At 39.6% G+C, this 144,179-nt stretch overlaps 2 protein-coding genes across 2 annotated transcripts; one reads left to right on the plus strand and one right to left on the minus strand.

Annotated features, from left to right (window-relative positions):
• Positions 1 to 9,782: 9,782 nt before the first annotated feature.
• On the plus strand, positions 9,783 to 76,449 carry PDE8B (phosphodiesterase 8B). The gene is made up of 22 exons (XM_062599026.1): positions 9,783 to 10,094; positions 36,310 to 36,369; positions 41,649 to 41,839; positions 43,269 to 43,328; positions 44,790 to 44,844; positions 48,784 to 48,872; positions 51,452 to 51,530; positions 52,041 to 52,181; positions 53,858 to 53,946; positions 54,584 to 54,644; positions 61,249 to 61,300; positions 64,412 to 64,489; positions 65,154 to 65,230; positions 66,437 to 66,601; positions 67,474 to 67,519; positions 67,950 to 68,085; positions 70,114 to 70,312; positions 70,947 to 71,164; positions 72,148 to 72,283; positions 73,904 to 74,071; positions 75,667 to 75,796; positions 76,334 to 76,449. The coding sequence occupies exons 1-22, from the start codon at positions 9,783 to 9,785 to the stop codon at positions 76,447 to 76,449; spliced, it is 2,658 nt and encodes an 885-aa protein (XP_062455010.1).
• Positions 76,450 to 80,362: 3,913 nt separating this feature from the next.
• On the minus strand, positions 80,363 to 103,182 carry WDR41 (WD repeat domain 41). The gene is made up of 13 exons (XM_062599027.1): positions 103,030 to 103,182; positions 99,671 to 99,786; positions 95,339 to 95,387; positions 93,453 to 93,584; positions 93,039 to 93,101; positions 92,393 to 92,504; positions 90,953 to 91,015; positions 89,515 to 89,616; positions 88,030 to 88,214; positions 85,235 to 85,356; positions 84,198 to 84,286; positions 82,207 to 82,340; positions 80,363 to 81,702 (listed from the first exon to the last, which is right to left on the minus strand). The coding sequence occupies exons 1-13, from the start codon at positions 103,078 to 103,080 to the stop codon at positions 81,550 to 81,552; spliced, it is 1,371 nt and encodes a 456-aa protein (XP_062455011.1). The 5' UTR covers positions 103,081 to 103,182; the 3' UTR covers positions 80,363 to 81,549.
• Positions 103,183 to 144,179: the final 40,997 nt, after the last annotated feature.

Below are 144,179 nucleotides of genomic sequence, written 5' to 3' on the forward strand. Positions count from 1 at the left end.
AAACCTCAGGAAAGATTAAACCAAAGTTAGTGCAGTCTGTGAGGGTGGGTGAAAAAAATAGCAATAACGGAATAATATTCTCCTGTGTTCCCATTTGGCTTGCAGTCTGGTAAATCATTGCCTTTACAGGATTAATATTTTAACCCATATGTAGATTATATGGAATTGTATGACTATACATTCATAAATAAAAAAAGGTCATTTTAAGCACAGCTAATTTTGGATAATGATTTCTTATGTATTGAGATCCAATAGCATTTTCAATGCTGGCCAAACATAAATGGAAAAAAAAAAACCAACATTTCCTGTTTAAATGACACAGAACTCCTACTCCTGCCTACAATGAAATCAGAGGAGGAAACTCTAATGGCAGAGAATGAGTAAGGATATGTGTACTTTTGTTCTCATGGGACTGGGTCTGACTGCAAGACCAGGAATGTTTACCATATGCTTTGCTAACAGAAGATTCACTTGAATGTGCATCTAGGAGCTTAGCACAGGTCCAGGCTCTTGTCCTTGCAGTCTGGACAGGAAGAAGTGTCTGGACAAGCTCACCTCAGCCTGTCCACCATACCTTGAGCTGGTATTTTCTTAAACTAAATGTGGATGTTATAAGTTGAAGGTACATCCAGGCTGCAGCCAGCTCAGCAGAAATGGATTGTGGTGCCTGATTGTCTCCTGGAATTTGTCATTGACTTCTGCAGGCTGGGGAATTCACCCGTAAAATAGTATCTTAGAATTTATCTATATAACATGGTCTTGGATACAGCCTTAAAAAGTCCCAGAATCAGTGAGCATTTTGCTTGCATAAGAAATGAGCTCTATTGCTGTCACAGTACAATTCAGGCTCATCGTCATCCCTGTCCACTCCGGGAGACAGGAAAATACTTACTTTCTTACTATTTGTGTGATTGTAGTAACTTCTCAAGAATGGAATGTTCACAAATAGGCTTGTGGAAGACAGGTATTTTAGCAGCAGATTCATGCACATCAAAAACATGAAGGTGACAGTCAGAACATGTCAACACAGTTGGCTGTGTGGAAGAAAGAGCAAAGATAATATGAGAGACTTGTAGAAAGATACAAATATTGAAAACTGCCTCTTTGATGCCTCCTGAGAAGAAAGACCCGAAGAAGTTAACATGCACATGCAAACCTAAGGAGAGTTGAAGTCCATATACATTACCCACTAGGAGGCACAATATTTGCATACTAGAATTTAAAGATATTATTCTGGACACTAGGATGTACTTACAATGTCCTTAGAAGATAGCAGAAGCACCTTAAGAATGATAAATTAATAAATGGGAGTAAAAAGGGCATAAAGTTCAAATAAAGGGCATCATTCAATCCCTATTAAAATATAAACAGCTCACACAATCCCATTAAGCTCAGTGAGAATAGGATACTGAGCCTGAAGAAGGGTCCTTAGAGCATGATAAGGTCTACATGCATGCAAAATGGAATACAAAACCAGAGAATTTTAATTTACTTCTACATCTAAAATAAAGTAGGCAGAATAATGTCTTGCATTTGGGCTGTTTTCCCAGAAACAAAGTACTTTATTATTTTTTTTCTTCTAAACCATTGAAGTCATTACCAGTAGCCAATCCCTAATAAAAAATGAATAAAAAAATGAGTGGGTCTTAGCCTGTACTCTCTGTTCAGGCAGAACTCTTGCTGACAGCACAGCTGCTGCAGGATGACAACCCCTTAGAGTACACGCAAAATGCTGTTTGCCTGCCACATACTGAGTGTGGTTGTTAGCGATGGGACTAATCCTTTTGCAATTCCTGTGTCAGCTTCTTGGTGCTTGGAAAGAATTGACACTCCGGCTGGTCTCAGCATTCCTCTAGCAAGTCCTCAAAAGCCACGTCAGCTTGAACGGGAAGATGGCAGAAGAAATGCAGGGAAAGGCCTGTGTGGAAACTGTGGCAGTAACTGTGGCGCTCTGAGCACTTCTGAGCCCTTGTGTCCAGGGGAGCACCTTTGCGACATCCTGATTCCACATCTGGGTGAGATCTGGGCACATCCCAGCCCTTTCCCCCTTCTCTTCTTCCTATATCTTAGTTGAGAAGGCAACCTGGGTGTACAGAATGGCAGGAAAAAAGGTGGCTTTGATTAGTCCCTAATCTGTATGAGTGGGGAAATGGGGATCCCAAGGCAGGTAGTGATGCTTGCTGCTCCATCTAGATGCAACTAATCTAATAATCTTATGAATTAATTGGGCAAAGCTGGTTCTGAGGTTTGCAGTTAAAGGCTGATTGACACCTTGATGCATTGAACTGGAAAGGATATACCTCCTCTGAGATCACACCAGTGCTTCAGTCCCAGGTATCCAAGATCTTGCTTGTGCACTACTGAAGTTACAGGAAGCCTCAGAGATCTAGGATCAGGACCTTTGAGGGGGTACAAAGCACATAGCTCCCAGACATCAGTTCTTGCAGATGTATGGCCAAAAGGGGGGAATGTGCTGACCTCCTATCAAGAATATTTCGATATGTGCACTGCCTAGGGTTTCTGGGGAGCTCAAGAAGGATTGTGTTTGCTGACCATGTTTTTTCTCCTCTGGAAGTAGGGCAACTCTTCACAGTCCCTAGCCTCAATCTGACATAACTTGCTGATCCACAGTGTTTCAGCTTGTCCTCTATAGAACTGACTTTCTATCCAGGTTCAGTGCTTTGGGTTTAGTTTGTGTTGTGGTCTGTGATTGTGGGGTTTTTAATGGACAGATTCCATTCTGTTCCCAGTCATCTTACTATTACCTTATTTTTTCGGCATCCAATTGCTTTCCACTGGTCTTATGTGCAAGTTTTGGCTCTTGTTGGCAGGGGTTGTTTTTGGACTTGTTTCCTGAGTGTCTTATACAGTTCCTTTGCTGAGGCCTCGTTGTATCACTACAAAGCAATGATAGTATTCAAAATATTAATGAACTCTCAAGAAATAACAATACTCTGAAGAAAAGTAGCAATATTAATAAGCTCTCTTTACAGCAGAAAAACAAGAGCAATAGGCTGAGAGAGTCGAGTGCAGTCAAGCCCAGAGACGTCCTTCCCAAGCAAGGACTGGGAGTGCAGGACATCTCGGACACGGGGAAGCCGCCCGCCGCCTTCCCCGTCAGTGCCCGGAGGGGAAGCTCTTTTCCCGGAGCACTTTTCGGAGGGAGGCTCCAGCCGAGCGGGGCCGGGCGCCGCCGGACCGGCCCCAGAGGAGGTCCCGCCCCGCTCACCTGGGCAGCTGGGGCGGCCGCCGCTCCTCGGCGCTCCTCGGAGGATGAGCGGGCCCGGGAGGAAGGTGAGGAGAGGCTGGCCCGGGGGCTGCGGGCCGGACCCGCGGGCAGCCTGCATGCAAAGGAGGGTTTCGCCCTCCCCGGCGGCGTGCGCGGCGGGGCGAGTGCCTGGAGTTTGCTTTTGGGGAGGGAAGGCTGGCGCCGATGTCCCGGGACGGTGCGCTGCGGGTGCAGGGTGCCCGGCTCGGTGCGGTGCCTGCTTGCTGGCGCTGTGCGTCTTGCTGAGGAGCTTGGAGCCCAGCGCTGGGCTGGCTCCTCGCCTGCCCCCTCGGCCCGGCGGCGGCGTGCACCTCCAGCTCTGCTTCGGGCCCCCCGCGGGCCGGCTCGCCGCCTCCCCCTGCAGCCGTCCGGGGGGCACAGGCAGGAGCAGCGCTCTCGGCAGCCGCCGCCCCGTGCTGCGGGAGCCCCGCTCGGCGCCGCAGCGAGCCCGCGGGCGGCGGAGCGGTGCTGAGCCCGCGGCCGCCTCGGCGCCGAGAGGGGCTGGGAAACCTCCCTGCCGGCTCCGGCCGGCTCGCCCTGGGCTTTCCCCGGCCCGGAGGCTGCAGCAGGCGGTGACCCGGGCAGGGCCCGGGGACAGCCTCAGCCCGGCCCTGGCTGGGAACCCTCGGGGCCGCGGCGGAGGGGCGGGTGTCCGCCGCCGCTAGCGCGCCCGCTTGGCCTCGTTCAGCACAGCTGGCCGGGAGCTGGCTTTAGCGGTGCCTCGTGCGCACTGCACGGAGCCAAAAGCGTCCTGCAAATGCAACAGCCGCGCAAGTGGTATTTGCCTTGCAAATACGCCCATTGAACAATGAATCAACGGAGAATCGCTGTGTTATTAAAACTGTAACAAGCAGATAGCACGCTTATTATGGGGAAATGACCACTGAAATGTTGCCGGAGGACTTTTCCGTGCTGTTAGGAGAACTGTTGATTGCTTTTTTTTTAAAGTGCAGTGAAGTACTTGATTCAATCCTGTTCTAAGGCAAACCAAAGGGCTCTTATATATGTGGCTTTTTGTATATGACCTGCTTGCCGTTGTCATAGAAAATGCTAAGTATTGAGCTCCCCTCAAGGTGAGCAATGGTGTCTGCCAGTATAGTCTTACCGCTAGTGATGGAAGCACTGTGTTCTTCTGTGTGTTACTCTTCATCTTCAAAGCTCTGTGCTAAAGCTGATGGGCTGTGTCTCTCAGAACATGCTGATACAAGGACAGTGCCAAGCTGGCCCGTCCTAGGGAATGGGCTGCAGGCATCTGTCCCCGCATTCCCTAGGGCAGCTTGTGGTTTGGGCTCCTGTCCTTGTCAGTAGCAAGGAGGCAAAGCCCAAGGCTGCACCTTTTTATACCCCTGGGGAGAGAGAAGCAGCTGCAGCCTTCTCAGGCTCAAGAGAGAGCAGAAACTGCAGCTCTTCCTTGCTCTCGCTCAAAGGGGTGGAAAAGGTGAAGGAGAGCAGAGGTCCCTCCTGCCCCTCTGTGCACTCTCAGCGCAATTTGTGCCCTAGCAGCATTTGCAGCAGCACAGGGCACAGGCTACTAGTGGAAAGGGAATGGGACCAAGTTCCCTCTTCAGTTCTGCTTGCCTGAGCGATCTCATCAAAAGACTTCTGTGTGACTCAATTTCCCTATTTGCAAAACACGCATAGTGTAGTTTAAGGAAAAAAGTGAGATAGCTGTTATTGTCTGAGCCAACCAAAATTTGCCTGTAAAAGAAGGCTAGAGTCTGACAGGTTTTATGTTGTGAGGAATTATCAAGCAATTCCAGCAAATCCATTCAGTCTGAGCAATGCTTACTTCCATTTTTACTCCCTGGGAATATCTTATTGCAGGATGTTGCTATTGGGAGATTTTGCTCATAGCATTCACAGAATTTAGTATACATACTAAATTCTATATAAATCCATAGTAAATTAAAACATAGTTTTATTTCAGCAAATAATTTTTTCAAAGTTATGAAGTGAAAATACCTTTGGACAGAGTAAAAAAAATACAGGAATTTATTTTGCTTTTTGGTTGAATTGGAGGAAGTTCATTGCTTTTAGTGAACTTGCTCCTGATTACACTGGTGTGAAAATCATCAGATCTGTAGATTGAAAAATACATTCTGCTCTTCATCAGGCAAAAGGAATAACTTTCACCTTTCCTATTCAACATCTGTTTTCCAAACAACATAATTTCTTGTATTGTTGAGGAATAAAAACACAAGGTTAGTGTCTGAAAATTATTATAGTTTTTTTAAAAAATGGAGGTTGTACATAGAAGGCTTCCATTCTAACTGCCACAATTATTCTTTTCCTCATATCTATTTTGAGTTAAAAACACAGTATGTAGTCTGCATAATATATTTTTAAGTATTTACTCTGCTGTAATCTAGGTATACAGCTTATTAGTTTTCACTGTAGTTTAGAAATCAGATATGAAAGGACTGAGAAGCTGTTGAGCTTCCTAAAAACTCAGATCCTATTCCTAGTAACTTTTTTTCTATACAGGCTTATTTATACATTCTTAAACTGGATTTATGGTAAATGAACCATGAATAGAGGTAACTATCTTCAGAAGCTGGTTGTCAAGTACCAGATTTTTAAGTCTCTCTAAAATGCGACCTCTGAAGTAGTATATTGTTACTGCAGTGAACTGGGATTTATAGATGTTACTTCCAATAATGCCAACATAAATTTACCAATCTACTTGTAGCATAAAGTCTTAATATTGAGGTCTGTATGAACTTGTGACTGGCTTTGGAAGGGATATAAAGTTTGGAGGAGTATATTTTCCTCATTGTGGAAGGATTTATAAGTTTAAGTCCTATAGAGAATCCCTTCCTTTTTACTGGAAAAAAGACTAGATGCTTCAGGGTTCTACTGACTTCTTTCAGAATCATTCAAATACTTAAATCCATTGTGCTAAAATTAGACATGTAAAAGAAATTAGTTTCCAGTAAAGAGCAAAATTTGTTAGGATTTAGGATTTTTTTTAGTTTACAACTAAGGCCAGTGAAGGCTTTTTTTAGTGGAAAAGTTCGTGTATATTAATGTCTGCCAGTGGTTAAATGCACTGGCTTAATTCTGGGGCTATACAAAATGTAAGTTCCTGAGGGTAGTCTGCTTCGGTGCATTAACTGTACCTCCCGTAAGTCCCTGGTGCTCACACATGCTGCTCACGCTTAGCTGTTGTCAATCAGGGCAGACTGCAGCCAGATGACAGCAAGAGCAGCATTTGATAGAGAAGTGTGTGCAATGAGACTTGGAACAAGTGAGTGAGCGTGAATGAGTGTGTGTGAAATATTCCTTTTCCTCCAATGTTCAGTAAATCTGCAGTTATCTTCTCACAGGAGAGATGCAGCAAGAATATAGATGCTTTTCACCTCCTATTTCATCTGTAGACAGTCATCTTTCTCCTCTGCACCTGCTCACTTTGCCCCACTCCAGGCTGCGCTCATGCTAATCAACACTTGCTTGTACTGTCTCTCCTTCTGCTGTCAGGTGAAGCATTACTCTCCTCTTTTCTGCTGCCTTTCATCAATCCATACAGATTCCCCATTCTGCAGCCCACCTTGCTCTCAAGTGCTCTGGCACTTCTTCTGGGCAGGTCCATACTGCGCAATGATGATCCTTTCCCATTACCCAGAAACCTACAGCAAAGTGAGAGATATTCAAGAGTTATACTTAGCAAAGAATCTCAGACCTGTAACTTCTTGTTCTTACGACTTATTCTCTGATGTAACTGGAATGTTATTCCTAAACAAAGGAAATCCATGTGCAAAGGGGCAGCTGTCTGCAATCCTATCTGAAATCAATAGCAAAGCTGTCACAGACTTCAACAGGAGCAGGAGAGAACCCTGAGCACTGGGATGTTAAGGAAATCTAGGCATTGACTGACTGCTGAAATGACTTCTCACTGATGTTGATTTAGAAAAATGGACTGTGAATAGCTAACAACACTGTTAGGGTTCGATCTGACATTTTCACCAAGCTCAATCTACAAAGTCAAAATACTGTTTACTTTCATGTTCATTACTAAAATTCTAAATACTCCTGATACCTAGAGTAGGTAAATTCCTATCAGCTAGGTCTCAAACAGGCACTCAACAGCTCTTAAAGGCCTTTCTGGGCACCTTCATTTACAGCTACTATATGGATTCTGAGTGTGATGATCCCGTGTCCTGCTCCTGCCTCTGTTGCAAATCTCAGGTGTGGCCTAGGGCAAATAAATGAATTCCCCAACTTTAGTTTCTCCATCATTAACAGAAATGTTAGTTCTTTAATAGTGAGACTAAAATGAAAAGGGTCTTTAAAATATTGTAAGAATCAAATACTTCTTATTGCTTTATGGATTGTTAAATGCAATTATAGGATGTTTGTCTGGCACTAAATGCATTAGGTTTGTCTATCAGCAACAGAGGCTGCACAGCTGGGTGACAAATGGTAATCTACTTCATTTTGCTTCTACTGGGCCTGTCTTCAAGCTGGTCCTCCAAGAGCAGCTTGGCACCATGCAAATATGCAGCATACGCTATGAACCACAACTTGGTTTGTGAACTTTGACAGCTACCAGGGGAAAAAATTACTTGAAATGTCAAAGAAATTTGCTTGCTCGGGCCAACACAGGCTATCGTTGGCAAAAGAAAAAACATAGTTTGTCAAATAGGTTGGTGATTTCAGTCCAGTTCTTGAGAAATGAATGTCCTTATTGGCACAATTACAATGACCTGTGGACAGGATGGGAAGGGACAGAGGCTAATGGCTGATAGCCTCTCTAAACTGAGGCATGCTAGATGTGAAGCATTGCTGCTGTGGTGTCTAAAATTCGTTACTAAAATTCTAAATACTCCTGATACCTGGAGTAGGTAAATTCCTATCAGCTAGGTCTCAAACGGGCACTCAACAGCTCTTAAAGACCTTTCTGGGCACCTTCATTTACAGCTACTATATGGATTCTGAGTGTGATGATCCTGTGTCCTGCTCCTGCCTCTGTTGCAAATCTCAGGTGTGGCCTAGGGCAAATAAATGAATTCCCCAACTTAGTAAAGAATTTTAGTAAATTTAGTAAATTTAGTAAATTTAGAAATTTAGTAAATTTAGTAAAGAATTTTAGTAACGAATGTGCTTCAGGAATATTAGACATCAACATAAAATGTTTGGAGCATTTTGTCATTCTGCATCACAATCCTTGCACCAACAATGCTTTGTTTTCGAGCATTTTAGATCACACTTTAGATGGAGTGCTTAAATATCACTGCTTAAATATCAGGTAATGCCCCAAGAAGACGAAAAGGTGCATACAGAACTGCTGGTTGGTAACCGAGTGTCAGATGAATGCGTATTGTTTGTATGGTGTTACCAGTTCTTGAAAACAGAAGGATTTAAATGAAAATCTTGCAAAGACTTAAAAACCACGTTTAACTTTACACCTCATATGTAGTTCCTCTGAGGTCAATGAAGCTATTCATCGAGGAAGGTTAAGTATGTGTGTAAATCTCAGCAGGATTAAGGATTTAACTTGATTATCTCCTTGGGGACTGGAAACAGGGGCTGGTAGTTATCAGACGTACAGCCCAAGAGATCAGACCGTTTGTGTCTTTGAATATTAGTCTAATTGAAGAACAGCATTAAAACTGTTGGAACAGTCCTGGCTTTTTTTTTTTTTTTTTTTTTTTTTTTTTTTTTTTTTCCTAAACTTGCAGTAGGTTTTGTGTGGCTACAAGCTCTTATTTAAAAATCCCTGTATCAATTGAAATTTGCTTCCTGATGGCAAAGAAAAACAGGTGCGTTTTGATTTTTAAAGCAAAGTGTTTTTAGCAGCTGGGGGGGGGGAATAGTATAGCTGGCGGGAAGGGGGATATCACATTGAATGCATCAAAGCCTTGACACCAGGGGTTGCACCGGGGAAGAGAGCTCTCCTCCCCGGCTGAAGGAGCCCCCGGCCGCCCCGCAGAGGCCGAAGGGGCCAGGCGGGTCTCTGCTCGCCCCTCTGCGCCCCGCGCAGCCCGGGGGCGGCGAGCAGAGGGGCGGCGGCAGCGCGGGGCTGAGCCCCGCGGCCGCGAGGGCAGCAGGGCGGCTGCCCCCGGGCGGGCCGCGCCGCGCCGCGCCGCGCGCGAGGCGCAGCCTGAGGTGCGCGAGGCGCCAACGGTCGCCCGCCGCCAACGGCTGCCTCGCGCCCCCCGCCCGGCCCCTATTCCCCCCCCCCCCCCCCACTCCGCGCGGGGGCGATGGGGCTAGAGGCGCGGGGCGGAGACGGGGGGAACAGCGAAGCCCCCGCGCTGCGAGGGAGCCGCGGCCTCGCTCCCCGCGTCGGTGCGGGGCTGGCCAGGGCGCCGGGGAGGCGTTGCGGGGCGAGGTGGGCGCCGCCTGGGCGGGAGCGGCCGGGGCAGCGCCACAGGCGCGGCGGCGGCGGGAGGTGGTGCCGCGGGGTGCGCGGCGCAGGGGCGGCGGCCCCGCAGCCCCGGCGGGCGGGCGGGCAGCGGGGAGCGGGCCGCGCCGCGCCGCGCCGGCCGGTGCGGCGGGGGTGGGTGGGGAAGGGATGGGCTGCGCTCCCAGCATCCACGTCTCGCAGAGCGGCGTGATTTACTGCCGGGACTCGGACGAGTCCAATTCCCCCCACCAGACCACCACCACCATCTCGCAGGGCGCCGCCACCCTGCACGGCCTCTTCATCAAGACTGACGCGGCCGACTCCATCCCCTCGGTGCTCGCCTACCAGAGCCGGCAGCCGCCGCCCTGCACCGGCCCCCGCCGCAAGGAGCGCAGGGAGCCCGGCGCCTCCGCCAGGGCCCGGGCGCCCCACTGCTGCGGCATCGAGGCGGAGACCCAGACCAGCCACAGCAGCGTCAAGGTAACCGGCGGCGGGGGGCGGCGGCCCGGGGGAAGCCCGCCGCGGCGCGGGCGGCCGCCGGGGGAAGGTGCCGGCGGGTCCCGCGGGGGGCCGTCGCCTGGCGCCCGCTAGGGCGGCGGCCCGGCCCGGCCCGGCCCGGCCGCGTGGGCAGCCCGAGGCAGGCTGGGCGGTGCGCTGAAGCGGCGCCCGCGGCCGCCCCGGCGGCGGAAGGGCTCGCGTCGACCTTTGCGGCGCGTAGCGGGGAGTGAGCACATGGGAGAGACGCTAGTGCGCGAGGATAAAATCCCCCCAGCTTAATACTCAGCAGCGAAAAACAAGTACTTCATGTCGGGTTTTTTCCTTCCTTCCCGGCCCCCTTTAAATCTAGTTTAAACGAACTCTTGCTGCCACGCGTGAATGTTCAGCTGAAAAACAAACCGTTTCGATGGGCGCATGCACGCAAATCGTTGTTGTAGGGCTAGCAGTAACGCCTGGAGTGGGTGACCAGAAGGCTGCGTCTGTAGGATTTGCTCACTGTCAGAGCTGGAAGTGCCCATCAGTGGCTAAGGCAGGTGCTGCAGCAGTCTACACATCATCTTCGCAGGCATCTGGCAGTTAAAAAAATGGTTGCTCTTGATGTTTGTTTCATTGTTTTGAGTAAAATGAAAGTAGACTCTTCATTAATTTCCCCCAAAGTTTTGTAAGAATTACATTTTGTGATGTTGCCATATTCCAAAACTTGTAATTCCTTATGAAAACTAATGGTGTTGTGATCACCACTGCACCTTAGGTTAATTTTCTATTGCAGTAAAAAAGCAAGATATCATGTCACAAGGTACTCTTATTGATTTAAGTAGATCATATTATTTTGTAATATAATTAAGAAATTAAAAGATTAGTGTGAACTCAATATAATCTATTTCTATAATTAAATCAAGATATGATCTAAAGAAAATGTGAGTGAAAGTGATCATAGAAAAAAAAAATAGGGAACAACCAAACCCTAGTTAATTGGTTTGGTTGTATGCTGAGGAACTGCAAAGATGTCTGCGGTTATGTTGACTTTTTCTCATTCAGAGGCAAAACCTGCATAATCAGGGATATGAATACAAGTTGAAAAGGACAGGAGTAATAATCTGTTAAATTTCTTGTGGTTTTAATTTTTTTAAAAAACTTCAGAATGGGAAGATTTTTTTTTTTTTTTTTGATGAGGAGAGCAAAGTAGACATTCTTACACAATTCTTCATAAGTTGTGATTTGGAAAAAGGTTTTCTAAGGTGGTAATATCTGTTTCTGTTCTTTTAAATAGTTTATTATTTGTTATTATATAATCTACTCTTATAAGCCAATATATTTGTCAACCTTTTGGTTATTAGAAGTAAATGTACTTCACATGCTGTTCAACTTTGTAATTGGCACTCTAATCTCATTTTGGGTAGTTTCAGATTCTTTTTATAAATTTTTGAGTCTCAAGCACCTCAGGTAAATGATGCTTTTATATATATGTGTGTGTGTGTATATATGTATATGAATTATTTCAGTGATACAGCAATAATGTTTCCATCTCATAAGAATTAAGATCTATAAAATGTTTTTATATCAATTTTGAACAAAATTAGAGCTTCTCTTCTAGCCACTACTGCTGGAACAATTTTATACAGGGTGATAACATAGTTATGTATGTGTGTGACCAAAGTGAGGTTTGAATGTTGCAGAACTGTCGTGAGTACAAAATAGTGTCTGGCTATAAGGAATGGAAAATCTTGGTTCTATAGTTCTCTTGTAATATATGTAGCATTTTTTTTCCATAGAAGTTAAAAATTGAAGAAAAATACTAGCAATTTTGGTACAGAGAGTATGTCTACTAATAGCTCATGTTTTAATTCTTATAGTGCTTAGAGGTATATATTAACTGTGTTGAAATTTCATCTGACTGTTTAGGGGGAGAGGAAATACAGATGTGGATTAAAAGGCTGCTAGCATTATTAGAAATTAATATCATTTTGGCTGTGTAGCTATTCAGCACATTTAAACCATACTGCTTCATTAGTGTTTATTTTCTATTCTTAACTGTTCTTTTGTTTTTTACATAATCAAGTATCGCTTTTGCAACTGACCTTTATATTTCTAAGATGTTTTAAAACTTATCTGTGTCGTAATATTAAACTGGCATTAGAAGAAATCAATCTGTAATGATTTCATTCCAATGTAATTCCAATAAAAAACAACAAAGATCAATTGTTGCTTGAACTACAGGGCTTCCCTAAACTTTACTTTTTAAGTCCATATAATCTGTACTTATTGGGGCAAGATGAGTGTTACCAAGATATTTTGTGTTTTATTCTTCCCCTCCTTTCTCCCTTAATAAAAGTAGTTCTGAATTGTTCCAAGCATTTAGTTGTGCTAGTCAAGTCCTACTCATATCAGCTGTGAGTAACCGTTTGATATTTCTAGTGTGTGTGCATGCTTCTTTGTGGGTGTCAAAGTTTTGTAACAATTATCTACAGGTTAGTTTACAAAGATATAAATGGACTTAGTAAGTATTATAACGTGAGTCTGTGCCATAATTTGAAATAGGACTCAGTTTCTGGTGCCCAACCCTATGCTATGTTACTAAGTTACTTGGGCACAAACACTGAAGTAAAATACAGACTTTCTTTGCCCGTGCTCACTCCGTAGTAAAGCCTGTGCTTATTATGTTTCTTATGGCCAATGGAGAATTGTAATGTACATATAACTAATGCAGGTATGTAGCAGATGAATTCTTCTGTCAGGAGCTAACCTGTAACATGTATTATTTCCTGCAGACTGTGAGAAAAATATCATGGCAACAAACAGTATCCTGTATCAGCTTTACATAAAGATGCATGCCATTTTACTTACTTCAGTGAAACATAACATGGTATGTGGGATAACACTGAGCATATGATGGTTGCTTGCCCCATTGCCCAAAGGTTGCCTCTCCTGAAGTGCAACAGTACCAACTGTTTAGCAAGAAGTAAACAGTTTCTTGTTAAGAGACAAAGTGAAGAATATTGAATCCAATTTAAAGTTGGCCTGAGTAAACAGTTCTGTTTGAATGACTGAGGTAGCTTTTTTTTTCCTTTTTTTTTAATGGCAAATGGTTGGGACATCCATTTTGTATTTTGTCTCTTTGGCATATACAGAAAGCTTTTAGTTGTTTGAGCTTTCAGTTAAAAATATTTGTTTAAATAGTTTCCTGGTCATCTGAAAAGATAATAGAAGCTTTACCTATTTATACTTATTTTTTTAGGACTTAGAGAATGCAAGTGCATTTTAAAAAATCATTGACAATTACAAACCTTAAGCAAAAGAATGTATTTAGATATTCTTTTTTTAACATCTTGATACTTCAATGCTAGCGAACTTAAAGACTAGAAAAGCAAACCAACTTTAAGGCTATTGTTGCTAACACATAGCCAAGTGAAAAGAAAATGCAGTGTTCTACTGATTACTTTATCCTTTCTCTTTTTGAAATGACAGGAACAACAACTCTAAGGGTTTGATTCGTTCATGCCACGTCCTTGGTGGAAAAAGAAGAAAATCCATGTATGCATCTCTTGAAAGTCAGTTACAGCAAAACAGTTTTTGCCAGTTTTCAGGCTTTTCCATATGAAAATAATTATTAGAGGCAAAGCTCAGAAATAGAAAGCAATACAATGGGACAGATTCTTGTTTCTTATTACGCGGTTTTGGTCTGTGTTAATTTCCAAGGCGGAAGCAGTGAGGAGAAGGATGCTCCTCAACACATCAAATGCTTGCTTTTTCTGATTTTTAAAGTAAGGAGCAGGGGAGGAGGAAGGATGCAGCTGCCAGTTACAAGTACTCTGAGGACAGAGCACTATGGAGAACTTGGAGAAATCCAAGTACTGGGATAGTTGTATTGGGCTCACGAGCCCTGGAGAAATGTAACCCTAAGTATTGCCTTGATCTAAAATATGGTTCTTCTCTTTAAAGCAGTATCATGTCCAAGAGCAGGAATAGTCACTGGAGTTCTTGTACTTCTTGTTTTGTTTAAACTATACTACCATGAAACTGACTGCTAGTATGTTCCAGAGGCTAGACTTGAAAAAAACTCAAGGCTATGCTAGGAGAAATCTTGCTTTGTGACTCAGTGTGATAAAGGTCAGCTTCACAACTAGGTACAACATCTAAGGCATCACAGTCCTCTTGAACATGTTCTGGGGCTGAAAAACTGTCAGAAAAAGTTTTGGAGCAGGCTGAAAAGTGTACATGGAGCTATGTTACAGTGCAGAGCCTTTTCAACTTAGGTGTCCTCTGAGAGGAGTAGGACTCAATGACTCTTACCACAAAAAAAAAGTTGCTAGCAGAGAGTGCTTTCCTTCGACTAAGTCCAGACTTCTTGAATGAGTACACTAAAAGGATTTTTGCAGAGCTGCTGCTCCATATCTGAACTTCCTTTTTTTATTTTTCTTCCTCTCTCCTTCAAGTGGCACAGGTAAATTTTTAACAAGTTCTGTAATTGTTACGTTAAGCAATGTTAGACAGGCAAAATGCATATATTGAAGTGCTACAGGATGGAAGAACCCTTTCCCAAGGAAAATAACTAGTCACTTAGCATTAAAAACAGAGCAGCCGGCAGCCAGATTAAACTCACTTGGCACTGAGTCCTTAAGAGAACTGTTTGGACTTCCAAAACTGTTCTGGATGATAGGCATTTCTATCATTATATACAAAACACATCTTTCTTTTCTTTCTTAGTTTTCAACAGCATTGATTTCACGAATGTGCTCATGAATGTTAATGCCACTACAGAGTACTACTTTTCTCCTGCTCATTCAAGGCAACATTAGCTTAACTGAATACTGGTTCAAGGCAGAGGGCAGGGTATAGAAAAAGTTAATTAGCTTTTCATCAGATCAAATGAAAAGATTAGTTATCCAAAGGATTTCTTGGTTTGTTCCATTATTTCACTAATCATTCACTATAAAATTGTTTTAGGAGCATAGTCACAACCTTATGGAAGAAGAGGCTACTAGAGAACAGTGACTATGTGAGATAATTTTATCATATTAGACATCAGAGGTGGAGCAAACCGCTCTGCTGAGATATGGTCATAAGAGACCAGTCCATTTCCTGGCTCTCAACTTTTTGTGCTTCTGATGTTTGCATTCCCCGTGTAGCAGTGTTCATCAGTCCTAGCTTTCAGCTTAGGAGAGTCAACTGGAGCAGGAGAGAGGATAGGAGAAGAGATGTTGAAGACACTGATTGTCAGATGGAAAAGAGAAACAAGTTGTTGCTCATAGGCAAAGAGTAAAATTTAAGCCTCTCTGGGAAACTTTGAAGAGAACCATGTACTTTAACTATTCAGGCACTTGGAGTCAGCCGGCACCTTAGTGTTCCTACAACACTCTTCCCCACCAAGTTCTCTGGCAAAAAAATTACTTGAGAGTATCTCACAACCCAAAGGGTCCAACTGTTTTAGCTAAACTGATTCTGTTTAATACTTCTTGTCTGTTTTCAACTTTGTGCCAATTGCTGTGCACGAAATGAGACTCTGAGGCTTTGCTGTCTGATTTAGATCTCTTGACAATTCCTAATGCTCCTTGTCCACGCTGAATGCAGAGCAGAGCAGATGGATTTCAAATAAAACTGACCGCATGGCTAAAAATAATGCGAATGGCGAAGCTGTGCCCTATACCCTGGGAACATGGCTATACCATGGGAACTCCTGTGATGCAGAGATAGGTTTTAATTCCTGCAGCTAGAAAGGGTTTAGAATAACTTCTAATTCTTAGATGCTTAATAATCATTAAGGTGGTATACAGAAGGTGGATACCATTTTCCTCTCAGGAGAGTAGTAATCTAGTCATCTGTCATACCTACAGTAGTGGTTTGGGCAGTAGAATAATGGAGCTGTTAGGCTGTGAATCTAAATTTTCCACCTGTTCTGCAGGTAGTCTGTGAGACAGGCAAAAATATCATCTCTTGTAAGCATTTCTTATCAGTTGGTCTGATAAGAACTTCCCACCCATCTATGTACATGGGGCAAGATCAGCACTTTAATGTGACATGTTTACTGTAATGGGCATTTAAGAGCCTGATTCACAATAATGTTGGCTGTTGCTCATAGGAGTCCTTTGATTTCTTATCAGAGTTTATTAATTCAGACAAATAGCCATACCTCCTCTCCTTCCAAAAGGGCACAGTTGGTCTAGATCAGGTCACCAGGATGCACTGTACAGCATAGGCATTCCTGAAGTAGAGAGTCATACAACTGCTTTAAAAAAAAAATAATGTTCTGTAGAATGAAATAATTGTCAATTTTGTGTGACCATATCTAAAACCTATAGAAGTCAATAGCAGTATTTTTACTAGATCCCAGTAGTTTCCCTACAAGAAGACTAATATTTTATAGGCTTCTTAAATGGGCAGTGTAACACAGCTCTAACAAGCCACACTCACATGCTGCCTTGCGTTTTATCCTCCTCTTGTGTCACCTGCACTGTTGCCAGATCCCATGGTATTTTATTTTCTGTATATATCGTTCTCTGCTTGTATTTCCTGTCTACCTCTTAGTCACTTCTTTTTTCTCAAAGACTCAGCTCTGTTTCAGTTACAAGCTTTCTCAGTGAAGCCTGAAGTGAAACGCATGTGGTGTATGTCAATTTTGTAGAATTATCTTTAATATACATGTAACTTTCTGAAATTGCTTTCAGTGAAGCCTCTATATACCTGTGTGGTTGCTAGGAGATAGTATGTGGAGTGTTTCATGGTGTAGCAGATTTTAACTCTTTTGGGGGAGTGTTGTCATGGTGACCAAAATCAGTATTTTCCAGACTTAAGAAGAACTCAGTGCTTGCAGGATTATGGCTTTAGAAAATATATAGTCGCCTCTATGGATGTAAAAATAAATGTACTATACTGACACCTTGTAGAAAGCAGCATGTGTTTGAAATACATTACTTTGTGACTGAGAATATGAGTTTGCAATATTGATGCCAAGCGATTGTCTCCTGTGCGTTACTGTCCTTCCTGTGCCCAGTTTAGTAGTTGCATTTCTACCTCAGTGAGTCACCTGTCTTGCCATGTAGCAATAGCTAACTCTGTTTCCTCATTTTTTGGGGAGCCACTTGTTCGGGACAATTTTTACAATACAAGAAGCTCACTCTGTAGCAGCTTCCACCACTTCCCAGCAGGCTCTGTTGCTTTGGACTTGTGGAGCTTGAATCAGTTTTTCTTTTAGGTGAGGAAGGAGTGCTACCTGCAGGTGTGTTATTTTTTCTGAGTGAGATAACACAGCACTCTGGAGGTAGCCTATAGTTCAGGTACCTATTTTCAACTGAGAGGAACAATTAATCTGTGTGTTCACAAGCTGTATTTTTCCCTTGCAGATCAACCATTTGTGTCAACCACTGATCTAGCCCTTCAGCATCCAAATACTTTTTTTCTTGCCTTTAATATCAGTTATTAAAGAACAAAATAGATTAGAGACATTATATTCCTTTAGATTCCCTTAGTTTCTTGAATAGAGTTATTCTGTAAATTGCTTTAAAAAATTCATGCACCTCTACTCACTGATTCACTCATCTAGTGCCAAGTAACCTGTATCTTGAATATGGAAAAGGTAGAGCTTAGATTTACTTTGAGAAGCCTCTCAGCTATATGGTACTACTTCAGAAACAGATTCCGTATAGAGCTCTTAATTACTTGAGTTGCTTGCTTCTTTCAAAATACAGAACGATTTTTGATGTTGATTTACATTTTTTTGATGGCTTTCCAACACACTTCCTGCCTTGGATTCATACTGCACCCGAGGAAGCAGCATTGTTTCTAAAAGGGTGGAAAATTGGGCTAAAATCAGTTGGTTTCATAGCATGGAAGAGTGGTAGCAAGATTTGCAGAAATACAGACCGTCTGAACTCCTGCACAAAGAATCCCAAATAGATCCACTGGAATGGCATAGAACAACTGTTTGCTCCTTGGTTTCTACAAATTTACAGAGTACACAGCCAAGCATATGTGTGCATGTATATTAGAAAGTGTCATTTAAATAAGAAATCCAAAGACATTGCAGTTAGCTTAGAGACTCTGCATTAGTGGAGACAGTTATGTCTGTTATGAGGTAGGTGAATGAGATGAAATGGGCAGAGTGGAGTTTTGAAGCAATGTAGCTATTAGAAAACAAGTCATTAAACAGATATCTATAAGCGTAGGACAAGCTGTTCTCATAGCCAGTTTGTATGTAGAGCTGTAACATGTTAAATTTAAATACAGTTTTTTTTTAGAGGGGCAGGGAGAATGAATATGAAGGTCAAGGGGTTGCTTCCCACTTCTTTTATGCATGTTTTAATCAAAACAGCAGAATGCTTACCACTATCTTGTAATTTAGTCCTGAAAAAAGATCATGTTAATCTGATGTGAAAGTGGGGCCTTGATCTTCAAAGTTAGCTTTGGAGCTCCTTCCAGTGCTCCTTTTTCCATTTATTCTTAGGTCAGCCAGGGACTGCTGAAAAGGCTTTCTTCTCCCCACCACTGCTGATTCAGAAGCCTGTCTGTTGGAAGGCACCACTGAACTTGTACTTTGTCAATGCTCATCTTTCTCCTGCAGTTATATTTAATAATAATCATCGTGCACATTTATAAAATGCAACTTACCTAATCTAGCCAAGAAATCTCTTTTAGAAAAAGAGGGGTAAAGTGAAACTTCAGTTTTGTGCATGTTTATTTTTGAAGTGAAACAAAGATCTTTTGAAACTTTGAGATACTTTCCCCAGATTAGATAATAACATGGTGACTTAGGTGCTTTCTGGAGATGAGACACCCAGGTTGAATTTTCTGCTTTGCAAGAGTGTGAACAGGTTCTGCCCCATGTGTCCCCAGGCTCCTGGGCTGCTGGCTATTACGGATTTCTCCTCCTCCAAGTTCTAAGAGCTTCCCTGTAATTTGTCCATTTCCAAAGATTGCCTGTCCTGATGAATTACTACTTCCTAAAGTCACAAAGAAAGTAGTTTCCTGAGCAGTGTAATTACATTAGAAAACACCACAAGCTTTCAGGAGAAGGTGTTATATTTCATTTCAAAATAAAATAATTTATATATGTTAAGTAGTTAGAACTGTGTTTGTGCTAAGCTATGTTGTGACTTTGTGGAAGAGGTGAGCAAATGGCATGCAGAACACCTTGCCACTGATTCTTTTCAAGCTGCTTCCTGTTACCTTAGAGGATGCAGTGGGGGAGGCCAGGATGAAAAGGCAAGAGATCTCAAGAGTTTTGATTTCTTTAATTCTCAAGGTCTTAGAGTAGTGGGTAAGTTGGGGAGGCAGAGGGGCTGGCTGCAGCTGCTGGACAGCTCACACAAGTCTCCTCAGAGCTCTGGTAAGGGAGATGCCTGTGCTCACGAGCGCCTTGCAGGCTTCCTTTAAGAGGAATAAAGGATCAAGTTGGCTGGCCTTTTTTTTTTTTTTTTTTTTTTTTTTTTCCTGAGACATAAAAGCTGAACTAGAATACAAAAAAGCATCAGGATGCAATGGCTGGTTAGAGAAGAGGTAGATGAAGTGATGATCTGAGATGGACTAAGCCGAGTGGGACATAATTATTTAAATGAAAAGAAAGCAATCAATCTAGCAGAGGTTTGGACAGTTGTGAAAGGAGCATTTGTCATGGGAATGGTGTAGCAAAAGGGACTGGACAGCATGTGGGAGGAGTGTTTTGGAAAAAAGATAAGTCTTGGTGGCACAGAGTGCACACAAGACATGGGAGTTTTGGGGAGGTATGATGTCCGATTTTAGTGATTTTTGTCCAGATCCTATAGCTACACAGCAATAAAGTAGCTTGTAGCTAAGTGCTGAGAATTTTACATATTATAGCAATCTTCTTGAAAATACTGTTACTGGAGTTTGTTTATGGGCATCTTAGTGAGCATTTAAAGTCACTTGGTTATACATCTGTTTCACTGCAATAGGGAATGCATAGGAGATGCTCTATTTTGTAAATTTGTAGTAACATATCCATTGCTGCCTAAAGCCAGCTAAGCATCTGTGCTTCTCTGTTTTTACTTTTTTTTTCCTATCAAGACAGCAGAGATCTCTCTAAATATATATAAATCTACATAAATTTATATTTGAGAGTGAGAGAGAAGTATGTATTATTTATCTAGACAAGTTGAAGGCTACTAAACAGTCTCTGCCATTGTGAACTATACATTCCTGAAAGGAAAACACTTCTTGGCTTCTCCTGTTTTTTCCTTGTCTGGAGTGCTGCTCCAGACAAACTACACTACTTTGTTGTGGCATCAGGATATTTGGGGGAGAGATGTTGGTAGCTAAATGGATGTTTTTACTGTAAAATAGGAAAGGGAGCTGACTGGGAGGGTCTTGTTGCCCTGAGAAGAGAGGCATTAAAAAAAAAAAGCATAAAAGGGGGGGGAGTATAGCCATCAAAATTGTTATAAAGTAAAATGGGAATAATTCTGGTAAAACTTAAGTGAAATCACAGTGTTTACTCCTGGGCTTCCAGCCCAAATGGGATATTTCCAAAAGAAGATTTGCACAGTTCATTAGCTCTGGGGGTCTGATACACAGGAATGATTTTTATCCGTAATGTCTTCTTTTGAAAGTGACTTTGTATGAAAGTTGTCATTTTATTTGGTGCAGCATTTTTGTGTGTGTGTGAATTCTGATATTTCTGCTCATTTCAGTGACAGATAAGCTGGAGTGAGCAACAGAACTTTTTTTATTTATGCAGCATTAGTAGAATTGTTCACGTTTCAAAAAGATTTTACTTTCTAATGTGACTGAAAACTATGAGTTTGATAGATACCACTAAAGGGACAATCTGAAGACAAAGTTGTGCCAGTCTTGAAATAAGAAGATAATACTTAAAAAAAAATAATAATTTTAAGTTAGATTATGTGCATTTTCGTGTTGGAGATGTCAGACTTTTTCAGATAGGCAGCAAGCTTAGTTAATTAACTGAAAATTTCAGGTAAGAAGCTAGATGTTTAAGATTTAAGAAGGTCAAATGTAAGATACTTGAAAATAAAATAAAAACTAGCTGAACTGATCAACGTTACACTTGACCAGAAGGTGTGGGGATATTGTATGGCCTCTAGTAAGATCATCCAGTGAATTTTATCTGCATGCTGCTCTTGAATTTTTGGGTCCTGCCTGATATATGCAGTACAAAGTCATGTATTTTAAGGGTGTTTCTGGGTTTTGTCCTAATACCTATCATTTTGTCCTGCCATATGCTTATAGAGCTGGGGATGGGTGGGAACCAGGTGGTGAGAAATTCTCATAACAAAAATAGTTCAAACTAGCAGTTTTAGGCTTTGGGCTTAAATTTATTATTTTCCTGCTCTATCAACTTAGAAGGTTCCTTTGTTGTCTGTTTGCGTGTACACTGTTTATTGAAACAACTGATCTACATGCAGATCTTTTCTGGCCCTCTGCCATTTTAGTGGGCTTAGGGACCATGTATACAGTTCAAAGAGCTCAGTAATGAATCATTTTCAAAGAGGGAAATCCTTTTTATGGATTCCACCAGATTTATACAAGAGGTTATTTTTAGATCAAGGATTTTTTTCATTTATAGCATTAAGACATCTGTGACTTCACCTTAGATTTGAAAAATCTGCTATGCTGAAATTAGTTCCTTCAAGGCCATCCTTTTCTGTTCACTTTATTGTTACTTTTCATTTGATTGCAAATAGTCTGCAGACATCTTAAAATCAAAGAGGGCTCTGTATTTCTATAGCTTGCACATTAAGTCCTGTCAGAGAACACTGTTCTCCTGTATGGTTAATGCAGGTGGTTGCCTGTGTTAGCATGATGCTTAATCATCATGCTAACATTTCCTCTCTGGTGTCGATGCATGATGCAGTTTAACTGTTTGAATCTGAAATACATGCATGTTTACAACTTGGTATTTTATGAAGTATGTACAGTTTTTGGCATGTAGCATGTTAAAAAGCAAGTGAATAAAGAATGTCTTCAGGACACCCTTGTTTTATTTGAGAACTTCTGAAGTATAATTGCACAGGATCCACTGGAATAAAATGAAGGAGGATGGAGACAACACGTTTATATTTGCAAAGTGTTTCAATTTGTGTTACTGGTGAAGTAAAATGGATGCTGGAGATGCATTATCATTTTTAGTTGGCGCAGAGGAGCTACACCTGGAAGACGTTGCCATCAGGCAGATTTAGAATGTCTTGAGTAGTAAAGAACAAAAAACTCTGTGTACTTCAGAAATTTTAGGAAAAATCAGGTTAGTTTTGACTGTGGGTATACACTGTAAGAACATTTAACAGAACTAGCTTTCTAATTGATCTCTAGAAGATGAAGAAGGTAAGTAGGAATGATTTTTCTTTTTTTTGTATATCACTTCTTATCAGTAAAGGAAGAATAGTATTTTGTTTCAAAATTTAATGAAAGCTTAAAATACAAAACAGTGTTCAATAATACATGAATCAAAACTTTGTACCTTTCTGTACTTCCTGCCCCAGTGCAGAAATGTTCATACATGTAGTCTGGAAAAACAGCTAAATGGGCATGCTTTTGAGTGAAGCATCTGGACTGATGGACCCTGAGCCACGTAGGAGCACCAGGAGGAAGAGGCGAGTGATAGTAGGGAGTGACTGCAGGGGACAGAGGCACCCATCTGCTGACCTGCTGTCTAAGAGAGGTTTGCTGCTTGCTGGGAGCTTGGTCTGAGATGTAGAGAGACTGACAAAGCTTGTCTGCTCTTCTGACTGTTAGCCCCTGCTGCTCTTCTATGTGGGCATCAGTGATACTGCCAAGAGCAACTTGGAAAGTATCAAATGTGACTACTGAGCTCTGGAAGAGATGATCAGAGGTATGGGGACTGAGGACATTGCAAGTCAACAATTGTCTGTGCAGCTGGAGTTGGCATCAGGATTTTGGTTTCTATAACCGTATGACCCTGTTTGAAGATCAGTATCTGCTTGGGAGAGATGGGATCCACCTCATCTACAAATGTTTCCTGGCTCCAAAAGTAGGATTACATTGCTTGCTGCTCATCTTTGTTTGGTAACTGACTCTTTTTTTGTTTGTTTTTGTTTTTTTACTTTTTGCAATGATGCAATGATATATCTTGCATCTTTGGTTGTGGTCGAGCTGCTAAATGCGCATTCAGGTGAAGAATAAGATGAGTGACTCTTCTTATGGCCAGCTGTAACATCATATGCATTGCTACAGATTTGGCTTTGCTGTCTGTGTTTAATGCTCGCAAAAGTATTTAGTGAGCTATATGAAAATGAAAAATCCCTCCCTTTGAAGGAAAAGATCAAATGGAGCACTAAGAATTTAGAAAGCTGTCTTTAAATAAATACGGCTTCTGACTTGGTTTCCATTACAGTCTAAATCAATCAAAAGAAGCCAAGCAAAGTTTGAATTGGCTTAGTAGACTGTTACTCAATTCACTGTTGTTATGTTTCTTTTCATGGAGAACCTTGTCATATGAGGAAGCATATGAATGAAATGCTTATTTGATATTACTGTCAGCAACAGGATTGTAAAGTTACCAACAGTCAATGGTGTATGCTCTACTGTACAAAAAAATCATGGAGACTTCTGCAATATTTCATGCTGTACACATTTCAGTGATAAGTAATAATCTCAGAAATGTCTGTAATCTACCTTTCAACAGTAGCATAGACAATTATTAAAGCAAGCCACATTAAATAAGACAGACGCTCTTGCAGCTGCTTCGTTTTCCCAGAATGACTCTTTTCACTAGACCTCATTTATAAATCCATGCCAAGTACAAGTATATTTGTTCTATTTCTATTCACAGTCACAGTATCTTCACTAGTCTTCCAAGGATAATGAAGTAATTTGTGGTGGGTACCAGTGAAATCCTATTGTTGATAGTATAATCTAGTTACTTGAACCTGCCTACAACTTTATTGCAATTTATAGCAAGTATCTTTTTCAACATAGAAGAATGAATTAAAGCAACTGGCATGTGTACGAAATGGAGAACAGGAGGATTCCTGCTCTGTCACAGAGGTTGTTCCAGTGCAGTTAAGTGGGAAGGTGTTACCTAACTCCTACTTAATTAGGAGGATAGTTACCAATCCAGAGAAGGTGATTCCACTCTGGAGAAAAATGGTAACTGTGTTTAGAATCACTTCTAGTTACCTTCCAAAAACTTAAAAATCTTCCCTAGCTGGCTCAGCTAAGTGTTTTGATGTGATCCTGTTTTAAGAACATGTGAAAAGAGTTATCAAATGAGTCATTAAAAAAATTCTATGTACATCACGATTGAAACTAAAATTCCAGATTAGGGAATGATTGTCTTTTTTATTTTTAACACCAAAATGGATAAGGATATTTGTTAAGCTTCTTGTAAAGTAAAATGCAAAAATAGCAGTTAATAGATACATATTATTTCATTAGAACACTTATGGGGAGAATTTTGTCTGCAAATACATGTGTCTTGTTACTGAAAACAGTGAAAATATTCTAAAATAGGAAACAGTAAGCATAACCTAGCAATCCGACTTTTATATGAGAATGGTGATTTTTCAGCATTTTCTGTGTATCCATTTCACAATGACTTCTCCCCTTCTTTTTCACCTTTATTCCAAGTGGGTGGGGCTTCCCCCCCCCCCCCCCCCCGCAGGGTTGGGGGGGAGGGAAGGCTAAGGTCACCCTTAAAATCAGATAATGATCCTAATTCAGATAGCAGTGAATCAAGGCCTCTTTTATTTTACAGTATACAAGGCTCACTCCCGTTTCTGAATAGAGCTGTCTGCAAGATTAAGCTAACTATGCTGACTGTTAAATTGTCTTAAAGGCTAGTAAAGCTGTTGTCTCAGACCTGCTGTAGATTCAGGACCATGTAACTGTTGAAATAACATTGAAAATATGACTTCATCTTCACAATCTTGAGGACTTCAAAGCGGCTTAGCTTAATTTTTAATACAAGTTTTCAGAGTAATCTTTACCCCATATATGGGAGTTTCTTTGAAAAACACAATGATTGCAAACAAAACAACATGTCAGATTATGCATTCCTTTAAACCTGTAATACAAAAAGGAGGCAGCCTTCTGCAAAACATGTTACATGAGTTCACAGTCACACTAGACAAATAAGTGAAGGAGAGATCTTTTTAGGATTAATAAATCAAAAATGGCCTGTGTATGTTTTAGGAAGTATCTGAGGCTTGCATCCCCCCATTGGGGAATGGATATAAGAGGTGACGTGTGCTTGCTCTGGTCTTACACTTTTCCCTTGGTGTCCAGTGTTGACCGTTCTGAGAGACATGAGATTAGCTCAGTGGCTTGATGTGACCCAGTACAGCTGCTCTTATTTCTTTGCAATCCTGACCTCCATTGAAGCCTGACTTAGCAAAATATTAAAGCACTTGAGTAAAACCATGCAGCTTGACTGGAAAAACCAGCACACTATTTTGACTTTATGTTTCCTCAGGGTCATTGTGCTTAGAAGAAGTCTAAAACAGCCTTGGGGCAGTTTTAACCTGTGTCTGGTAGCTAAATATAGAAGAGTAGGTTAGCTCTGTGTCACTGGAAAGGTCTAAAAAGACGTTCCGGGAAAAGTGACATTTCCCTAAGAAAAGCTATGTATGTGAGCATTTTTTGTTATATTAACGTTGTGTGGATCATGAAGATTCGAGGCCTAATTCTATGGTGAGCAGTATTAATATATTTGCAATTCTGGGTGTGGAGAATCAAGCTATCCACTGCATTATTATTTATCGTATGGTTTCCACAGATACGGCCAATGAACTAATCAGACTGTTTTATGTGTGCCTAGAAATGGATGTCTTATGTTCAGTGACATAACAATTAGAGATATTTCATTACAGATGTATTTTGTTGTGAGGCCTCTAGCCCAGGGAATCTCATTTATTTTTGAAGAAGCATTTAAACTTTAAGAGTAATTTGCTGTGTAAAGTGCAATATCAGGAAAGGTCTCCTAGGTCAGAGAAGAGTTCCCTAAAGTTTTAGGAAACCATCTTCAGTAATCCCTTTAATTTACCAGAGCCATGAAAAAGTTTACATTTGGTCCTCTCTGATTTTCTAAACTGGAGCTCTAGAAAATCACTCTGAGGAACAGAAGTTTCCTTCTACTTTTCAGGTAAGCTCTCCTCTCTTCTGGTCATCCCTGCTTTTTTCTGTAACATCCAGCTAAGAGCCTTCCAATATGTAGTAATGTACCTAAGTGCATAATGTGACACTTCAGTGTCCAAATTTCAGCCCATTTCTAATATTCCTGCCCTTGAGGTTCACTGTGATCCTGCCCACCTTGCAGTTCTTTTACTTACCCCATTTTCTATAGCTTTTAAAATAACTTTTTCTTTGGCATCCCAAAAAATGCTCTTCTGCAGTCTTGGAACAGGCCAGATTTATTGAATTTCCTCTAGAAAATCACTACTTTTATTAGATCTTATATTAGGCTGACCCAATAAGTTTGGTAAAACTGTATTGAATTTCTTCTTCTATTCAAAAACTCAGTGACTTTATTCTTCCATACAAGCCTGGAACAGTTTCTTAGCATGAATGCGAAAGTGTTGGGCCTATCGTTGCCCAGATTGCTTTCCCTGCTCTCTTAGCAGCTCCTTTTCCCCAGCTCACGTCTGATATTTCTCAGCTTAGAAAACTGACTGTGACTCTGCATGACCGTGACCCTGCAAGAAGTTTATAGAAGTTTCTATTTTCTGTAGTGGGATATGCATTCATGAATAAATACAGTATTAAGGGGAAATAAAATATATATCTATTCAGAGGCCATCTAAATAGAGTTGTAAAGATATAGAGAACTCCAGGAGTATATTCTCCTTTTGTGTCCCCTTGGGCTGTAGTGTCAGAATGTAAATAGTAAGTACTTCTTCAGTGGAGTTGTATAAAACACCGAGTTTAATTCACTAAGGTGAAGAAACCGTACCTGAGTAAAAGCTTTGTTGTTGAAAACTTTGTCGGTGAGTTGGAACTAAACTCTTGCATGACTTTCAGAGACAGGAATTCTAGATAAAGTATTTGGAAGGTGTCAGGCTTTGAACTGTTCAAGAATTTCAAAACCTGTCAGATCTCTTGAAAATAAAATTAACATTCTCCTACAGTTTATTGTACACACACACACACACACACACACGAAATAAACATACACATACATACATATATATATGTACACATATGTATGAGATAAATTCCTTGGGTCAGGAACCATTTTTTGTATGTGTACTGCCCTAGCTCTTGCAAGATTGTTTTCCGTGAATGGTGATCTTAGATAGGTTTGCACTCCAGTAACAGGAGTAAAAATAATGCCAGAGAATTTCATGACTCAGAACAATAGTAGATGAGGGAAGGATGCAACTGAAAGATGCAAGGCTGTCTGTGATGAGTATAGGAAATATTTCCCACAGCTCTGGTTTTGCTTAATTCTGCAAAATACCAAACGTTCTGACCATGCTATCTTTAAGTGTACAAGAAGCCCTTTTTGTCTTCAGTGATACTGCTCATAAAATAAATAAAATTAAACAGATTGCTAGACTTAGACCGTGGTGCGTAAGATTAAGCTTCTGCAGTGTAACGTGGGTGATGGTATTCAAAGTAGACACCTGTACCTGCTTTAAGGAGAGAGAATGTGTAGTAGTCAGCACTGCATTCTGCAATAAGAACTTCTGCTTTCAGCTCTTGAGCGTGGAAGTTCATGTACTGTACATGTGCAGAATCCATGGAAGAACATCTATTGCTGATGCATTTTTTTAGGGAACTGTGTTTTACTACCTATGAATAGCATGACAGGGTAATTTTCTATTCTTTGAGTATTGTGTTGGGAGTGAGTTGAATAATACATCCTAATGATGGACAGGCATTCTGCCCAAATAGAGCTTAGCAAATAAAAGCTGGAGTAGCAGTGAGTTCTCTGTAGAACATTAGCATGACTCTGTAATGATAGTTCTAGAAAGTGACACTAAAATTTGGTTGCATTCCTCCTTATTAAGACTGGAATAAAATGTCAAACCATCTTTTTTCCAGTAAGCTTTTAATGATTTTCCCCCCATCCCGTGAAAATAGCCATGAGTAATACAGAAACTCTTATTGTTTGCTGCATAAGTAATAATTTGTTCTGCTGCAGTGTGACAGCTCAAGGACTATGCAATGCCTTCTTTCTGTACTTCTGCAGAGTGTATTTGGGATGCAGCTGTATGTAAAAATTAAATTTTAATATTAGATGCTGATCCTACCAATATTTACGTAAGTTGAGTAGGAGCAATGAAGTCAATATGACTGCATTCTGATTTGTAAGACTGGATAATTAAATTTCCAGGTTTTTAAGACTCAGTAAGTAAGTTTACAGACTTATCAGGGTAGATCTTACTTTGCAAGGTACGAATATTTCAGGTACATCTAATATGCACTATTGTGTGTTCCACTGGGCTAGACCTTCTCCTTTCTCTGACCACTTCATGATGTGCTGCTTTATCCACCTTGTATCAATACTACTTCCACTCTTACTCACTTTTCATTTGTATTTGGGTGATGCTTATAGGATCAGTCAGCCTGGCCCCCTGTTGTACAAGGCATTATAAAAGTGAGAGGCGATTGTTGCCTCTGAGATTTGTAATCTAAATAGATGAGACAAGCTGCATAAACATTTTAGTTTTGATTGGCAAAATAGAGAGGTTTAAAATGCAAGGCATTGTGTACTTCCCATAAGGTGATACCCAGATGCTGCTGGATGCATTATTTGCAATAGCTCCATCAAAATTAAAATAGAAGCTTAAACTGAATTAAATACGATCATGAATAAGTCAGTGCAAAGGCCTCTGAGTTAGTTATTTTGATGATGATTTGGCTTTAATTTTTGTTATCCCTACATTTTTTAGTGTGTGACATAGCACAAACTTTTATGCTAATAGTTTATAACTGCATAATAAAAGGATTTGGTGAGCTGGAGCCTTTGTTACTGGGGAGACCGTCACTCATGATATTTGAGAAGTAGAGTCTGCTTTGGAATTACTTCTCCCTGTAGATTTCTGATAAAAGAATTGATCGCAAAACCATTAATTTTAAACATTTAATGTAAACAACTATATGCGTGTTTTGGATTTTAAAATCAATGCTCAATCGTAATGGAAGAAGTGTACATACAGTCCTGTTATCTTGAAAACTCAGGAAGCTAATATTCCTTGCTTTACATGGTAGTTGTACTGTGTGTTTATAATTTGAAAATCTTTATTACTATTATTTTAATAGAGTTTCTAGAAGTAATTCTAGGGCATATCCCGTGGATGCTGAAACTTGAATTGAACAGACCAAACTAATGGGCTTCAGCGGCCTTTCCCCAGACTCAAACAATCAAGAAAGAACTGTGAAGCAAACACCGCCTGTCAGTGGAAAGGAGTGAGGGAGAGAAGCTAAGGAGAGAATATTTTGTTTTTGAAGAAACCGAGGAATATCCTATTCCTGACTAGTGCTTATCTTGCTGATTATGTAAGATTTAGATCAAAGTTCGCATCTAAATTTTCTAAATGAAAATTCATCTCTTTGTTACGCTTTCTGTTTTCTATGTTCCAGCAAGAGGAATGTAGTGTTGCTTTTCATAGAATCAGTAAGGTTGGAAGGGACCTCTGGAGATCATCTAGTCCAACCTCCCAGCTCAGCTTTTGGGCTGAGATAGGATATAGATGCTCTAAAGGGGCTGTCAAAGGAAGAGATAAATGGACTTTGCTGAACCTGGAAGTATTTCTTTCCAGCTGTGCTCACCTATGATAAGAAGTAAGAGGAAGTGGTAGTAAGCCAAAGCTCTGGTAGTAACATCTGTCATATGTCTCTAAAGAAGAATCCTGCTAACTATTCTGGCTTAATAGATAGTAATACCTGTATTGAATATTGCTGGAGAAAAGGTAAACTAAAAATCATGCATCCCTTAGGTCAAAAAGTTGTCTTGCTTTTAACCCTTGAAGTAGTGTCTGCCATAACACTTATGTGTACACTTGCAAATCAGTATTTGAAGCTCTGCTTCTGACTGCTTTCAGAATATTGAGAGGCATAGTCTTAGTGCTTTTGAAGATAAGAGAGAACATTGCCCAGTTCTCTCAATTATACTTGGTCTTAATTTGATTGTTTTCAAAAAATAGTGTATGATTTATATGTAATGGATGCCAAGAAAACTGAGATTGCCTTCTTGGTAGGAAATCAGGTAGGTTGTCTATCTGAGTCCTAATGGAGTCCTAATACTAGTCTTACTGGGACCAATGCACAGATGACAGGCCTTGAATCCATGTAAGAAAAAATTGGGGAGAGGGGGAATTTTCTTTAAAAACCTGCAGGATTGCTTCCAACTTCTTTTGGAAGCCCTAATTTACAAATTGTAGCAATAAATGGAACTCAGAATATTCTTTATGGATTGCTTTTTTGTTTTGTTTTTTTAAATTTCACAGTTGCTGCTGTGAGTAGAATTGAGGACTGATCCGCAATGGCAGCTTATGTGCCTGAATTAGCAAAATAATACAGATGTCTTTTCTACTTGAATTTTACTGCCTGTTATGATAATGTATTCATAAAGAAGCTGCTATCAGTGTGTGAACAGAATGCAAAAAATCTTAATATAATATTGTTACTTCAGTTGTCATTTTATACCAGGCATACATTTGTTACATTAGAGCTCAAAAAATTATTTTACACGTGTCAGCTTGCTTGTTCAAGAAATTGTCTAAAATCAGTTGCAATTTAGTGCATTAGTCAGTGCATTTTGTCTTTTTCAATTCCCTTTTTCTTAAGGATGTTCCAGGTCTTGTGACCTATTCTTGATAGCTGCCCTTTGTTGCCCTCTCTTTCCCCTTTCTCTTCCAAAGGTTTGCCTACATCCTGTTGGTTTACTTCTCTTTTCTTTCCACTGATTTGAGATTGCAAACAGCAAGATTTGAGTGTCACCACTCTCTATAATTGCTTTAAATTTGATTAATAATGTTGCGGGGGGGAATAGAGTGATAAATACATAGAAAACAGATCTATTTTATAGTACTTAATTTCCTAATTTTTAATTTGAGACAAAAGGTAGGAAACTATGTAGAGTGGAATGAGGATGAAGAAAGAAAGATACAAATCCTAACATTTGTTCCTGCAACTGATTCCAGTCAGATCTTTGCAGCTTATAATCAGTTATAAGGGCAGACTCTGAGAACCAAACTCAAAAATAACTTAAACATCCAATATGTTGTCAGCTGTGTAATTCACAAAAATCCTGTTTAGCATCCTGTTTAGCCATTTGACCCCTAGACTTCTAGGTTTTTAAGAGTAGTTGTACATACCCCAATTGGCCTGCTGCCAACCTTAGCTGTGCTAAGATAAGTGATGTTTGCACATACTGCACACTGAATATATGGAGTTCACAATCAGAGACATTTCTATGGTAGGTCTCCTGAAGGACCAACTCAGGTTGGTAGTCTCAGAGTGCATGTGACATGCAGGGACAGCATGGGCTGGCTCTGCAGCAGTGACCACTTTCATTTAAGAGCACAGCTAGGCTGAGAGAGAGAGAATCATTTATCTGGTGTATGACAGCCTGTGCTCAGTCTACCCTGAAGGCTTCAAATGCATCTCTCCCAGGAGAATTCTCCCCCACCAGATGAAGGCAGGCTTGGTGAGCAGGAGGGACAGAGAAAGGAAGTTGGACGTTGCCTAAGGTCCCTTAGAGAACTCAGAGAGCAGGTCTGTTGGTGGAAAGAAAGGGTGACCTGAGGTGGTTATCGAATGAATGAGTTGGGAAAGGATAGTGTGTGGAAAAGCCATGAAAGTCAGGCCAAAAGCCAGTTAGCTCACTACCTGGCCTTCCACAGCAGGAGCGCGGGGAGAAGGCAAGCATGTAGTGATGTATCCCCAGTTTATTCTCTGAGCCTTTATCAGTTTATGATTAAGAGGCTTTCTGAGTCAGAGATGGTGTATTTACGATAATAGCTCTTCATTTTTCTCCTGTAAGTGTATCTCTTCTTGAAGCTGCATTAATTGCTATTCAGGCCAAGTAACAGCTGGAGTTGACAAAGAAGCAAGTGGGAGACTGCAGGCAGAGTGGCCAAATGTTAAACTACAGAAAAATGCCAGTGGATGGGAGTTGAATGAACCAGAAGCAACAAAAACATAGAAGGAGAGAAGAAAGACTGAGATACAGTTCTGTAAAAAAGACAAGACAGAAAGAAAAGCAGAGAAGGAAGAGAGGAGTGGAAGGTTGCTGAACACTGGAAGAGAAGCTGGATACCGTGGTCACAGACTGATCCACAACAGGAATGTTAGAGAACAGCTGTGAACCCTGTGTCCCTAAGGGAATTCTGAGAGCGCATAAGGCTAAGATCAGTGTTGAGGTCACACATTTGTATTTTTTTTCAGAATTAGAATTGGGCCAGGAAAAAAGGGAAGGAATTAGAGGTTGTAAATAGTGGCATAACAGGGTATGGAAACAGGAATAACCAAAGGATGGTTTGAAGGGTGAACCTTTAGCAGAAATGTGAATGGGAGGAGGGGAAAAGTTGTACCAGAGAATACTGTGAAGGAGGCACAACCAGGAAAGATACAGCCAGGGAATGAAAGGAAGCAGGGAACATAGTGGTGTAGTGAGAGCCCTAGCTCAGTTACCAGTTAGAAAACCAAAAGGACAGAGGTCTGAAAATTTACTACAAAGGGAAGAGGTGCATTAGTACGAAAATAGTTCCGGTGGCTTACCTTGGCTGTCAGTAAGTAATGAAAGAAAGAGATGTAGCTGGTAGGAGGAAGGAGCCTTCAGGACAAAATAGTCTCTTGGCCCCCTTGGCATCTGCACAGGGCCTGCTGCCTGCCCGTGTACAGGTACAGCTTTTCAATCAGCCTTTCTGTCTGGACCTTTTCCAGGAGACTGAACTGCCCAACAGATTTGCTTCATCTCTTGGTTGGCTCTAGCTGCTATTCATTTCTCTGGAGCAATCAAGAACTATTCAAGACCTTTTTACTCTAAGTAGTCTAATAACCAGTTATACCGGTTGTGTCACTGATTATTGACTGTGTAAGTTACAAAGGCTGTATACATCTTCAGTCATTTGGTGGGGTAATGAGAATTGGAGATTTAAAAGGGTGGAACTTCAATGAAGTGGTAAGTACATTTTGCTTAATGGAACTGCTGTGATAGTAAGGTAATGGAGGATCACTGGTTTATTTTAAAACAGCATTTAAGAAAATACAGTTTGCTTTGTCTTTTATTGTTTGCCTAATAGGTGATTCCTATGGAAATGGTCTAGGAGGTTACAGTGATATTGGAAATAATACTGGACAGTTTAAAATGTTAAAACAGAAAATCTTAAGTATTTTTAAGCTTTTATTTTTCTCAGATGTTTAGTTAATGATTTCTTTGCTTCTAACCCAATGTCTGTTCCTCTGCTCATTTGAAATCATGAATTTCTGATTCCTCTGTGGAAACCAGGCTTGGCTCCACATGTTTTACCAGCAAAGTTTATCAAGAGCTGCTGTACTAATTGATTTAGGTTGCAAGTCTATTTGCAGTTCTTCCTGGCAGTCGATAAAATAATGAGAGATGTATTGAAATAGGAAATAATCAGCAGTGAGATATTTGCTGAAGTCAGGAAATGAGCAGAGGTATGGTTGTGATACCACTCATATGCAACATCCACATGGTCAGATTCTTCTGGGATTTAGGAAGATGTGAACTTGAGTTCCTTCAGGCCAAGGAGAGAAGCACAGGACTTTTATGGAGACTAGGCACTCATATCATCATTCTTACTGCCTCCTCCAGCAGTGTCTTAAAAGTGAAAAGTGAGTCAGCCATTTGTATCTGGAGCAATTTGAGCATACAAATTGAGGTGAGTGATTCAGCTTGTGAAATGCTAGTGAAACCAAGCTTGGAACTCCAAGTCCAGGAAGGAGGATTTTGGACTTACTCTTTGCTGTTTCTGATGAGATTGTTTATTAGTCCTTCCTCTGCTCAGGATCATTACTAGTCTTAATTTGGGTGTCTCAACTGTCTGTGTGTTGTATAAAAAATGTAGTTGACCAGCTTAGGGCCTTGTGTGGGAGTTTTTTGTTTGTTTGTTTGTTGAAGTGACCACTCTTTAAAGGAAACTGTGAAGGGATCGGTAGACTTTCATGCACAGATCTACATTTTAGACACAATTATTCCCTTTTGGACAAAACTAAGTAAATTAAACCTGATGTCTTCTGAGGTGGCAGCACAGTGTAAATAGTGCATTTATGATGCCAATTCCCTAGTAGCATTGAAAAATGGATAATAAAATGGATATCTGTGTCCTCTCAGCCCCAGCTGGGAGCCCCAGGCTCCCAGTCCCTGATCAATATATTTTAGGATAGTCAGAGCTGTGTATTTTTAAAAAGAAGCTTTTGGGCTGATATGATATCTGCTGGGTATTCTTCTTATTACAGCATCTTTTATTAAGACTACTTAAACTATTTTTTTAATCGAAGTAAGTCATGATCATAGAATCACAGAATGGTAAGGTTGGAAGGGACCTCTGAAGGTCATCTAGTCCAACCCTCAGGGGACTGACCCCACGACCTTGGCATTAGCAGCACCACAGTCTAACCAACTGAGCTAAACCTGCCCCCGACCCTATAAAAGAACGTACAGGAGTTTCCTCTATAATACCACTGGGGCATGAATGTGTTTAGTTTTTCTTTTTTTGGGGGGGGGGGGAGGGGGCGGGCGGGGAGGGAGGTGTGGCGAAAGGTTGGGAGCTTTCAGAGAACTCTAACCTTATTCATTACCTTTTAGTTGATGTTCAGTGTTAACTTATATTTCTATTCTGATATGCTTACTTGCGTTAAGTTCCATTCCCACATGGCAGCAGCTCAAGTGGGAAGTGAAGCTTTTGTGTGAGAAAAGGAGAGGTTAATTACAGATATATTGGGGGCAGCTTTTGCTTTGGAAAACTGTGACAGGCTCTTTGTAGTTTGATCTCTTGAAGTACAGCCTGTGGCCACCTTCTGACGTATATTGTTGGGCTGAGAAGAATCAACTCTGTGATGCATGAAGTCCAGCATGTCAGTGATACCTATACATAATTCCACTGTCTCACATGCAAGTGAGGCTGTTAATACTTAACAAAGTATTGTATCTTATAAGGAAGAAAACTGGTTACCGGTAACTTCATCCATATTGAATGTTTATCCACATTCCTTTGAAAAATACTAGATTTAAAAACAAGGCAATACCCCAACAAAACACTCAAGCTAACAAGCAATGCAGAGCAGAGTGTTGCAGAAATAAGATTCCAGGATTTCTGAGTGTCAGAGCAAATCCCAGGAATCTGCCTGCAAGCAAGGTTTTGTTCTGTATGTGACTTGCAGTGCTTAGTTACTTGGGGTAATTAGTGTTAGAAAAGCAGAGAATCTACCCTTTTAGAGACTGTGAACTTGTAAATAATCCTCCATGTGGATAAGGGAAGGAATAGTTTAAGAATGCGCTGGTTGTTTTTCCTTACATACATGCATCCATGGGAGGATACAGGTATTTCTCAGTTGGTCACCAATATTCTGTAATTAATAATCTGAAGTGAAACAAATTGGTAATGTACAGGAAAAGTGTATTGAATGTATCAGCACACAAGAACTATAAAAGGTTGTCCAGTTTCTAGGAATTATGGCAACAAAGCAGCCATAACCAATGTTTGCTGGCTTTCTTGTGATAGCATTAAATCATGATGTTCTCTCATGCTGTCATGTCTTCTGAAAATGATGTGACTGACATGGTAGTAAAGCTTTTTTCTGCAAACTAAAGGCTATGGATCTGGAAAACAATCTGTAATCCAAACAAATTTTATTGTGTGAGAAATCACTTTTTTTTTTTAAAGCCAAGTACAGTAAAATATTAGTCTCAAATATATTTCACAAGACTTTGAAGCTCTGTATTATTTTCAAATGAATAAGGCAATATTTTAGACAGAAAAAATAACTTTGTGTAGTCTTAGGCAAAATGTAAGTCTTTTTGTGTAACCAGGTACTCTGTTGTGGGGAGAGGAAGGAAAGGGAGAGGTATTTCTTCTTTTTCTTATTTAAAGGCCTACAATTTTTCAACATAAAGGCAAAGACAGAATTAAGAGTTTGGTAAAAACATGTTCAAGATATTCAAAGTAACTAAAATAAGGCAGCTAGTCATGTGCCTTTGAGAATCCTTCATAGTTCTATCCGATCTTTCATTCTTGCTTCTAAAAAGCAATCTTGTTAAGAACAAGACTGAAAAAAACCCTCTATTACTCTTATTTAGCAGGCTTCAACTACAGAGATACAGATTGGGCCCATGAGACTGACACAAGATCCAATTCAGGTAAGATGTTCTTTCAGTTTCTTGATACAATCAATTTAGTTTAAATGGGTGAAGAAATTAAGGTTCAACCCTTATAGTTAAGCATAATGTTTTCATTTTACTTGTGCAAGGACTGTGCGATGGATAATTGGCATTTTGGTTTATCTAATTGCCTGAGAAGAGACCTGCCTGTAATGTAAACTGGTAAACAAGGAGCTCAGATTTCCATTAACATAAAATCATTCCTTTTATATGTCCTGTCAGTAGGAATATATTTTGTGTGTGCATTAGCAAGAAAAAAGCTGTCTCTCTGAATGTTTAAAACTGTTCATCTCTGCTATAGTGCATCAGAAAACTGCATTATGAAGTCTAGGTATCAGGTGAGTTTTGCTGAAGGACTATGCAACAGGACAGAGAACTGAGCTTTGACAGGTCACAAGTACAAGAAATAGGATGAGTTCCAGTGAGAAATGTTGATTTTTGGCTTAACATGCAACAGCTTTTGCACATCTTTGCTGCTATTTCTGTATCTACTGTTTCTGTGCCAGTAAACAGATGCCAAGAGTTATTTTTTAACTTACAGTGTTGTGTTTTAGAGCTCTCAGATGATAGGAAATAATATCATCTTAGTCTTTAACATTGCTTCTGTGATGCAGTGGTCGTCTGAACTAACATTTTGTCTTGGATCACTTAGCTCTGTAAAATACAGAGGTATCTAGTCAACAATTTACCCCCCCCCCTTTTTTTCCCATTTCTTACTTTGGGAAGCAAAGCCTACATATGGGATAATGGTTTTTCTCAAGGAAAATAAATTATGTATATATGCATCATAGAGCTTTACATTTTTATTTCTATATTAAATATCCAGTCTCAATAATGACTTGATCTGATAAAACAGTATATTTATGTGACAATCTTGTTGGAGAGTAACTTCATCAGGGGAGCAGAGTCTGTGTTTTTATAAGGAATTTTAACATAAATGTGTGGAATTGTTCATGGAAAACATGTTCTTCAGGCTGGGATAGTCTTAAGATAGTCAAGAAAATATTTAGCAGGTAGGAATTCTCTCAATTTATGTCAGCATTCTCCTTGTGCTTTGTAGAAACTATATTAGTCAAAATACCATAGTATCAGAGTTGTCTGTATTGATGTAATTTAACTGAACAAGTACCATGAAAGAAGAGAAAATGTTTTGCATTTTTGTTTAAAAAAGCTTTTGACATTTTTCTTCTTGGTGTCTAGTAAGGTGTGGGTGGTATTTTTGTCCCTACGTCATTTAAGAGAGAATCTCTGATACTACAGAAAGTATATCTTAAGTACAACCATTAACTAAAGACTTTTCCATAAAGGCATTGCCATACATTGACTTATTTACAATAACAGAAAAACACTTTGTGTTAACTCAGTTGTGGAACAAATTACATTACCTCAGCTATTCTGGCAAGTATTGCACACACCCACTCATTTAAAAACACGTGCATTAACCTTTTATTCCATTTTGACAATAGAGTTGCATATTTCTCTATGCAGTGCAAACAGCTACTGAATATCATGTTTTAAATGTCTGTTTGTTGGTGCTTAGTTTTATCCATAATTGTCTGATAAATTAGTTTCGCTTACTAAAACAATTTTCACTGAGGCTTTTCTTAGCAATGTTCCTTTTATTTTGGTGCGTGATTTAAACTATTGTTTGGCACCAGAACACCTATGCCAACCTGGAAATAGCCTGTAATTTTTGTGTGAGAGGTGCAGGCCTGTTGCTGTGACTATGGTCTGCCATAAAACATTCAATAGATTCCACATTCTTAATCTTGGAGCTTGTCTTGGGTTTTGCCTTTTGGTAGAAGATAGCTTCTAATGGCCAAAGAGCTGACTTGTATCAAATCTCATTCATGCTTTTGGCAGAATTGATTGAAGTCAAGCCTCTTATGCAACTGATTAATTTGTGGGATTGGACCATAAATAAAATCCATTTTCAGTTTCTGTGGAGTACCTTGCAAAACAAGAAAAAAAAACCTCCATCTGCAACCATTAATAACTGTTAAAATAAAGCTAGAGAGTGAGTGACAGTAACTGTAATAATACGCACTACCAAAGCAAGCATTTAAGGTGATGTGTGACATCATCTGCTTAGAATTTTCATATACAAGAAATAATTCTGGTTGTGTGCTAGTAAAGTTACTGTGGTGCTGATCCTGCATTCATGGATTTCATGAGCATATTGAAACAGTGACTGACTTTACGGTTGTCCTTCTTGTCTTGCATATTAGTAACTGCATTCTCTCCTTTTCGTCTTAGCAAATACAACTTTCTCTCTTTGAGAAAACTGCTACAGAGTTTTTCTGGCATCTATGATCATTTCTTTTATTTACAATAAAAGAAAAACACATCTTGTGATTTATCTTGTGATGTAATCTTGTCCTCCATTCAAATACCACACTCCCCTCTTAAAGCCTTAGTTGCTCATCACCTCTTTTACAGCATTAACGTCAAACTCCATTTCTGTTCTGCTAATGATGGTCTCCCCTACAGAACTGTGATTGAAGCATTTATATGATTCCCAGCATTTAACTATTCTCGCATGCCAGTTTTAGGTGTAACAAGTTTATTCTTAACTATTTCAAAGCCACTGATGTCTTCTGCTTTTAAAACTCTTGTGCTGTGATACCTGCAGGAACATAAAAATAATTAGGTGATGTGTGCTATGACTTCTTAAGCTGCTGTTTGTAACATTCTCATTGTTTCTGTGTGGTATCCTGTGTTTCTTCTGTTTTATTTTGAGATCTTTGAGGCAAATCTGCCCATTTTCTGTATTTGCATGATAAGATGGGGCCAAGACATGCAATAGTTGTGCAGTACAAATACTCAAAAGGATGATAAGATTCCAATATATCACCAAAAATGTGAATTATGTCAGCAGAAGACTGCACTTCTCCTAACTGAGCAAAATGATCTATTTACAGTAAAAATGAATAATTATATATATATATATATATATATATATATATATAAAAGTCTTTCACCAAGAGACATGCGTTGAATTTGAGCTTTTCCTTGACAGTGTGATTCAAACAAATTGTTAAATTTTTACCTTGATCTTGAGAGCATATCTTGCAGTATACTTGCAAAGTTCTACTTAGTCTGTTTTAATGGTTTACAGTAAAATTCATACAATTTTTTAATGAGAAAGCATAGCAATAATATGCTAACTGTACCTTTTAAAATTACTGTTTTCAGAAGGATTCACATGCTTTTAATTAGCTACCAGTGGGGGACTGGGCAGTTTAATTATGCTCCAGTATTTTGCAGCTGGTAAATGACTGAATTTTGCAATCTTTTATTTCTAAAATGGGGATGTCAAGAGCAGGAAAAAGACAAAAAGAATGCACCATGAAAAACCTGTTTGCTGACAACATTGTACTGATCAGACTAGGAACAAAATAAAGCTAATAGCAGTTGGAACCAAACAGAAGATTGCATCAGAGTAAGGTCCCGACCTGAGTATCCACAGGCAGAGGTCTACAACTTAACCATGTAACTGCTTTCAGAGACTTTAATAACTGTAAATAAGTGAGCTATTGTATAGAGAGACAGCTGTTATCTTGGATGCTAAGTGACAGTAACCCAAATCTGCTTATTGTTAGCTACTCTGTTGTTAACTACTCTTTCTAATAAATTAAAACTTCTAGATGTATTTTTTAATACTTATTGAAATTCCTAGCACATAACTTTCTTTGATGTTTAAAGAAACCTGGAATGATAGTACTGCCACAGTAACGTTAATTGCTTTGTTTATTGTTTAGAATTCAACAATCCAGACAGCTGAAGATAAGAGAAAAGTTATGGTTGCCTTGTCTAGCTTCTAGGCTGATGGTGTTGAATTTCACATGGTGACACCACAGTTACACAGAGCAGCACTGATAAAGGGTTGTTGACCTTTCTCATAGGCATTTTGGGGAAAATATTGCATGCTTTGCTCAGTTAGATCATTTCAGTGAAGTTGGCCATGACATTTATGTGTGAAATGAACAGGATTTTAGTTTACACATAGATTATTCTTAGTCTGCAGCCTTTCAGTGCAATTTGAATAGCTGTGGAAAAACTTGCTTTCTTGATGCCTTTCTTTTTTGCAGCATGTTTCTGCTATGCCAATCTTCTTCACCTGTGTCACAGAGTGGCATGGTTAGTGATAGGCTGCTGTGGTAATTATGTGCAAATTGTGAAGGAGAGTGTGTATGTGACTTGTGTTGCTGACTGTAATTTATACACTGCTAGTAAACATTACAGGGCAAGACAGAAAAACTCTTCCCTTCTAAAAATGTATTTTCTTAAAAATAAGTAGTACACAATTACAGCTGTGTTCAGCATGTATTCTGTGTGTCACTTAGCAAAGAGATTTCCTACAGTATCAAATTTGTTTTTTAGAAAAGCATCTTAGCATGCATCCTAACTGATACTCTGTTTGTGTGTGAGCAATTCCTCAAGTGTTCAGCTGATGTTGATGAAACTACTACATATAGTTATATGACTTAGGAAAAATTGTTGGGTAAAAATTGTGATGTTTGTTGGATCAGAGCTTTTTCCCCCACCAGGCTCTGTCCGTACCTGCCTCTCTGTTGTTGTTATTTTTGGTTTTTGAAAGAATAACTTATCTCCATTTTGCTGTACCTTAAAGGAAAAATAATCAATAAAACCATATTACATTAATTGTTTGTCCTTGAAGAATGATAATTAAGGCTGTTACATTTCATATGTTTTCTTACAATTGAAAGTGCATGTAGCTGGGATGGCCTAATGAGAGTGGTAATGCTTCTGTATATTTCCTTCAATCTACCTTGGGTTGCTCCTAATTTAATTTGAAAATGAGTTGGAAGAGACTCAGTTATCATCTGGAAGCTGTTTCTGTGGTCTCAGTCCTAATGGATAAATGCCTGTGTGACAAAACCTTCCTTAATAGCGGAAGTGATCCTGAAGCTGTGATGCTCAAAGAATGAGCAAGGCAAGATAATCACTCATCGCCTGGGCTATATAAAGGCATGTTTACATCTAGAATAAACACAGCAGATTTGAAAACAATAAATATCAATCCTACAAGATTAACCCTCTATTAATAGATACAGTGATGATAAAGTCATGCTTCTACATTAGCTGTTTTAAAATCTCTAGTCCAGTCTTTCTGCTTTCAAAATAGACTTGATCTTTCATATAGTAGAAGTGTGTTTGTCACCATTAAGGTTTACACCCTGCAGAGAACTGTTTTGTATGTTTAAGGTGGTGCTGCTGTTTTGCATACTTTGCAGGTTTTGCTGATCTTTGCAAAAGAAGACAACCAGAGTGATGGTTTCTGGTGGGCTTGTGACAGAGCTGGATACAGGTGCAATATTGCCCGGACACCAGAGTCAGCGCTTGAATGTTTTCTTGATAAGCACCAGGAAATAATTGTTATAGATCATAGGAACTCCAGATATTTTGATGCAGAAGCTATTTGCAGGTAACCTAATGGACTTTCTACTTCTCTTGAACTTCATAATATATTGTACAAATCCCAAACCCCTAGTTGTACAGAAAGAAGCTTTAAAGCCAAAAACAAAGTTTGGAGATTGGGGCCAGGAGGTTTGCAATGCTCTGTCGTTGAGAGGAAGGATAGAAACTGTGGTGAAGACTCAAAGTGAGGGAGGAAAGAAAGATAGATTATATTTATCATGTACATAGATCTGGAAGGAGCATACAGTTCGAAAAATACACTTTTGTCAAGGTGGATATTTCACTTCTAGAATTAGCTTTTTAGGTCATAAGCTTCCATCACAATGTAAGTCAGAGGTGTCGTGAAGTCATTCCATGCAGTCTGTCTCTGTTACAGAAACTTCTTCTTGGGTTACTGCTGCAGCAAAACCTGAAGCTGCAGGGCCTCCAAGGAGTGCTGTTGTTCTGTCCTCTAGGTCAGGCACACTTCACAGAACTCTTTTTTTTTGCAAGAGTTCACATCACTTTTTGATGCACACGACTGTCTTAATAGCTCTAAGTTTGTAAGCACTTAGTATTCTAACATTCTGTGCTAAGATACACTTTTTAAGTTGAAGCATACATTTTGTACCATATATCATGCTGTACTTTCCCGTCCATCATGAGCACAGTTTCGCCATGTTTATCACAAATAGTATTTTAAAACTCTATTATTTGTGCTAGTGGAAATACTTCTAAAAGTCTGACAAATATATGTAAGGGCTCTTTATTCAGGAGAATGTAACGTGTTTGAAAAAAATATATCCTTTACCACTGAAAGAAGAATGAAATATTCTTCTGTATTTGATAATTGGTCATATTTTCTTTCAGTTCCTTGGTAACATCTCTCTCTTTTCAATTGTAAAGTTTTGCTTATTTTTCATTTCATAAATGATATTCTATCATAGACAAGTACTCAGTTGTTTTAGCTATACCCTCTTTTCTTATGTGCATTCCCCCAAAACACTTCCAACTCTTTATAAAAAAATTTACAATCTCTAGAAGGGTAATGGTAATGGTAGGAGATTGTGATGGAGAGATTTTACGGTAAATCAAGCAGTGGGTATTGAAAACATGTTGCAGAGACTGACTCTTAGGGCAGTCTGCCCCAAATGAGCTAGGTGAACAGGGCAAAGCTTTACTAGTTTGGAAGAGTATATTTGAAGAGTTGCTGTTCATGCCCTATGTGTTTGAATCTTATTGCCTCTAAATCCTCTTTGTTGTGCAAAAAAAGGGAATCTGGTAGCAAAACGGAAACTGAGTATCTAAGAGGGGTAGGTAGGTTTTGGCATCATGACATCGTATTTTCTGAATTCAGTGGAATCTTTCAGGCTCAGTTTTCTTGTAGATTGTCTGTGAAGATATTTTAAGTAGTATTGAGAAAGTGTGCGATGCAACTGAGGAACTTTTTTCTCTAGGTCTCTTCGTGCCACAAAGCCATCAGAACACACTGTAATACTTGCTGTTGTTCCACGCACGTAAGTATCATAGAATCATAGAATCAGTAAGGTTGGAAGGGACCTCTGGAGATCATCTAGTCCAACCTCCCCACTCAGCAGGTCACCTAGAGCATGTTAGACAGGGTTGCATCCAGGCGGGCCTTGAAGATCTCCAGAGAAGGAGACTCCACAACCTCTCTGGGCAACCTGTGCCAGTGCTCCGTCACTCTCACAGGGAAGAAATTCCCTCTCAAGTTCAGGCGGAACTTCCTGTGCTTCAATTTCTGCCCATTGCCTCTTGTCCTGTCACATGGGACAACGGAAAAGAGTTTGTCCCCATCCCCTTGACGCCCTCCCTTCAGATACTTGTACACGTTGGTAAGATCCCCCCTCAGTCTTCTCTTCCCCAGGCTGAAGAGGCCCAGCTCTCGCAGCCAGCCGTTCCTCCTAGGGCAGATGCTCCAGCCCTCGGATCATCTTTGTAGCCCTATGCTGGGCTCTCTCCAGTAGCTCCATGTCTCTCAAGTATATCTCCTAGTGAAAGATTTTTATTTATAGAAAATAGTAATGTGTTATGGTTGTCTAATAACAAGTAGTATCCTACTAGCAAGCCTTACAAAGTAAGTTTAATATTAATTATTTTTAACTGAATACGTAAGAGGTGTTGCCTATTGGACCATTTAAATAGTTTTATTTTGTATTAATAGAAAGTTATCAAATATCTCTACCACCTTTTCTTCAGAGAATCATAACATAATAGCTTATATACTAAGAAAAATTAGAAAACTGTGTATTAGTTTCTAGAGGAAACCTTAGATGAGTCATTGTGATTCTTAGGGAACTCGGTAATGGGATAAACTTAATTTCTGTTGATACTAAACTCACCAGAATGTTTCCTGAAATCTTGATTCAGGAATTCATAGCTTATATATTCAGGCAATATTTTTACTGACTTAAATTAATATTTTATTTATCAAATAGCTTAGAAAAAGAGAATTTTCCTGTCTTTGTTAGAACTCCTGCACACTGTTGAATACATTCTAATTTTGTTAATTTCCAAACTCAATAAAATATTAGCAAATTGAGTGGGAAGACAAGAGCTATTTCTGCCAAGAGTAGAATATAGAGACCAAGTTTAGTGCTGATTAAAATTTTACAATATGTTTCATATTTTACTTAAAAACACCTTTTTAGATTCCTTTTCATAGGGTGTCACAGGATGTCTTTTATCTCCTTCATGCTTTATTTTTGTAATACCCTTGTATGTTTGAAGAGAGACAAGACTTGTCTTGAATATCCAAGTTCTGCCATAGGAATAATTAACAGATTGTAATAACAGTTGCGTATATTTATAGCATCTTGAAATATAATGACAAGATCAACTTTTGGAATTTGATTTTTGTATGTATTTTGTGCAATATGGTTCTTACTGCAGTATGTTTAGGTAACTATGTCAAATTGATACCAAATGTTATGTGATCATATCTCTTCTTTCTGTAGATCTGACCAGGAAGAGACTTCTGTTCTTCCCCTTCTTCATGCAGGCTTTGACAGAGTATGTATAAAACACATATTTAATACAGAAATCATGATTGCTGAGCAAGTTGCAAACACTTCCGCTTCTTCCGCTTCTTCAAATGGAAAACGAGTCTTTCATATAAATCACACATTTGCTTCTATCAGAAATGTGTTTTGGGGGGGGGTTGTTTTGTTTGTTTGTTTGTTTGTTTTTGATGGGAAAACAGTGACTGTTGAACGAGTACCCTTTCCTTTTTTTTAACAAAACATCTGAGAAGCATATGGCGTAAGAGAATTTGTGACCTAGCTAATCCTTCTGGAAGATGCAGAAATAGGGTAAGATTAATTTCTTGCAGCCTGGGAAAATGGTGGGTGGGTTTTGTTTATGAGTGTATTGAAAAAATAATGTTTTGGGACCATGATTAATATGTGCTGCACACCACAGCATGCTGCCTGATCATCTGGACCTCTCAGTGTGCTTCTGATGGCTAGAATTCCCCTTTTAAAAGGAATGTAAGCCTAGTCTAGGTCTTGCTGAAGTTAAGAAGAGTTCTTGTTTTCAGTGAGATTTGATTTGTCTGTTATGTTGGCTTGAACCCTTTCTTTTCAGGAGAACGTTAGAAACTGTAATGTACAGGAGACAGAGGGGAAGCTCAACTGCTCATGCTGTTTCTCAGCTGTTTCTTTCTTTGTAGAAGAGAGCAGAATAAGTAGTAGTTCTCAACTCTGAAAATCTAGATTAAGTTGCTTGCTCTCTCCCAATCTTTATTTGTGGTTTGCATAGGTATTAATGGTTAGGTTAATGTAATATCAAATAGTTGCAATATTCAAGCTGGACTTTTATAAGAAAGTTGATGTATTGGAACAGTAGAAGCACATTAGTAGATACTTTAGTTAAGAGAATTAGAGAACTGAGGGAATTAGCCCAAGCAGAATGCTATGCTAATGTGCATATATATTATGTGCATAAGGTGCTTAAGTCCAATATCTGACCTAATTCATAGTTAGTTTGAGTTTCATTGCAAAGCAGGACAGGCACTTCAGTGACCATTTGCAGATAATCTCCAAAAGAAGGTAATAGGTCTTGCCTCTCTCGAAGGGATACTATTCATACAAAAGCATTAAAGATTTCTGAGGAGCTTACATGCTGTGATAATTGGAAAAGTAGGGGCTGAGAGAAAGGTCAGCCAAAGAATTCGAGTGTTTTCTTAATGTAGTTTGCTCTCTCAACCCAGAAAGCTTTAATGTTTCTAACAGCAGTCTCTTCATTTCCTCTGAAGTCTGGAATTCCATTTAAAAAGTGCAGGGCAATGTGTTTCTGCGAGCTAGATGCACTGCTAGGTGCAGTGCTAAGTACAGCCCCAGGAGACAGTGTGTGTGTGTGACACATCTCAGTGTCATGCTTTCTTTCTAGGGAAGTAAAAGTGGTAAAATCTTTCTGCACTTGATCAATCACTATGGCAAGCGAATGCAGAAGCCTATGTACAACTCTAGCCATTTCCTCCAGCTGTCTCAGATTTATCGGGGAGTTTGCATAACATAATAATTGAATTATTTTCAAGCTTTTAAAACATGTCTGATGTCCAAGAACCTGTTTTTACAGTAGAGAGGATGTAAGATTTTTTTCTGCTCGGATGAGAATCTGTAGGCTCTAAGTCCATTAATAAAAACACAACATACACAAAATATACCCCCCCAAAAAAAAGCCACAGCAAAAACAAGCAAACAAAAAACATCCCTCCCCAAATAAATAAATACATAAGTCCCAGCATATGCAGAGACTAGGATTTTTGAAAAATCATATCTGCTCAAATTATATATTTCCTTTTATTTTTACAATCTCATTTTTCTGCGAACTTCATTTTGCTGTACCATTATTCATCATATCAGCCTTTGTCATCTTTTTTCCTCATTTTCTTCCTCCTTCTCCCTCAACAAAACACTCATTGTAGTCGCTCTGTCTGATGGTGGTTGCCTTCTAAATGTATCTCCAACTTGAAGAGTCGGATCTTGTAGCCAGCTGGTATGTCATCTTTCTGTAATCAGACTTTTGACATCAGGTTTAGATCCAAAGGTTTCTGAAAACTCCTTTAATCTTTTGGGGGAGATATCTTGCAAATATATCAAACACATTTTTTTCCTGTATCAAATAGCTGGTTGTTCTTAAAAATATTCTGCTACCTTCATTTGTATTCATGTTAGAGAAATATCTTTCTACTTTTATGTATACATATATAACACATTGTAAGTAACCTTAAAGAAATCACTTCATATTTCTTCTAATGAAATCAATTATGAAAAGATCTTATGAATGATATCTAGAGAAAGATTTCAGGAGTGTTTGCTGTTCATTTTACAAATTTATTTGGCATCTTTTTTTTTTTTTTTTTTAATGCTGAGGAACAAATCATTATATTTATTCTTTTTTTTCTTCCTTCTTAAGAAAATCCTGGGATTTTACCTAGCTTCTGATTTTTTTTTCCTGTGTCATTAATGGATTTTGTGTTATTAATGATCTTATTTTGTGCATAAAAAATATATGCACATATACATATGCAGCAGTCAAAAGAAGATGTTACACTTCAGCAAACTGTAATTCTTGATTCCTAGCTAGTGGGTTGTGCTGCTGTAGTGGTTACATTTTTCTCTTTAAATTTTGCCAGTAAACAGCACTATTTTAAAATGCATTTTAGAAAAAGAGCTTTAGTATGTTTTAGTAAACTTTGTTTATAAAATAGGTTACTGTCATTATATTTTTAATGAATTTATACTGTCTTAAATATAAAGCTAGTATATTTGAATGTTTAAAATGTTCATCCTAAAACTGAAAATCTAAATGTACAGTGCCATAGAAGAACAGTATGCTTGGAGACAGTTTATTACACAAAAACACATCATTATTTGCACCACTTCTGTCAAGCTGATCCTGTACCTTTTGGTTCCCTATACATTCACTTATGTGAAGTGGCAGTTACAGAAATATTTTAAGATGTTAACACTAAGGAGTGAACTAGACCTGTGTTAACTGTTTTGTTTTGTTTTTTAATTGACTTTCTACGTATTACTGGCAACTTGGGATGAAGCCATTGATACGCCTTTTTCATAAAGAAGGGAAATGTAGGTTTTCTAAAATTGATCTTTGTTCTCCAGAGGTTTGACTGCTGGCTCACAGCGCAGCACACTGTTGTACTGTGAGAACTAGTGACATCACAGAGTATTTTCTATGAAAAACAGAAAATCTATGCGTGTATTTATAAAGGGATGGTTTGGCTCTTCATAGCAAAAGTTTACTAATGAGCAGTCTGCTTTAACTGACATCAGAGAATGCACTATTTTTTGTGACTAACATCTAATTTCTAATTTCAGCAGGACCATGCACAATTCAGCTTACTACCTTTGCTGATTAGAGGACATGCTCTCCTTCTGGAGAACATAAAAGTTTTGTAAACTGTTGTCAGCATGCTACTTACTTTAAATACCTTTCCACACTTCAGAATTCAAAAGCTACAGGTCAGCAAGATTATTTGCAGAGCAAAGTTACTATACCTTGTGTGTTTCAGCTGCTATAGTTCTTTGGAAAAAAAGTGAAATATCAAATGTGTTTGTTTTTTTTTTCTGTTCTAGCATGAATATGTTACATCTTTAAGGTATTCCGTTTGCATTCTGAATTAAGAGGTAGATGTCCAAAATGAAACATCAATGCAAGAGTGGTTTTGTGTGAGACTGTTTTTTCTATACTATCTATACTTAATTGGGTTCGTAAAACAAAATGGGAAAATTCACAGTTGTTATTTAGTAGGTTGTCATACTTGCTTTTTATTTAACTAGCAATGCTGTCTTGACAACTATGAAATCATTTCTGTGGAAAAGATGAGTACTGAATACAAAGACGCAACTAAGAGTTTTGGTTGCAGGAAGAGAAATAATAGTTTAAAAACATTCAGATCTATTTTATGCACTCTTCTTTCTCTTCCAGCGATTCATGGAGAACAGCAGCATAACTGCTTGTTACAATGAACTGATTCAAATAGAATATGGAGAAGTGCGATCTCAGTTCAAATTACGGTATGTAGGAGTGTAAGAAGCTTCAAACATAAATTGTTTGGTTTACATAATTGTATCAGTTTACTTTCTGCTTCTTCTCAACTATGTATTTATGTGCTTTGCATCTATATGCTAGTTAATTACTATATCCTTGTTTTCTTGTTCAGTCATTTGTAAGGGACAAAGTCAAGCGTTATATTGATTAGTACTCTGAGAAAACTTAGTTGGTGTGTCTTATACACTAGTGGTTTAGATGATGTTTTCCTTAATGCAAAATATAGTACCTCTCCTTTATTCTAGTACTTGCTTGTGCCCTGTGTGTCTTGACGTGTCCATATTGAATTTGGCAATTTTCTAACAGCCTTTACTAATACAAATCTAGGTTAGATTCTTCAGCAAAAATATTGCAGAATGATGACTTCTGCTTATGTAGTCAAGAAGGGAGCATTTTAAAAAATACTGTCTTGTGCATAAGGTTTATGGGCTAAAAATTTACATGACAATAAAACTTCATAAAGTCATTCTTAATCTCATGTCTGAGATTTCGTATCTGACAACTTGTGATGAGCACAGTCTTCATACGCTCAGTTTTTAATTTTCTTGCTTGGACAAGACTCACACCAGGATCACTGATTTTTATCTTAGTGAGGAATTAAAGACAGATCACCTTCATTCCACTATCACTTTTTATTTAATATGACTAATTTTTTATTTAATATAGGTGCTTATACATACATGTAAATGTGTTTGCAGCTCATCTATATGAGGAAACAGCACTTGAATATTAGTGTCATACAGAAAAGATGCAGTTCTCTACATCTCCTCATTGAATTACAGTTCCATCTGCAGCAAATTCTATAATATGACCTAATTTTTAATTTTTTTATCGCTTGAGTCAGAGAAGCAAGATAGGGACCACTAAAGGATTCAGAGCTGCTATTTAAGCAGCAGGCTTTTCTAAGACTTTGTTTTCACAAATTTAGCCGATGCTACTGTTGCCTAGTGTTGCTCAAAGTCAGATTCCTGTCAGAAACTGAAAATTTGCATGAATGACTCCCTTAATTTTTTGGCTGAGGAGAGTTACTGCATCCTTCACCTTATGTTCTCTGTGTAGAAGCTTTTCGACGTTTCCACCTGCCTTTTACGGTTTACCAAAATGTACAAGAATTTTAATTATGTTTTTTTTTAAGGTAGTAACAGATGTCTCTTACTATATGTTTTGTTTTCATTTGTTTCATTTTCTACTAATTATTGTATCTTCCTCAATTCAAACTTCCCGCTTTAACACACAGAATAGTTCATTTCAGGAACACAATGCTAGTGTAGTGTCTATCACTGCAATAGATAGGTTATTTCACACAATACAAAATCACACTTTGGAGCTGTTTTGGCTTGCTAGAGCATCCTTTGAAAAATGACAGTAGGAACTCTTGTACAAGCTGAGATACTGCTGTTTCCTTCATTATGCAATACTTCTTCCTACAAATCTTCATCAGCGTAGTTGTGTGTATATGTCTTTGTGTATGCTATTTATTTTTGAGTTACTTTCATGATGAGCAGAACTAGCCATACTGATATTTCTTTAATTCTGAGGCAGAATGCTTCTCTGCTAATGAATCACTAGTCATCAGTACTTTATTCAAAGTCAACAACGCAGTCTGTGAGTAAGATGTTCCTTTAGGTAATGATTATATACAGGAATGCTTATTTGTAGTTCATTTTGTGCTCCCCAGAATGAGAGATAGAAGGATATACATAAAAGATAGTTAGTTTGTGTTTAGTCCAAATCAATGATAAAGTACTGGCATCTATCAATGCAGAAATGACTGGGATGTTTCTTTTAGTATGTACTATATATCTATAGTTTACTTTCTATTATTAGGAGCTTATATTAATGTTAATCCCCTCCTAGGTAGATTATAATTTAAGCAATTTAAGTGCTATAGCAAAAAGGTAAGGGTTTTCCTCCATTAGCTCAAGGAGAGCCCTGAAAAAATGGGAATTGGAGATCACATTGGCCCTTATTCAAGATCAGGATGCACAGAAATTAAGTCACTGAATTATTGCATGGAGGCAAGAAAAGTGGAATTTTTGTAACTAGGAATTTGAGGTAGCTTAAATTGTTTCCTCAGAATTTAAACAACCAAAAATGATTTGTATTTTGTTATATTGTAGCTTCTTTGATAGTGCAGATTTATTTACTATATTGAAAATTCTGCTACAATGATTTTTGTGTTCATTATCTTTAATGATCATAAAAATTTTACTATTCTGTTGTAGCAACACAAAATCATTTGTTATTTTTACTGCTAATTGTAAAATACAGCTCCTGCTGTATAGAGCATGTTTGGAGAAAGAAACCCGCTATTAAGATGATACCCATGAACAATTTTACAATGTGATCTGCAGTAAAAATACGTGAACAATATGTGAATGTCTGAAGCTGAATTTCCTGGAAAAAAAACAACAATGGAGGTGATTGCATGGTTTAGTCAAAACAATTTGTGATTCATCTACCGATAAATACAATGTAATAATATAGTTGTAGTAAGCAAAATATTTTAACAATAAAACTAATGTGAACTGTTTACTAATTTCAGAGCTTGTAATGCAGTATTTACAGCATTAGACCATTGTCAGGAAGCTATAGAAATAACCAGTGAAGATCATGTCATTCAGGTAGGGGAAAAAAAAAAAAGCCAATCATTCTATAAAATGTGAAGAGAGAAATTCCAGAGAGATCTTTGCCCAGTAGTTGTTTTATTTTGGTATTTTAGTTTTGTTGCCCATTGGAAAGCTCTCTTCAATAAATTAGCTTAAAATGCTGCATGTTAACACTGGCTGAATTTTTAAGATCTTTAGTAACTTTATTTAAATGATAATTTCTAGTAAATTAATGTTACTTGTGCTAAAACCAGCATGAAATCCTTAACAGAACTAGATAATCTGTACAGTAAGGAGCTTTGTTCTGTCTCTGTGCTTTTTGATAATAATTTATATATCTCCTTCTGTTTTCAGAAATATTTCACCACTTGCATAGTATTTTTATGTGAAAAACTCTGAATTGTAGAGATGTGTGGTTATGGCTTTAGGTGTATATCTTTTAACACTTTGATTCTTTTATGTAAGTAAATATCTTTTAAGTATGTTCTTTTCCACATTATCCTAAAGTACTTTTCTCTTTGACAGTATGTTAATCCAGCCTTTGAACGGATGATGGGGTATCATAAGGGAGAGCTTATTGGCAAGGAACTTACTGAACTACCAAAAAGCGATAAAAATCGTGCAGATCTTTTAGACACTATCAACACATTTATTAAAAAAGGAAAGGTAAGTAAATTACAAAATAAAGCTGTGCAAAATTTAGATTTCTAATCTGCTTTTTTTGTAATGCTCTAGGGCTAAAAACACATGATGGTACTTTCCTGAGTTGCATGTATATGACCAGAATTTTGCTCCTCTGATGTCTTAGGACCAGAATAATCCATTCCTCATATCAGCGCCTACAAATGTCTTTAGCTTTTGATTTTAGAGTCTGATCAAACCTCTCAACCCATCTGTTGGTTTAAGATTAATATAGGGAAGTTTTCTGTGCTTACATTTTGGTGAGAGCGTGTAGCTCTTTTATTAGTTGGAACATAAGTGTTTGTCCCTCAGTCAGTCTCTCAATTAGTGTCATCATCCAAGTGAAAGGTTTAACGGTTCTATCGTAACTGCAGAATCTTCATTCACTGCATGCTTAAAGCAACGTATGACATAATCTGCCATGACCGAAATATATCAGCACCTAGTGCAATTTCTTTTTATATGTTTCTGGTCATATGTCCCTCAGTTAATGGAACAGGCTCTTGTCCCATCTCCCATGGGTTGCAGAAATATCTCTAGTCCTTTCCTACTGCCTTCTGCATCACAGACTGTGGGGCATTCTTCAGTCCTTCAGTTGCTTTCAGCAATGGCCCGAGCTTTTGGGAGTCACTGCCTCGAGTTTGCAAGTTCATTAGCAGTGCCAGCAGGACACTCTTGCTTTGCTTCTCATTGCTATAGGCTGCCCACCTGCTAGCATTGCCTGCTTAGTGGCCCTCTGCTTTCTTTGCACTGGGAGATAGAGCTCTCAGTCTTTGACTGTGATAGAGATGAGAGAGCTGATCTTCCACCCAGTTCCATACTTCATTCTACTCTGCTGCCAAGTAGTTCCCTCCTTAAAATCTCTCTTCTTTGAGGTGGTAGGAGGAGGGAAGCCTTCTGGTTTATCTTCTTTCCTTTTCCAACCCATATCTGAGTATAATCTTGTATTTCTGCATCAGTGGCCTGCTTAATGTTGGTGCATGTATGCCCCCCAGTTAGTCTTCTGTCCTCTTTATGCTTTCCTGTATCAGTGGGAATGGAAAGGAAATGAATGGCTGGCATTTTCATGGGAAAACAGAATAAAGGATGCCATAAAGAAATGGTTGCTTCCGTTTGCTAGTCTAGAGGGCCTTGAATATCCAAGGTCATGCTATACAACAGTCATGGGGTGAAACAGATTATTGGTTAGCTGAGGTTCTGTAGGTCAACAGCTTCTGAAACCTAGCATGCCTATCACTAGAGGGACTGATGATTTCAGAGCTGTGTGATGCTCAGCAGAGCTCCATATGTATGGTACTTAGAGTTTGGATTTACTATTACCAGAGATATTCTCTAGAACTGCTGTAGACACCACTGTTTATTGTAGTACTTAGCAAAAATGTTCATGACCCCTTGAAATAGACAATTCCTCAAGTTCCTTGTAAAAATTGTGAACTCTCTCACAAGAGAAACATATGAAACAATTTTACATTATCCTTAGGTATGTAAATGTCTGTTAAAAGATGACACTCTGTATTAATAAATTTTACACTATTTTAAAAATTAAAACTGTGAAATAATATGTTGTTATTTATTACATAAAGATGATTTAATAATAAATGAATATTTGACTGCAAACTAAGTATTCTCAAATGCTGTCTCTGTTATGTTTGTTTACTTAGGAATGGCAAGGGGTTTACTATGCAAGAAGAAAATCAGGAGACAGTATCCAGCAGCATGTGAAGATAACACCTGTGGTTGGTCAAGGAGGGTAACTTTCTTGTTTTTAGATTCTTCTCTTTTCTTTTCCCACCTGTGAGTTTGGCATGAACCCCCATGTATTTATTAACAGGGTGGTGATATAACCAATGACTATAAAGAATATAGACAGAATAAGTGATATTCAGAAGGTCATGCTTTTTGCTGATGTTTGTTTGTTCCGTGTTGTCATATGCCAGCCAAAAGAACTTTGTATAAAATCGTAACAATGAATAGTGTCACTACTCCCAGTACCTACAAATTGAAGTTTGGGTTTATGTTGCTGTGCCTTATTTATGCAGTTAATCTCCATTATCCAAACTAAGGCAGTTGGAAGTATCAGCAATTGGGTGATTCTCTTGTTTGTGTGCATGCTTGTATGCACTTGCACCTTTATTGTATATTATATGCATATGGCCAAATTCTACTCCCAGATGTGCAGGTGAATTCCTGCAGAAGGAAAAGAATCAAGTATCCTGAAACAAAAACCTACCACATTGAGCTTGTTGCTTAGTGGTCTGTTTGGTTTTGGTTTTGATATCTAGTTTCATAAAGGCATCAAGAATTCTGCTTTAGGAAAATAGCAGTGTATCGTTTTACTTCTCTCATAACCATTTGATGCGGTAACAATTGATTATTCCTGTTGCTAGGAAAATACGACACTTTGTGTCACTCAAAAGGCTGCGTTGTACCAATGAAAACAACAAACAGGTATTGTCATAAATTTCATTAATTTTTTTTTTTTTTTTTTTTTTTTTTAGAAATTAGTATCACATGCTCTTGGGAAAATAATGAAATTCTCATTGTTTGAGCAAGCAAGATAGCTTTAGCATTTGCTTCAAGCTCAGCTTTTTTGCTAATGGCTTACTCTTCTGTAGGACTGGTGAGTGGAGGAAAAAAGGCTTTTGTTCTCTGAAATGTGGATATAACAGTTCAGTCTGATATTGTGAAGCAGCATAGACCATAGTTTGGAGGAGCTTAGGGGCGTTTTTCTAGAGCTACTCTTTTTGCAAGTCTGAACTGTCATACTTAAGTCTAACAGTGATCAATGCTCAGCTGTCACAAGATTTGCCAATATGTGGTTCATGCATGCATGGAAGATTTGAGACATCACATGCTCAACAGAACGTGTGTGTTGTGCAATCCAAGCCACCATTAACCATCGAAGGAAGTATACGAGCAGTAGCTGTTGACCCTGTTGTCTATGGTCCAAGCACATTTTCACCCAAGCAATGGGTGCTGTCGGGAATCACATGATGTGGGAAGCTGTTTGTTTTGATATTCTCTTCAGCCACTCCCTTTGTAAGTGTCTCTGCAGAAACTCGTTGTATCTCATGTTTTGCTTCAAGAATACTATACATGGCCTGTAGACTCAGGAAGCTTGGACTTTTCTGAGCAAAGGAGCAAAATCTATCTTTAGCCTGTGGTCTGTAGGAATGAGAGATAGAAAGTAAGGAGCATAGGAAGTAGCTGACATTTTAAACTGAACATGTGCTTGGGGAACACCATACATTTCCATGTATCTTGTTTTAACTAGAATTTTAAATGTGCTTTTATCCGTGATATGGATAAGGACATTTGTGCTTAAAATGTATGTAGGTTGTTGCTTCAATCTTTAGGTGCCCCTTCTTCAGTATTATAATCCTGTTCAGATTAATACGTCATTGGAAAACTTCTACTGCTGGAAGAAGTTAATAGGTGGTGTTCTGCAAAGTTTGAATCTGTTAGTTGAAACCATGCCCCTTGCACAAACTTTTGTTGCGGGCAGGCAGTAAAAATCAAGGGAACCAGCTGCACAACTTTAAAGAGAAATTTGAAGCTTTATCATTGAAAAAGAGAGATCAAAATACATTAAACTGACCTCAGCCTTGGACAAAAACATACATTACTGGTAAAGTATCATTTACAGTAGCAGATCGTTAAATATGCTCTGCCTACTGCATGGGAGATTTTTGAAACAGAAGTGCTAAAGTTTTATGTATTTCTTTTTAGTTCATTAATAAAACATCTTTGATTTTGCTGTGTTTACAGCTGCTTTGATGTTGATTTGACAGTGAGATATTATTTGATAATGATTTTTTTCTATAGTACACACCCAGCTGAAAGACTGGTACAGGGAAGTGTAGATGTGATACTGTTAATGCAAGATAGGCAGTACAAAACAGTTCCAAACTTGAAACCATATATAAAAAGCAGCAGTAGGAATATAGATAAAAGTTCTTTTGTTTTCTATTTTTCATCTTTCAGTTCACTGATCTGCCAAAGCAAGTAAGCTTAAGAATGGCATTTTACTTAGGAAACTGAGTATAAGACCAGATTTTCATTCTCTGTATTACTAGCCCCATCCATTCGTGGTTTTTAGTATTGGTCTGTGAATGGTTATTGATAAATAAAGCCCTGATGGAAGGAGTTCATAGGCAGGCCTGAGGAGATTTAGACTTCTGGATAGCCCAGGAAATATGACCTTTAAAGGATTTTGAACTTCTAGAGATCTGTGTAGGGATCTACCACAAAGATTAAAGATCACAACCTAACAGAAAGCATAATCTATGGAGATGTAAGGTCCATAAAAGAAAAATCAAGGTAAAGCCAGCAGGACTAGATAATTATTCTCTTCTGCTTTTCTGATGGAAATCTCTCCTGCTTGTAGTAGGATATCAGGTGCTCTGTTGCTGCTCAGAGAATTCTAACAGCGTCTTAGGGGGCTTGTTCTGTTTTTTGTTTTTTGTTTTTTGTTTTTTTTGTTTTTTTTGGTTTTTTTTGTTTTTTTTTTAATTTTAGATAGGATGATGGTAGTGATATATAATAATACCTATATTATATTCATAATACTTAAAGTTATTTTTGTAGCAGTAATACTTTGAAGAAATTCTGTTCAACCTTCAGACTCTGCAGTTTTGCACCCTCTGGTGGCAAAGAGTGATTCAACCAAAGAGAAAGCATGACTCTTAAGAGACTACTCCAAGCTCAAACTAACTTTTGCATGCAGTTAATGAGTCAGACTGGAAATCTGGAAGAATCTTGATAGAAAATTATTGCTGGTTATTAAATTAATATTAATATAATGGCTCCTGGGATTTTAAATTTGGTATAACATTTAATTCAGTTATTTTCATGGTGCCCCTTCCATTTTTAATTTTCAGTATACTACATTTTCCAGTGTAGTACACCATCCTCTTGGAAAAGTTGTCAGGGAAAGGAAGAGGTGTGTCTGAAGTTGCATAGGCTTTTTACATTCACAATATGGAATGTTTTTAGGGATTGAGAGGTTAGACAGTCGATAGCACTCTGTCTTCAGTTAGAGACAGTTGAGATAGTAAGACCGTAGATGTAGCTTTTGCTGAGATGGAGCCATTTTCTCTTTCCCCTGCCGATAATACAGTAGAGATGTGCTGTACTGGGCTAAAATAAGACTTTATCAAAGGATAAAATAGATAGAAGTCGCAAATGTAATCAAGTCCATAACTGATACTACTGTTTGGTTTCAGAGCTAGTAGTCTATCCCATCTATTCATTTAGACACCTCCAAAGTCATTCTCAGGGTCTGCTGGAAGACATTCTCTTGCTTTCATCTGCTGTTTTAGATCAGTACATTCCTGAAAAAGGAACATCCCTCATCCTTTATAATACAGCAGGTGTGCAAGTTGATAATGTGCCTGCAGGCACGGCAAATTGCTTAGGGTGTGACAGGGCGCCACTTGACTTTTACTCAAGGGGAGCTTGAATAGGCCCAGTGCCTTGAGCTTGACTTCACTTTCTTTCAGTTGAGAGGACACATACAGGCATTGAGAGGTCTGCATTTGAGCTGCAGCTCCTGGTAGAGCCTCAGTTTGCCTGCTAGGAGCATCCACAACATATAGTGCCAAACTTCTACATCTTGCAGAGCTGTTTTGTCCTATCCAGGTGGTGGTGTGGGAGCAGTTTGTGAAGTTTTCAAGCTGCCATTCCCTTCCTCTCTTCTCTCTAATGGAGTGACACCTTGTGAGGTAAACACTGAGACTGGCCTAAATTCTTTATTTTTCAGCACTGTAATAGTCAATGCTTGGGCTTGTTGAGATTCATGCTTTATGTAGTTCATCTGCCTGGCTCATGATCCCAAAGCACAATGCTGTCAATTCACATATTTTTGCTGCAGCATGATGGCTGCTATGATCTTATGTGCCAGACATGGTGCTCACCATATCTGCCAGGCAGGTGCGAGCCTGTGGCTCTGAGCAGCAGCTGGGCAGTGAGTACTTACTGAGAGAGCCTGGTCCCTCAAGACCAGGCTGCAAGAATGCGCCTTCTGGCTTTAGCCTTGTGCTGGGGCTCTCTGTTGCGTGACCTTATGCAATGATAGGGGCACAGTCTATTCATATTGATGCACTGAACAAAGCCTATTTGCTGATAAAATTAAGAGGGCTAAATGTGCCAGAAGAGTAACATGGGAGAAGGGGAGTCAGTATGTTTCCGAAATACCTAATTCAGAAGGGTAGCTGATGGTGGTGGTCTTTTGCAATAAAACTCATGATTATTTTTCTCTAGCCATATGGACATCTTTAGCAGTGAAGCAGAAGAGGGTTACATTTCTTTACACTTAAATATTCCTTTTTTTTCCAAAACAAAAGCTATAAAAGCCTCTTTTGTGGCAAATATAATATTTGTGGTGCTATTTTTCTGTCTATAGTTAAACTTTCATCCAGCTTTTTTGAGTTTTCTAAAATTTTTCTTCTCAAAACAGTTTATGGGGAAAATATAAGCCCATAAGGCAGTCGTGTATTTAATTAAGTCCTAAAACCACACCTAAGTATTTCCAGCAGTAGAATTTTTCTCTGCGCTAAAATATTGCTAGATTTCTCTTCAAGCCAAAGATAATTTTTTATGGAAGGATTAGAGGAAATTGATGACTAAATTTAGTTACAGGATGGTAAAAGCTGCTCGATTCAATTTTTGATCCAAATGCCCTGTGTTTCACTATGTCAACATAATTCTAAATGTCTTGGACTCAAAGTTCAGGCACTGTATGTAGACATACAAGCATTGTTGTAATATTATATATTGTTTCACATGAAATATTGCAGGCATGTTCTTTGTCATTACTGACAGTCTCCATAAGGGATATCACAGTAGAGTTAGAAATCACTGTGTAGGAACCTTCATGGATTTCTACACCAGATTTATCACATACAAAAATTAACCATGTTAGATTTATGCATGGAAAGTAAAACATCTGAGAATGCAGTAAGTGTGCCTACAGTGAAGATTTATGAATGGGAATTGGCTTTTCATGTGACTAGTCCCATGTGCTGAAGCCTAGGTAATAATTCATGCTGCCTTTGTGAACTGGGACTGGAAGGATCAAGTCCAGTGTTTGCACATTCGTAAATTTATAGTAGAGGTGACGTTTTTCCTTTTAAGAACATGTCAGTTAAACTTGAACTGTGTAACTGCCCCCATAGCTTACTGTATGTGGCTTTTTCAGGTCATGCCTGCTGAAGGGGTGAGAGAAGTATTCAGAACAGGAATGCAGTTTATTTTATTTTTTTTAGTGGGGCACTTCAGAGGAATGACTCAAGGTTTTCTGTCAGTCATACAATAGAGAGAGAGATCTCAAAGTCTGAGAGAAGCTCTAGTATGGGACCAGAGCGAGCAGTTCAGATGCCTTGTGTCAGTATACTCTATATGGTGAGCTTCCTTAATCTTACTCTATTTGAGCTAGATGATTTCTTTGAGAGTTCCTCCATCCCCTCTGTGTATGTGATTGCAAGAGAGGTGTTTTAAGCTTTTAAAATTAGTTTTCTGTGAGAGAGTAGCTGCTTACCCTCCCCCAAACAAGATTTTCATAGAATATGAGTGCAGAATTTCTCCTTCTTTCCTTTTTTAACATGGAGATTAAAAAGAAAAAAAAAGTTCGCCATGCATGAATTTTGTTTTTTGTCTTTCCATTCTCTTTTGTTCTCTTTTGTTTTCATCTTCTCCTCCTCCTTTCCCCAGTAGTGAAAAGGAAAAAAAGATGGGAGAGGTGGAAAAATGATGGAAAAGAGAACTTGCATAATTCTTTTCTTACATTAATAATCCCCATTAGGACCCTGCAGCATGCAGTATCGTATACTGATGTGAGCACTAAAAGCTGCCTTGCAGTATTCTCCCTTTAACCTGCAAGTTGCAATCATGACTTCATGCTTCCATGCAACACAGTGCTTTGCTATAAGTATGTGATCAATTTGGTCAAAGGAACTATCTATCATAGATCAGGTTACTGTACTGGCTTCCTAAATTTCAAGTTTAAATGCAGCACCAAGTACAGAAGATCATTTATCTGAAGTAAATGGTGTGTATGCCTTCTCTAGTGACTATGTATATTTTTTTAAGTATTATCTTAGTCCTCTTCGATGGCTTTACTTGCTACACCTAATTGGAGCCTGAGGAACTGAAAGTTCTGTTCAATTTTCCTGTTTGCACAGAACTTTTTGTAACCACATAACAAAAGAATGGGGTGAAGCAATTAACACACATTAAAATTGTCATATATTGGACAGAATATGCTTTTGTTTCTGACTAGGTTGGAAACACAGAGAAGCAGTTAATGTGTGTTATGGGGACCAAGCAATAGGTGTCAACTTCAAGGGGCTGGAAATGTCCTACCTAAATTGTGAGGAATATCTCCACGTAGCTACCCGAGATGTTTCGGAAGCACAAAAAAATAAAATAAAATAAGATTTTTTATTTAACTTCTTTCATTCATGGGGATGATTAAAAACTAAAATTAATAAAAATCCTTCAGTTCTGATGATTTACACCCATCTCCAATTTTCAGTTGCTGGGGATTTTTTCTGTCTTGTGAAAACTGTCCATTTTTTTACAGATTTATGAGAGAATGTTTGTACAAAAGGCTTAAATAGGCTAAGAAAATGTTTTTAGAATTACTATACAAAGGGCAAGAATTAATAAAGTTTTAGATTTTTTTTTTTTTTTTTTTTTTTTTTTTGCATTTTATTCCTGGAATCTTTGAGGTTTATTTAAGATTTGTCCTTAAAATGTTATTTGAAAATGAATGTCTTTTCTCCCACAGACATGGGCATTAAACAGGAACTTAGTACATAAAAAAAAAAAACTTTTGTATTTGTGATTTCCTGCATTGTACATTTGTTTACCTTTGTATTAGTTCTCTACATCTAATTACACCTAAAGAAGAGTCTTGGCTTTTTTTTTTTTTTTTTTTTTTTTAATAGTGGAACGGAAAATGTTGGATAAGGATGGTGCTGAATTTTGCACTTTTAAAATCTTTTTGTATTCTTTTTCCTTGCATAATTTTTTACCCTTGATGTGTTTTTAGCTCTACAAGAGCCACTGTGATGAGAAGTATACAGGAGACAATTCTCAGTCAGGTCAGAATATTATCATTTACCTTCATGTACTTGCATGCTTGAAACAGGGGCCAGGTTCTTCATTGGTGCGAAATGTCTCTTAAGTGTCACGTTGAGTCTGTGGTCAAAAAAGATGGCCTATGACTGATACCAGCTACTCTAATGATGTGTCATGAATTGGGTTTGTAAAATTAATGCAGAGCTCTTGCCCAGCCTTCAGAGTTAAGATGCATTGCTCTTAGTTGTATTAAAACACCGTGTCTTTTCCCAAAGTTGGTGTAACTTGGTGTCCCATACTGCTTGAAATAAATGTGGAACTGTGCTGATTCATGCCAGCAGCAGATCTGCCACTGTGTTTCCAAGTTTAGGGCAAGTCAGCAGGACCTGTTAATCTGGGCTCAGCATGGGGATAAAATAGCAGTGTATTATCCAGGCTACAGCTAGCTTATGTCCAGTCAATGCTGAGCATGATGGAGTTGTTGCTGTGTGTCTGCACCATCCTCTGTATCCAAGGCAGATTTGCTTACTTGCAGACAGCACATCTGAGCTCTCAGTCAAAAGTTATATGCAGAAGTTACTAAATGTTCTGAGTATAAGGGGATAATCACTTTCTCCAATACTATGTACGATTTGGAGTAACACTTTTCTCTGAAGAAGTAGGTACAAAAGGCCATTTTAAAGATTTTAATGGTCTTTTACTGATGTAAAATAGATGCAGCATTGTTGCCTTACTCTGAGTGAGTAGTTTCTCAGATCTGTTACCTGCTAGCATCTGAAGCCCTTCTCACTCTGAAACAGTGGTCATGTTGCTGCATATTGTCAGATAGCTTCTGATTTTCACATGGAAGAACGTAACATATCAAAGAGTGTGGGAAGTGACCGCTTGACATCTCCTAATTTTAGAATTCAGGAACATAAGAGTTTGTAGAAGCATTGGAGAGCTTAGTGGTGCAAAAGTATAATGGGGGTCAGGGGAGAGACAATATATGCAATTTGCTATTCTCATTACCATCATTGCCATTAGAACTGATTCGTGCTGAGTTGAACTGTTTGCTTGCTCATGTGCCCTTATAATAAATGCTATTTGTTTTTCTCACTGTTTCTTTCCTGATTGTGGAGTGTGCAGACAGGGGAAGGTGGGAATGCTTGTGAATCAAGTTGCAGGACACTGGAATAGAACTGTTATTAGTTTACTGATGTCTTTTGCAGATTACTTGAGGCATTTAGATTCACTCGCTACTATGACAGATTTCAGCAAGACCAGGAAGCCAGATTACTTGAAGTCACATTGATGACTGTGGTACACTGAAAACAGGCAACTTTATTTCATTAAAGTCACATGGCTGTGGTATTGGCTATGCTGCAAGAATAAATGCCTAGAACCATCTAAAGGCATATGGCAGTATGTGATGAGAGTAGTATGATGATCAACGTGTATCCAGCGGTTTGCGATGATGTGTTTCACCCCACATCTGGATGGGGAGACATTTCACTCACCGTGAGAAGGATACATTTTAACATAGGTTTTTAAGAGAAATCTGCAACTAAAACTGTAGCCTGGTGCAGAATAGCTTTTGTGCACCTGTGTCTCTCTAGGTGGCACTAGCAAAGCTTACAACTCGCTGGCTGGTATTTATCATGTAAGGAGTATCTCATCTGCTACCACCCTGCAGCTGTGTCTATGTGTAAGGGTTTACTCTCTCTCAAGTGCCTTATTTTAAACCTGAAATTGTTAACACAGGAGAGGGGTTTAAAAGAGGAGAGCTACCAAATAAATGAACAAAATAATAAAACAATTTAGCATGCATTAGCTATGCCTAGCCCTTGGGTGAATAAATCTACATGGTAGTTGCAATAAGCACCAAAAGTACAGCAGAGGAAAATGCTTTTAGTTTCTTCAGTATGATCTAAAGCAAAACAAAAAGACTCAAACTTACTTTCTTTAACAAAAATTTACAAGTAATTCTTAATACAGAAACGATATTTCAATCATTTTTAAGATTGATATATTTTTAATTCTAGAGCATTGGATGAAATTTAATTTTGTTAAAGATATGCCACATAAATTCTGTCTTGTAACTTGGATATGTAGCTCTGTCCGTATGTTGAGAATATCAATTTTATGATATTTCTGACTCTTCACATAATATTTAACTCATTTTGAAAGCTTTTGAAGTCTCTGATCTTTGAGCGACATTTCAGATAGTCTGGGAATAGACACTTGAGAGACCCTTGCAAAGAGATGCATAGATATCAGGGATTGTTGTTTTAATAAACATAGGAGAGTGTGCAGACTGTAAGGTTTTAGAGAAAATTGAAATTTATTTTTTGAGAATCTGTCCAGGCATTTATATGAGTAAATTTTATCTGGCTTTTGCATTTGTCTGGATGTGATGATTTCTCTTGTTTCACCAAATGGCAGTTTCAAGAATGACAGCTTGGTGTGCAGTTAATTTTGACAGTGACTAAATATATTATTTATAATCCTTGTTATTGTGTTGGATTTTTCTTAAACTCACAGCACAAATAATTATTGAAATAAAAAGCAAAAGCTGTCTGAGTATGAAGAAATTGGAATAGTTCTTGTACTTGGGCTGGAAGTGTAGACCAAGGTGGGATTTTTCTCACTTAGCCAAATTTCTAGGCAGCTAAAGGTACATAATCCTGAAAACTTAGACTTGTTCAATGGGCAGTGCAGAGCAAAAGGAATTTGCAGGAGGGATTCAATGCATTACCTTAGACATCTTTCCTAAAGCAGACAGAGTTGTTCTGTGGTTGTGCCACAGCCTATGCACATTAATTTAGAGGCATCTTTGGCAACTATCTTAGACAGAGACAATTTAAAAGACTGCTACTTTTAGGCAGCTGAAGTTCGATGAAGTGACTCCTCTGTTCAGTGCATTTTCATGCCTTTCCTTAGAAACAACTTCCCATGTGACTTTAGACAAGTTTGTAAGTTGATAGATACTTAGTTTATGTCTCAGTCCCATGTTCTGAAGTACAGACATTACTGTATTTCCCTTCTTTATGTGACAGTTAGGCTCATTTAATCTTTGTAAGTCCTAAGATAGAGGAGGCTGTAGAAGTATTTATTGCAGACACATTTTTAAAGCTTTTGTTTTGTGTTTACAGAATCCCATTCCTTCCGATGCAAGAACAGAAGGAAAGACTCGATTGATGTTAAGTCGATAACATCTCAAAGTAGTGATGGTAAGAAAATAGAAAGCTATCAAAAGGAGGGTTGGAAATAAAGAATGAAATTACCCTAGGTAATAGAAACACAGAATGAAAGAGGAGCCAGACAGATTCACAGCTGATTAAACAGAGATTTCTCTAGCTTCTTGTAACTTCTTAAAAATCTCTTTATTCTGAATTGTAAATCATTGCGCCATCATGAGCATCCATGTCACTATAAGATGCATGGCTGCGCATGATGCTTTTACAGAGAGAAGTCGCTTGCTGTAGCAGAGAGATTGTGTGTGTTTTAAAGAGCACATGGCAAAACACCAGTTCCACCTGCCTTGGAAAGCTGCAGCTTGTGCTCCATAAATAATGTTTTGATTTCATTAGACAGTGGGACCTGAAGGAATCTATTGCTACTGGTTACCTGAGAACAGCACTTCTGCTCTTATACCATTTGTGGCTGGCTGCCAGGTTGTGTTGGTGGTGGCAGAGATTTATTTTTGCCATGGTATCACTTTACTGTTTCATTTCTCACAGTGGTGAGAAGTGACATAAGAGGAGATATGGGAAAAATAGGAGACAAGCGTGGGTTCTGTCATGCTGTTCCCTAATGGCAGTGCTTGGCACACACGAAATGACAACACATGATTTACACTCTGTAGCATGTAAACAGTGCTCTCTTTAATGGCAGCCCCAAGTTTGCAGACCCGTCGGTACTCTTCGATGGCAAGGATCCACTCAATGACAATAGAAGCTCCTATTACAAAGGTGAGTGCTAAGCATTGCTTTCTCCACAAACTCAGAGTTTAGAGTTGCCCTTATAGAGAAATATATCATTAATGGCAGTATTTACAGCTAAGGGATTATATATGCTGCCCCTTGCATCTAACAGAATAATTACAATCAATCCTGTTTTCTTTTTTCCTTCCAACTTTCTGCATCTCATTCTTAGTCATAGTCATGAGGAAGTAGGGTGGCCTTGCTATGCTTTTTCAGCTATACCACTTGTGGCAGGAAGAAGCCCTACTATGTTGGGCTGTGCATGTGTAGGAGGACACGTGCTTCCAACAGTCTCTGCCATTACCTGTATCACATTCTGTCACCCACTTCCTGTACTTGTTCTTCTCCACATGTTTTACCCAAGTTCTGCTGTTCCAAACCAGCTGCTTACTCACTCTTCCTATGCACCAGGGTGCCTGCCATCTCCCGCCTTCAAGTCATTTTTTTCTTTCTTCCCATCTTCTCTTCCCATCATCAGGCCTTTTGCCTCCAAGCACTAACTTGCCTGATACAGCAGCTGGTTTCCTTCCTTTTCTTTCACCCTCAGGATCTTTGCATACATGCAGGGAGGTCTGTAGTACCCCAGCAGCAGCGTCTGGCTGCTGGAAAGAACAGTAGGGCTTTGTTTCTCTCAGTCCTAGTCACGCCAGGAGTAGTCCTTGGTGCTGCTGTGTCACTGCTGCTTTTCCAGTTTGCAGCTGAGATGCATTGTGGAAGACAAGGAAGAGCCATCCTCTTCTCCTTCAACCACAGCCTGGCTGTTGCTACTCTCTACGCTTCTTTTCCTTGTTGAATAAATTAAGCTTTTACATCTGATAGCAGGTTATCTGAATCCTGTCCAGCAGTTCTTTCATTCTCTAAGGACTACTTGATCGGATCTGAGTAGCCCTGCCTATGTTGAAGGACTGTGACATGGCCAGTTAGTGGTCTATCCGTCTGGGATTAGTTAAGATATATCACACCTTCCTCGTTGCTGTCCCTTTGTAGGAGTTTGTCAGTACAAAATAGCTGGGTAGCTGGTAATCAAAGCACAAATTTTCATGGTTGTACTCAGGGGGTTGGGGGGAATTACCTAGGAATTGCTAAGTGGGAAGTAGCATAACATAAAGATTTTCTGAACTGTAAGACTTTGTAATAAGAAAAGAAAAATGTGGCCTTTGCTCTTCCTCACCGACCTCCCTAATCTGCTTTCAGGTTATTAATATAATTAATGCTGCCCAGGAAAACAGCCCCATCACAGTAGCAGAGGCCTTGGACAGAGTTCTGGAAATCTTGCGGACAACAGAACTTTACTCCCCTCAGTTAGGTACCAAAGATGAAGATCCTCACACAAGTGATCTTGTTGGAGGTCTGATGACTGTAAGTAAAATGAGTAAAGATGAAGTCACTGCTACTAGTGTCCTGCATAACTGTTCAGTGATCTTCTGAGCTGAAAGTTAGAAGCAATGTGAGGGAGAGTTTGCAATTCATCACAATTTTACTACTTAGTAGTTTAGCCTCTCTAGCAACAGTAAGCACCAAGATGCAGTGAGGTATATTATGGTAATATCTTAGTCCACTGAATGCTTTCGTTGTCATATGTAAGTGAATACGGATACCAGTAGAAACTATAATCTGCTTTGTCTCAAGGAGATACTTTCTAGAAGCCATAGGAGCTTAGATGCTGCATTAGAGGGATTGTTCTATATCTGCTGTTCCTAACAATTAGGTGAGAACAGTAAAACTGAGTTTTACTTTCGTGAGTTTCTAACTTTAGTTTCTTAAGAGTAGTAACACTTCCTTACAGAAAGTGACTGCTTAGATTTCATCATAGATTACCTTGCTTTTTGATGAACACTGAGCTGATCCTTGCCAAAATAAAATAAACGAACAATAAATTGTATTAGTATGAATGTGAATGATGAAGTCCTGCAGATACCAATAAAGGGAGTAAGGAGGCAGTACATTGTAGACTGTATCAGATCTCTTCTCTGGAGTCCAGTTGAAAGCAAATATCACTTCTGTCAAACTTGCCAAATCAGAGAAGACAGAGCTGGAATTTACAACTTTCTTGTTGGGTCCTTCTATATGTGCAGTGGAAGACCTCAAAACAAAGATGGTGCTTATGACACTACAGTAGGAGTAATGTTCTCAATACCCAGTGCCTAAAGAGAAAATGCATGTTGTGTTTCTACAATTAATCATGTATGTGTACTGTGTTTGTCTACTACTTACATCTTTGCTTGTTTCAGGATGGCTTGAGAAGACTGTCAGGAAATGAGTATGTGTTTTCTAAGAGTAAGCTGCCATTTTAAACTTCCCTTTACCAGTGTTACTTCATTTGTAGATGATAATGATTTAGAGATCTGTGCTAATTTGCAGTGTGGCATAAATCTTTGGAAATGGTTGTCTAAGTGACTGTAGAACAAGTGCTGGACTGTGTCTATTTTGGAGTTGAAGCAGGATAAAATAACTAAAATAACGTTTTAAAATGCAGAAAATCAAACTAAAAGATCACTAATTCTCACTCGAAGAGATGATCACTAATTTGTTTGTTTTTTTGATATATGTCCAAATAACATATAGTAATATAAACCATAGATACTATAGGCTTTTATAGACTTTTTCTAACTAGATTTTATCTTGAAAATAAGTGTTGTTTTGTAAATTGAATTCTACATGTGAAATAAAATCCAGCAGTGTTGTAATTCACATTCCATTTCAACAGATATGAACCTGAGCCACAGTCACTTTTCAGTGCCAGTTGCCATCAATGATGTTCCACCTTGTATTGCACAGCTCCTGGATAATGAGGAAAGCTGGGATTTCAATATTTTTGAATTAGAAGCTGTTACAAATAAAAGGTACTGGACCCCTTTCCCTGAGTGCCTGTAATAAAGCTGTTGAGGTGCTGTGGCAGAAGGTGCTTTGCTCTGGAAGAACTGAAGCAAGATATAGCAAATCTTTCTTTTCTTTGTGCATCTGTGTGTTTATATTATTGGTCCCATGTAAGAAGTCAGGCACACACTGTAGCTAGGACTGCTGTCTTTCCTTACAGCCTGTACAGCTCTTCAAGATTGTTTCCTGTTCAATTTTAGCTTGTCTGTACCCCATCTACTCTAGCCAGGTGACATTGTATGGCATGGACTGGTTTGTTACATTCTGGATGTCCCACAGGTGCCACTTTTTCTGCTGCTGCACAAATGGTCTTGCTAGAAAAAGCAAGCCTTCATCCCTCATGACTTAAGCAGCTCTGGGGCAGCTATGGCTTTTGGTAATGGCTTAGAAGATTAGTATTGGGGACAAACCAGTTAAAAAGCTGAGAAAGCCTGAGATTTTGAAGACTATAAAGAAAGGAGGCACCAGTATATTTGGTCTCATATAGATCATTTAAAAAAAAAGAAAAAAGAAAAAAAGAAAAGGTCAGCCAGAAAGAGAAGTGATTTTGACTCCAAGATGCAAGGAACTGGGGAGACTAACAGCTCTCAGATATTCTGTTCCAGAGGTTAATCACCTTGTCTGTTTAAAGAAAGTGCCCATTTTATGAATTTGCATTTGTCCAGTTTTAATTTGCAGATGCAGGCTTTTGGTTATTGCCCTTCTCAGCTCAGGAGTTCTGTAGGACATCTTGCAGGAACAAAAATGGTAATGTAGCAGATACATGGGAAAAAGGTAGCAGATACATGGGACTCTGTCGTGGGCAAGACTGCAAATAAATGACAACCTGTAGTAGATCTGGATTTAAGAACTACTGAGACTAGTGCTTCTACCGTACTTGCTTATTTCACGCACTTGCACCCCTCCGCCAGCATTACCCAGCTTCCCTCCCCAGCAGGGAGATCACTGCTGGTCCAGGAAATTCGGGCAGAAAGCTGAGCCCATTTGTGCTGTGCAGCTGCTTGCAGCTGCCAGTCTCAGGCCTCACTGGCTGAGGTGCCTGGGCATCCCCAGCATTCACCTCCATGCAGCTCCCAGATCTGTAGGGTCTTCCCCTACTCCAAGGATCTGGTGCGCTTTCCAGAAGGCCAAGCCCCTGGTTTTCCCAGTTTAAATAGTTTTTGTATGGAGAAGGATGACTTGCAGTCAGCCTACTAAATGGTGCTTCTGTCTCATGTCTCTTTATTAACTAAAGGATTCAGGAAGTGCCTGTTAGTATTCCCTGTGTGGGTGGGGCTTTTTTGCTTTATGGATTTTTTTTTTTTTTTTTTTTTTTTTTTTTTTTGTCTATGACAGACTCCTGCCTCATTTCCAGAAAGAGATCCAGTCTTGCTAAAGCTGTAACAATGTAGATGAAATAGTCACCTAATGCTCAGAGCTTCTGCAGGAAATATCAATATACTTTGTATATTACCAGCGTTAAATATTCAGAGGTTAGGAGTCTGGACCCCATAAATATACAATGTTCCTTAAAACAATAAATGTTTAGCTCTTTGTCTTGTGGCTTTTTAGACTTTGGAATGTGCCTGAGTCATGTTTCAAGTTTGTTTTCTTTCTTTGCAGAAAAATATATTTTTGATTGATTGACAAATAATTAGAAGACTTTTAATAGCTTTTAATAAATTTTTATATTAGGCATCAAAAGGTTTAAAATAAAGTCATAATAATTGGTGATGTTGCAATGGAGCTTTGCCATTTCTGCAAAGCACTAACATAATCTCTGAAAGGATGGTAAATTGTAATAATTTGTGACCTTGTTGGCTGAGCTTTTCAGAGATTATAAATGTGCAAGTAGATTTTTTTTCCATTTCCTCTCCTTCTTAATAGTGTGTTTAGAAGGTGTTCTGAAGAGCAATCTTACACATTTAAGATGTTGTTGGTTTCTCTGTTGAAAGACATCGTCCTTTACAACTTCGTGTTTTATGGTGGTGTCATTCTCTTCTATTATTTTCTAGGCCATTAGTTTACTTGGGCCTAAAAGTTTTTGCTCGGTTTGGGGTTGCTGAGTTTTTGAACTGTTCGGAAGCAACACTACGAGCCTGGCTGCAGATGATTGAAGCCAACTACCATTCCTCCAACTCCTATCACAACTCCACGCACGCCGCGGATGTTCTGCACGCAACAGCGTTCTTTCTTGGCAAGGAGAGAGTTAAGGTATAACTACCACCTAGGAGTCCTTTGGGTGAGGATTTTGGTGTGTTTGCTCAGGTACCAGCGTGAACACCAGCAGCTATAGTACTGTCATTTTAGATTTGTCATTCAAAAGTCATGCATTTATTTAAATAATGGTCCTGGCTTCATAAAGTTGTTCTACCCTTGAAGCCTTTTCCGGTGATGCATGCAGGCCCACAGAGTTTCTTTAAAGAGCTTGTTCATGTGAGGAAGGAAATTATACTTGTAACTGGCAACAATAGGAAAAAATGCTGCTTTTTTTTTGGGGGGGGGGGTAACTGGCAGTTCTTTATAAAACTTTGCAAAACCCACAAGCTCTGTAGGAATGTAGAGTCTGTTTCAGACAAACACACAAAGTGGAAAGACACCTACAAGAGGATGCAATGTAGAGCTGTTGCGTAGGTGATGGCACAGTAAAAAGCTTCATTAAGGAAACAGTTTGGGTTGAGGATGGGGTGGAAGGGCTTGAGCGAAGGTAATTCTTGGTGCACATTGAGTGGAAAATGATTACAAAGAGGTAGAATCCCTACACTCAAGCTTACACTTGCATGGTTGTGGGTACATGGAAATGATCAGACTTTATTTTTGTGACACATGATTTTTCTCTCTCCTGTAGGGAAGCCTTGACCATTTAGATGAGGTGGCTGCATTAATAGCTGCCACCATTCATGATGTAGATCACCCTGGACGGACCAACTCTTTCCTGTGCAATGCAGGCAGTGAATTAGCTGTCCTTTACAATGATACTGCTGTATTAGAGAGTCACCACACAGCGCTGGCATTTCAGCTCACAGCTAAAGACAGCAAATGCAACATTTTCAAGAATATTGATAGGTGGGTCTGCTGTAGAAGGGAAGTGTGTGGGGGATATCTGTGAATTGGTTATTTTGGGATTTTAGTGTGATGTGGATTGAGAGCTACTTCCCAATACAGAAGATGCTATTTGAATAGGCACATTAATATGCAACCTCTTCCAGAATCCTATGTAGAAATTGGTTTTAAAAAGGCTTTAATTTTTCCCCATGCTCTGCATTTTGTAGCATTGCATGTTTTATATTGTTTGGAAGCATATAAAAATGCTTTTATGGATTACAGTGGCTCGGTCCAATTGGAAGTCTCAAGGCTACATCTGGTGCGCTGCCTTCTCATTGCAGGAGCTGGGGAATAGCTTTTGGGGCATGTGTGTCGCTCAGGCAGCCAGGTGTTGTGTGCTGCGTCTGTACGTGGCCCGCGCTTGCTGGCGCTGCTGCAGTCACATGTTGAGGGGAGGGAGGTATCAGCCCCCTGCTCCTGTGCATACCCACGGCCTGGGTGCTGCCATCGTGTCAGCGTAGCTTGTGCATAGGCAGCACGGGAGGGAAAGGAATCAGCGCCTGACACTAACAGCTAATGAATTGGTCTACCCTTTTTTTAATATATATGTAGAGAGAGAGAGAGAGAGAAAGAGAGAGAGCTTTAAGTAGAGTTCTAAGCTAACATGCAGTGCAATGGAAAAGTATTGGTTCCATTCTTGGACAAATTGTCCTAGTATTACAGTATTTTGAAATAGAATTGTAATTTTCAATTGACTTCAGGAAATTGCTTTTCATTGGGTTAAAATAACAAAATAAAGGCAGTACAGGAATTCAGGCCTGGAGGAACCTAGAGGAGTGATCTAGTCCATTCCTCCAGCCTCAGGCTGTTTGTACTATTTAAGGAAGTTGCTCGTGTGGCTGCAGCCCCCAAGCTGTGTTTTGCGGTGCTCTCTGGAAGGGGACAAGGAAAGGGCAGAGTTCTGTCTGGCAAGCTTGTGAGCAAGTAGTATTTTTCTTTCCTAGAAATCACTACCGGACATTGCGCCAGGCCATTATTGATATGGTTTTGGCAACAGAGATGACAAAGCACTTTGAGCATGTGAACAAATTTGTGAACAGCATCAACAAGCCAATGGCATCTGATGAGAACAGCTCACACGTAAGTGCCTGCCCTTTAGGCATTTCGGTGAAATTTTCCTGCTGTGGCACAGGCTAAGTCAGGACAGCAGAGACTGCACTTCAGCTCCAAGCAAGCAGAAAAGAAATGCCCACCTCGGCAGGCCTCTATATAGAATTGGCTACTTTCAGGTTTCTCTGTGCGTGCTTGTGCACCGAACCCCAGCTTGCTGTGAGCCTCTTGGTTTCTTTTTATGCCCTCCAAGGTGGCACAGGGAAGCCTGGGCTCCTTTCTCCCTCTGATAGCTTAAGCATATTCTGAATTGGTTCCCTACCTCCCCCTCTTTTAAAATCTTTGTTTCTTAAGTAGTCCTGTCAGACTTAGATGAACAACCAGTGTTCCCAAGCTCTGAACACATTTCTGGGAATCTCCCTTTTATCCCTTTAACATATTTGCTCAGCAGTTGCTAAGATGCATTTAAATGTTCTCCACACACTCCCTCGAAATCAGCATTTTTAAGCTATAAAAAGCATTTTTTTGGATTCACTTTATTTTACCAGTTTATAGCAGAGGTTATTTTAAAAATGTACAAGAGGTGGAGAACAATAAAACTGCAGCACAAAACCACTCCTGTTACAGGCCTCCCCCCCTCCAGTAGCAGTTTGTTCTGTTCCTTATTAATGGTGCCTCTTCCTATTTTTGATCTTGAGCAGCAGTTAAGAAGCAGGTCTAATCTGGCAGCTCTTTACTGGGCTACAGATGCTGAAAAAAATAACTGTTAAACATAAAGTTAGAAGATTAATGCCCCCATTGGCAAAAGTCACTGCAAAGTATCTCCCCATAAACCACACAGGCATTAATTTAGCCATGGTGGTAAAAAGTATTTATGTTCAATTTCTGATTCAGAGTTGAACTTAGCAGCAAAGGGAAGCCATAATTACATAAATATATTATTTTGAAAATAGTATTAATGCTATGGTGAGCTGACATTGAAGCTTTTTATTACTCAATAAGGAATGTAATATACCTGTGCCCTTCTAAGCTGTTCAAGATCCAGAAGGTGATGCCACAGCAGACTTGTAACAAATTCTGTCTCCTCCACCCACCCTCCAGAGCAATTGTTAAGCAGCCCTGTATTTTACTGCAATCACTCTGCCACTCCTGCATTTTTCTAGCTGTTAGGCTTACAGGTTAGCCAAGGTACACCTAAGGCCAAAAAAGTATATGCTCAAAATCTAGCACAAAAAGGCAGAGTTTTTTTTTTTTTTTTTTTTTTTTTTTCCACAACATGCTAAAACTGAATGGCACAGACTTGCTCTTCTGCCTGTAAAAGAAACAGAAGCAATTCTACAGGTCAGGTTGCCCCCCTGTGCCTGCCTCGGTTTTCTCATCTGTGAATGGAACCTAACCACAACACCCAGGTAAGCAAACCCCCCCCCAACACACACACACTGCCCTCACCACCCTGAGAGCTGAACACGTCGGAGTGACAGCAGCTCAGCAGCCGTTGAGACAGGCGCCCGCGCGCACACAGTGTGCGCATGGCATTAGAGAGCAATCAGATGGGTGCCCTCTTCCTACCTAAGTGCTGTAGAGCTAGTAATACTGATGCATTTTCTTGTGCCACCAGGGATGTAACTCTTGTACCTGACTCTGTTACAGAGCGAAGGCAGCGACTGTGAATGTACAGCCAATATCAAGAATTTTCCAGATAACCAGACACTGATCAAGCGCATGATGATTAAATGTGCAGATGTAGCAAATCCATGTCGCCCCCTAGAGCTATGTATTGAATGGGCAGGGAGGATTTCTGAAGAGTATTTTGCACAGGTATGTGTGTTCTCCCCCCCCCCCCAATGAGAAAATGCCTGTCAGCTGGTCTGCTAGTCCATGTGATGTCTCCCTGGCCCTGTTAGAGTCCAAACATGCTTTTCTTCCCCACTCGGAACTGGCCCCTCACTTTCACGCAGATGAATTTACCCCAGTCAGTCAAAGTCAGCTAGTTTGTTTACCATGTAGTTTGAAGTAACAAATGGTGGAAAGGAGTTTTTACAGTTTTAACTTTCTCTGTCTGGCTAAACAAAACTATTTGACTAATATCAATCAATCAATTTATTTGACTACAGCCAATTACAGGTTCTAGTCCCAATACCTTCCCTGAAGAGAGTGCGAGGAACGATTCCGTGCCTCATGAAGCACTCAACTCAATCATCAGGCTGGCCTTTTCTCTTCTAGTCCACAGTTCAGCTGGTACCTGAACTGTGGTCACAGTAGGCAGACGATACGGCAGTCCAGTACTGCAGACATATGGGCAATGTTTATCACCTGGGATCTGTAAGAGCAGAACTGAATAATATTTCTTAATATTCAATTTCTTTAACAGAAATGCACTAGTTTCCTGAAGGTTAAATATGTATTATTAAATATATATTAAATAGCAGTTACTAAATAAATAAATAACTGGTAGATTCTTAGTTTTTATTTGCCACTGTGGAAATTAGCATCTACAACTGAAGAGGCAGAAAAGTGGGGCATGCCTACCATCCAAATTTAGATTGCAGATGCAAGTCGTTACTGGAAAAAGTAGTAGATAGAGCATAGACTATGTCTGAATTTCATTTTAATCCTAGTGATTAAATCCTCTGAGTATCTGATCGCCTTCTGGGTAAGATGCACACAGGTCACTTAAGTTACCTTAGACAAGGTATCATGAGCTAGCTTTAACTTGGCTAGCTTTGGTGGGAGTCTGCCAGCAGCAGTATGAGCTGCTGAGAACCATTCTGCTCTTCATTCACCTCATCTGGCAATTTCTGGGACTATTCTGGTGCCTAAACTGTTAATTTTTTTTTTTTTTTTTTTTTTTTTTTTGTACTTAGATACAAAGCCTGTTGGGCTGACTGGCTCCCCTACCATACTGAGCGTGAGGAAGAGAAATCTCAACCTCCTCATTTGTGGGGAACAGAGTTAAAGGGCATAGTCTGACTTCTGTACAAGACACAAGCAGAGAAAGTAGTGACAGCAACATCCCTTTTACTTAAAAGATAAATGGTTTGGAATAACCACTAGACATGTGCAGAAGGAGTTCAAACTGTCCTCTACTAAAGGAATCCGAGACTCCATCGTCCATTTTTAGCTACTGTGCCCTAATCACCAGATTAGGGTATGTTCTGTCTCACTGGAGCCAAGAGCAATCGTGGCACTACCCTAATGAAGTACTTGTGAAGGGACAAGAGACTGATTCCAGCCCCTGCTCCATAAGAAATAGGGCACATGAAACTCTGGAAGTTCACTTTAGAGGGTCTATGTTTTGTCTCAGATCTCCTACTGCACTGGTCTTAATAATTCATCTGATCCCTTGGCTTTTTGCTATTCTCATGTGAAAGCCAGCAAAACTCTAGAGGCTAACAGGAGTTTTGTTTTCTTAGACCGACGAAGAGAAAAGACAGGGCCTGCCTGTTGTGATGCCAGTATTTGACAGAAACACCTGCAGCATACCCAAGTCTCAGATTTCCTTCATTGATTATTTTATAACAGATATGTTCGATGCATGGGATGGTAAGTAGTTCTTTTTTCTTCCTGGCTCTGAGGCAGAAATTTCTATAGCCTAAAATTAATTATTGCAAGCTGGTGATTAGTCCATTTTTCTCAAGTGTAGTAATTGTGTATATATAAACATTCTATATGCTACACGACACAAAACCTGAGCAATGATTCTGTTGAAGTGGGTTTCGCTGTACACAGTACAAGCTTCACAGAAGCTAAGTACATACCAGATGGCCTATATAAAGAAGGAAGAGGCAGTGGCTTAAAACTAAGTTCTTATCTATTTTTTTTCCTTTAACAAAGTATTTCTTTGAATAGCATAAAAATAAGATTACAGTGGTTTTGTGCTAGAATAATGTGATAGTCACCACACTTTAAGAGATTTGCTTAAAAAGGAACAAAGAGTAGATTTTCCTTTTAACATTAGTTTACAACTAAAAGAGCAGAAGAGACTAGAAGAATGTGAATCTCAGAGACAAGCAAGCTTGTATTGTTGTTCTGCCCATTCTGTATACATATAGTACAACAGTTTCCTCCTGTTCATTTCAGCATTTGCACATCTGCCTGTTTTGATGCAACACTTGGCTAATAACTATAAACACTGGAAAACATTAGATGAGTTAAAGTGCAAGAGTCTCAGGCTTCCATCGGAAAACAACAACTGACATAAAGACAAGAAAAACAGACCTCTTGCTCTACCAGTTTCACTGTGAATCACTTACTAACTTGGATACAAGAGGGATGGTGTTTTCCTTTCAAGTGAATTAAAGACTGCAGCAAGAAGAAAATACTTTATCCATCACTTCTGAGCTGCTCTAAATTCTACAACAAAGATGTTTTCATAAAGGGTATGTAATCCAGAGATGAGTCTTTGGAACTCTTTGGAATTATCATTTGGTAGCTGAAAAGGTACTTTTAAAGCTAATTTCTACTACTGAATATGCATTAATCAAATCCTGTAACTGATAGAACTGTATTCACTAATGCTTCACATGACTGTTTCTCAAGCTGAAGGGTAGTCTATTCACCAGTAGAATGAGAATAGGTTGACTAATAAGCATTAAAAACCTCCTGCTTCCCTAACAAAAATTTGTTCCAACTCTGCGTATCTTCTTTAGCTCTTTGGCCCATAGTTCTAAAGAGAACATGCACACCAGACTTCAAGAAATCAGATACAATGGAAAAAACCTGCACTATTTAGAACCACCTTGTTTTTTATTGCACAGGCAGAGTATTAATCTGTCAAAGTACCACCTCTTCTCTCTTTTCCATATAACATCTTGGTATTTAGCAGTCAAATTTACTTAGAATTGCTTAAATAATGGAGGAAAATAAGCATGTTCTATGTAATTGGTGCCATCTGCATTTTTCTCTGCCTTCTTAAAGAGATGTTACTGTGCAAAGGTTTGTCAAATTTTACATATAAACCATTGTGGCAATGAACTGATCAACATCCTTTTTTATAAAGTGGTGTTTGTACACACAATTGTCAGTTTTATTAAACCAAAATAAATTTTATGACAAGGCCATATATTGTGCTACTTACAGTATAACCCTGTAGCTTTTTAAGAAAGTTTTCAGGTTATAAATTATATAACAGCATTATAATTTTCCCTCCTAATAAAATGCTGTTTTGTTTTGTGATGTAAAAAGTATTTCAAAAGATGTAAATAAGTTAGAAATTGAACATAGTTTTTCATTAGTTTTAAGACATGAAATTTATGCTAAAGCTTCCAAAGCACAAATGCATATTTTTGTACATCCCATTTTAATCACACGCAAAACATGAACATGAGTTCAAATTTTAGACTTTTCTCAGATTTTTCAGTTAATAAATACTAGCAAAACTGCTGATTTTTAACACTGTGCACTCTAGGCTGCAGGTGAGAGTGTCAAAGCTAGTTACGGAGCTGGTTCATTACTCATTAAAAAGAAAGGTCCTAAGATGCATTCTTTACCTCCCTTGTGCTGTGTCAAGAATTGAAAGAGGTGAAGAAAAACAAATGGAACTTAGATGGCTGTGGAAGAAAAATGACAGTGATTGTTGTTTACTGCAGGTAGCTTACATAATGTGCCAACCTTTTTTCTATGTTTTGTACCAAATTCCTGAAAACAAAACATAAAATGTATGTGCAGAGAAGTGTATATAAGCTATATTTTTGTTAGACTTTTAATAGAACCTTACTTTTGTCATAGCTAATGCAGGTTGCTGTGTATTAAAATGCTGCATTGTGTATATTTGATGAATGGTGTTTTCAGTAAAGTACCTATATTAATTATTTCTTAATATGTATTTCAACATTTTTCAATGGATTTTTATTCAGATAAGTTGAAATTCTGGTTTTTGTACCATAAACTGTTTGCTTTTATCATTCCGTTATTTAGAAGTAGTGCTCTCAATGGTTGTATCTTTAATATCCTAAGGACTGAACTCTAGCTGCAGCTTGCATTAGAGAAAAGAATCTCACAAATTTTCAAAGCTTTGTCATCTTAATTTAATTTGTTAAATATAGCATCACTGTAAGACCACAACCATGTAAAACACTTTGGTTCATTATTTTGTCACATTTCTAACACACAGAGGGAAAGGTTAGTGGTAGAAAAATCCAAGAAACAAAGTTCAGCCTCAGTTCTGGTTCATGAGTTGTTAAGGCTTTAATATGGAATCACTATATTTGCTGCGAGATCCTCATTTCTCCCTCCAGCCAAGACTGAGCAAAAATGCAATTTGTGAGCAGCAATGTAATCAGAGCTTCTTTAAGAGCAGAAGAATCAGCACAGACTAATTTTAATGTCCCAGTTTTGTCAGGTTTCCTGTACTCTAACCTGTCTGCTTGACTAACAGCTAGTTCTTTCATGCTATTGTCAGTGCACAGATATTAAAACAGCTTCCTCAATATTTGTACAAATTTACCTTCATGAGGTAAATATATGGAAACTTACTACAAGCTGAAAAATAAAATCTAAAAGGACACTAGATGGAAGCCGTATGTCTAACCTGGTCACCCTAATTCTGCTCACTGTATTTCTCAACAGCGAGTAAAAAAAAAATTCTTATTTTAAATGAGTTGGCTAACATGGCCTTACTATCTTCATTTTTATGCTCAAAGTTCAAGTTTAAAACTTCTTTATTCAGTTTAAACATGGCTGAATTGCAAGTATTAAAGAAAGAGACCCTTGGGAGATCTATTACCAACTGAGTGCATTTAAGAACAATGGCACTTTTGATAGATGCAAATATATTTTAAGCCTATAGGAGTATTTAAGGCTGAATTACATCCCTGTAAAATGCACAATGAGTTTTGTGAATAGAACTGTTCAGTTAAATAGGTCTGTTTCTTTACCAGGTATTCACTTAAGAGCACTCAGGTAAAAATGAAATAAATAATTGTTTTACATGGTATAGGAAGAACAGATGATAATAAAAAGATTATATTCCTTCTCTTTAGTTATAATTGATGATAGCATCTCCAGAAAAATTAACTGTTCTCTGTAAAGTTTTAGTAACAACACACACACACACACACACACACACACACACACACACACACACATTTTATATACAACTAAATAGTTACTTCTCACTTGAAACAAGAAAAAAAGACCCAGAGAGAAAGTGGTCTCCCTGAGGTTGTACTTCAGAGTACCTAAAAAGGCAATGCTTGCTGAAAAAGCAATGATAAAGCAAGATGAAACAATGTATTAGCTACAGGCTGGAGGAATTAGCATGCACCTCCTCCTGTTTAATGTAATATACTCACAAGGAATGTTAGTATCAGCTGTAACTCAAACTTCTTTCCTCTGCCAGTCTATAGCACCTTGAGCAAAGAGCATGCAGTTCAAGATTTATAGCTGATGATTTATCCTTCCTGAATAGAAAGGAGAGGGGAATTTAACTACATCTCTATCATCTGGTTTGTATTTTTTTTGGAAATACCATCTTGGGAGCTACACTGAACACCTAAGACTAATTGTACAAGTTCACAGAAAATGGGGAGGGGGGGAAAAAAAACATAGATATAGCCCATAGTTTTACCATCCCTCTGCTCTGCCTTCTAGGAATGATTAGGGTAGAATCAAGAAACAATGCCTGGATTCTGGGTGAGGAGGGGGGAACCAAGCACTGATGCGGTTAGGGAAGAAAGTCTAAAAGGCTCTTTGTTTTCTTCTAGGAAGCTGGAGCTTCCTCCTTTTGTTTCTACCCATGTCAGGATCATCTTAACCCTTTGTTTTAACTGCACTTAATGCTGCAGCAGCAGCTTGCTTAAGTGAGTCTAGAATTACAGCCCTGGACTCCCCTGTACTGGAAAAGGCTTTCACTGATTCAAACAAACAGAAGAGATGATGGCACTGAACTATTCTACAAGAATTTAGTAAGTGCTGTGTCTTCTCCAAGTAGAACTGAGGACAAAGGAGCCTTATTCTACATAGATTTATGACCAAAGTTCCTAAATTCCTCTCTTCCCTAGCTCCTCGCTGTTCCAAAGGTAATTTACCACTCACTTTCTCACCTTCCCTCCCACCTGTGTCTGCATCAGTCTTAATGTCTCCCCCTCCCCCCCCCCCCCCCCCCCCGAGATGCCTTTTCCATCAGATAATTATGTGAAAAAGTTGAACAACTGTTACAGGTTTAACTCTGCTTTTTTTGGGGGGGAGGTGGGAGGGGTTATTTAATTTTATGCCTATTTAGCTTTGAAATTACTTCTCAGAACTTGAAGAAAAAACTTTGTGTACCTGAAGGCTTTATACTCTTCTACTTTAAAATATCATTTGTCCTTACAAACTTTGTGCAGATTTCTCTGCATTCATGCTTCAGCTGAGAATTTAGTATTTGGCTGGCAGACCTGTTTTGGCTGTAAGTGAACACACTAACCCCCGTTGGCTATAGAATTATTTTACATCCTTAAATTTCATGGTTGGGCCAGTGCTTTTTGTTTTTTCTTTTTTTAAAAAAAATTACAGACAAGTTAATTAGATGAACACACTATAGAAAGACCAAGCTAAACCAATCACACTTCATGACATATAGTAATGGTGCTATATAAACTCTACTGCAGACTAATCCACAGTAAAACTGCACCTGCTGCAAACTAGCAGTATCTTTATACTACTACATTTTACCAAAAATATCAAAACCTGACAAACTGATATTGCCCACGGTGCTTTCTTCCTCTTACCTTTGGTACAGGATAACAACTTCAAATGCAAACATTAAAACTACTTGAGAACAGTCTTTTTTGGAGACATTTAAGTCTGAGCCATCAGTGACTGAAATTTAGCTTTAGGAAATAAAATACATAAAACAGGAAGCCTCAGATTGCTTCCATGCCTCCCTTCTGCACATAAAAGTGTGGAATGCCCCCAAACTTCTTCGTTACCATCCATCTAAGGCAGTTAACAACTCTGATTTTCCATATCCATCCATAAAGTTTTTGATCATTAGAAATAATATTAGAAACTATTGAATTCATCATCACTATATTCATTGGTTTAAGAGAACATCACTTCTGCTGACAGAAAAAGCCAAGTTTTAACCTGCAAAATTCTCCTTTGAGAATAGCAGCAACTAACAAAAATACCAATTTAACATATGACAGTTAAGTGTAACCCTTAATGATATTCACTTCTTAGTAGTTCAGACTTTTCTTTACACTCACATTTAATGCAGATCCAGTTTATGTATTCAAATACCCTGTATTCAAATGTTCAAGTACCCAATACCAAAAATAACCCTGTATTCAAATAACTTAGAATTTGAGTTGTGATTAGAATTTGAGTTGTGAACCACCATTTTGTGCCAGTTTCTGAAATAATGTTACACTGCGGAGTCTAGATTCCCGTTCACCATCCTTCCACAAAATAATAAGATGGTCAGCGGAGCATGTAGCCAGTCCTAGTTCACCAAAGTACAGGAACATCTGCAAAAAATACACAGCTTGCTTAAAGTGCAGGATACAGCTGGACTAAACAAATGCATGAAATGAAACAAATGTCTGAAACGGTTCTGTTTGAAGCTGAACATCAGGTATGCAGAACTGCAACACATTCTGTTTGCAGTCTGCAAAAAAATCCAATACCCAACCAGATTTTCTACAGCATTCTTGTGTACACACACAATCCTTAGGCATCAGTGATTGTTGGAGTTCTTTAACGAGGACTTTAAGTGACTATACCTAGGATACATTTAGTCCAATGTGGAAAAGACTAACAAGCAATTTGTTATTGTTGGTCATTAAGTTTCTTGTGAATTTAGAATGGCCCGGAGCTCAGGCTTCCGACACAACTCTGCAGTGTGACAGACACATTCCTAACCCCCAGAGCCAAAGTCGTAAGTTATAGCTGTTTAAGAAGAAACATTTCCAAAATTACATTAATAAGTAAGTGATACCCACTTTTTCTTGCTCTTTCTAAAGCTGACCTACCTGCACAGCTGATGAATGACCAATCAAATCACCAACCAATTCCAAGAAATACGTGGTTGTGTTCTCCTGGGTCTTCTTAGCAGCTTGGTTTGCCTGCTTGTTTGCCCTTCCAAATCCCCACATGTTGAAAAACCCTGGAAAAAGAGTAGATCCTTCCTCTTATTTTGGCAATAATTACAAATACTATTTCTTTCCTCTAGCTAGAAAGAGAACTATGAGAGTCATTTAACTCAAAAAGCAGGACAGGCTGTATGACAAAATGACAGAAGATTTTACTATGCAGCATTTCTACATCTGGATTATTCAGCTCAAGGTGTAAGGGAAATTTAGCTACTTTGTTCCTTGTCCTCACTAAACACGATAGGGCAAACATGTTGAATTACTCACCTGGATGACAAAAGACATGCATTTAGCAAGAAATCCAGGAACTGCCTAAATTAATTAACTGAACAGCAAGAGCAGCTACAGGACAGTGACGTTCACCTTTGCTCTGGCCTCCTAAACCGACTGTCACTTGTACAAAGACAAGGAGAAAAATAAGGCACCAATCTCTCCCCTGTGTGTCCTGCACTAACACATTAGAATGCTGTCTTATGGGCAACAAGCAAGTTTCTGATGCTGAATCCCTGTTTTTATACTGCCCACTGACCTTCTTCTTCAGATTTAAAACAGTCACCCAAACCAGAGTGTAAAGACAGCCTTCTGCATGTTCCACTGAGGCTGCAGGAAGATACATGTACGTGCCCAAGCCTCCTCCACAAGAACTGTGTAATGATACTGACACAACTAGGAAAGCTGCGTGCAGCGCACTCTGCAACTCAGACCTTTTTCCTGGCTTTACCTCCACCCCCGAGCGCACAAAACAGGAGGTGTGCTGGAGCGTGGCCCTGGTGCAAGGGAGATACAAGAGGTGAAAAACTACTTAGCGGGTTCCTTAAAAAAAAAAAAAAACAGTGAATCAACAGCAGTTCACCCATCTCAGTACTGTATATGGTTTCTTTCAAATCTCTCCATTTATAAAAGCTCCAGACATCCAATGTGAAACCAAATACCACGTCACAGTAAGAAGCTGAGCTGTATAAGTCAGCTGTGATTGGCAATACTGGGGATAAAACATCCCAAAAAAAGTGCTTCTAAAACTCAGACAGTAAAAAAAGATTTGCAAAAATGCTAACATTAGACAAGATCCTTGCAAAAATTACTATCAGATGGTGAGCAGCCAGACAACTACATGGATCCAGAAAATTATACACATCTCTAATAAAAAACCTAGAAGAGAGAGAATAACAGCTTGTGACTGTTTCCAGTCACACAGTACAGGTGGCTCCGATTACGCTGTCCAGAGCATCTGTCCAAGACCACTACTCTCAGTGCCCAGAGCAGCTGCTGGCCTAGTCAAAGGCTAGCAAGCACTGCGCAGGCAATGTCTGCATGCAAAAGTGCTTCCTAAATCACAAGCAACTAGTAGTGAGAACTGCGACACCCAGAGGTAGTATGCAAGTAAGGCTGTGCAGACCCTCAAAGGGAGTCCCAACGTTATTCCAAATTCAGGGAGGATATGTGGAAAATACGTTTTTCTTTGCTAACTGCTCATTTGCAAACTTGTCTTTAGTTTTCTTCAAAAGCTCCTTCAGTCACTTACTCTTGCATGCTAGAGCATCCTGGCTACACTAGCACTATCAGTACAAGGATACAAGTAGATCAAGGTCTGTAGGGAGAGGTAATCATTTTTGTTAAACTAGCTGATAAAACTGGAAAGTCTAGATGAGCTTTATGGCACACAACTGCTTCAGTCAGCTCTTCTAGCTTCTCAAATCAGACCTGGAGAGCTCGCAGGCCCAACATCCTGTTTAATTTCCTACCCATGCCTGCATCAGTTGGTCCCACACAAGACTTTAGCTCTTCTGAAAAAGCCTGCAAGTCTTTCTACCACTGAATATTGAGTTCCCTATTTTTCAAACATGCTCTTTCCCCCACAACTATGGGCAAACCTGTTGCAACCGGCTCAGCTGGTAGCTGCTGCTTTTCTCGGAGCTCCCAAATGCGAACACTGCCGTCTTCTGAACAGGATATCAGCTGCCTGTCAAGACAGTTAATAAGCAGCACTAACTCAGATACTCATCTGTGCAAGTCACCTAGTGAAGTTTCTATAGAAGGCACAGCAACTTCCTCAGGTTCTATACAAGTTTATTACAACTCTTAAAATGTAGCAGGATGCCCAGATTTTCCATATACAGCAAACTATATTTGTAGCAGGATAAACGACAATGGACTTGGAAAATAAGTGTGTGGGGGGAAATAAACGTTTTCAATCCCATTTTAAAAGCATATTGCTCTGTAAAACAAGTCTAGACTCTGCACACACAGACACACAAACTGACTCTAGCAAGCTAACTTATGTTAACGTGTTATATTTAACAGCTTAGAACAGCATATATTTGCAAGATAAAGGCCCTAGTTTTTAATCTTCTGATAGAATTCGTATAACAGAAGTATAAAGGGATCTAACATCACAACCATTAGATTATACATACATACGAATGTGTGTCTTGGCTGTGAAAAGTAAGTTCCAGTCAGAAATCTGGCACTAATAAAAAAGAGACTGGAAGTTACTATATTCTGTTAATATATTTTGACTGTTCAGAAATGTTTAGTGAAAATATTTAATAAATCTGCCATAGGCGTTGTGTTGCTTTATAGAAGTAAAATGCCATTAAGCTACATTTTCAGAGTGTAGACAGAAGTGTTTTACTAAGTCTGATTTTTGAAAATATGAAAGCTATTTTACTTTGAACTTGTGCATTTGGCACACTAGATGATTGTTATTTCACATTGAATTACAACAATATATTTTTAAAAATCAGCTCAAACAAGCTCTATTTAATAAAAGTAGATCAAAGTAAAGATTGAGCCCCCTACACTAGAAATTAAGAAATTAGATGCAGCTCTGCAGACTGTCTCTACCCACACTTCCAAGTCCTGCATTTCTTTTCTGCATTAAAAAAAAAAAGTGTACCATAACTTGTACCTGTTTGGAAGTTTTGCAATGTGCAGTACAGAGGAGTCATGAGCAGTTTTCTGACAGGCAATCATACGCTTCATTTGAAGATTATATACGTATATGCCTTTCCCAACAGCAGCAAATACACACTGGAAAGAAAAATCAATGGAACAACTTACAGAAACAGACACTGAAACATCACCCTGCCAGTAATGGATTTCCAGTGATGCTATGACATCATCTAGCCATCGTTATCTGGCTTTTTTTTTTTTTTTGTCCACAGGCTACTGCTTTACCCTACACATACGAAAACAGAAAGTTACAGAAAAAGCATAGATGTTTAGAAAACAACAGGTACTCTGCTACACTCTAAGCAGCTGTAGCATCTTTATATTTCTTCCTGTATCTAAGTCTAAGAATAAACTATGATACCAAAAAATAAGTTTCTGCAAGCAAGTATTTATATTCTCTCACTGAATCAATACTCTGGGTGTACAATGAGTATACATGGTAAATATTTGGTACTAAACACAGGAGTGCAAAACATTCCCATTCAGTCCATTTTGGGGTTTTTGGACATACTTAATGTCAGCGATTACAAGCTGGATCTCTTCCCTGAATGGCCTGCTTCCATCTGTTCAGCCCTGATACTAATGGCTCAAAAGCACTTGACACTACACACTTGTCAACATTCTGTAAAACGAGACCTTGCTAAACCTGTCTCTGACTAAAATTTTTAGTGTTCAACAGTGTTTTGACAGACCGTGGTTCAACTCTCTTTGTCCAAGTTTTCATTTCTTATGCACATCTGTGGTGGGAGCCTTCATAACACTGGAATTAAGCTCAGATTTCAAATAGCACTCCCTCAAAGGAAAAAACATCAAGTTTGTTTTTATTATTTCCCAATTTTTGTGCGATGGCCAGTTCGATGGCCTTCGACATCACCTTTCATCAGCCTTTTCTCTCTACCAGCCTTCCACCTTGAGACAGGTTCCTAAGTTTTATATAGCACAACTGCTCTGCAAAACATGCTCTTCAGAGATTACACTTTCATTTACACAACCTAGCAAAGCCCTGTTTAGCTCACCCCCCAAAAAATAACAGGTGCTGAAGCATGAATTGGACACAGATCTTAATAGGCAAGCTAAAAGCACGTATACACCTAACAGGGCATCAATGCACTCCTTAGCACTCTTTCTTAGTATTCAGAGGCTTTTCACCAGCCCAGTTGTTTCTGAATGATGTTTTGCTTACAAGCTCAGAGTCAAAATAGATGAGTTCATCTTCTCCAACTACCAAGCCTGCCAGAGTTCTTAACAGAGAACCACGCCTTTTTTTTTTTTTTTGTGTGTGTGTGTGTGTGTGTGTGTGTGTGTGTGTGTGTGTGAAGAACTGTTACTGCTTTTAGATAGCTGGTAACAAAGTAATTCACCACAGGAATCCATTTCTTCCCCATGTTTAAAGGAGAATTTCACAATACGGACAGATCTCCCCTAAAAGTGCCTTCTATTTCAAGATAGCACACTAGAACCACCTTTTCTTTCTACTACTCAATAGTTGGAAATAAATAAAAATATACTCAGAAATTCATGGCCAGAAAAGCTCTGCAGCAACTCATTCAGGTAGCCACTATAAAGGGAAAAGAGTCATGAAGCAGCCTCAGATCCCACATTCAATGTTTTAACCACTTCTGAACTTCCCAAATAGTTTTTTCTCCATAAGCAATTTTTTTTTCACCCTTAAATCTCATCTTAGAGATTTCAAGCAGGGGCTCAGTATGTTTTGAAGCCAAATTGTGGAAATTCTTCTGAACAAGAACAATGTTGCTCTTTCCAGAATTAAGCACCTAGGACAGAACTAGAGAACATACTATCTTTAAAGACAACCACGCCTCTTTCCCCCTGCTCCTCCCAACACTTCTCTCTCTCCAATGTTTTAGGGCTGATGTTTTCATAAAAAGACAACTGCATTGAGTGATCGTTCAGCCCTCAGCGTACATTCAGGCTCTTCTGCAACTTTTACTGTGTTATAGCTCACATCATTGAATGCATTTCCAGGAATCTCTTAATCATTCCCCCACAATGCACCTACAGTCTCCAGTACTGAATCTCATTATATCCAACAGCAAAACATATTCTCTTTCACCACTAACAGTTGATAACATTTCACAAAAGTAAATAACAACTGAAGGTTTCCTAATGTTTCCAGAACAATAACTGGGTTCTGCCTAAATATTGTGACCACGCACTCCTGGATTACCTCCAAGACACGATTACAGTAGACTCTGCATTTTGGACCCATCTTTGTGCTCTTTACAATTAAGTATACTGCTCAAGTCTGTCTGAACAGAGGCAGCAGTATTTATTTACTGCTGCACACAGACTGTAAATATGCCTATTGTTTAATTCATTTTATAGTACCCTCAGCTGTAACTGTCCAAGAGGGGCATATTTTGGAAACCGCAGTTCCAGAACCATGAATTAAGAAAGATATATGCCATCAAAAAAACACACCTCTTGTTAATATTTTTCCAGTAGTTCTGTAAACAACTGATATATCTTCTTCTGTCAGTCAAAAACAAATGCTGCTGTGATAGTTCATTATCTTAGTTCTCAGCCATTAACATATTATAACCTTGATTTGGCTCAATGACCAAAATTTCAAATGAAAGTTGCTGATTGTATTAAAATATGCATGTTTTAAATAATCCTCTCACATTACTTACTGCAACAACTACACTGAAAATACAGAATGAAAACACTCAGCCTTCTATGGTAAGGTCAGGCTGGCTTGCTCAGAGTAATCTGTTTAAAGCTTTTTACCTCCTCATCAGATGTTAAGTGTTGAACTGAAGTTTCATTTGGACTTTGGGATAACTTTATTTCTGGCTGTGCATCTGTGCGGAGAGAAGAGTCCCAGAAGTTGCACTCGGATGCTTGCTTTGTCCAGTTAAGTGCATCCCAAACTATTAATTCACCCACATGAGAACCTGTCACAAAAGTCAAATCTAGGAAAAAAAACATAAAAATCATGTGATATAAAGAATCCATTTCACATAAGGTTACAACCCTAGAAAATTATAGTGAGTGAGTACATTTTAGAGTGAAGCTATTCAGAATGTATAGTATGTAGCTGACTGGACAAAATTCTCTCCCCTTCAGTAAATGCTTATTTGATTACCTGGCACATCCTAAAGCACCAAAAGGAAATCAGTTATCCTCTGCAAGCAGAATACTCACCTGACACAACGCACAGCATGGCAAAGGCAAGGAATACCAGCAGAATTATGTACAAGTATTGTGAAGTTCATTTATTGCCTACATGCAAAATCATTCAATTCCTTGGACCAGTAGGAAGGTCAGCAGCTCTTGTGTGCAACAAAGTGTATCTTTGCCATGATCAGAAATACAGATCAGAAGCTAAAGAGGTGAATTAATAGCAGGACTGAAGTAGCTTCCCATGAATTTGTTAATCACACACAGAAAGGAACTGCTCCAGCAATACAGCAGACAGCACACTGCCTTTTTAAGCCCAACACTGTTTCCCTTTTGTAATGGAAACAAGAAGAAAGTAATGGAAACACTGAAAACTCCAGAAACTACTATTATAGAATACAAGCCTCCTTCTTTCTAACTGTGCTCACTGTACCACAGTCCCTTTGTCAATCTGGCTGACATAAAAAAGCCAAGGACACACATACGCTCTCCATCCCACAGGGAATAACCTGTCCTGGGCTCAGAGGGAGCTCCAGAGAAAGACAGAAAAGACCCCAAAGTAGAAGGGGTATCTGTAGTAGGACAGGCACAGGAGATGTTAAAAGAGAGAATTTCAAGTAACAGTTCAGTACTGCCCTAAGGAGCAGTTTCAGATAACATCAGCTTCCAAAGCCTCTAAATAGCGGATGTATATGCCACATCCTCACTCACACCCAGAGTTTTCAATTAGCTTGGACTACAATTGCAAAGGAACATGGCTGCACATATTAAACTTTAGATATCAGAAGGAACAACAACAGCAGCAAAAATTTAAACTTTCGCAACAGAAAGACATGCTGAAATTCTATTCCTGACACTGACATTGCCTCTTTTGAGCCAGTTCTAAATCATAGTCTGCCTAGTTTCATTTCACCACTAATACATAGGTAAAGCTATTACATGTTTACATTTTACAGTCTTTGCAGCTATACAGGCAGGTTCATCTGCAGTTAGGAAGTTTCATTCCAGTTATGAGTCTAGTCAGAACAAAAACACCATAGCTGAAATATTCCACTGACAACCAGCAACACTACTACTAAGTCACCACCTTACCATTGACACTGACCAACGACAAGATGTTATCCTCATGGTCAACAAGGCGTTTTACTTCAAGGACATTCCAACCTTCAGGTCTCTCAATCAACCTAAAAATGACTTCAGAGATAGACAGAAAAACTGTCTAAACAAGCTTCATCATTCAGAGTAAAATGCAGTTATGTTTAATTAAAATATTTTTAGATAGTCACAAACTAAAGCATATTATAAATAAGAGTGCAAGACATACAAGGCAGCTTATGACAGTCTCTTTAACTGGTTTCCTCATAACATACAAATAAGTTTTTAAAAAAACTTCTTGAAAAAGCTGTTTTACAGTCTCAAGTAAAAACTCAGACACTTTAAAAATGAAAATCCTATATTAATTTTTAACTACTGTAAAACTGGAATCACTTATGGTGCTATTATTAACATCTCTCATTACGACAACTATAGGATAAAACATTTCAGCCTAGTAATTTTGGAATTCAGAGACTCAATCAACATCACAAGCTGCAGAAAACAGAAGTAAAATGATTAGATTTTTTATCAATAAATAATCTAAAAGAGAAGAGCATTTCTTAAGTACTTCATCTGACTGAATTATAATATTCAAAAGGATGCAATATTCTCTAATAACTCTATCAAATTTTCCAGGAATTAAGGCTTTATTTCAACCAGTCTTAGAGTTTCTTTTATGCAATCTCAAGAAGACTATAAAAGAACCATGGAAAGTTCAGATGAAAGTTTATATTAAATACCAAAGTCCAAACATAAGTCTATTTTTATTTGGTCATGATTCTTTGATCAGAACTAGATTGCTAAATATTTAAATATATTGAGCAAAATCTGTTGTTTTGTTGACTCGGTGTACACTTTAGCTCCCAGAATGTTTTCCATATTGTAATCTTTGAATGCTTTCATAAAATACTCTCAAAGACCCTCCACACTGACAACTAGCAAAAGATTCCGTTTGCATACCTAGAAAAGTCTCTCTCCAAGTGAGCATCTGAAACCATCACATTGTCTCATTATATTCTTGGTATTATTTCATTAGCAGTTTCTTGCGCTCACGATCTTGGGGTAGGGATGCTCTAGGGAAGTCTACTAAGAGCAGAGTCAAACTAGGGAAGTAATCTGACAGCTCAGATAACGAGTTCTGGACATTTTCCAGAAGGAGAAATGCAGGTCCCCACAATCAGAACTGGACAGGTGGCATAACAGCAGTAACAAAGTATATAAAAGAATTTTATCTGCAGATGTCAAGGAGGCTCCTGAAGGAAACAAGCATGATCTGTTAGTCTGTCAAGTGAGGGAGAACGGAAGGAGGTTGCTGATCACACCCTAATATCATCTACTTTGCCTATACTATTCTAACAGCATAGACTACACACAGATCTCTGATAAGCAGTCGATTAAAAAACATGAAGGTTTAACAGAAACGCAACATACTCACTTAGCTCTTTGCCAACAGCTGTCGCAACACAATTTTTAGGCAATTCAACCAATGCACTGATACCTTTGAAAAATACAGTAAATAAGGGAGAAAAAGATATTCATTGACCAAATGAAATCAGTGAACTAGCAATTCCTTTTTTAATATATATAAAGTTATTCATACTCCCCTTCCACAAATAAGGTAATAGCAGAACAGAAGTATAGTACATGGAGTAAAAGTAAAGCATCAGAAAAGAACAGATCACCTCAGACAGAGGTAATCAGGAAGGATCCAGCAGAATTTGAACAAACTTCAGGTAGGAGGAGAAGTTGGGAATCAATAATCTTTTTATTTTAAATAGGGTTAAGATGTTTGTGTTCTAATGGTGGAAAATATTAAGACTACTGTAGTAACCATCAAGGCTCTAAACAAACGCAGTACCAAACTTACTAGATACTGATACTACCACAGTATGCATGAGACTAATCTTGTGCTTATTCTGGTTCTGCTGGCCCTACAGAGTTTGATTCAACTTTTAAATATTCAGCCTTACTGTTATCCTGCCTTCACCATGCCTAGACTTCCCCCAACTTGTGCTGCAACACTTTTCTGGGAAAAATCCCCAATCAATAAGCAATCTGCCATTTTCCCCACAAAGGAAGCAAGGTAGTAGCAGGTAAGAAAGGGCCCATGCTATAAATTCTGTCAACTCCTTGTACAAAAGTTTCAATAGCACCTTATGCTAAATACTACAACACCACTTGTAACTCGTATTTGGTATGATACTCCCTATCAAACCAAAATAACTATCAGTATCCTGCAAGATGCAGAGGTTTTGCCTGCCACTTCCCTGTTCTATGACAAAAACATGGAAAAACATTGTTTCCAGCTTTCAATTTGATTCACAGCTTCCTAGCTGTCTTTGTTAACCATGACAATAATACGCAAAAACTTTATCTGCATGGCTGGATAATACATAAGCTTATTACTAGAAAAGTATGATTGACATTGACATCTGATTACATTTACTATATTTCTATCATAACCTCCATTTTGTATATAACATGTACTTATTTTTACCACTACTAATCCCTACTGAAGGGAAAAAAAACAAAACAAAACCCCCAGGCTCCCTCAGAGAAAAAGCCAGCCTAAGAATCTGGTCCCCATTACGGTGAACATGTATAAATCACTAACTGAGGGCGAGCCCTGCAAGTCCAAGTTAATGTACAGTTACAGAGATATGACATATTCTAAAATTAACACAGCACAAGAGATTAAAAGTAGTCTTAAACTTGAAATGATTAAGTTTGACATTTTAAAAATAGGTAGACTGTGGCTTTAATATATAATGTTGTTATTAGAATTAAAGAGAATTTGCCAAGTTGGTTTTGCATCATTATACAGATTCATTTTACTTGCACTTTAACAGCTATAATGAGTCATTTACATTTTTACCTGCATCAGTAAGATGACTGGTCTTACACAAGAGATCTAATTTTCGGTTCCAAACACATAGATCACTCCCTCCAGACAACCATACATCCAGTCTTTGAAGAACTGTCAAACACTGCAGAAAAAAAAACTAGATATATGTTCCCTTCAAAAGTTCTACAGGGAATCTTTCAGTAAAATGATCATCAGTTTTAGCCAGCTAAGGCTTTAACTACCATGAAATACAGTATTAAAGTGTCACTGTCCTGAGAAACACAGAAAAAAGAAATGTTACATACTATGTTATGTAGTACTATTTTTCAACCAACAATGAAAAACTCAATTTTCCAGTGAATTCTTTATACTATTAGTACGCAAGAACTAGTTTGACTGTAGACTGTCTTCTCCAATCCAGAAACAAAACAAAGCCATAAAACCACCTTTGTTCTACAGCCTTTTCAAAAATAAATTGATGTATTCAGAGTTCCACAAAAAGAGATGTTCAGAATTGTGTCTCTTCTTAGCCACTCTTCTATTTAAGTGTCACACGTTCTTGACTAAATCAAACACTGCCATTCGTTTTAACACTCCTCCTCACGGCACATGAGCCATGTAACACACAACAGATTATGTACAGAGCAAAAGACATACCTAGGGCTTTTCTGCTTACCTTCACAGTAGAATGGAAACATGACACTTTTTGAATCTGTTTGCCGCTACTGCAGTCCCAAACCTGACTTCATTCACTAAGGAAACCAAGAAGGATTTTATATCATAAATATAATTGCTACATTTGTAACTGAATGACAGATACAGAAATAAGTACAGACAGACTCGGTCTTCTAAATCCTGATTCTCTTTTAAATATTTGGCCAAAATGACATACTCAGAATGGTTTGTTATGGGTTTATTTTCGCAGCAGAGATTGGATCTACTTGTGAGTAAAGGTTAAAAAACTGCTAGTGTAATCCAACTATACCTATTGGATGTCATTATCCAATAAATTTAAACAGCTTGCAACCTCTAAAAACAAAAAACAACAAAAACTCTACCATAGCTGAACCCTCTCCAGATCTAAGGATACAATAACTGTTCTATCAGCTGATGCTGTTAATATCAATTGATTGTTTTCTCCAGAAGCATCTGACGAAGAAAATGGTGTGATAGCTGTAATTTTGTGTGTATGTCCATGTAGTTCAAAAAGTTTCTCTCCAGTCTGAAAAATAAACACATGAAAAATGAAGGGTAAAATTTGGAAAATACCTACTGTATCATAGGTATCAAAGTACTTTCAAAAAGAAAAATTTCTAAGAGTCTAAAATCTCACTTTCTAAAGTCACTTACAGATTTACTTCTTACTAGACCTTTAACGCTTCACAAGATTTTACCCTGTAATTAAAAATACATCAGGTATATCACTCTAGGTGTAAAAAACAGAATCTCTGGAAGAACTGAAGAATGTAATTTATATATTAAACTCATTCCAATGGAAGTATTGGCCATTAAGCCTATTCAACTGGTATCATGACAATTGTGAATTGCTGACAAACTTCCTCTTGAATAAATCTGTTTTTATTTTAGTGGTTTGAAAAACTTGAGCTATCTATTGCAAACATCGTACTGCCAACTTCCTGACAGCTTTATTTACTATGAATACTATCTATAATTTAAACCAGTGGTTTAGATAATTTCGACTACTTCTGCTCTGTTTGTTTAGGCAAAATCTGATAATCTTCTTTTAATCATGCAATTAAAATACTAAGTAGTTGTAACTCTACGCTTCTTTACACTCCTAGGTTACGTTTTTAAATTAAAAATAGAGGAAATTCTGCTTTAGCAAAAATGTACTAAGAATCCTGCAGAAGTAGGAAATGGAATTTTATTCTTAAACTGGACATCTAAATCAGTTTTACATTCATGAACTGCTCAGACACCAAGTATATAAACTCACATACTTGTGTTTGAACATTCAAAAACAAATTTCTTTTTCAAATAACAAGGTTAAAAAAGACCTTCAACACACTAAAGAACTAATGAGAAGGAAGAAAACTTTTAAGTTCCTCTTCCATATTTTAAAAGTACACCATCACAAACGTCATAAATTTTGTAGACTATCTCCGTAACAGTTTACGGTCTGAGATTTCTTTCTTCCTCAACTAGAATGTTTTGTATTTCCAGTTTAGACAGCACACTGTATCTCCCTTTTAGACTTTCTTTTTAACATCTACCTTGCTTATTAGGCCTCTCGAATTCAGGTCTAACACTCTTCTCTCCTCTATAATTTTCTCAAGGGTATGGAGTCACAAAGCAGGGGAGCAGAATGAAGGATACTGCTCTTACAGAGCACTATCTCCATGACAAATCTAACATCTTAAAAGGTTTTCAAAAGTTGAAATAGGATTTTTTTTAATCATAGCAAGCAAGCAAGGCCTTCTTTCTCCACATTAAATGTGCACTGCACAAAGTGTTTAACTTCCACTGACTTTGATGTCTTTCCAGTACAGTTTTGTGTTAGCTCTCCACTGAGACTAATCAATTACACTGTAAATAGTCACTCCAAATACAGTTATTAAAATACGGTTAAAATCAAAGTAGCTAGCAGAGAATAGCAACTAGCTACAAGCCTCTTAGCATTAATAGCAAACATATTTTAACAGAATAATTAAAGTCACAAGTTCACATGCACTTCTCTCTCTGTAAAGTCGCTTTGTCCTCCCAAAACATTCCAACTTTAAAAACTTATCATTCTCTTGGGTTCACAACACAACTTTTACCTGCGAAGGTCTTTTTTAAGCTAAAATTGGACTGACACAATCCAGTTTTACATTATGCAAACAACAGTTGATATGAATCCATGCAGCAATTCTTATTTATTCTGCCTTTTAGCTAGGAGAAATTTCCAACTCCTCTCCCCAGCTCCTACCCTATCCCTGTGTTAGAGCACACAACCTATCCAAAAAGCAAACGAACCTGAGCATTCCACAGAAATACAATTCCATCATCTCCTGCAGAAGCAAACCTGATTAAAAAAAAGTGAAATCTTTAACATAACATAATGTAATGGAATAGAAGTAGATAGTTATGCAAGATAAATACTTGCAAGATATATCAAATTCTGACTTTAATTAAAAGAAATATATCTGAAAATTCCAAATACAGTTTATAAACTGAAATCAGTACATTTAAATAGAAAGTATTAGTCAAAATATACTTAAAAAAGAACATGGCATAAGAATTCCAATACCCGCTATCATAATATAAGCCCTTGTTACAGAACCAATTCTCTTGATGATCAAAAATTTAATGAGATCTTATACACTGAAGGAAGCCAAATTCTAAAACTAAATTCTATTAGTCAGAGCCAACTAACTGCAAGACATGTAATACGCTGGTAACCTTTCATCTGAGTTCAGCCCTAGAGTAGAGAAACCCAATGTTTATTATATTTTAAACAGCGGTTTAAAAGAACTCCCAAAGGGAGTGCATTTAATATGCAGAATATGACCTCTGCTAAAAATTCAGCTAACAGGCATACCATACTAGGAAAAAATTGATTCATTTTAGTCTGTTATTAGATTGCTAATCTAATCTTAACAAAGTCTGGCTTAAATTCAATCTTTTACCCAGGCTAGACAGAATATACGTAATAGTCTGCTTACATTTGCACCTTATCACCAGTACAGCTACAATGAAGTTGCAATGGACGCAAGCTTTTCTAGTAAAGATGTTATCATGAGTTAAGAGAGCCTAGAACAGAAGCAAGACCTTCCACAGAAATTTGATTTCAGTTGTTATTTAGAAACATACTTACCTTCTAATTTTTTCTTTTGTTTTGGGTGTTAGTCAAGGCTTAGATATAGTTAATATTGAAGGATCTAACTAGGATTTGCCTTGTTTTCAAAGAAATAATGAAATAGGAGAAGTTATATTGCTTTGATTTTTTTCCTGTTATTAGTTTTAAATATTTTCACTGACTGTATAAACGATCTTTCTTTTAGACTCTTATTTAGCAGTCATGATGCTTAGGAAACTTGCTAACAGAGTAAGTTTTCTGACATAAAGCTGTAATTTTTCTTTTTCTGAAATACATTTGCTTTTTTCTCTAATAGAATAAAAAATGTGCCAAGTGTACTTTCTTCTTTTCATTAATTTACATTCATTTATCAAGTCTCTTCTTTGAAAAGGATTAGGGCAAAAAATCAATTTTCTATACACATCTCTGATAAAATTAGTTTATCTTTAGTTCCCTTTCAGTTGTATTTTATCTTGTTTTCTCATGATGGCAAGACTTTAAAACAGTAAAACTTTCAAATTTGAGCAAAATCCCTTTCAACTCCAATTCATTTTTTGATTTATATTGGAACTATGTGCCACTTGAACAAAATTCTTAAAAGAATACTAATGGTATTTCTTCTTCTTGAAAAAAAATAGTAGTTTATCAACATAAAAGTTGTATATAGTGCTGTTTTGTGTTTTTACTTTTACTCTTCTAAGCAGAATTTCTGTTTAAAAATAAATGTATAGAGTAGAATCAGTCATCTTACAGATGTATTCTGCTCACCAAGGAGGAGTTTTATGGGTCACCTGATTCTTTTCCAGTCATGATCACCATCCTCTACAACCTTGTCTGCTTCCCCAAGGAGCAAGGAATGGTCAAATGAGCAACAAAGAAAGCTATTCTTAAAATGTGTTATGAACTCCGTTTAATTTAATGTGTCAAATGCTGGAGTATTACATGCAATTTTATCTCAGTTCATTTTTTGGAAGACTCTTGCTGAGGCTTAGCCTTCTTTGGTGATCTTCCAATCAATATGACCCTCACTTCATGTTCAAAAAATACAACAGAAAAGAAGAAAAAAGTAGCTTTCTGTTACATTTATACAGGATTTATTTAGTATCTTCAAAAACCAATCTGAGAAAATTTTCCACTCACTGGTTTTAGCTGTGCCACTGAGAAAACAAGAAAATCCTTCTGCAAAATTCTCAATAAGATGATATTATCTAAAGACCTGAAGCGTGAAACTTGGCTTACAATAGTTGACAGAAAGCACACAATGGAATAGCTGCAAAAACTGAATAAAAATATTTCAGAAGCCGAGTAACAACACTAATTTTATTGAAAAGAATCAAGTGAAAAATATTATCAGCTGTTTAACAATGCAGAAACTACTGTATTATTGATAGATAAAACCTTGGAATTACCATCCAGTGAAGCGCTGCATTAAACTCCTCTAACTTTCAGAATATTAACCAGCTATATAACTTACTCCTTATGAATAAGTTATTTTATAATCTATTTTCAAACTGGTCACCCAGGCTTTAGTTTTACACTGATTAATATTGGTTTAGCTTTAATAATATACCTGTTCCTCTACATTGAAGTTCAGAACAGTACAAGATTTTTTTGGATCAGGAAGTGCCTCTAGTCTAAAAATACCCTCGTATTTCCACCCTAGTATTTCCAGAAAGACCAATTAGAATTATTCAGTGTATATGTTTAGGGAAAAAAAAAAATTGAGGAAAGATTATTTTAATAACTTGTCTGAAAAGGAAAGAACTAAAAAAACGGGGGGGAGGATATTCTATTTTTATACACATCTTCTGGTGGATTTTTATTAATTTGTATTTTATTAATACAAAAAATAAATTTTATGGAAATGCACACAACTTTTCTGAAATATACTTGTGACATTAAGAATGAAAACTAATATGCTAAAAAGTCTACATGAAGCCTTCTATGGAAATTATATATATATTTACAAGATGACTTGGAAATAAGAATCTGTGGTATTCCAAATTGCATGAGACCATCTGCCTTATCAATACACTTGGTGAAGGAGATAATCTTCCTTCACAAAATTCCTGGTATACACTGTGAGACTATAAACGAAATTCTCACTCATATATTTGTATTATCTATTGATGAATGTGTTAGAAATCCTCTTCTGTGCTTAACCTATAATAGATAAAAACTATTATAGCTCCTTAAAACAAAGAGACCCTTACCTATTCGCTTCTTAGTTCTGAAGGTTTCCTATCTAATTCTCCATATTAGCCAACAGTTACTATGCTTACTACCGACTAAAAGCTTCACAACCTTACTTTTTAAGGCAGTTATCTATTATTTCCTCTCTTGCAAGATCAAGTTAAATGAGAGAAAATACGAGGCTAATTTAGACAAAGCTAGGACAGCATCCAGGTCACTAACGTGACAGTGTCATAACTCATTCTCTCAGTCACACATACAAAGTGAGAATGGTAAATCTAGTGCCTTCATCCTTACTTCATAACCCGTTTTCTAGTTTATGTGACTCCTTACACAGAGTCCATGATTAAAACTGAAGCTAGTTACAAAGAACTAAGAACAGAACAGTTAATGAAAATTGTCAAGCAGACAAAATGCACAAAACTAGCAATCAGAAGAGAAAAAAAAACATAGGAACTCCAAAGACTGGAAGCAGTAAAGAAAGCTGAATAAGAGAAAACTGGAGGAGATATGCAATGCGGAGATATACACATGTTCAGTAAGGTTGAGCAGGTAGCCCATTCTGAACCGAATTAAAGTGGTGAAAAATCAAAATCTGAGAAGATCAGAAAAAAAATTTGCATTAACCAAAGCTCAAGTGAAGGAAGCACTAGATTTTTAAGAAGAAAGTACAAAACACACTTAGCTTTAGGCACTACTAAAACACTAGAGATGTGAGAGACATGACAAATATTGAAAAGAAAGGGAATAATCAGTATTATTGAGAACATCATCTTCAATTGCTACATTCAGGGTTTCTGCAGGAGTCTAAGTTCTTCCGCAAAATCAAAAGGTGAAATAACAGTTATCCTCAAATCAAAAACATGAAACATATAAATCCACTCAGAACAGATGTAGGCAATACCGTGTATTGACCTGGGAAAAGTGTGTGCTTGCATGTGCCAAAAAAAGTTCAACCCAGAAACAGCCTGAAAAGAAGGACTGAATTAGCTAAAGGCATTTCTTGTAGTTAAACGAATTTGTATCAAGAAACCTAACTCCATTACCATCGTTTTCTCATAGAAGTATAACTCATGAGAAAAGTCAAAAGAATTAAAAACATAATGAGAAAAAGGGGACTCCTTGCCTTTTTACAGTCAGCCTCTTTTCTTACCCCCCCCATCAAAAAAAAAAATCAGAATTTAGATTTTTTAATTATGTTCCTTCAGGTTCTGGTGGGAGGAAAAGAAAAGGATTAAAAACATTCACACATTTTCATAAACATTCAGATATATTCCCAAGGATGCTTTGAAACAATTAGAAATGCAATTTCATACCTGTAGTCATCTATTTGTACTAGAAATCGCACTATATCTTGATGACCTTTCAATACAAGGAGCTCTGTGTAAGGATTCTGTATTTGTTCTTCACCAATGGTCTGTACAGATGATTTCTAAAAATTCATAAGAAAAAAGAAAAGAAAATTTATTACTGATATAATTGTTCTCACTGGGTCTTTGCAATATCTGATGCTATGGGTATATAGATTTGTTTGTGAATGTGTAGTTATATTTGAAGTTATATCAGTTTAAGTTTCTGAATTATATAGTTTTGCCTTAACGAAAATCATAACCAAGGATCACTTCTTTTATTTCAAGTAAATAACATCCTTTATAGCAAGTATTTTAATTTATAATACAACATTTTGTGTTTTTAAAATGTATTTTGTACTGCTTTAATCATTGATATTCCAAGATGAAAAAGCAGTTTAGCCACCAGCTATCAGATGGAGTCAGCTGCATGACATAATATGCCAATCACTCAGTTTTTCATTTAGCTATACATCTTTTAAGAGGTCTGTGAACTTCTCATATCCTTCATCTACAATCCAATTTTTAAATTCTATATATAGACAGCATCTTTAAAATAAATAAGAACAAATGCTTTTCTGTTATGTAATACACAAATCATTCCTTGGGTCTCTATTCACAAAGTACCAAAGCCAACATCTTAGAAAGACACAAAAAATGATTAAAAGTCTTACAGAACAGCACCTGCAATTACCCCAGCTAGACTATTAATTAAAAGTACTATCAATCACTCAGAGCAAGCTGATCACTAGTCAGGGTCAACAAGACATTGTATAGGACTACAAGACACGACAGTTCTGCTAATCTCAATCAATGATTTGTTTCAAATAATTTTCACATGTCTAAAGTCTTCAGCATTCTGGAACAACTTGTTATTAGACATGATTAAAAAATAGCTTGGCAGTAACTTGGTGACAGCATTCTCATGCTTCCAGCTTTTACATAGCAATCAATATTGTCCTACTTTCTTCCAGGTCTGTGTATTCTTTGAAGTGTTCAAAAGAATCTAATCCTAGCACTACTGTAAAACAGCAATTACATTTAGCATACAGGAGAGGCACATCTACATGAAGGAAGAACATACTATTCTCAGAAATGTCAACATTTTCTTGCAGAAATAATAAATTATTTTCTATTACTTCTGTATTGATCCTATAACATTGTTCTTCATAAATTAAGAACAACAACATTAATAAATAGGAAAAGTAATCTGTGTTTATTTTTAAAATGAAGAGGTTTTCAGTATCCTAGCTTTTTTTGATTTTATCTTGGTTTTGTTATATCTGATGCATTTCATGAAGCAGCTGTTCCTCATTTTATGTATTTATGTAACGATAGCAGTACCTGCTTAAAATAATGCAAGTCCAGTCCCAATGGTTATAAAGAAAAGTACACAAATATGGAAACTACAAGTTTAGTTGTCAAAATCCAATCCCAAACCTTCTTTTAAAAAACATTCGAGAAATCTCAGGCAAATATCAGCATCATTTAACAGATGACATTAACAATATTGTAGTTAGAAGACTTCCATTTTTTTTTATTTACTAATAGAGAAATACATTCACAAAATTGTAACACTGCTTTGAACAAGTTTAGAAATATTATTTCTAACATTGCAATATTTTATTCCACTGTTGCTTCATAATCAATACAAGATGGTGCTACTTCTTTTGAACAACCTATCCAATCCTAATTCTGTCATTTCTAAGAATGCCTGTGAAGGCTGAAAGGTACAGTCCTGATGAAGTAGTACAGATATGAACAAAATGAACTGCAGCTTTTCCTCCAGTACTGTCATATACAAGTTACTCCCTTTTCAAATATTCATTAATATTTACTGAAATGTTGGGTTAGATGCATTTTCTTTAAATAAAAAAAAATCTAATTTTGTATAAATAACTATTAATTGAACTCTCGTACTACCTTCAAAGTTTTAGAAGAGAAAAATAGATACTGATGCTAATAGAATCTATTCCTAACTCGTACGCTTTCATGTAGGACCTGTAAGTATTACCATGATAATCAGTAAAATAACCACAACATTCATCTCCGCTTCAGAACTTCCCACAATCCCTGTAATCTGACTATTTAAAGAGTGCGATTTTCACAAGTAGTTCACCAAAAATACATGCGCAAGAGGATATAGACACACTTCTGCATGTATCACAGAGCATGATAAATTAACTCATATGGAGTACTGTGCTACCTTAGTTAGACTGCTCCCATTATCAGATATTCTGTTTAGATACATAGACCATGGCCATCAACTTAAGATTTTTAGGTTCTTAAGTCTAATCAATTTTCAATCCATTGTAAACAAAGAAATGGGTTAGGAAAAATTTACATTTCATCAATTTGAGACAGCTTTGCCAAAAAGCTTTCACCATTCATCCAGTGCAATGTCAGACTTGAATATACCTGGCCTCTTTTATCACTGGCTGAAGGCATAGCACATGAAACAAAACTATTAGTCTATGGTCCACACACTACTTAACCCTTAATTTTCCTCTATCCTCTTATGAAATAGGTAATGAAGATCATCTTTAGATATATATAAAAAAAACTACCTAATGGGAAAAAAAAAAAGCATTTGGGAATTGACTTTTATAAACACATATTATCCAGTTTTGCATAGAGAAGCAAAATGACCACCATCATTCAGCAAGCCAGTAGCAGCAATGGCAACAGAAGCCCAGCAAATCAGATTAAAGAAAACTACAAACTGCAGAATGAAAAAAAAATGAACTGCACTTTGACTCAGGCCCATAATCAGAGTTTAAATTCTGGAGAGGGACACACAGCAATACAGCTTTCTTGCACATCATAGAACGCTGTTATATATTCCCCATCTTCTTTTTCAAGAAGCAGTACACAAAAACCTGCTAATCATGACCGTAACACGGCCAACAGAAGTCAGCGGCATTCCTGGACACCCATATTCCAAATTGGCACAGATTCAAATTTCTACCAAAGTAAACACGAGCATTCACTACACCAGAGCGTAGTCCTGTCATGGCAAACTCGCGCTCAGTGGCTGAAGAACCGCCTCCTCGCACGCGCCTGGATGGCAAAGGCTCCCAGGGCAAGGAGCCCAGTAATAACAGCAGCATCTATTAGCATCTCTCGCTAAGGAGAAAGCCAGGCTGCGAACCTGGGAAGCGCCAGGGACACGGAAATCCCAGTGAAGTTCCCCTCGGAGCCGCGCCGGGCTGCTGCAGGGCGCCCGGCGGCAGCGCCGCGGCGGCGGCGGCGGCGCGCGAGGGCGGGGCAGCCGCGGCCCCTCCCCCCGCCAACGGCCGCAACGCCGCCTCCCGCCGCCGCCTTACCTCTGCCAGGCCCTGCGGCTCCCGGCCGCCCCCGATCAGCCACCGCAGCATCGGCAGCCGCGCCGGCGCGCCCCTCGCACCCCGCACGGCCACCCGCGACGGCGACAGCGACGAGACCGTCCCTCGCCGCCGCCGTCACCGGCGGCTCCGCGCACTGCTCGGCGGCTCCCCGACGCCGCCCCGCGCCTCCCACTGGGAGGAAGGCCTTCTTAATCGAGCTCCGCGCCCAGACCAGCCCTCGAGCGGGCAGGGCCGAGACGGGCACGAGCAATCGAGCGCCGAGTGGGCACGGCGGGTGGCGCTCGCGGCGGCAGCCGTTAGGCGGGGCGGTGTGTGGGGCGGCGGCCGTTAGGCGGGGTCCGCGAGGGGGCGCGGAGAGGGGGCGTCGAGCCGGGGGAGCGCGGGTCCGCGCCTGCCGGGCTCGCGGGTGTCCCGCCGCTCCCCACAAATGCTTTCCCTTCCCCCCCCCCCTTTTTTTTCCTTACCGTAACCCTGGCAACGCTTGGTTTCCCAAGAAACTTTGGACTCTTTAGAAGTTCTGGGCTTTGACAAGGTCCTGTTGATTAATTCTGTGGTTTAATTGCATAAAGCAAGCATAGTAATTAGATACAATAAATAACAAAATATTTTCCTTTATTAGCTTTTACTTGTCTTGTAATTTCAGAGAAAATTGGTTGTCACATTAAAACAAAATGAGTAATTATACCATTTTATCATGACCCTCTTATTTGTTTTGCAAAGTAAACAGACTCCCCCCCCCCAATTTTTCTAAATTAGAAAGATTTTCCTTGACTATGACTGTTCACATTCTCCATGTCTGAACTTCATTCTGCCATGTCCTTCTCAAAACAGACTAACAAATACAGTACCCTGTCTTCGAAATGAGGCTGCACCAAAATAATGGCCTTATGTAATTCACAGACCTGCTCCTTCTATGCTTTTACAAAATGATCTTTTCAGCCTTTTTGAATTTTAGATGCTCATGCAGGAAGATCTTCAAAAGCTGCTTTCTTGAGCTGTCATAGGTGGGAATCTTGTAATGTGTAAAAACCTATCCAGTGGGCACTGCTTGCATAGTTGAGCAGTAAATTTCATTTGTTATCTGGTTGCCTGTTCACCAACATTGTTACAGGTAATCAGCACTTACCACAGTGTGTCATGAGGCATAGCTGAAATTTCCCAAATAGCTAGAGCAGGAAATAATGGTGATTTATTAAAACCTGAACTTCTAGTAGTGGCCAACCTGTGTGTGAAAAGCATGGGTAAGTAAGATGAAATATTGCTGTACTGAGGTAAGTTAGGCAAATTTTGGTGGCATGCCAGCTGAATGTTGCAGGTTGTTAACTTTGTTGAATTTTTTGCAACTTCTCAGTAGACTGAAGTTTATGACAAGCATAAACTGCTTTTAAAGTAGGACATGTTTACTTCTACTTTAGCCTACACCTGCTTTTCCATTTAGTCATCATAAAGTTTAGTCATGCTAGATTCACGTTCCAAGTTAGATGTGCTGTTCCTACAGACAAAAGACACAGTCCGTGGGATTACTTTGGGCATGCAGTTACATCTGCCAGAATTTCCATGGAGCTGGAATCCTCAACTTCAGTATCCTTACTGATACTCCTTCCAAAAACTGTAAACAGAAGGCACAGCACTCACTACCCCAGATGCAGGGACGGGGAATGCTGCTTGCTCAGGCTGGAAATATAAGTCAGGATATTCTTTCTTCTTTAACACAGTGAGGAAATACACTCCTTGACTTTAGGCCTCCTTTCCTGCCATGCCTCCTTATTTTAACCTGTGCTACTGTATCACAATTGACACATTTGGAGGAGGCAGGAGAGAAAAAAATGCAGTGCAGAAAGCTATACTGTACAACATCTTTGTAGATAAATACAGAGCCTTAACCTTCGTGGCAGCCAATCTGGAAGGTTATAAGTGTTATACCATTTTTGTAAAGGCTCCTTGGAATGCATTCATCAAAACAAGAATTGGAAATACACCAGGTTCTTACATGGTGTAAATGGAGCCAACAGCCTTGTATGGCTTTGTTGGACTTCAGAAGATCACCTTTTGTCTTGGTAATTAAATCTGACTTCAGAACTCAGCTTTTGGGTATCTTCGAATTTCTTCCTTAAAATAACAATGCAGGTTGCTTCCAGCTCTTTTATTTCATTTTCCTTTTCACTGCCTTTGCATCTCATATGAATTTCTGCATACTTCTTTTTTATAAAGTTCTTTCAATATAAAAAAAAAGGGTATTCCAAACAGCTAATGTATTGTATACTTCATGGAAGCAGAAACTTCTTCTCTGTTTCCCAGGTTAATTTATATTTGTAGCAATGTCTAGGTAATGAGCAAAATTCACCATAGCATTCTAGTTGCTGAGTCTAGATTGAATGTTTTCTGAAAATGTAATAGCATATTATTGTCGGTCATTAGCCATTGGCAAAGGGTTGCGTTAAGGCTCTTAATATGAAAATGATGAGTCAGTTTGAGGGTAACTTTCACTGTGTGAAACTTACCACACATATTTTGATTATACTTACAAAAGGAGACTCTCTCCCACAAACTTAGCACTTCTCATCCCCCAGGCTTTGTAACTTAATGGAAGAGTGTATTTTCTCTCTTTCTTGGAAAGTGATGGCTGCCTTTTTTATCCAGCCTTGATGAGATCTTGGCCTCTGTTATAGTGATTAGGCTCTCTTCCTCTCTGTGCTCTCTTAATTAACATTTCTTACCTGCCACTTCAATTGTACATCTCTTCCTGCTTGCCTGGCTTCTCTCTTTATATCAACCAAAAACATCAAGATAAACCCTTCAAAATCCTATGTCTTGAGAAACAGCCATTTTACAGTCATCTCATTAGATTTACAACATTTATGTTCCTGTGTCTTTTTCATGGCAAAAGTACTGTACAGCAGTAACACTATGTTTGGTGCTTAGCGTGTGTAACTCTCTCCTCCAAACACTCAGCTTCAGGGAGGCCCAGTAACATGGCATTTTCATTTTCTCATCATCCTATCCCTGAAACAATCATTAATAATAAGAAGCTTCTCACACAGTTATCTGCAGTCCTGTTAATAAATTCCTTAATGGCATAGTTTACTATAGGCATCAATACATTTAAACAAAAGGACTGATTTGTTTGTGGTATGAGCTTGTACATATGTATATGTATATATACACACAAAACAAAAACACACGGGTATGGATCTGTGTAGCTATCTAATATATATGTACATCAGAATTTAATTTTATATAGGAGAGAAAAAAGCTGATTATTGTGCTGCTTCTCTATTTACAGATTGCTGCAGCCCATTACAGTTTCCTTAAATTATGTAATTTATATTTTCTATAGATTGCATTTATTGAATTAGATTATGAGTAGTAAGTGCAAGTATACAAATACGTTAGAATCAGTCCTATTTTAAAAACAACTTAGAAAGATTTTTATGAAGAATGAACTAGAACATGTTTTTTAAAGACAAGTTCTCTAAATCTAACCATACCTTTGAGATATAATGTTGTGCTTCAGTTTCAAAATCCATGCCTAATCCAAACAGTGTGTTCCCTTATGTCTAATAAATATACGAGTCGAAAAGTGCCTCCAAGGATTTCGCACTCTACCAGGATCAAATACAGCCCAAAATGCTTCAGATGTTAAAGAAACAGAGTTAGAAGCAGAGTTGTCCAACCAATGTGATATTTTAATGAACTCTATTATACTCCTTCATGCCCAGCATACATATCTTTAAAATCTATTCTACTGTTCTTTATCTTCAATTTCTGCTAAACCCACCCTCTTCGGTTAATAGATCATTGCATTCCCTAGGTCAGGTAATTGGTACAAATGCTCAGACATCCATCAGTCCTTTCAAACCGTAGGCCACCTTGGAGGTACAATGTGTCACATCACTACATATCTCAACCTAAGGATCAGCATACAGGTTCAGGAGCAGGAAGATGGCTATGCTAAGGGCTGGAGCTCATCCTGCAGTGCCACGCAAACAGACTGGGTTCGGCTGGAGCTCATCCTGCAGTGCCGCCCAAGGACTGGGTTCCCCTTACTGGCCTGAGCCCAGATTGTGAGCCTAGGAGATGAGCTTCCATTAGATGAGCTCGAAGCTGGCTCCTCCAGGAACTTACTAGGGAACGAGAGGGAGTTCAGCAGTGGGTGGTAGTTAACTACAATCAGTGCATCCTGAGCAGTTCCTGCAGTGGCAGCCACACTGTTGTCTGTGAGAGAGGGGAAATGTTTCTAGCCTGAAGGAGGCATCAGCTGTTCCCATTAACAGTAGCTGGAGTTGCCCATGAACCAAAGAGTGTATGGATTCACATTTCAGAGATGCAAATAAATAATAGTGCGTTTTAAAAGATATGGATTTTCTGGGCTGCAGGAAGGGCTTTTGTTATCCTACTAGTCAATAGCTCCAGCCACCTTTGAAACAACATTGGCAACTCATGTGTTGCCCATTAATATGGGATCTCCCTTGCATAATGTCTTCTTTTTTGCCGTTTGGGTAACGCGTAATGTGCGTGTATCCGTACTACGTGATACTTGATGGGAATGGTCCGTGTTGTAACTTTTTTAATCTGTACCACCTGCTATTTGGTGAGAATAGTCTAGTGCTGTAACGTTTTAGTGCCTAGAATAATACCGCTGTGTTAAGCGGGATGCAAATAAGTAACTAACAAGGTCATGGAAATCTGTGAGAAAGAACAGCAGTTGGTTACATATAGATTCTGTGGCTTCCAGCCACAGAATCACCATGAGAAGTAGTCAACATTAAGGTCAGAAGCTGAAGAATAATGAAATAGTGACCCCCCAAAGTCAAATGTGGCCCCCGAAATAAGTCTGCACGCATGCGCAGTATCATAGCCCAGTTATGCAGCCGGGGCGGAGTTGGGCTAGACTCCCTGCACTTGCTGGCCCCAGGTGCCGGGACTCCCGCCTACCACAAGTCCGAAGGAGGGAGAGGCTGCTACACAACAGAGGACCACGTTGCCTCCTTGGGGACGCCCGAAAAGATTGTGCCTGCCGACTCTCTCTCTCGCCATGCAGATGATCGGGACAAGCATCGCAGTGGTCCTTCTCGAGATTACCATCGGGTCGGTCTGTTTGTAAGTATCTACTAACAAACTGCTTGCTACTGAAGAGTGTTTGTGCGTGTCTGTGTGAGTTTGTGCTGGCTTGCCAAACCGGATGTTTGGCCCCCGGGAATCTAACTAGAACAGTGCGCAAATACACAATAATCCTGCCCCTAGCAACAGAGGTCCCTTGCAGTCTGCTTTTCCTCACAGGCCACGTGGAGCTGGACTGCTAAATTCATCAGTCTTTGGTGCCTGGGCAGCTTACTCAATGGAACGACCCAGCAGGAGGTACTTGAGTGCTTTGGGTCTGACAGTGGTGCTGCAGCTCCTCATACAAGCTGCGAGGGAGTCAGGTAGCCCAGTGTGCCCATCCACCCTTTCATGGAGAATTTCAAGGGGCTAGGAAGGAGGTGAGGAGGGTTATTCTTAATGAAGCTAAACTGCTGACTTGTTGCAGTCCTCAGGGAAATGCAATTACCTCCTTCTCACTGGCCTTAGATTTAACATCCAAATATGCAAAAAGTTCATTAAGTTCTTCTGTCTGATCTGAATCATAATCCAGGACATGAAAATTCACAGAAGGTTCAGATGAATGCTAATAGGTAGGAAGAAATTATCCACGTTTTTCTAACAGCAAGAATATTTGTGTTTAGTTGTAATTTGTGGCAAGATTCGGGTCAGTTTTCACTTTTGCTGCACTGGCTTCATAAACTCCTAGTTTAAAGTTAAGCAAAGACTTAACGTGAATGCTAATTTACTGGATTAGAAGTGTGGTTTGTATATTTCTATTTTTAATGCTTTAATTTACCACATTATCCTGTTTAGTTGTGCTTGAATGATCACTTTTCTGTCTCCAGGAAACCTATGGTCTTTGCTACTATGTGGTTGATGTCATTTAGTCTTTTCTGATGTATCTTTTGAATAAATATGCTTTTTCTGTATCTTGTATATCTTGTATTTGTTTGATTTTTTTCTTGCAAGAGGAACAGAGTATTATACATACAGCCATATTGCTATGTTTCACTTTGCACAGCATATTGATACACTTCTTAACTGCTAAGTTCTGCTCTTGTATTTTTCTGAAGGACTAAGGAAGCCAATATCAGAAGATGGAATAGCACACCCATGGGTTCCTCAGACTCTTACTCCACTTCATGAAAACATGAAAAGAATATCTTTTTGGAGCTTGCAGTATAAATTGCAAGACGCTCTGATCTTAAGTGGAGTGTGATGGCAACATAAGCCCCCAGGTGGCATTCTAACCTTGTTTTTCTAAAACATTTATGTTCGTAAAGAATGGATCTCATTCTTTTGTTTAAAAAGAAATTTTCCTCACCCTAATGGTAGATTTGAACAAAGAAATTAAAGCTGTACTCTGTTCTATTTATTTTTAAAGTTTCCAATTTGTACCTGTTTTGGTAATTCAAATGCAGTAGCCTCAAACCAGCTTGAAATCTGATAGACATCTAATGGAATCAGGTAAATTATACTATATTCCAGATATTACAGTATATAAGCTAATGATGTCCTACAACAGCTACTAAATAAAAGACACCATTGAAATTTTAAAGATCACAATTACAATAAAATTAGTTACATTTCAACAACTTTATGAGAAAAGTGTAAATCCAATTATGACTAACACTTTACAACACATGAGTATTAACTGATGCTGGGTCACAATGAAGTCCAGACAGAATTCAGTATTATGGCTACATGAAACCAAAGAGACCAGTGGGGTTTGCATTTCCATCTAGAAGTAAAATCAGGGAGCACTTTTCAAAAAGCAGGATTTGTACATCCTATCTTAAGCCCCCTGTTTGGGTGTTGAAGATCAACCTTCAGCTCCCTCCATCTTCGGAGGCACAAAGCTTCCTCAGAAATTGACTCAGAGTATCCCACGTAGCTCCTAATCTGAGTAATTCTCTGCTGAAGCATCTCTCTCCGCATCAGCTTCACAGTGTTAAGGCTGGAGTCTAGTGTCAAGCAGCGTAAATGCCCCTTCATATGATGCTTTTTCTCCTTCAACCATCTCATGCCCAGTCGTTACTTTGCAGGTGAACATGTATGTGCTTTCTCCTGTGCTGAAGGTGGGAGGAGTGCCACAAAGCAACCTCACTGGCTCCCTCAAATCCCCTCTTCCAACTCACCTTCAGGCCGAAGCCCCCAACTTCCTCGGAAACGGTTGATGTGTTACAAGTTGTGCCTATGGCTCTGACCAAAACAGTCACCGTGTGCGGCCCCATCTGCATCTTTTTGTGTTCTTGTAGCTAGACTATAAACTCTGAAAGATGGACAACTTTACCCTGTGTTTGTATAGCACTCAGCCAAACAGGATCATTGTCCCTGCTTAGGATTCCAGTGGGAGACAGGAGCACAAATACACAGTAATCATATTTAATAAAATAAATGGAGCTAATTTAAACTCCTGCTTAAAATACATTGGTAGGTAATAGATTATAAATAAAAACAAACCTACATATTGCCTTGGAAATCTTTCAGAATATACTTTAGGAGGAGACAATAAGTCTTGGCACAACCACACTTCTTGAAGCAACAAAAAATTGCTGTAGGAGTGTAAGATTGTTGATAGCCAGGAAATGCAGAAGGAAAGTTTGAAATTCAACTTTTCATCTGCTCTGTTGTGTTTCAGAACTAAAATAACCAGTCCTCTTTGTAGTAAGTGCAAAAACAGCTGTGGGGTATTCTTTTGTTCCCTAACTCAAATGTGATCGAGAGAGTTGTTTGTCTTCACAAGAAATAAGAGGGAAAGTATAGCCTGACAGCTGATCATAGTAAAAAATTTTGTGCATGTAGCAAAGAGGTCTAAAATGGAAAAAACCTCAATATCTCACCTGCCATTAATACTGTGGTGGCTACAGCAAAAGTCTTCAACAGTTACCTAGGTGACCACGGTGAGAGCACTGGCCACTTCTCTGGGGTCCTATGGGATCCTGCCAAAGAAAGTGTTGGACTTCTTCTTCTATTAATTGTTAATTCCCTTTGGGTGTTACTCTTTCCCCGGGTATACGAATACAGTGGCAATATGAAGAAGCAGCTATGCAAATAATCTATGCAACCGTAGCAGAGAGATACTTCTAGTACAAAAAACAGACTTATAAAGGCCAATGTACGGGATGCTAGGAAGACTTCATTCACCGACTTATGTACAAGCCTGGTCACAGAGTCAGGAAAGATTAATTCCTACTGGTACATGATCAGGAAGCATTTATGATGTGGCAGACCCATGGGCATGGAGGGTCTGTCACATCAGATGAACTAGAAGTGCAGTTCAACCAAACCCAAGCTGGAAGGGGAGAACAGGTCTTTCTGTGTGTATCAGGGAAATACACAACAGAAAAAAGGGGAAAGCCAATGTGGACAGCCTAAATTGTCTCACTGAGATGTCAGAAAATAAGTTTGTATTTAAATATACTGCAGTGTCTCCAGGTGGGCCAATTCTGTTTTTTGTGTGAAACACCCTTTCCCTTACTCAAGAGGAATCTATGCACACGGACCATGAGATTAAAACCAAATCCCCTTTTTTTTTCCAATATTGCGTTCATTTATTCATTCCAGTCAAGTTACTGGGAAGTAGCCAACTAAATATCTTTAAGAATAAAAGCTTAGTCATAAAAGGGGACCTCTGAGTCTGACTGTAAAGTCCAGCACTCCAGTTAAGAAATATACTGAAGTGTAGATTACATGCACACAGTATACTGAGAGCTTTTTCTTTCTTATTTCAGATCTACATTCTTCAAAATAAAATGTAATTCAACTTTACATAATAAGTTCAAGCAAAATTATAATTGATGAGACATAATGATTTAGAAGATTAGCCATGGAACAGCTCTTTTCTACACATATCATGGTTAAAAAATATTATTTTATTAATTCATACCACATCATTAAATAAAATGGTTTTCTGGTTCTGACTCTTTTCTCCACCTGGCATTACCAAAATGCCAGCAGTATTAGGCCAGATCCTTTGCTCCCTTTTCATATAAATTCACTTTTGAAGTAAAGAGTAAGGCTAATTCAGGAGAGCGCCACATATTCTTTGGCCTTGATCTCATAAATCTTTGTGTGATGTACAGTTGGAAGTGTAAGAGTGTTGCTCTCAAGGCTAATTTTGTGACAGAAGGGTCTGGATGGTGTATCACAGCCTGTTCGAGTGCCAACTAAGCAGCTGTGTCATTTGTTCTTTTGCTGTGCTGGCTTTCCTCATCTCTTCCTATACAAAATTTGCCTTGGTTGTTTTCTAGCCCAAGTATGAGCAGATTCTGCATCTCGGCTGCAATGGGAGTTGGGTGATAGCTGCAGCCTTAAGCTTATTCTTAATCAAAAGAGCAAAGCAAACACGCCCTTCTCACTTTGCTCTTATAATAAGGCAGGCAGTGCTCATATGAGAAAAGATAGAAAAGATAACACTAGGTTATCTTTTCTTTCAGTACTGCTTTCTTGAGTAATGCGCTAATCCAGGGCTTAACCTCACTGTTTCAAAAAGATTAAAAACTTCAAATTTGTCTGTTTTTAACATCCAGCCATAGGATCATGGTGCATCGTTTACTGCTAGATGTCCATACCTAATTCATGCATTGCTAGTCAAGTCAGCAAATGAGTAACTAAATATTAACATGTGCTTGTCCGTACTGCTAAAAAGTTTTGTTCTTTCCCAAATATATTCTTGCTCTCTACCTCAGCAGCAGAGCTCTCTATCTCACCTCTTTACCGTATTAATATTGTAAGCTTGCACACCTGTTTATATCCCTTCTTGTGTCCACAAGCCGGTGAGAGCTGGGGCACTTGTCTCACCTGGTCTCACTACTCATCTTCAATTAAATAAGGAGTCAGAAAATGGTATCCAGCTGACATGTATGTGAAATTTTGTGAGAGGTCTGTACTTTAGGGAAGCTACAAAAGTAGAAAAGTTGACTTCTGTCAGTAAAGTAGCTCTGAGATGACCAAAATGGAGGACCTGAGGACCACTGAGCCTGATTAATAAAGATCAAACTTCAGACCCCAGATGAACACCATTTTATAAAAAACAATGATCAAATTCTTTGGTAGAGACTTACATATCCAGTGTTCATCAGGAGGCAAGGCTCCTGTTTTGACTGAGAACTTAGCTGTGATGGAACATAACCTAGCTGAGATGATGATGCTATGATGCTTATATTAAAGCCACCAAAAATCATTCACAGTTGCTTCTGCTGCAAGTCTGATGCTTTCAGCATTTTGTTGTGCAGCATGCAGCAGAAGAGACAAAAAGCCCACCTGTCATTCACACAGATGTCTGTATACAAACAGCCACAAGATAGGCAGCTTCAACATGAGTGAATGAACTAGGAGGACAGAAAGGACATGTTCCCACTCTGAAGTTAGCCTGTCACTCGTCTTAAAGGTGGTGTCAAGGAATGGGGAAATATCAGCCCCATAGCTCTCTTCCCGTCTTTAAAGGCTTTCAAAACTGATGGACAGGAAGTGGTGTTTCTGGAGAGATCCAGAGCTTGGGCCACATTCAGTGCACTGGAGGGCTCCATGTGTACCTCCTTAGCTTGGGCTAGGGAATGGCTGGAGGCAGGGGAGAATCTTCATTCAGACAAATTCTCTCAGTTGGAGTCACGGAAAATTGGGAATATATCTCTGGGGACAGAAGTTTGTTTTCTTGTGTAAGGTGTAAGAATCCCCAGCGGATTTACATCACCCCGCAATAGCCCAATTGTGCAGAAAAAAGTATGGGATAACCTTTCCTGAGCAGCAGTGCTGTTTGGAGGCTGCAGGTCAGTGCAAGATGATAGGAAGCCTGGCTCCTATTTGTGGTCTTTGGTAGCACAGAGACTCAGCTCAGCCTTCAGACCTTGCCAATGTGTTGCTGCAGGTGGTACCAGCGCTACTCTACTTGCTCTCTGCTCCCCGTGACAGCTTTTGGGTGAGACTTGGATGCATAATCTACTGGGTGACCTTTTTACTTTCCCAGCTCTGGATTAGAAACATTTCCGTGACGAGAACAGCAAAGCAAAACTGAGTTACTGGATTTGTGATTTAAAACCCTTCTTGTGTCACAATTATACATACTCACTCTGGCTGCTACTTTGTTCTCTCCTTAGCTGCAGGCAAAGCGGAGTGCTTTCCCTGGTCTCAGGCAGCCAAGAGGTATTAGCAGATAAGAGAATGCAAAATTACAAACACATAGAGCTTGCAGCTCTGTGTAGACAGACATCTCTGCCTTTGCCAGGCAGTTCAGCTCCCCTTGTCATCTCCCAAGTTAGACAAAGAGCCTGTCAAAGCCAAACAGATTGGCACATTCAGCAAAAGCCCCTCTGACCCACGCTCTTCTCCCAAGAGGCTTCAGCGCCTCTCAGCTTTTACATCATTATCACTCTCAGGGCAGGCAGGGGGTCATTTCTAATTTGTGAATGCCCTTGGACCACAAGCTGGGATTTTAATTTGTTTACCTTGCATATTAAACAGTACTCAAAGGTACTGTCAATAAATCCTCTATGAATAGGAAACTCTCTTCCAAAACTAGTTGTTCCTTTAACTTTTTTGATTTGATTAGATAAGAAGACCACTTGGGAGCAATCTCATTCACCAAACAGTGTCATCACCAAAAGCCCATGAGGGTTGAGGGCCAACCACAGGCACTATGATGTGAGAGAAGAGTGCTGCTTTGCAAAGGAAAGGTCAAACCGTGCTGCTACTTTGGACCCAGAAGTGAGCACTCTGATTACAGCTGCACAGCAGTGAAGAGTGCCTTCTGTCTAACAGGAAGGAGCTGAGGGGTTGTGTCACCCTACCTAACATACCTGTGTCATTAATTCTCCAAACTCCACATTCAAAGAACCAATAGGGAAATTACAACAAATTCATCAGTTCAGCTTCCCCTCAGAATCCAATGCAGGACAAATACATCCTCTCAGACCTGTAATCCAGCTGTTTCTCTTATGGTCTGGGAAGAAAGGTAAACAAGGAAAGCATCAGGGATGTATGAAGGGCCTCGGATAAAAACAGAAGGAATGAGACCCACACCAGTTTCTTGAGAGACTGGCTAGCTCCTGAGTAGGACAGCTGTAGTCATTGAAGTAAGTACCCTTGTCTAATCTTACACTTTTATTTGCAAGTCCTAGCTGTCATTCAGTTTATGAAACCTTGCATGTGTGTTTGTCCCTCTTGTTTCTTCCTGAGGAGAAAATAGGTCTTTTTTTTTCTTTCAGTTTTTTATTTCCCAAAATATTTTTATTAAGCTTACATGACAAAAAGGGGAATGATTCCATATGGTTGAACATAAAATCATGCAGCACATGATGCACGCTCTCTCTCTGCATGATCTGTGATATTACAAGGCTATTGAGCTGTGGTACTGGTGTCATAAACAGAGACACGTGGAACTCGACAGTTTTGGTTCATAGGATTTTTACTAACTTCATTCCCAATTTAGATCCTTGGAGGTTTGTTCACATATATAGAGAAGATCAGATTTGAGTTTCAGGACCTCTAAAAAAGTCAGAGTAGAACTCAGCTAAAGTCATCTATGCTCAATTTCTGAAGGAAACTGTGCCAAAGCCATTGAATGTTTAATAATATATCATCAAATGACCATTTGAAAGAAGTACAGTCAAAACTGTCCCGGATTTATTCCTCCGTAGTCCCAAAATGTTACCCATATTTTCCAAGGGTTTGGAAACAGTAGTAAATCTGTGTAGATCCAAGAGATTCCTGCAGAACATAGGAATGTTACAGTAAATTAGGCCCCCAAGTGCTACTCTAAGGCCTCTCAGTGAATTTCATCGACTACTTCATAGGAAGCTGCAAAAGAAAAACCAAAAATAAACCCAGAAATTACTTCACAAGCAGTTATAATGTGACATTCTCCCCAGGGTAAACTGTCATATCTGCTTTTAGAGGTTGACTTGTATCCTGAAACATCAAAGATTTTCTGTAATGCAGCATGAGAAAAAAAAATCTGTTGTGAAACGAAACACAAATTGAATACAACTTCCTTTCCTATCTACTAGCCTTGTTGGTGGCCTTATAGGGCTCCCAGGGATGGCAACTCTTCAGCTGCCCTGCCATGAAGAAGAGGTGGTTTCATCAGGCAGTCTGTCCAGTCCAGTGAGGGCAGCAGGCATCTGAACAAGAAAACACGGCAAAAAAAGAGAAAATAAAGGCAATGGCTGACCATGTCCTAAGACCAAGAGGGGTCACCTCTGTTTGCAGAACATCTCAGTGTTCATCTTCCCAGCTGGGTCTATTCTCTCTGTCCATCCATGTGTTTGTTGCTGTGTTTGGGGCCATTAATCTGGGTGCAGAGGTCAGGCAGACTTTGTGTGCAGGCACTTTCCTGACAGGCTCCACTACTCTTTCATGGAAAGTCAACTAGTGCAAACACCCCGGTTATGCCTAAAATGGCAGCCTAATGGGTAGCACAAGCAATGCTGTAGCAACCTCCCTGAGCCCCCCGGGCTGGGTGAGCGTGACCGCCTCAGCACCGGGGCAATGCCCCGGAGGACCTTCCAGCCAAGTGAGGTGGTAGCTGCAGCCACGCTGCCAGGACCAGCCCCGTGGATAGACCAGACCCTCTGAAAGGGAGGGAGGGAGGGATGCCAGAAGAGCCCCTTAGACAATGAATTATCTAGATCAGGCACTAAGATGTACTACTGATTGAAAAGCTTGTTCAGATTGCTTTCACTGTGATTCATAAACTCTTCATGCAAATTCATATGTTAGGATCAGCACAAAAATTAGAAAGCTGGAATAAGATTGCTTTAATTTAAATAGGAGACATGGTTGTGAATATTAGGCTTTTACACTGTTAGCAGTAACCCATCAGATGTTAACAAAATCTGATATGCAACAGTTTTACATATCCCCTTGTGGGAGAAAGATCAACTTGCAAACTGCTTTATAAATCAGCCACAGTGTTAGACTTAGGCTACTGTATCTAAATGGCTTTTAGATATGCTTCCTGTTTTAAGCTACCATATTTACAAATGAAAGCTTTTTCAAACCATGTCTTTTAATATAATTTGCATATTTAGTAATACATTGATTAACATTAAACACGGATTATTGCAATTTATTTCAGAAACAGATGGGATGCATTAAGCGAAAAGCCAGAGCATTTAAATAGAGCACACTCACAGGCTGGCTCCTGATGAATAGAAAAACTTTATTAACTGACAAGAAAAAGAAAAAGGAAAGAGAAAAGACACTGGCTCCTTTTCAAAGTGCCTTCCTTACTTGAGTTTAAGAAGTGGCTATTAAAGAGAATTTAAATCAAGTAATATCGAAGATGTGCATGGGTTTAATGAAAGCTCTGGTACAGGTAAGACAAAATCCTGCCTGTGGGTCTCAACTGAAAGGAGAAAAAAAAAATGGTCTGACAAAGTCAGAAATCTCTTCCCTATCCTTTTTTTTTTGCAGCGAAAGAGCCTGTTTGAGTGCCAGCAGATGGCACCCTACAACAACGCACATTTTTTTCTAGCTTATCTTGTTTTTTGGTTCCCAGGGAACTTCTCAAGCAGGGAGAAAACTGTTTGCTCTCCCTATGTTTGGAGTGGCCTCAAAGCATCTGTTTTTCAAACTATATTGGCTTTATTTAGCACTTGATAATAGGAACACTCATGTCCCTATTATAGGTTGTGGAGCTCTTGTGTGTTTTTGTGTATGCAAGTATGTGTATGTGCACAAATAATTTTCATCTGAAATTAAGACCACATATCCTGCATAGAACAATCTATTAATCAGCCACAAGTACATGGATTTTAACAGCAAAATGGACATTTAGAGCAGCAGTGTTATTCATATTTATGAATATTCCCTCTAAGAAAAACATTCCTTTCCACAAACATGTCAGCAATCCTCTTGTATTTATTTAGAAAAGTACACTTAAATAGCTTCAGTAAAGGAATAGGCAAACTCCTAAGAGGTAAACCCATCGGTGGGTGTGAAACATGATGATTCCACATATGGCCCAGGCAGATTCCCATAGCTTGGAAGTGTGGTAAGGGAAGCATCACTTATATCTAGGCTCCATTTCCTACACCCTTTTCTCATGAAGTTGTATCTGCCAATGAGTCTTTTGCCTGATCCAGTGCATTGTTTTGTATTTATATTCTACATATTTGGACCCATTCCTTTTGTTTTACATATTTTAGATTTCTAACAGACATTACCAAAGCAGGAGGTAGACATTTCCATAGGGAAGCAGTTCTATTTTCCCTAATCCAGTCATTTTATTTCCAAAGGGGCCTCATTCTCTTTATAAAACTTGTGTGTAGCACACAAGCCTAGCAAGACTATGTATGAACTCTCCATGCAGCATATTTATATTTTTTCTTTTTCTGTTACAGAACATAAATTACTGTAGAGCTGTGGAAATAAAAACTCCATCAGAGCACACCACGCACTCTAAGGAAAAGGGAAGGGCTCTCCCTCAGTAAAGCCTGGAGGAAGGCCCCTGGGAAAGGAAAGGCACGAACTCCCTGGAGTTCCTGTAGGGAGTTTGCTCCAAAATTCTTCCAAAGAGAAGAGGCTAAATCTGTGGAGGGGTGCCAGGGTTTAGCTCCCAGACCCTCGATGTTCCTCGAGCCCTTTGTGAACCTGAGGGAGTTTGCAGAAGGCCAGGGCACCTCACACACAAACCTGCATGCTCAGATCCACCGTGGGTTTATCCACATCCCCAGCAGTCAGACTCCCAGCCAGCTGGTTCCAGAATTTGCCTTCAAATGGGGCTCCACAGGTGCAGGAGATTTCCAGCTCCTGGCTCAGGGGTATATAGGGAGAAGCCACACAGGAATGAAATATTTTTACCTCTCTCACTGCTCTATTCTCTTGAACATGAAGAATCCAAACAAGGAAGCAATTTTAGATGCCATTTTCTGCAGAGGAAGGGGAGAGAGCCGGGTATAACATGGCACGTCCTGCACAGATCCCCCTGAGAACATCCCCCACTAATGTCCATACGGGTGTTTGGGTTTGCCCTTGGCACTACCGTACATCTGATTGGCAACCTTACTGAAAGAAGACACATATCTTGGTTCATTCAGACCCTGCTATTTTAATATCTCTTCATCTCATAAACCTTAATCGGTAGACTACCTTGACTGTCTTACTTAAGCCTCTTAATCTCTCTATCCTTTTGCTATTTTCCCCTCATTAGCTTTGTGCTACTATTACAGTGTGCAGTTCTGAACATTGCTTTGGGTTATATTTTTTAGGGAAGATACTGTTCACCATAAAGCTGTTTTGTATCTTAAAGCTCTTTTAGATTGATCAACCAATTAAAGACATTTTGGTAAGTTTCTTAATGTTCAAAAGAGAAAATTATTCAGAACAAGGAGCTTTTATCTAGGAAAAAAACTGACTAGAGAGAATTAACTCATGAGCTTTCTAAAACATATGTGCTCTCCCAACACTGGGAGAGAAATTCCTTGTTAACACTTTGGTTTGCTGCGGCACAGAGCCAACGTCTAAGTTACAATATAAAAAGCACCCAAAAATTACCAACACCTCCCTCCCCTCATCTTCAAAGTTTTATTAAATACTCAAAAGTATTTAAAAGGTCAGTTACCCGTTTCACTGCTATCAGGGGATTACTCTAACATGATATGTTTGTCTCCTATTGTGAGTAGTGAAAATCCCCCTGTATCCAGTGTGTTTTGTTTGGATTGAGATGGCATGCAGCTGATGGCTGTGACCTTCATGGTGGCTTAGATCCCTGGCTGGCACTGATTTTTGATTTAGTGCCGATCTGCTGCGCTTGTCACAGGCTGCAAGGTGCTTTCCATGCACTAATGGAACAGCTCAAGGGCAGAGGGGCCCTGTAAATGTCTATCTTTCACCAACACTGTGCTAAATAGAGAGCTGAGTTTTCTACATGTGAATGACAGACCCTGAGATTATATACAGTAGTAACTGGGAGTTCTTCCGCCTGCGCTGATGCTTGGCGGTAAATAAATGTCACTGTAAAATGGGAAGTTTTTATTATTCTGAGTGGTAATGAATATAAGTGTATAGTGTTAAACAGAATACCTAATATTGCCTATATATCCACTTCGGATGGCAGGAGCTTGCCATCAGACCACATGCCCAGTAAGCAGTTGTGTATCTCCTTCAGGTCCTACAGGGTTTGTACCAAGGGCTTAATCTGATTCCATCTGCATTAATAAGTTATTAACAAATGCATTAATAAATGTCTTTAATGACATATTCACACAAAGCTCTCCCTTTAAGGCAGCTAGGACACTGGATTGCAAAAGTCAAAGAGGATTCCAGGTTAACCCTGCGCTAGTTCACCAATGTCAGGAATGGCTCAAGAGCCAATCCTACAGTGTCTACTTCAGGGAAATCTGCTGTTAGATCTGGCAGAAGTTGCTTCTGGGTAAGGCTGCAAGGAGAGGCCATCAGGTTTGCTTCAATGGTGTAGAGAGTAGCACAATGCAGTTCACTATCATATTAATTTTATCACTCTGATATTTTTAACAAAACAAGTCTTTACAGGAGAAACATATTCCTAGTACTCAGGACACTGTATTGAGCGGATTTGATTTCCATATATTAGATACAAGCGGGAATATTCAGATTACATACACAAATCTAATAATAAATACATGACCTCTTAAGTATAATGTACCAAACCATACCATGAGCTTCTACACAGAACTCCCAAGTGAAATCAAAATGCAGCAGAGTTCTCCACTGAACTGTAAAAGAATGAAGAATCCTGCTTAAAAGCCAGATATAGCTCTCTCAGCCTATCTGCTTTCTCCTTATTATTGGAAAACGGTCTATTCATTAACTACTTATCTACTTTTCATTTTAATTGTTGATTTAATAATTAAAGTCGCCCTCACTAGCACATCCACAACTCAAGGCTCCACCTGCCTCCCAGTGCCTGGCAGTATGTCTGCCTGCCTCATATCACCCTCTTTCTCTTTTTCTTCCAACAGTCGCTTGTACAGCCCTTTAGCCCACTATCTGCACAAAGCAAAGAAACCTTTTTTGAACTGCAGACTGGGAAATGGTCACAGCACATAAAATGTCACACTGTCACAAAGAAAAAGAAGGTAACGTTCGTATGCACCAGAGGTAGAGAGGAGGCTGTAGAGCTGTATAGCAATACTTCATCCTTTTCTGGAGTATTTTATTTAGGCCAAGATCTGGACAAAAAATGGGATCTCAGGCTGAAAAGAGCTCATTTGCCTGATTCACGGCTGAACAAATTTTTGTGTTACAGAAAGAAAAAAATCCCACCTAAGACTAAGCTCTCTGCTCCACTTCAGCCTGAGCCTAAGTTTAGAGGAAAGTGATTTAGAGAGCTGCAAATGATACAGTGTGGGTTCAGGCTGTGGAGAACTGAAGTTTTCTCTCTGCTCCTGCTGCTGTCAGGGGCTCTTTCAAGCATTTTGGTGGTTTGGAAAATGTCGACAAGGGACACTTGGAAGCATTCAATTCATGTATGACCCATAACTGCCAGGGCTGACACTTTGTCTACAACCAGATCATGACTGGACATTCAACTCTCTCCATCGGCCATGACAGAGACAGTGTCTGGCAACTCCATATCATAGAAAGTCTGAATTGCTCATTCCAACTTGAGCTTAGACACCATGAGAAGTTGTTAACCTACAGTAGGATTATGCTACACAGATGGAGTACAGCACCTCACAATTTTGCTTGCCCTGAAGTCAGGGCTTATTTGCAGTTCATGTTGTACAAAGGATGCTGTGCCAGGCCAAAGCCCCAAACCTCTTCTAGTGGTCTTCAGGCTGAAGACACATGGCTCATCTCCCCTTCACTGGCATCACATCCTGGTGTTGACCCTGCCTTATACCCAGGACCCCTGAACGTCTGGACCTGTGGCCATAGCTGTTTAAAAGGTGCTGGGAGGTGGCTGTCTCTGGTGGTGAAACTGGGACTTCCAACCTGGCAATAACTGCTTTGAGAAAGGCTTGGACATCAGTAGTCAAGATTTTATGTGCACTGCCACAGCAGCTGTTGGGCTGCTAGGGGACTGCAAGCAGGCATTTTTATTGATGGTCATACTTCAGAGGCAACGTACCTTTTGCTCTGGTGCCAGCATGATGCTCTTACACAAATTAATGTCCCTGAATTCTCTTATATATTCCAAAGCATGATACCGCATTAGCGAGGAACCATGATAACAGGCCAGTTCTCCTCTTAATATCTTCCTGTAATATAAAAACAAATCAGATATAGAGAGTAGATTTTATCTGCCCCAGGCACTATTAAGAGCAGAAACATTCAAGACTTGCAAAGATAGCACATAAGAGCGTGGATTTACCTGGCATATAGATTAAATTGTTCAAGAATACTTCATCTTTACATTAACTTTTCTCCCATAAAGCTGCCAAGGTCAATAAGACCTTGGTTCTTCTGCTGCATAAGGTCTATTTGCTTAAGTCAGAGCTGCTGTGGGACAAGTCTTTCAAAACATGCCCCTCAACACGCCCCCATACCCTCCACATTTGTGAACTGGTGTTGAACCACTTACACGTGACAGGGCCTTTTCCACCTCGCCTTGTCCCTATTTTCATTTACATTTTCTAATGTAGCATATCACTACATGTTCCTCTGCACACATCTGCACTCCATGAGAAAGCGTGTGTTGGTTAAAAAAATTACTTCAGCAAAATTTACCAGAAGTGTTCCTTGCACTTTTTCTTGTTCAACTAAAAAGCAATATGTACAGTGATAACAGCATGTGAACCATAAATCCCTATGGCTGATCCACTCTACAGAGGTGTCGACAGGTGGATTATGCAGTCTTTGGATCCTACGAAAGACTTTTTCTTTTAATTTGGCTTTTTTAAGTTTTTACTTTAGACTCACATAAATAAGACCTAAATTCTGGGGAAGTCGCTGGTGCTGGGGCCTGAACTGGCTTTTTGTATGTGCGAGGCCTGACATTCAAATGGCTGGAGAGTCCCAAAGTGAAATATATTAAAGACTAATTTTGGTCTTTATTTTAGAAAAAGCTACTTCAGTGTTATGTGGTACAGAGATAGCTCATTAGCTCTTACCAGATCCCTGCCTTTGGAGGGCTCTTTCACTGTGCTAATGGCACTTTGACATTTTGTGGATTACTCTTTCAGGTTCCATAATCAATTTAACATTAACATTCATGTAAACTATTAATGAAATAATATTAAAAAAGAAAAATGTTCCTACAATACTGCAACATTTTAATGCCTCATTAAAACCATTAGTAATGCTAATATTAAAGAACTTACTTCATCTTTCAGAGAACCCCAAAATAAATCATAATCAAATGTTTGCTAACGTACAGCCAGAGAAATAATTTATACTTTGCTGGCATATAGGCATCACGTATGCTGAAGATGACATCGTAAGGTCATATTATTAAGCACTCACAACTAGTTCTGGCTTTGGAAACTCATTGTACACAGTATTATTTTATAATTATCATTAAACATAGCGAATATCGTTTGTGGTTTTTATTTATGAGAAAAATATATAGTGTGCCTCTCAGCCAGCCAGTGCTTTCATGGAATTCAAGTTGCAAACAATGACATGCTTCACTGACCTCAATGACTTACAAAAGCCATTTATATTCAGTACTCTCATTTATGCTATCTTTAAAAATGAGTAAGAGACATATATTAATAGCAAGAAACTGGTAGAATGATTGCATCACTACCCGTCCCCAGACTTATTGCAACACTTCATTCTCCATCAGTTGAACTGACATGGGAATGTAAATGTCGTATATAATAGTTATATAAAATTTTACTACACGTGTAAGCGAAGCAAGGAGGTGCTGTGGTCCTCCCTCGGCTGGCCAGCTTTTGCCCCCCGTCCCGCAGAGCCGTAGCCGCACCAGCAGCCTTCATCCTCGCTCAGAAGGACGAGTCCCGGGAGCAGCCCAGAGCATCTCCGGCCTCGCGGGCCCTCTCTGAGGGTGGGCGGCGCGGGGAAGCCCGTTTCGCACCAGCAGCGGCGGCCAGCCCCGCGGTTCCCACGTCTGGACGAGGCCACCCGCGTGGCCGAGCCCCCAGCGTGGAGCGCGAGCGGGGCCGGGGCTCTGCCGCCCTCCGCGTGGCCCGGCTCCGCTTGCCGAGCCCGGCCCAGCCCCCATGCCGCGGCGAGGGCATGCCCTCCGCTAAGCGCCGGCCTTCCACGACTCCCCTGATCCGGGGTAAAGCAAACTGTGTTTTAGAAACCTCCTCCCCACCAGTGAGGTTTGCTGGTGGCTGTACGAGCCATTTACTAGCGCCAGACCTATTGCACTAAGCAGGTGCTTTGGTATTAGCTTCAGAAAGTGAAATACGAGGCCTTTCCAGTGGAGCACACCAGCCTGCTCGCTATATGCTATTCTCCTTTACAGAAATGCCGCCTCCACGCGCGCCCGTTATTCTGAACACTGCCCGTCCCAAGCCCTCGTTGCCTAACAGGTCCCGCTTGGAAGACCTCGCCAAGGAGCTCAACGGATGAGCCTGATGGCGTCCCCTTGTGAGCTCCAAATCTGAGAACTGATCCTGGCTCTGTTTGCATTTTCTGCTTTAATTTGTCATTTGGTTTGGCTGAAAGATTTCGTTTTCTCTTAATATATTTAATACATTGCGGTAACAAGCAAGCTCTAGAAATGATAAAGTCATTTGTTAAAAAATTCAGCTACATCATCTTTAGCCATTCGTGTTCCCTTCAGAAGGAAAATTAATTGTTCCAATCTAGTAAGCTACAAAAGAAATGCAGTCGACAAAGGGTGAAATATGAACATCAATGGTAAGTTTCGAATTTACCCTATTTATTTTGAATGTAAGATCTCATGACCCACTAAAATTCAGTTCACAGTGTTTTATGAAAAATAATGGCTGAAATTGAATGTCTTAATTTACATTTAATGCAATTAAGAATGGTTTAAATTATGACTGATGAACAGCACACACAGATGTCAGTCAGTTTCATCAGAATAAATTGAAGTCAGTGTCAATGAATGCTCCACTGATAAATCCCACTTTACATAAAATTAATAAAAATAAGGAAATATAATCCTTAGCTAATTGCAAAATGTTCTGGAATTCCCCAGAATTTTGGAGAAAGAAAAAAGTGTAACTAGAGAAAGCCACAAAGAAGTTCGTGGAAAGTGATTTATACTCAAAGGTGCATGGTGTGAAATTGTCAAAAGTGCCATTTAAATGGTCTGAAAGTTTACTGCAAAGGACGTTTCTGAATCGTGAATCATGGTGGGGTGAGGAATGTGTTTGTAGACTGCAGTTGTGCATGGTCTCAAGAGCGCTGTGCTCCTCCCAGCTCCGAGGGACGGGACCTTCTTGGGGGGTGAGAAGCAAAGTACATCGGCATTGCATGCAGATGCTGGGCTGCACTTCAGCTTGCTCAGGACCTGACTTGCCTTCATCACTGAAACTGGTGGCAAAGCTCCCACCGACTTCAGTGGTAGGAGATAAAAAGTAGCGTCTCGAAGGTGGAAGGTCAGATCCCGGGTTTGCACGTGTGAGAATTAGCCTGGAGTTTTTCAGTCTGTGCAATATACATGATGCAAGTGTCGTGTAGGGCACTCGCGTAGAAGCAGTGTCACTTCGTTGACACAGGGATCGTCTTTGAGTTCTCTGTTTATACGGAGTCTGGCACAGCAGGATCATGGCTCTTTACGGGTCCTCCTAAGCACTTCCACAGTATGAAGGATAATAACAAAAAATAATATAAATGCAGACCGATTTACAAACTGATTTTAAGATTAAGTAAATGTATAACAGAATCTCACCACACGTTTGATAAACGTTTTTCCTGCTAACACATGAGGGCAGCTTTCGTTCTGAATTCTGCATTTTGCATAGAGGAGATGTTGTTGCTTTTTAAATTAATACAAAATGTAAGAGCCATTTTTCACTGTATCTTCCAGGAGCAAACAGCAAACACAGGGAGTACCAAAAGCTCAATACTTGGCTCAAGAAATAATTATGGTGCAGTCCTGCAGTCCTTGCTCAGGAGGAAAAAGAAACCCAACAAACATTAAAGTCAATAGTCTTCTGAACATTTTTTTCTGTCTGTACAAAGACTGCAGAAGCTGATCTTAATAACTCTAAATTCTCTGGGTAAACAAAAATATCTTTCCGTGGAAGATGATGGAACAACATTCGCATGCAAGAAAATGTCAGGCTTGCATATCACAACACGTATTCACGACAAGCACAAAAGCGTGTTTACCTCTGTACATCACAGTGTGAAAGCTCCATATGTATTTTGATTCACTGGGTTTTAAAACTCTAGATCCTATATCCAGGGAAGCTCTTGAAGACAGGCTTATCTTTAAACAAATGAGCTAGTCCATGCAATTTAACTTAAATTTATGCATGAATACTTTCATGGGTAGAAGTCATAGGTTAGTGACCATTTATTTGTATGCATTTAAAAACAAACGTGTCTAAGATATTTCCATCATCACATTAAACTATTTTTAACCAAGATATGGTTGTTCTTTTAGATGAGGAAACCATAATCGTCTAAAGCCAAGACACTGCATCTCCTAAAATGTATGCAAAAGCAATTTATGATGCTAGTATAACTAAACTTCCAGATAATATTTTACAGTTAGAATGTCCTCTTTTCATGGGACAATTTTAGAACAAGTGGCAACAGCCCAAGTTTAAATTGGCACTTAAATGTACATGGTATATGTTTTGCCTAGGTCGGTAATTACTCTTTACCTCTTTCAGGATATGCCTATTCCCCATTGCACCTCTGCTCCATGATATCGGATTAATCAGGATTCCTTAATTGTGTATTCTCCCTGGGTGCAGGTGTTCACTGCCTGTGTGTTAAAGAGTTGATTGTCCTACCTGTCCTTACACAATACGGCCACTGGGCCAGCCTGCGTCCTAGACGGGTCAACCGAAAAACATGTTTTCCCCAGAGGGATTTGAAACCCTTATGCGGCCCCTTTCCTGCGCCCCAAATCAAACGAGCGCAAGTTCAGTCCACCGCAGCGTCATACAGCCAGACTCGCACTTTCCCTCCCTGCGCAATGTTTACCCGCTGCGTCGAGCTCAAAATGCTGGACCTGCATTTCCACAGCTCTCCACAAAACAAGCTGTTAACCCGGAGAGCCGTGGGAAGGCGCTGCCCGAAGGACGCTGAGCACGGCCGCTCCCCACTGAAGCCACTGGGAACCGCGGGTGCTCAGCACTTATTTTCTGTGCTCTCTCTCGCTGCTGAATCTAATGCTTGAGCCAGGTCTGGAAAGCACAGTGTCAAACATAGCTCATTTAATTCTTACCAGAGACCAAGCAGTTATCAAGGGCCAGATTCTTGAAATGTAGGTGCCCAAGACTGCAAACCAAAAGAAGAGGTATGTCCACGAGTGTGCTCAGAATTGTGTGCAGTATTAGTACAATGTGTCTTTGCTATGCCCTTATTATCTTGTAGATATATAGTGTAATTTATGCTAATAGACTGACTCCCAAATTTACCCTTGCTGTGATAGTTACTTTTCTAGAAAGTACAAATGGGCACCGTTATCAAAGAACCAGAAAAAAATGGAAACAGAAGAGTGGGGACGGGGGGAGAGAATAGCCCATGGTTATCTAGTCCAGCCTCTGGCTGTGCAGTAATGTGCCTTATTTTTTTTATATCCTTATTTTCTAATGCTTTGTCCAATTTAGCTTTAAATGCACAGGGCTTCATGTGGTGGGGCTGCTGTGCTTCCCATGAGAAATTGCTCCAGAGCTGTATTATATATTTTGCTGTCAAGAAGCTTTTCTTGATTCTTAACCTAAATTTTTCCTTTGTTAACTTCATCCTATTACTCCTACTTATACCTCCTTTGTCAGCCTAAATAACTTTCCCACCCTCATTTGATAGCTGTACCCTTCAAGCATTTGTAGCACGCCATCCTGTCCTCCCCACTTAGTCAAGCTACACATATTTTGTTTTTTTAACCCTTTTTTATCAGTCACTTCTTTCCATCCCCTTACTCACATTTGTTGCTGTTCTCCACACAGTTTGCTCTTTTGTTCAGATCAAAAAGCAAATGAATTCCACATACCTTTCTTTTGAAAATAATGCTATGTGTTTGCCTCCTTGCCTCCTGTGTCCACAGATTTTCCCCTATGCAAGCTAAACATATAGCCAGAAGCACAAATGAAGGAGGCAGGATTTGCATAGGCAGGGAGACTGTGTTAGAGTGACACAGAATGCTAATAAAAATGGTTTAAGGGTTTTTTTATGTACATTTTTTTTCCGTTTGACTTTAAGAGATCATCACTCAATGTTATTTCTTAAAGTGAAGAATCTAAGGCGAATGCTTTGACTTGATTTTAAAGACATTGAATTTTTTCTGCTGGTATAAATAGTATGGACACAGTAAAAGTACTTGAGAGAGCCTAATGAACCATTTCTTACACCCCATTACCTTTAGTCTGATATGACTGAGAGTACGGGCACTAATTATCCTCTCTTTCACAGGCACCGACATAGATCTACAGTAGGTCTTAAAACACAGTATTCCATACAACTCTTAACAGTTCCTCATGTAATACATTTCTGTATTTTTTTCTAATCGAAATTTAAATTAGAGGCATGCCACTTCCCATCTACCTGCCACTTATATATGTTTTATGAACAATTCTTTAAGATCATTTCCTACCAAAAAAGTGCAGGTAGCACACAGCCAGTTGCAGGGCAAGTCCTAAAAAATTAAAGGATTTTTCTTTGAAAGGAGTGAGGCAATCATATTGCTTTAATGGCAGAACAGCTCTGCATAGTGGATATTCACATAGGAAGGCTGCCAGTCAAGGGAATTAAGTGAGTGTAAGACCAGCACAAGATCAGAACCGATATCCCCTGGGTCTCTCAGAGGATGGAAAATTGCTTTTACTATTTTGGCTCTGCTCTCCTGTACGAGAAGAGAGCCAGGAGCAAGGCTGATCCGAGGGGATGTAAAATCTCGCATTGCTCTGCATCGCTTTGCATTCCACATAGAGCTTTGCCAAGGCAATGCAGCCGGGCGAGAGAGCGGGTATGCCCCAGCACTACCCGCGACTATGCTTTTGCAAAGAGCACGTTCTCCAGTTGAAATGCCCAGGCCCAGCTCATGTGAGGAGGTGCTTCAAACCCTAGTGCTTGGCAGTACAGCTGCAATGCAAAGTGCTAGGCACAGACAGCTCACTGTATTGGGGTAAACGCTGCTCCCAACTGGAGCGCCAAAATACGCTACTGTAACTGAGCTTGAACCTTTATCTCATGTCAGACAGAAGATGAAGTTTGCTGCTGGTTAACGAGGAAACACTTGGAAACATATGAGCTGCATATTGGGATGCAGATGGTTCTATAAGACAGTACATACATTTATAAAGGAGACATGTAAGGTCATTGGGAACCATCTGCTTTAAATATTTAAATGTCCTTACAGTAAACGTATGAGTAGTTTTGCCCTGGACTTGTAATATTAGCCATCTACCAATTTTTTATAATAATGATGAAACAAAAGAAAAATGGGAAGGTAGGAGACGAGGCATGGCAACCAATTTACAACATCTGGGCCCTACACAGCCAGCTCAGAAGCAACTCAAACTGTCCAGGAGGAGCTGAAACTCTTTGCAGCGGCTCACCCCAGCGTATGAGTGCAGAGCACATCTGATGGGGCATCCCGAGGCCTGCCCAGGCACAGCACCACCCCGACCCCGGGCAGGAGGGCAGGCACCACCGGGAAAGCTACGTAACCGGAAACCTAATTTATCCTCTTCCCCCTCAGATAAGGTGTTTCTGTGCAGTATAATCTGGTGTGATTTGTCTCATCCCGACAGGAAGGTTTCCAAAGCTTCTCTTGTCTGGCCAGGCAGTAGTCTAACGTGAGCCAGTGTTGGGATATTGCTTCAGGAAGCCTCACCTCTGCTGCCTGCGCACCAGCTTTGCCAAGTAGCTTGGTTCCCACCTTCTTTCACCTTCCCCATGCCGCAGTTACTCAGCTACCATCCTAAACAAACCCACTCTCTTCCTCCCTCTCACTGTACTCCCCACAGGCTTCAAGAGAGCTATCCTTGCAGGCAGTTACGCTGACCCTCAGAGAAAGCCATCATCCTTAACTGGCAGCAGCCCGAGCTGTGCAGACCCATGCTGTTTGTGAAGGCAAATATAGCGGTAAGTCACTTCTGTCCTCTGCCTTTTGAGGCGTTTTCTGCTAAGCAGGACTCCCCCAGATGCAGCGGGCAGAGCCCGAGGGCTCCCCTCAGCGCTCGCTGCACGCTGGGGCCAGGCGGTGCCCAGGCGCAGCCATCCGGCACACCTGAGAGTCCCAGGAGGAGCAGCCCGAAAGGTTCACCTTCTCCAAGGGCTGCATTGCGTATTGCAGCTCCCCAGTGGTGATGTGTGAGGGTGGAGAGCACCAGCTACTTTCCACCTCTGGGTTTCTCTTCTAGGGCCACCCTAGCCACATGTCTTGGGCTTTCTGGGCCAGCACCTCCCATGGTGTTGGCTAACTCCACCGAAGGGCCAAGCCAGACTGGCTGGACACTTTGGCCACAGTTGGCAGAGCTGTTGTCCTTGCCTGCGTCCTCAGCAGACGAGCTTCCTTATGGTTTCCCTGTGCAACCCATTACCTCTGCAGTTGGAGAAGCAGCACCAACACAGCAGATACTGAACTACTCTTTTTAAAGACCCAGCTGGATTCACACCCTTTCCTGGGATTACACTCACCTCATTTTCCCTTGAGGCTCTTGTCTTACAGAGTCCCTGCGGTTATTGCTGTGCTGCAGCTCTTCCTCGTCAGGCTCTCCAGCAGCAGTACACAGGCATGGGGCCTAATGAATTCACTGGGCTGGCTGGATTGGTCTGAACGGTTAAAAACTGGTGCCAAACAAGGGGAAGCTGATTACTGCCCCCCTCTGGAAAGGAAGGGGGGTAAAACCACAATTTAAACCATTTGTGAGGGATTTTTGCCTGAATTTCTCTTTCTGACTGCCCTGGGCTATATGAGATGTTGCAGTTGCAACTACAAAAGTCTAGGAGCAGACTAGGATAATCATATTGCATAATATGAAGCCTTGAATCATTCTAGTGAAAAATACAGTCAGTTGTGGTTGCTATTGCATTTCACTAATATTATCAGTTAGAGCCTTGTCTTGCGCCTATCAAAGGGAAAAGGCAAACTCCAACTGCCTTCTGGGAGCCCCCGTGCTCTTCCAAGTTCTCTTTGAGATTGCTTTTTTCCCTCCCCCAGAGGTATTAGCCTGTATTATTACAGATTCACTCCATCTATCTTGTTATCTTCATTTCAGCATTTCTGTCCTTTTTAAAGATCCCTTTACAAATATTGTTTGCAACATCTTGATAGCAGTTTTCAATTCGGAGCAACAGTGTGACTTTTTAATGAAATTTGTGCATCTCTCTATTCTTGGATAATATTCATAACAAGCCCCAAATGGCTACCAAGAGAAAGAGTGAGGAATCTGAAGAGAGGAGAAGCAGCAAAAATAAAAGCAAAATGTAAGAAATAATTGCACTGTTCTGTTCACGCAATTAAGAAGCATATCAAAAGAAAACAGTTAAATTAGCTTACTGAGTACTTGCAGGAGTTTTAAAGCTCTACTGTCAGTTCAATTAAAAAATACCCTAACAACAGTACACCGATTTCTAAAGAAAATGACATTCTCCAGCAGCCTAAGATGGTCTCTGTGACACTGACAGCCTCTGCTTCTCCTTGTCCTTTGGAGCATTACAGCCTTCCAGAGATGATTTCAGACTGTCAGGGCTCAACCACAGCTGTTCCTTTTCTGGAAACCAAGCAGCCCAGCCTTCCACTTCCTATGGCAACAACAGCGAGCCCTTCACAACCTGAGCTGCTGAGGAAAACCTGCTGTTAATTAAATGTTAATTACCTTAATGCAGTCTGTATTATGTGGAAAAATGCAAGTTATTTTAATCTATATTTTAAAGAAAACACCAGAGGCTTAAAATGCCAGGCAGAGGCAGTTTATAAATCAGTGGATGTACATCACTCCTGCCCCTTTGGTGCTGGAAGAGAATCTGATGAGTTTGATAGAGACATTGTTCTATTTCTGCAAACATTCGGGCAGAGACAGCTTAATTTGATTTCTGTGAAAGCTGCAAATACAGCATTAGTAAATGATTTTGAAAGATTTTAAGATGTATTGATATTTTTATTACAGCAATTATCTGCTTTGATCTAAAGGTACCTCAGAAGTTGAGTCCTTTCTGTTCTCTGCAGATAGCAACTGTGATTTGCCAGCCTGCCCAGCAGCGCCGCTTCCCTGCCAGGGGCCAAAGGACCAGCAGGAACTGGAAAGCCCCAAATCCCCTTTGGGATGACATGCAAGCAGTTCTCCCTAGTTGCTGGTGTTGGCCAAGGTCTGATAGATCTGCAGCTGGAGGACGCCTCATTAATTGCTTCTAAGAGGCAGGAGAGGGGCAGCAGGCATGGGGTGGAAGTACTTTCTCAGCTTCCCCAGGGCACCCCAAGGCTCAGCAGGATCCAATGGCATGGGCAATGCTGATGGGTATCTGTGGGTCAGGCCTCAGCAGAGGTTCATGGCCGGACTTCTGATGAGTCTAGAGTAACGTGCAGAGTGAGGGGAAGTGGCATGTGTGGGCTCAGCGCCCCAGGCCATCCAAATTTACTGACTTCAGGGACTTCTCCTTCTGGGATCCATACCTCCAGATCTGTGGATTTACACCCAGCTCAGACCAGCAGTGGGAAGGGCCTGGCTGGGTCTGACTGAATTTATCACACTGCTTTTTTCCCTGGACTGAGTTTGTTACTGTGTTTTGTCTTACATGGGACCATCGCAAGTGCTGCAAGGAGCGTGCAGGTGGTGCGGCTGCAGAGGGCTTTGGAGGTGCTGGAATTCAAGATACTGGAACTTGCTAAAGAAGCTGTTTTCCCTGTGAACACCTGAATGTGCTTCCACATTTAAGCTTTCCTTGTTCCCTTTCTGTACTGATGTTAGCCATAGTGATTTCTGAGACATCACTAATGACTGGCCTGAGTTCTTCTGCAAATTCTCTTCTGTTCTCTTTCTTATAGCAATAAAGGCAAAAAAAGGGGGGGGGGATTTGGTTTCTTCCTGTTTGCAATTGGTTGACTTGAAAAGCAGCATGGGTTATGTTTATCCAAACTTGACGTTTGGATAAAACCACTGATACGGTCACATACAAAACATTGCCCAAACCATCCTTTGGGAAGAATAGTTAGGGCAGGGGTGTAAAAGTTAAACCTAGCAGCACCAGGTAGAAATGTGTTTCTCTTTCCTTTCCTCTTTTACTTACTTGCAATCTGCAAAGTAAAAACGTCAAAGTTCAATAAAGGCAATGAAGGGTTGGGTTCTTTGCTGGTGCAAACCAGTGTAACCCAGGGAAACAGATCAAGTCCCACCAGTTTCTACCAGCAGCAAATTTTGTTTAAAATAAGCTGTAGCAGTGCTGCAGTTGCCTCGGGAGGATATGAGAGAACTGCTTCTGCAATCTGCGCATTTTGATGCAAAACTATTTATAGCCACAGAATGCAAACCCCTAGAAAGCAAGACAGCAGAAGGCAAAAAAATCACCAGCAGTGAGTGAAACTTCATGAGAAGAACGGTCGGCACCTCCAGGGCTGTTCCGACTCTGCCCAAGGAAGCTCTCCAGACACAGACCTAGCTTTAGTGGCCGCACTAACTTCTGAGACGTGCTCCTGCCTCTGCCATGTCTGAATTTGATCCCGTAGGCTTACAAATCTGGGGAGTGTCTCAGTGTTTTTACAGTGCTATGTGCATTATTTTTCTCATTTTAAAGCTGCCTATGTAGAGAAAAATACAGGACTTCAGTAACAGTTACCAGTATGATTTGCTTTTATTACCTTTCTGTTCAAGACCCTTGTTTCCCCTTGTAGCATGTCAAATTGCCCCCAAAACCATATTATACAGCAGAGAAATGTCGTTCACACTTCACTGGCTATTGATTTACTTTATTTATTGGCACAAAATCAGCTTGAGATAAACATTTTGTCCCCCATTTCCACTATTGTAAGCGATATAGTTCACTGCAAGATAGGCAAACCCCAATGTGCTGGGTCACAATTTGACATGGCTTTCTAATCAATGTGTGAAAAATTACCTAATGAATAATGGGTTGCACATTTCCACAAACAAATTAACCAGGGTGAGACTGAAACTAATGATTATATTTATCTAATGTAATTTCACATCTGTTACTAGTGCTAGTAATTTTTTTTCTTCTTTCCATGGCGTCCTTTGAATTACAACCTGGCTTTTGAGAGATAGACATTGTACATCTGTTTAAGCAGAAAATGTTCAAATTCATTAGATATATACTTTTAAAAACAAAAGGTACCTGAGCAATACGTTATCATTTTGCAGTACTTTGTGGGGGTTGAACTGCCCTTTTAAAGATCGTGTGGTTCTCACGTTGGAGCCAGCATGCTCGGTTTCTTGAGCTCCACTGTAAAAGGAACAACAAAAATGATTTTTTTCCCAAAATACAGCCAGTTAGATAAACCCTGTTAATTTTTATAGGAGTTATGCTAATGTTATTTGATCATGAAAAAGCATTACAGCAGGAAGGAACCTCACAGGCTTGTTCTTCATCTTCTTCTTAAAGTAGATATGTGCCTTCCTGGTGAAATGATCGGTTTGGTAAAATAAATGTTCCTGGAGTCCAACCGGCATCTCCACGCGGGCTCAGAAGGCACCAGGGGTCTGATGTGATAGTTGCTTTTCAGACTACAAAAAAACAATTGGCTCTGCGCGGTTTATTTTCCCTAGATGATTTTATTCTCAAGGCATGTTGAAATGCTTTGTTTAGGTGGTAAAGACTGGCTTAGGCATCCTCCCTGCTCTCCAGAATGTAAGCCGCTAACTTGCCTCTCTCCTTCCCTGGTGGCCCTTCTTATAAGCTCTGCTTTGAAACACTTCTCTGCTGCAGATGCCTTCCTGCCTGCTGCGATGGGATGTATCTGCTCTGTCACATCCAGCAGCTCACAGTTGTCTCTAAAGATGTTGCAGAAAAGCAAGTCTCCAAATGATGTCACCACTTGAGTCAACATTATTAAACAATTTCACAACCTGTCTCAGTTGTGGTGGCAGCTTTCATAAGGATTTATTATCCAGAGAGAGAAGAAGGGAGGGGGCTGAGAGTGCGCAGAGATTTGAAAGTCATTGTACCGAGAGTTTAATTATTGTATTTTTCACTGAAGTTGAAAGTATTGAGGAAAAAATGGCCAATTTCATATTACCTCATTTGATTAAAGAAGTTGTATGATTGTTCAGAATGTGTAATCACCATTCAGTACAGCTGAGATGAAAAGGGCTTCTTGCCTTCATATCTTTAATACCTGGCAGTATTTAGTAGCCTCATTGGAGCAGCCAGACAAAACTTCAAAAATGACACCAGTCTTACTCTGGAGACATTTTGATGATTGAGTCAGCTAAAAGTCATAAGTTACTCAATTCTTTTTTCTGTTTGGGTTTCTTGGCTTTTTGTTTGTTTTTCACTGGTATACACTTTTCTCATCAGCAGTGGGAGTTCTCCATGCGGACACGTCAGATACAGGACAGTATGCAACTCCACAGGCCAGATTTTCAAACAACCAGGAAATAAAAGAATGTCACAATTTCGTGTTTATTATACACAGAAAGCACATGCAGACCGCCAACAGCTGCGTGCTCGTAAGCCTATGGTGGTATGTTTATATTGGTTTAATTTCTTTATTGTGAAGAGACACTCTAAAGATGTCCAAATATTTTTTCAACTCCAGGCATGCTTCTGAGGCGCGTGGTGGCCGCGCACATCAGCAGCCGCAGCCCAGCTCGGTGGTAATTTCGGAGAAGGTTTGGGGCTCGCGGGTGGGAAGTCAGCTCCGAACACTGTGAGCACGGTGTGTAACACCCTAGGTGTCAGCTGTCGTGAGCCACGCTGCCCTGAACGCTTGGTTGCCTGGAGGAACCGGTCTTCTCCGAGGACCTTTTCTTCCCTACGTTTACCCTTGTGGCTGTAAGGCGTCCTGAACCACCGCAGCCTGGAGAGGCCACGCAGCAGGAGGGCCCAGACAGGCGCTGCAAACCTGGCGATTTCTGTATCCCTCAGGAACGGGGACGAAGCAGCTGGGAGCAGCTGGAGGGGGACTCCCTTGGGGACTGAGCTCGGGAAAACATTTGAGAGTTGCTTATATAGCAAGCACCCCATTCAACGCACTCAGTTATTTTTATTTCTCCTGTATCTAGTATCTTTGATTCAGTTAAAGGCATTGTAGCTAAGTTAGGCTAGCTCCATCCTGGAGATATAACTCAGTAGGAGCGATTCTTATGTTTATAGTAATTCACTGGTTGGTGCACGGACAGTTGTCGTTGAAGAACGTAGTGAATTCTGTAGGCAGGAAGAAACAAAAGATGCTGATGGAAACACAGTGCAGCGCTGTCCAGAGGGATCTGGAGCAAACTTCAGCATGCATATTGAAAACACACCAGCAAGATTAAACAAACATCACCTTTTCTGGCAGATAGCTTCTGAGTCTCTCATCCCCAGTCCAGGAGGAGGTCACACTGAAGAGACACTGCACGGCTCTAGTTTCCCTGCCTTTTCATGGTAACCAGACTGCACCATTTGTGTTTCTCATTTTCCCTCTGGTAGAAATTTCTCACTGAGGGTTTTGACAATTTTCAAATAATGTCGTGGAGATTGTGACAACATGAAATGAGAGTAGAGCACAATGATGCAGTAAATAGTTACATTATTAGAAAGGCAGATGCTACCATTGAAGCAGGGTTGTTGGTCTAAAAAATAGATTAGGAGGGAGAAAATAGAAAAAAAAATCTGTGAAGTATCAGAAGCAGTTGATAGCACAATAACATTCATATGCAAGCAAGGGATTTTTGTGGCAATGTGAATCAGCTCATATGCTAATATAACCGGTAAATAAACCATAGTAACATTCTGGAATTGATATTACTACTCACCAAATACAGCTCCAGTCCAATGAATCATGTCTGGGATTGCATTTTGGACTCCAAACTCTGGCACTTACAGCCGCCTCACAGCGTGCAGGGCAAAGACCAAAATGGCCTGCAGTGGGGCCCGAGTCCCACCAAGCCACATATAGGCAGCCAAAACTCTGCATGAACTCTGTGCCATGTATTTCCTACTGGCTTATTTGTGGCACTCTTTAGAGGCCTCAGAGGCATGCTATGGATGAGTGTAAGGATACCAGTGAAATTTATGACATCTGAGTTCAGCCTCTGCTATAATACCTAAAATGAAGAGAGCAAGGAGTGATTTGGAGCAAAGCTGCTACAGCCTGGTTCCCCACATCATCAACAGAGAGGAACAGGGACTCTCTGTGCCTTGCTGCAAAAGCCTATTGCCCATCTCTTGTGCCTGTCTTCCTCTCTCCAAAACACTATAAATTGCAGTCTGAATTCAGCCCACAAGAACTAACTTCAAAAGCATATGAGGAATTTCTATGTGCCTCCAGGGTCCGATGACCCATGCAAAAGCCAGAGAATCTGATTTTCAGAGTGCCACCAGTTCAGTGGCACCAGTTTCTCTAGCATAAGTCTTGAGGAGTTTCATGTGCTGTCACCTTGAAAAATCAGCACTGACTGTATCGGCTGAGGCACTCAATCCGCCTGGGAATGCGTGTGAAAACACAAGCCCACCTTTACGAAATGCAGCAGTGCTGTTATAATCCTTGGAAAGACCATGCTAAACGTGACCCATTTGTTCACTAATGCCATAAAACAGAGGAGTCAGAGAGTAATTCGCAAGTCAGGAACACTAGCTGTGAGCAGGTCAGCTGTCAGCGCTAAGGCATTGTGCGTTGTAGGTCTCTGCAACATGCTACATTATTTCCGTTTCTCCACAGAAATTCAAGTTAGATAAATTTTCATACATTGCATTCTCATGCAAGGCAGGGTGTGATCTCAGTTGTAGCAGAGGCAGCCCTTCCAGGTACTCTCAAGATGATATTAGTCTCTTAAAAAGTGAGGAAAGGTATGGAAGGGAAGATCTGTTCCTGCACGTCTCTATTCTGGCCAGCATAGCTCAGCCAAGGCACAAGTGAGACTCAGGTGCCCTTTACCGGTCAAGCCAGGCCCAGATTTCCTGGGAGCCTCTTGAGAAATTGTTCTGAGGCAAACAGAATTGCTTCAGGATTTGCAGCTGCTGCACACACAGTGGTAAGAGGCAGGGCCTTCCAAAACTGCCCTGGGCATGTAAAATGAGGAAGTATTTTGTCCACTAAATGAGTTACTAATTGGGCAAGAAGTGCCTGGACATTTGAATTTTTCTACCAGTTCAGACATGAGAAGACCTAGACAGGACCTATGTGTCAAAGTCATTCAAGGAGATTCGTCAGTGGAGTGAGAAACCTGGTGACTGAAAGTGAAGGTAAAAGGCACAGTCAAGAATGGTGCCCTAAATCCTTTCTCACCTGGCGTGGTTCCCACAGGGAATCAGCACAGCGTAGGATGTGTCAGAGTCCTCAAGGCATCGAAGAAAGCAGGATCAAGCAAGAACTGAATCTTTCATGTGGAGGATCCCAAACTACTTTGTGCAGAAAGTCATTCTGAAGCTACAGATAAAATGCAATGATCAAGGTGAGATTTAAAGATGAGACAAGACTTTGTGGTCTGATAGAAAGAGCGCTTCTAGAGTGATTGGACAACTGTGTCATCAAAGGTGGCCAGGACCAGAGCAGTGCAATTAGTGGAAAGAAAAGATTTGTGTATCATTAGAGACTTTGGACAGAACAAGCTAATAGGATATCATATAATAAAGAAGAAAATTCTGAAATAGTTGTGGAGTTTGATAAGAAACTGGTGAAAGTAGCAAATCTTTCATACTCCTCACAGCCAAGATTAAAATTGATGTAACTTGGCAGCCTACGATCCCTTGAAGAGGAGACTTAGGTACTAAGACATGTAGAGGCTTTCAAAAAAAAATACCTGTAATACCGGATGCTTTCATTTAGCGAGTAATTATGTAACCAGCTGCTGTCAGAATCATGACATAAAGACGGATATCAACAAGTAACAGAGTGGCTTTATATTTCGGGTATAACTGATTAACCATAACATCCATGAATGAAATTTACAGTAGGAGCATCCTACTGGAGAGGCTAAGAGAGGAGGAGATCATGACTGAAGGACTGTTAGGGCAACTAATTGTAGAAAAGACAAGAATCTTCTCCAATGGAAATGAGAAAAGTGTGATTTAAGTGAGGATATAAGCCAGCTGATGAAGGTGTCAGAAGCAGCAGGTTCTTTTTTCTTCTGGTCTAAGAAAGACCACAGCAATTAAGACATAGCAAAGGGTCCTGCATCCTTTCTAAAGTGTCTTCATCGTAGGTATCTTGGAATCCCCAGAGTCCAGCAGAATTCCCCATCAGTTAGCCACAGTTTATGGTAAATCTGAGTTTAAAATTGCACAGGAATTCTAAGCAAAAAGAGGGAAGTGACAGTAATATAAAATGTAGCAGAATAATAATCAAGCTCATAATAATTAACATTTCAAGAATAAAGCATGAGTCACTTATTTGCCACTGGGACCTTAGGATAAGCACACAGGCTGACAACGAATACAGTTGTGGGTGTTAATTATTGCTTATGATAGACACAAAGATTGGAGCCACCAACTGTACCAACTGTAATTCTTTACTTAGCAATTTAACATTCTTCCATACTCATCTCAATGCATTTTTATATGCCTGACCTTCTGTAGACTTCTCATTTTGCTCCTCAGTTGAAAGAGCAAAGCTGGTTAATTTCTGGTGATGTTTTGTGGCTATGTAGCTGCTGAAATACCTTTCTACGTTGACTTTTCTTTATAAATCTGTATTCAGTGGATATACAACCAACCTTGCAAGCCTCTAAGCAGGTGCCGCTGCTGACAAGACAGCCCCCTTGCTCTGGGGCCTCCATGGGCGCAGGTGGGGCTCAGGGCCCGGAGGATGCAGAATAGCGGCACCGCATGGTGGCCTTGGCCACAGCAAAGAAATCTAGACAATGGTACCTCACTTCCTGAACATCATATCTTCTACCCACTCCACATATCATTTTGCTATATTGACACCATGACCAAATCCTCTGGAAACAACGACACAGAGTCACCGTGTTACAGGCAAATTATGTTTGGCTTCAGCTGGGATAGAAGGCAGCAAGCTTGATATCATATGCTTCCAGTACATAAGAATTTTATTAGAAAATTAGAAAATAGTGTTTATGCCTTGAAACAGAGGGTGGTAGTTCTTCTTAATAATTAGATATCAAAAACAGGGGATGGTGACTGTAGCCATTCTGAAATGCTCTTTAAAAAGTTAGCAAAAAATAAACCTTAAAAGCTTGTAAAGGAGCCACAGGGAACCATAGCTGCCACTTAAATTATATTAAAGGGCGATAAATTGAACCCAGTAAAAAAGAAATGTGTCCTTACAGGATGCATCGTCAGCTTATGAAATTCACTGCAGCAGGAGGTCAGTGAGAGAAAGTCTGTGGTTTGTTTTTTTCCAAGGTACTTTTTGGATCACTACCATGATGTTTCCAGTGCTGCAAGAAAAGGCTAATCGAACTTCATACTCCAAGGCACAAACTGCGCAAGGGGGTCAGGGAAGAGCGTCACCCTCGTAGACAGTGTATTAAGCATATTCTGCATTTTCCCTCTTGACCTTTGAAGGAAGGATAAGAATCTCTGCAGAACGATTTCGTTACCCAGAACAGCAGGTCCTGCACGAACGCCACGGGATTCCTGACTCCCCATGGGACATTCTCCTTCGACTGGTTTCAAAGCTCAGAAAAGCATTATTTTAGCTGAGAAATGTTTTGTTAAGCATAAGCATTGATGAAAGAGGCAAAGTGAAAGCAAAGCAGAGCTGTTGAGCCTCAAACTTAGTCTCAGGTGAAGCTGAAGCAGGCACAATTTCTCTGCAAATAAGGGAAGTGACCTCCCACCCATCCCATTGCAGCGCGCCCCAGGTGGAGGACAAAAACTGGCCACATCTGCACACCAGCCTGGCTGTGAGGGGTATGGAAAGAGAGACACCCTCCTGCAGTTTTTTCTCTGAGGAGTAGAAGCAAATTTCGTATAGGGCCTTACTTGTTTATTAATGCACTCCTCAAGCGCTATATAGATAAAAGTATGATGGTTCACCAAAGGCAGTCCTCCACCTCGTCCCTGGCAGGACCAGCCTCTGTGACTCTTGCTGCTGTTCTTGTTGCAATGAAGTGAAAAATTAAAATGGTACCGTCCCCGTGCTCGCCCCTCTGCCCCACTCTGGTTTTCCTCCTGTCATTGCATTGCCACCTGGAGCAATGACTGATCCGTGCTATTTGAAAGGAGTCTCTGGGTGCTACATCTCTGGGGGCAAATTCTGCTTCTCTGGGTGAAGCCATGCCTGTCAGCAGTATTGCCCAGAGATTTTTGGGCATAGGGTGCATGTACATAAAGTCAAACCAGCTTTCAGGCCCTGGCTCCTACCTGTGACTGAACAAGCTGATCTGGCGCAAGCTGCACTCCAACACTTCAATGTGGTCCTTGTGAGGAACCTCTTATTTCAGAATTAAACAGGTTGAAGGGGATTATTTTAGAAAAGAAATTTTATAAAGACGGGAGAAAGCTTTTTGCAGAACAATTCTGAGTACTTATCTGGCAAACCTTCACGCACATGTCTGGATGACTCACTTGCATCCAGTTAGCATGGATTTAAAGGCTGTGGGATCAAGGCCTTTGCTTCTTTGTCCCTTTTCTCTAAGCTGCAACTCCGTCACGGCTCTCAAACAGTTGAGATAGATTTGTGACATTATAACATGTTAATTTCTGGGGATTTTTCTTTCTTTTCCTTTTGCAGTGTTTAGATTTTTCATAAGTTTATAGCACTCATGAGGGAAAAAGTAAAATTCCTTTGTTCTCCCTTATGTCTTTATGCCGGAAGGCTAAACAGGCCATGCTTCCCAGACTAACTGAGCTGAGCAGGCAGGAGGTGGTCCCCTCCGTGTCAGGGCTGGCTTTATAAAAAAGGGATCTTAATTCCAGCATTGGAAATGAAGAGGAGTTTGCTATTAGCTCTCATATTAATAATTTAGAAAATACATGCCCAATCACTTGTGTTCTCTCTGAACACAGCTGCAAACTGCATTAGGTGGTAGGGTGAATGGATATATTTCAGATGAGATATTTGTACTGAATTATTAGGGTAGTCTGTATTACAAAATTACTAATAAACATTGCTTCTGGCTCAATTTAGCCTGAACTCAGTGAACCTAGCCAGTGGTGAGAAATCAAAAACTCCGAAATACCCGATGAATGAATCTAACTAATCAAGAAACCCTGCAGGAAGTAGATGCCAGGATTAATGAGCCAGTGGTTTCACCATGCCATGCTGTTATTTCTTCACATAAATGCCCTCAGATGAGATTACCTTTGTCATGAAAAGGAGAAAAGGAAGGTTACATACTTTCAACTGACAGGTTAACTGCCATACCTCCATTATTATAAGATACATTTTCATGTTCGGAGATTTTTATTCTGAAAAATGAAAATTTAAAGACCACAACACAAATTAAACCACATTTTCCTTTCTAGGAGCAGGGATCATTGCTGCTGGTACAATAATATAATTTCTACTGCAATGTTATCTGATCCCTCGCCTTGCACAAACTTTCTTCTGATGTTAATTATTGCTCAATGAATGCAATCTCCAGCAGAGGGTAAGAGCAGATTCTGCCTTCCAGGGGGATTTGAGGGGAAGACGACAGGAGAGGAAGAGTGTCAAAGCATTTCATCAAGAGAGCAAATGAAAGGTTCAGTGACATTATCATTATATATATTCCTTAGACATTAGAGGTGATGTTATGTTTAGAGGAAAGTAAACCTATGCGGATGATGTCCTGGTGTAGAAATGAATCCATATCTATAAACTTAGATCTGAGTCTATTTACAAGCTGGATGGGTAATTGCTCAAAGCCAAGACACTTCTTAAGGCAGGCAAATAAGCCCAGCTTTTACAACCCCAATACATTGTATTAGCTACTTAGTCAGTAATAAGCTAATTGTTATTCAGCATAAATGTTCCCCCAGCATATATGGAATTCATTTATTTTGATCACTTTCATTGAACGAAGCAAGGCTGTTCATTGTTATTAGCTGGAACTGGTCAGTTTTGTTTAATTTTTGTATTTTAATGTCAGTGTGAGTGAGATTTTGGAATAAAATCCTTCACACACAACCTGCAACATGTATGAGTGAAATCTGCAGTTCCCTTTTTTTCATCCATGCTAAATATATAAGTGCATCAGCTTAGATGCTTTATGTTGCAAAGCTTCAGCTGGTGCTAAGGGTAGGTATAATTTCAAAAATCTCCAGGACTGAGAACATGAAGATCTATTGCCATGGAAACAAATGTTATATCAAAGTTGGGCAAGATCAAAAAGCTTTGTTCATAACCAGGACAACAGTTTCATTAGAATATGGGGGGGATGATGGATATTTTAGGAGTGAGGACCGAAGAGAAAGATCGTCGTAAAGCCTCTTCCAAAGATTTACTCTGCTTGATGTCAAGACTGGGATCTTACAGGTTGTGTCTCAATCCCCTGCCCCCAGCCAGAGAGAACATTTTTCTCTACCGTTAAAAAGCACGTATTTTTTTAAAAGATCTTCCATACCGCACTTCACTACTTTCCTACATCATAAAGCCGTCTTGCTCAGAGCAATATAAAGCAGCCGTAAAACCTACACGCTGGTAAACAGCCCCCGCGGGTGCGCAGGGGGCTCCCACGGAGCCGCTGCCCCTTCCCGCGGCGACCCAGCCGAGAGGTCCCCGCGCCGGGCGGCTGCGCCCGGGGCCGGCAGCAGACGGGAGGCGCCGGCACGGCGCGGCCCCGCGCTCCCCGCCGCCGGCTTAAGGGCCCGGCCCGGCCCGGCCCGGCCCGGCTCGCCGGCGGGCTAGCAGGCTCCTGCGCACCTGCGAGACCCCCGGCGGACTCACTCCTGGCCTGGATCTTCGGTAATTTATCCTCCTTTATTTCTCTTTTAAATTAAACATGCATACGTAATCT

The sequence above is a fragment of the Rhea pennata genome, chromosome Z, assembly GCF_028389875.1.
Source record: "Rhea pennata isolate bPtePen1 chromosome Z, bPtePen1.pri, whole genome shotgun sequence".
NCBI classification, from domain to species: domain Eukaryota; kingdom Metazoa; phylum Chordata; class Aves; order Rheiformes; family Rheidae; genus Rhea; species Rhea pennata.

Bases quoted from the DNA above. Each gene is read 5' to 3' on its own strand.
- PDE8B (XM_062599026.1), top strand. From the start codon at position 9,783: ATGGGCTGCGCTCCCAGCATCCACGTCTCGCAGAGCGGCGTGATTTAC. The intron at 64,490-65,153 runs GTAAGAAAATAG...CTTTAATGGCAG, and splicing joins AACATCTCAAAGTAGTGATG to CCCCAAGTTTGCAGACCCGT. The intron at 65,231-66,436 runs GTGAGTGCTAAG...ATCTGCTTTCAG, and splicing joins TAGAAGCTCCTATTACAAAG to GTTATTAATATAATTAATGC.
- WDR41 (XM_062599027.1), bottom strand. From the start codon at position 103,080: ATGCTGCGGTGGCTGATCGGGGGCGGCCGGGAGCCGCAGGGCCTGGCA. The intron at 93,585-95,338 runs GTTCGTTTGCTT...TTTATTTTTCAG, and splicing joins TATTTCTGTGGAATGCTCAG to ACTGGAGAGAAACTTTTTGA. The intron at 84,287-85,234 runs GTACAAGTTATG...CTGTCTTGACAG, and splicing joins ATTGCAAAACTTCCAAACAG to GCAGCTGATATCCTGTTCAG.